This window comes from Lycium barbarum, chromosome 10 (genome assembly GCF_019175385.1).
Source record: "Lycium barbarum isolate Lr01 chromosome 10, ASM1917538v2, whole genome shotgun sequence".
Taxonomy (NCBI): domain Eukaryota; kingdom Viridiplantae; phylum Streptophyta; class Magnoliopsida; order Solanales; family Solanaceae; genus Lycium; species Lycium barbarum.
Genome location: NC_083346.1, coordinates 31,327,375 through 31,471,553, shown reverse-complemented (window position 1 = coordinate 31,471,553; position 144,179 = coordinate 31,327,375). Strand labels below are relative to the sequence as shown.

At 37.4% G+C, this 144,179-nt stretch overlaps 4 protein-coding genes across 9 annotated transcripts; 2 read left to right on the top strand and 2 right to left on the bottom strand.

Moving 5' to 3' along the window:
* Positions 1-36,869: 36,869 nt before the first annotated feature.
* Positions 36,870-44,777, top strand: LOC132613809 (ras-related protein RABH1e-like). The gene is made up of 6 exons (XM_060328052.1): positions 36,870-37,321; positions 38,102-38,172; positions 39,723-39,811; positions 40,025-40,136; positions 42,130-42,220; positions 43,809-44,777. Exons 1-6 carry the CDS (start codon positions 37,205-37,207, stop codon positions 43,950-43,952), a joined length of 624 nt encoding a protein of 207 aa, XP_060184035.1. The 5' UTR covers positions 36,870-37,204; the 3' UTR covers positions 43,953-44,777.
* Positions 44,778-45,025: 248 nt separating this feature from the next.
* On the bottom strand, positions 45,026-51,471 carry LOC132613810 (uncharacterized). Of its 5 annotated transcripts, XM_060328055.1 has the most exons (6): positions 51,327-51,445; positions 51,077-51,120; positions 48,717-49,004; positions 48,444-48,540; positions 46,855-46,963; positions 45,026-45,302 (listed from the first exon to the last, which is right to left on the bottom strand). In XM_060328055.1, exons 3-6 carry the CDS (start codon positions 48,924-48,926, stop codon positions 45,224-45,226), a joined length of 495 nt encoding a protein of 164 aa, XP_060184038.1. In that variant the 5' UTR covers positions 48,927-49,004; positions 51,077-51,120; positions 51,327-51,445; the 3' UTR covers positions 45,026-45,223. The 5 variants fall into 5 exon arrangements, with proteins under 5 accessions (XP_060184038.1, XP_060184036.1, XP_060184040.1 ...); XM_060328053.1 differs by lacking the exon at positions 51,077-51,120 and having other exon boundaries at positions 51,327-51,471; XM_060328057.1 differs by lacking the exons at positions 51,077-51,120; positions 51,327-51,445 and adding an exon at positions 49,706-49,935.
* Positions 51,472-85,908: 34,437 nt separating this feature from the next.
* On the top strand, positions 85,909-92,186 carry LOC132615159 (probable mitochondrial adenine nucleotide transporter BTL3). Its single transcript, XM_060329736.1, has 4 exons — positions 85,909-86,557; positions 88,929-89,232; positions 90,389-90,856; positions 91,756-92,186. Exons 1-4 carry the CDS (start codon positions 86,181-86,183, stop codon positions 91,822-91,824), a joined length of 1,218 nt encoding a protein of 405 aa, XP_060185719.1. The 5' UTR covers positions 85,909-86,180; the 3' UTR covers positions 91,825-92,186.
* A 1,010-nt stretch (positions 92,187-93,196) lies between these two features.
* On the bottom strand, positions 93,197-107,871 carry LOC132613729 (calmodulin-binding transcription activator 3-like). Of its 2 annotated transcripts, none has more exons than XM_060327926.1 (13): positions 107,612-107,871; positions 106,583-106,702; positions 105,014-105,129; positions 104,448-104,536; positions 99,628-99,670; positions 98,865-99,072; positions 98,600-98,707; positions 98,164-98,468; positions 96,374-96,940; positions 95,505-96,205; positions 94,634-95,213; positions 94,212-94,535; positions 93,197-93,487 (listed from the first exon to the last, which is right to left on the bottom strand). In XM_060327926.1, the coding sequence occupies exons 1-13, from the start codon at positions 107,649-107,651 to the stop codon at positions 93,371-93,373; spliced, it is 3,318 nt and encodes a 1,105-aa protein (XP_060183909.1). In that variant the 5' UTR covers positions 107,652-107,871; the 3' UTR covers positions 93,197-93,370. The 2 variants fall into 2 exon arrangements, with proteins under 2 accessions (XP_060183909.1, XP_060183910.1); XM_060327927.1 differs by having other exon boundaries at positions 98,164-98,465.
* Positions 107,872-144,179: the final 36,308 nt, after the last annotated feature.

Here is a 144,179-nt window from a genome sequence, read left to right as displayed (position 1 = left end):
AGGATAGCGGCATTGAGCCGCTTCATATCGAGGTCTTCGGACAAGAGTCATCGTTTCTTCTCCTTACTAAGGAAGAAGAACGACTTCGCTTGGACACCGGAGGGCCAAGAAGCTTTACAAGAATTGAAGAAGTACTTGTCTAGCCCCCCGTTGCTGCACACACAGAAGGCGGACGAGCCCTTTTTTCTCTACCTTGCTGTCTCCGAGGTAGCGGTAAGTGGCGTTTTGGTTCGAGAAGAATCAGGTACACAATTCCCTATCTATTACGTGAGTAGAACTTTGGGGGATGCGAAGACCCGTTATCCCCATTTGGAAAAATTGGTATTGGCATTGGTAAGCGCTTCCAGAAAGCTCAAGCCCTATTTTCAATGCCATCCAATATGTGTAGTAACTACTTACCCTCTGAAAAACGTCATGCATAAATCAGAATTATCATGTAGGTTAACCAATGGGCTGTAGAAATTAGCGGTTATGATATCGAGTACAAACCTCGAACGACCATCAAATCCCAGATCTTGGCCGACTTCGTGGCAGATTTTACCCCGGCTATGGTCCCCGAGGTCGAGAAAGAGCTTCTGCTGACCTCGGGAAAGGCCTCGGGCATTTGGTCTCTACACACGGACGGAGCCTCGAACCTCAAAGGTTCCGGGCTAGGGATCGTCCTTAGGACCCCGGCTGGGGATGTCATTCGACAGTCCATTAGAACTTCTAAATTGACTAACAATGAAGCCGAGTATGAGGCTATGATTGCAGGTTTGGAATTGGCTCGAAGTATGGGGGCCGAAATAATCGAGGCAAAGTGCGATTCGCTTTTGGTCGTGAACCAGGTGAACGGCGTCTTCGAGTTCAAGGACGAACGGATGCAGAGGTACCTTGAAAAAACCCAAGTGGTACTTCATCTATTTAAAGAATGGACCATGCAGCACATACCGAGGGAGCAGAACAGCGAGGCCGATGCATTAGCAAATTTGGGATCCTCGGTCGAGGGGGAGGAGATCAACCCCGGGGCAACGATGCACTTGTCAAACACGGCCATAGAAAACGGACACGCCGAAATAAACACAATGGGTTTAACTTGGGATTGGCGCAACAAGTACATCGACTACTTGCGTGATGGTAAGCTCCCAAATGACCCAAAGGTATCGCGATCACTAAGGACCAAGGCTTGCTTGGTAGACGGCCAATTATATCGGCGGTCTTTCTTCGGACCACTTCCCAAGTGTTTGGGCGCCGGGAGACGGAGTATGTGATGAGAGAGGTGTATGAAGGGACATGCGGCAATCACTCCGATGCTGATGCTCTGGTCCAAAAGATTATCAGGGCCGGTTACTATTGGAACCGGATGGACGAAGATTCAAATTTTTTTTTCCGTAAATGCGATGGGTGTCAAAGGCATGCTCCGATGATTCATCAGCCCGGAGAGTTGTTGCATTCGGTGGTGTCACCCTGGCCTTTCAGGAAGTGCGGAATGGACATCGTCAGCCCGTTACCATGGGCACCAGGTAAAGCCCGTTTTATTTTGTTTATGACTGATTATTTCTCCAAATGGGTTGAAGCGCAGGCCTTTGAAAAAATCAGAGAAAAGGAGGTCATCGACTTCATATGGGATCACATCATATGTCGCTTTGGCATCCCCGCCGAGATAACTTGTGATAACGGGCCCCAGTTCATAGGCGGAAAAGTCAACAAATTTCTCGAAGGGTTGAAGATCAAGAAAATTGTATCAACTCCGTATCACCCGTGTGCAAACGGACAAGCGGAATCCACGAACAAGACAATAATCCAAAACCTGAGGAAAAGACTTGAAGCATCAAAGCATCATTGGAGAGAAATATTACCGGAGGTATTGTGGGCTTACAGAACTACATCGAAATCGAGCACGGGGGAGACTCCCTTCTCGTTGTTTTACGGGGCTGAAGCTCTTATCCCCGTAGAAGTTGGTGAACCGACCCTCCGGTTTCGATATGCAACCGAGGAATCAAACGAGGAGGCCATGGCCGTAAGACTTGACTTCACGGACGAGCTTCGCGAGAACGCGTTGGTCCGTATTGCCGCCCAAAAACAAAGGGTGGAAAGGTACTACAATCGGAGAGCCAATTTTTGTCATTTCCAAGTTGGGGACTTGGTGCTCCGAAAAGTTACCTTGAACACCAAGAATCCCAACGAAGGAAAACTGGGCCCGAACTGGGAAGGACCCTACAAGATAACTGAGGTAACAGGCAAAGGATCATACCAGTTGGAGTCCATGGACGGGAAACGGCTGCGCAATAACTGGAATGTGGCCCATCTAAAGAGATACTACTGTTGAGGTAAGAATACCCCATGTTTTATCTATTTTTGACCTTTCGTTTTTGCAGAAAGCCGAGTACCAGGTAGAGAAAAGAATCCAAATCTGAAAACGTGTGTTCAACTCTTTTCCTTAGTACGGTTTTGTCCCAAAATGGGTTTTCCGACAAGGTTTTTAATGAGGCAACAAGTACAACGTGTTACTTGACAAAAATAAAGGACGAACGCCCGGACCATCGGGGTCACACCCAATAAATAGGGACTTAATAACACTCACCCGATCTTGCAGCTCGGCCAAGAGCTAGGGGACTATCACACCCACTCCGGAGGCCGCCCTCAGCAAACAAAACCGGGCCAAAAATGTTAGGTTCCGATGTAAGGACCAAACGATCAAAATGAATCGTGTCCACCAAGTGTTTGTGTAACACCCCGTAAACTTGAACTAGGTGTGAGTATGTAAATATCTAGTGTCAATATGATATTTTATCTATGTGAACCCATTCTTGATGATTTCGGGTGGAAAATGGTCGTTTTGAAGTCAAACCAACAATCGAGGTTCTTGAGGGCTCTTAAATTCGCCTAAGTTTTGGTAGGTCTGTCTTCTGGGCGCTTTTCGTGAAAATGTGTTAAGCATTTGGAACAACTTCCTCGATGAAAGTTGTAGGAATTTGAAATATCTTTCCAACGGTATATTATGGGGGTCAAACGAACATCTGTGCAAAGAGTTATGCCAGTTTTACTAACGCCTGTCCGCACTGGAAATTTGGTCTGCGTTACGCCCACGTTACGGGCCGTAACACGCGTTACGGGCCGTAACTTGGGGCCGTAACGTGCCCAAAATTTCCAGTACCTTACTGGAAATTTGGCCAGTGTTACGCTCCAAGTTACGGGCCGTAACACGTGTTACGGACCGTCCCTTGGGGCGTAACACAGTGAAAACAGTACGTTTTCAGCCGATTCTGACTTCGGGAGGCCGTAACCCCATTATTTATTGGGAATTTGGGAAAACGCAAAGAACAAAAGTTGTAGATAATTGAAATACCTTTCCAACCATAGGTCGTGGGCCTCCATGTGATATCGGGATGAGGAGATATGGGCGTTTTAAGACAGGAAGGTCAAGCTATTGGCCCAACCCAATTCAAAACCGGGTCAGGCCCATTTCCCTTGGTATTTAAGGGAAATGTTCAGCCCTAGCAGCCACATTTCCCCTACCAAACCTTCAGTTTTTTAGAGAGAGAGAGAGAGAGGAGATTTAGAGAGAGAAAGTGGTGAATCAATCAAGTTCAAGGCCCCGAATCCCGAGGCTCGTGAAGGATAAAGTGTAGAACAAGTTGTTGCCGTCGTTCTAAGCTAAAAATTGAACTTGGGGGATGTTGTTTTCGTGGTATCTGCTCACATAAGGTATGCCTAAGATTTTAATGATGTTTTTGTCCTTATCATTGATAGATTTGACGAGTTAGAATAGAGAAAATGACATTTGAAGTTCGGTTATAATTTTTGGATATCAAATGATTTGTGGGCTGTTTTGGTATGATTAAATGGGTAGGATTAGTTGGATATTGATATAAAATAATTATTGATATTGTTTATAAGTTGTTGTTCTTGAAATTTGGAAGAATAAAGTGTATGAAGATATTGTATACAAAGCGTATACCGGGCTATTTTGTGACGATATTTTGGGGGGCTGTTTTATATGATTTTCGTGGTTGTTTTGTGATGATATTTTGGGGACTGTTTGGTGGTTGTTATGAGCTGTTTCGTGGGTTGGATTATCGTGGGATTGGCTGTAGTTGTTGTTATTGTTATACTATGGATATACGGAAATAAAGAAGTGTATACAAGCATTGGCATATAAGGTATATTGGGCTATTTTGGGAGTAATTTAAGGATGGATTAAATTTCAAGATTCTTTAATGAATGAAAGAAAAAAAGCAATCTTTTCATGTTCCTTGAACTCTAATTCATGTTTAAATAGTGGTTAATGTGTGTGAGGGGACAAACCCACATTTAACCTAGATTTTAACAAACCCTATATATGTATATGATATTATGAATGTTTTCCTCTATAAGATATGTTTAATAATGATGGTTAAGGGTTGGTAATGATATTATCATTGATGATTTAAAACATGGAAATCCTTCGTAAAGAAGTTATACGTTTTCAAACATTGGTTGGAATGACTTATCCTTTCAATATGGCATAATGGTCCGTAATGATAATTTGACTATAAAGATGATTTCTTTTAAACAAGGTCATCCGTGCGTAGGGTCAAGCCCACATCGAACCTTACACGAACTATATTACTTTGTGAAACTCGCTTTTTCCCCATTATTGGATTATTGATCTTAATCTTCTAAAGGTTGGACCTTCAACTTGTTTTGTTGTAAAATGGGTTTCTTAAACGTGAAATTGAATAAGATATTTGAATAGGATTCTCAATCGGTTGTAACTTGAAATGCCTCTATTTGAGATGATGACTTGAGAAGTGAGATTCGGCTCTAAGCCATGATTGATAATTTGGTAATATGACATGATTTGTATTTTGTTTATGTTTTTGGGCCTGTATGGGAAAGCTGTGCTAGTTCAGAGGACGATTAGCCTCCATGGTTTCCTAACCCGGGTATCGATTGATTGATTAGTTTGCTTATGAGTGGCTTGCTTCATATCTTGTTTCCTGTGAGTGGCTTGTGGTGATATTGGATTCGTAAGTGAAATGTTTGGCATGGTAAATGGTAAAGAGTTAAGTTGATATGTCTTTTGTTGATCGATATGCGTAATGAACTTTAATGTTATTGACGGTATGACTGCTTTGAGACAATTGGTGAATCGGCTTCTATGCTATGGACTTTATTGTTATGTTTATGCCTAGCCATTCGGGAGGATGAGTGGTCACCGAGGTTTTTATATTCCGATGTGTTTGCCTTGCTATTCGGGAGGAAGAGTAGCCACTATGGATCCTAGTGTATTAATTGCCTTGCCATTCGGGAGGAAGAGTGGCCACTTCCGGGTTCGCTACCTGGGGTGCATTAATGGCCTTGCTATTCGGGAGGAAGAGTAGCCACCGTGAATCCATACTCCGGTATATTGCGCAGTGTGCCTTGCTATTCGGGAGGAAGAGTAGCCACCGTGAATTCATATTTCGGTGTATTACGTAGTGTTGTTGATATTGATTTGGGCTTATACGGGCGGTTATGATATCCATCCTTATTATGGAACTAAGCATAATTGCAACTGGGATTTTGAAATGACTTGATAAACTGTTAAACAAATGATATATGTTCATGTGTGGTGCGCTATGCGCGATGTGATTGATTCTTGGGCCTGTGTTGGCATGTGTAATATTCGTAATATCTCATGGAACTGTTGTTGACAATCATGATCACTTGAAAGGCATAATTAAAAGTTGTAACTTAACAAAAGATTTCATAATCGGTTTTGATAATTCTTATGGAGATGCATATGTTGAATACTTGTTTATATATTGATTAATGGATTTGTAAACTGTTTAATAAATGATATTGAGAATCACAAAGCGGAATGACTGTTTTATGCTATCTTTTTCAGAACTGATTTCTTTATATATTATTATATTTTATTTTCATAACACTTGTTGTCCCGAGGCACTCACTGAGTACGAAAGTACTCAGGCATACCATTGTTGTTTTTTATGGTATGTTAGGTAACGAAGAAGAGCAGGTTCGTGATACTTTCGACGCTTAAGAGGACTTGCTACTGCTGTGGATTCGGTGAGCCCACATCCTTGTTCGTGGGACACTTCCTGCTTCATTTATTATTCTAGATTTTCGGGTTGCGTCCCGAAGTTTAACGATTGTTATGTCTCTTAGAAGCTCCATAGATAGTTGTCAGAATTGTGGGTAGATTGTCAAAAGTCTCGTACGACTTAATGGGTGTTTGCCACGTTGATGGCTATTACTTATAAAGACTTCCGCTGATTTAATTCATGTGTTCATGATGTGTTGCATTTAATTTATAAATTGTTGGAGGCGAATGTTGAACCTGGCGGGTTCAAGTATCATTATTGTGTTGTTTAGGTTCTTCCGATGTTGTTCGTGACGTCGGATGCCGGTCACGTCTAGGGTGGGTTTTGGGGCGTGACAGTTTGCTACGGCAAAAGCAAGGCCGGACCTTCTGCTATAGGTTTCGGTGTAAGGACCAAACGATCAAAATGAATCGTGTCCACTTAGTACTTGCTACGGCAAAAGCCGAAGGAAACGAAATCCTCATGTATACAAACACTTTGCAATGCAAAATTATCGAAAGTTTGGATAAGCAATATCTCGGTTATCTTCCTGTTAAAAGACTTTAACTCGGTGATAACCGTCGTATTTCGGCACTACTTCATTCACATACATCCTATGCCGGGCAATATGGCTGAAATTTGCCAAAGGCGACAAGGTCATAGCGAACCAAGCCAAAATCTTTAAAAAATTCGAAATAAGGCAGCAAGGTCACAACGATCCGAGCCGAAATTTTCTAAACCTCCCCAAATGGGGACTGTTACGTCAAAATTCAGCCAAGGTCGAGATTCGGGTGCCCGAATGAACACCGGCCCTAAAATATTGCCGAACAATACCGGCCCTAAGGAAATGCCTATCGTGATTCGGAGGCGTCTGACTCCACAAAGCATTAGGTAAGTTCTACGGGCACAATGAGCTAAATGACTACAAGTCAACTTGTCCTTGAAACAGACCAACAATTCGGACAAAAATAATAGTAAACATTCAAACAAAGAGACAAGAAAGATACGCTTTTCATTTATACAAAGGAGTGTTTTTACATTAGAAAACCAAAAAAAAAAAAAGTCCTACAAAGGCAAATAATAAAATAAAGATAAAAGCCAAGTACAGGCCCCAATCTACCCGGAATGGCTGGAGCCAGAGCGCTCGGACTCTGTCCGCTTAGAGTCATCGGAGTCAGAACCAAGAGCATCCTTAGCCTCTCCCTCGACCCTTTTAGCCTTGGCAATAAGGGCCGGAAGATCGGTAAAGCCATGCTCGGCTTGCTCGACAGTAATTGTCCGGGAATTCCATTTCTCGTACTCGGCAACAATAGTAGCCTGAGCCTCGGCGGCCTCGATGCTCTTCAAAGCCTCGTTCAAATTAGCCTCGGCCTGAGCTAACTTCGCCGCTAGAGCATCCCGAGCCTATCCAAGAACATTCTGCGTTTGGATGACTGATTCAAGCTCGGCCTGGAAAGAGTCATTGGCATCGGCCGTCTCCTTAAGCTCATTTGTCAGGTCATCACACATTCGGGCCCTTGTCTCCGCCTTCTCTTCAAAAACCCTCGCACGCTCCTTGTATAGGGCACTCTCTGATTCGAGCAGCCGATTCCTCTCGGCCAAGCTCGCGGCATCGGACTTCACCGGGTCCAGCTCCCTCCGGAGTTGGAAGAAAGTGGTTTCGAGCTCACCAAGCCTCGAGGAAATTTGAGTGTTGTCCCGGGTGAGGCCGATCTTGTCAGCTTCGAGACTCCGATTATATTCGGTCATTGCGGCCAGCTCACTTTTCAACTGACAGTTTTCGGCCTTTGCCGCATCAAGCTCGGGCCGGAGGTTAGAAAGAGCGACCGCCCGGTTCAACTCCTCTTCCTTCTCCTGAAGGAGGTGCAGATACTTCTTCGTTTCCCGGCCCTGGGCATCCAGTTGGCCCTTAAGATCGTCCATATCTTGCTGGGCGTCGACGAAGGCTTTGTTGACGAGCACCAAACTCTGCAAATGAAGCAAATTAAAAACTTGGATAAAACAAAGTGGAAACTCTCGATGAAGTTATGCAAATACGGCAAAAGATCTTACCCGGTTGCCCGCATACATACCCTCGTTCATAAGGCACTGCCAGGAGACCTCGGTCATCTTGCGCTTGTCCGAATCCGAGACAAGGGGCCTCAGATAGCTCACCACGCCCACCGGGCGAGAAAGAAAGCTACAGTCTTCAGGGACGGTGACCGTAACCGATCTCGTTCTCCTCGGCTCCACACTTGGGGCTGGAAAAATACGCACCAAGCTGTCCCTAGCCCCAGATTCGGAAGTCTAGCTAGTCGACCTCGTGGACCGAGGAATAGGGAGATGCCCAAATCCCGAAGCTTCGCCGGTAGAGGGAGGAGTGCCCGAGAATATATCCTCGAACTCGTCAGGCCTCGGAGCCGGAGTAGAGGAACTGGGAGTGGCCTCAATATCTTCGGCAAAGGTCGGGGGCTCCGTAATTGCAGCGGGCTCATGCTCGGGCGTCAGGTGAACAACAGTGGGGACTTCGGTCTCCTAGACCAGCTCAGTCCTTTGACCAGCTTCAGCAGCGGCCGCCTCCCCGGACCTCCTTGTCCTCTGCAGGGGAGCTTCTTCGGAAGAAGTTTCACCTGAAATGTCGACGAAGTCAATCGACCTTAGAGGAGCCGGGGAAAGAATTTCTTCTGCACCTGTTTGTGAGACCGGAACCAGAAGTCCTTCAGCAGCAGAAGGAACGGGTGGAACGGCAATAGCCTCCTCCGGGATCGGAGCCACGGGAGAATCGGCATCGACTCTCCGAATAATGATATCGGGCTCTGTTTCATCCAATGAAGTCCGAGCGACGCTCCTCGCCCTTTTCTTTGACTTTTGCCCTCTCTCCGAGGGCCTCTTCCTTTTAGCAACAGCAGCAGCAAGGGCACGAGACGCACCCACCGAATCAAACTCAGGTGCCGACGCTGTGGGTTCGGCACCCGACTCCGGCCTGGGCTCCACCGAACCCTTGGGCAAACCTGAAAGCCGAAGAGATAATGAGTACGGATAAGTAAAAGACGCAGTGAACACGGGTAGAAGCAAAGTACTACCGTGGTTTTTGGCGACCCATCGGCCGCGTGACAGGTGGGCCCACGTCTAGTTGTCGTGGGCATGTTGGCTGAGGAGTGCGGTGACCCATTCATTCAGATTACGAACGACCGGAGGAATGTACCCATTGGCTGACATGAATAGGAAAAACGGTGAGAAAGTAGGATCGAAATTTGACGAAACATAAAAAAGCAATCACTTAAAAGTTCAGAACTTACGCTTGTTGTTCCACTTCTCTGGGAAGGGCATGTGATCTGCCGGAATTATGTCCTCGATCTTCACTCGGACATACCGTTCCAACCAGCCCCTGTCTCTGTCCTCGTCCATTTTCGAGAAGAATGGATTCCGGCTGCGCTTGGCAAGTTCCATTACGCCACCCCGGAACAGCCTCGGGGAGTATAGGCGTATCAAGTGGGCCAGTGTGAGCTCCTTCCCAGCGTTGTTGGCCAACAACCGGAGGCATGCCACAACCCTCCAGATGATCGGACCAATTTGTGCTAAGGTCACGTCGTAGGTCCGGCACATGTCTAAAATAACCGGATCTACTGGAGGATCGAGCTTGAGGGTGAAGGGATAAGTATAGACATACAAAAAACCCTCCCGATGGTCGGTGACTGACTCATCAGGCCCAGGGGCGAAAACTCGGACCGGGCGATTGTCCCATCCGCAGTCGGACCGGATAAGGTCGAGCCTATCCTCGGTAATGGAGGAGGGGTATAGCCTCACGTCGTACCCCCTATCGGACACCGACGAAGGTTTTTCAACCTCGAGGTCTTTGTTGAAGTTGGGTTTGGCCGGTATAATGTCCGAGGCTGTAGGCTCGAAGGAGCTCTTCGCTTTAGCCGGAGACGCAACCTCGGTTCCTGGGGATGAAATCGAGGGAATGTCATGGGAAGTGGTTTCAGACATTCGAGAATATGAAAAGAAGAAGAAGTTGAATAGATTAAAAAGGGGGGCTAAAGAAAGCAAAGGGCAGTAAAAGAACAGACTATGTAGGAGAAGTCAGAAGACGAGAATCAACGATGAACAGCAGCAGATCAGTGTGAGAAAAGGAGCAGAGTTGTTCCCTTTTGCATAGAGTAGGCAATGAATTAGCAACAAACTTGATACAAAAGAAGAGCAGATGTGGCGAAGATGAAGAAACGAAGTGCAAAAATTCAAGGCAAAGAGGAAATGAGTTGAAGATTTGAAGGGTGTTCAAATGGAAGAATGAAGGGTTAGTGGACGTTTTATAGTTATGGGATTTGGTCGGTTACGGTTTCCGGCCAATCGGGAGGCGCCACGCATCCCATAATTAATGAGGAATGACTTGAAACGACGTGCAGGCGGCGGTTGTTAGAGCGGACCATTCGGGATGTGACATGTGGCCTATGGCAGAACAACGTGGGTAGTTGTTCCCGCTAAAAGCGAAGCGATAACAACGGACAAAGGGAGTCACCGGCTTAGTGAATCATCCACTCCCCATCACTCCGACAAATCTACGATCCAGGAAGTGTGGGGACTATCTGTATACGGTAAAAAACCGAGTATGCGTTGAACCGGTGAGACCGGAGAAGAGAGAGACAGGAACATACATGAAGGCTCCCATTCTGAACCGGGGAAACGCTTGGACCGAAGTAAAGGAAGGGCGTCATTTGGTCCGGTTCTTCCATAACCGGTTTTTCGAGGCCGTATGTCCGTTTGACCGTGGCCGGTGGTTCGGAAGATCCGTTGCACAGGTGCCACGTGTCGATAACGTCCTACTGTGTTCAACTGCCAATCGTACGGGTGTCAGACCGTACGGTCTACCTAATCCAACCTAATCCAACTCAGAACTTTTTCTTTATTTTATTATTTCTTATGTTGTATGAAGCCCATGGGGCAACACTATAAATAAGGGGCATTGGCCTCCTTTTAGAGGGTTGGCTTCCACATTACCAAAAGCTCTTGTAATAGCAAAATACATAAATTTCTCTTTCAATAAGCAGATTCGATCCACTTTTCTTGTGTTAAATTCTTACGTTTCCTAAGTCAAATATCGTTTATGTATAAATATGTGCACGAGTACATAGCTAATCATTGATCATCAATCGCTCCTTTGTATAGCATACTTATATATTTCTTCCCTTTATCAAATAAGCTCAAAGATATAGCCACATATTCTATACCTCACCCACAAATTTAATTGATTATCCGAAACCGGGGTAAACGGCAATGATTGAAGAGTAAAGGAAGCACAAGAGAATGAAATTGAATTTTGAAGAACAACTGGTACGTGGCAGCCGCTGAAAAATGGAAGTGCAAATATGACGTGTCTATGTGGAAGAAGAATTCAAGAATGGGAATTGTTTCAGTTCGTGAGAGTCCTTGTACGTCACGGAGATTTTATATGTCTGAATCTTTTTTTATGATCATTCCGCGTTGCACTCGCTACGCGAGCCCACTAATTTTTCCCAGTCTGAATTGGATTTGGTTTTTAAAAGTCAAGGCCTTTTGGTACCCTATAAATACATATTCTACACGGTTTTGACATAACTTTGGATAGCTTGAAACCCTTAGTTCATAATTTTGGACCTAGAGAGAGCTTGGAGCCGCCGTGGAGGCCGTAGTTACAGGGTATATCTTCTCTTCTCTGTAAATACTCATTTTTTATATTTTTATTCGGATGATTTGTTGTTTTTCCTCCATGTCTATGTGGAGCTAAACTCTTTAGTTCTAGGGTTTTGGCTCAAACATGAATGTTGACGTTTGATTATCGTTTATATCTATTGATTTTTCATCTTTGGGTTATTTATTTATTCTTGATCTTAATTGTTTGATTATTTGACGAAATAGTTAGACACTATCTGTAGCGTGTAAATTGAACTAGGGATAGGGAATTTGCATGCGTAATAAGAATAAATAGAGCTTGTTCGATTAATTGTTTCGCTACTGAGGATAGGAATATACCCTTTAGCCTTGCTTAGTTGAATACGGAGAAGTAAATGCGTTCTTGTTACCTCTGGCGACCATAGGAATATAGGCGTTATAGTAGCATCTACAGGCTTGTGAGCAACTCAGAAGATACTCATAAAGTTAACATCAACTCGTCAACTAGTAACCCATAGGTAGAACGATTTGAAGACTCAACTGGATTGTTAGTGGTCATAGCCCTAGATTTATCTCTTCTCCGATAAAAATCCGCTCTTTCTTGGTTGAAGTTCATTATTTGTTTTATTTTATTTTTAGTTAGTTTATAAATATAAATTTGGTTTTCATTTCTTGTTTTGATAATTAGCATTAGTTTAATTTAGTAAATAGTTAATCATAAGTCCCTGTGGGTACGATATCTGGACTTAACAATCCTATATTACTTGTACAATCGCGTATACTTGCTTGTACGTTTGGGAGCAACAACGGGATCATGGTTGATCTTCAGAATATTGAGGCTGTGAGGGATTGGGCGAGACCTACTACTGTGATCGAGATCCATAGTGTTGTGGATTTGGCCAGCTACTACCGCCGATTTGTGAAGGATTTTTCTTCTATTACTTTATCTTTGACCAGATTGACTCAGAAAGATGTTCCTTTCTAGTGGTCCGATAATTTTGAGAAGAGCTTTCAAAATCTCAAGACTCTTTTAACTTCATCCCCTATTCTGACATTGCCAGTAAAAGGTAAGGAGTTCTCAGTCTATTGTGATGCATCCCGTCTGGGTTTGGGTGTTGTGTTGATGCAGGAGGGTAGAGTCATAGCCTATGCTTCCCGTCAGTTGAAGATCCATGAGAGGAATTATCCTACTCATGATTTGGAGTTGTTAGTTGTGGTCTTCACTTTGAAGATTTGGAGGCATTACTTCTATGGTATCCATTGTGAGGTTTTCACTAATCACTGTAGCCTTCAGCACATGTTTACCCAGAGAGATCTTAATTCCAGGCAACGCCCATGGATGGAGCTCCTGAAGAACTATGACATCTCTATTCTTTATCATCCAGGGAAAGCCAATGTGGTTGTTGATGCCTTGAGTCACAAGGCCACAAGTTTGGGGAGTTTAGCCCGTTTGGTTGTTTCTGAGTGTCCGTTGGCCATGGAGGTTCAGACTTTAGTAACAGTTTCGTTTGTCTTGATATTTCAGCCCCAGGAAGAGTTTTGGCTTGTGTAGAGGTGAGATCATCCATGTTAGATTAGATCAAGACTCATCAATTTGAGGATGCTCAGTTGAGCAAGATTCGAGATAGGGTTCTAAGGGGTGAGGCCAAGGAGGCCATGAATGATTCTGCGGGGTACTTTGAGGGTTAAGGGGCGCGAATGCGTTCCTCGCGTTGGTGACTTGATTCAGTCAATTGACTGAGGCCCATAGTTCTTGATACTCCATTCATCCAAGGGAGACTAAGATGTATAGTGATTTGAGGCAGCACTATTGGTGGCGTCAGATGAAGAGGGATATAGACGACTTCGTTGCTAAGTGTGGTAATTGCTAACAAGTTAAGTATGAACAACAGCGACCCGGTAGTGCACTTTAGAGGATGCCCATTCTCGAGTGGAAGTGTGAGAGGATTGCCATGGATTTCGTTGTGGGTCTTCGAAAGATCTCGGGTAAGTTTGATTCGATTTGGGTGATAGTTGATTGGTTGACTAAGTCTGCTCATTTCATTCCAGTTCATATTTCCTATACCGTGGAGAAGTTAGCCAAGTTGTACATTCGTGATATTTTAAGATTTAATGGGGTTCCTATTTCTATCATATCTAATCGGGGTACTATCTTCACTTCCCATTTTTGGAGAGCTTTTCATGACGATTTGGGTACTCGATTAGATCTTAGTACAGCGTTCCACCCCCAGATCGATGGGTAGTTTGAGCGGACCATTCAGGTGCTCGAGGATATATTGAGAGCTTGTGTTATTGACTTTGGTAGTCATTGGGATTAGTACTTTCCGTTGGCAGAGTTTGCATATAACAACAGTTATCACTCGAGAATCGATATGGCGCCTTTTGAGGCTTTGTATGGTAGGAGATGTAGATCTCTGGTTAGCTGGTTTGATGCATTTGAGGTTCGACCTTAGGGTAAGGATCTATTGAGAGAGTCTCTTGAGAAGGTGAGGGTCATTCAGGCCAAGCTTTTGGCAGCTCAGAGTCGACAAAAGATGTATGCGGACCGAAAGGTCCGAGATTTAGAGTTCGTCATTGGTGATCAGGATCTATTGAAGATTTCACCCATGAAGGGTGTTATGAGATTTGGGAAGAGAGGTAAGTTGAGTCCGAGGTGTATTGGGCCATTTGAGATTCTTGACCGTGTGGGCGATGTTGCTTATAAGTTGGCCTTGCCACCAGGTTTGGTGGGAGTTCATCCAGTTTTCCATGTGTCTAAAATGAAGAAGTACCATGTCGATGGTACTTATATTGTTCGTTGGCACTTGGTATTGCTTGATGAGAATTTGACTTATGAGGAGGAGCCTATTGCAATTTTTGATAGGCAGGTTCGAAAGTTGAGGTCTAAGGAGATTGCTTCTATGAAAGGTGCAATGGAAGCATCGTCCTGTTGAGGAGGCCACTTGAGAGACTGAGTCTGACATGCGTAGCCGATATCCTTAGTTGTTTGACGATTCAGGTACTTCTCCGTTCCTTTCCCTTCGTCGCTCTAGGATGAACGGTGGTTTAATTGGTATCTGATGTAACGACCCACTTGGTCGTTATAGTTTTTTCGACACTTTTGACATTTTCCCTAGCTGGTTTAGCTAACGTTTGACCCGAGAGGACTGTTGACACGTTTGCTGAGGTGTTTAGATTTAATTTGGGTGACTTTTTGGAAAAATTAGGCTTAAAGCGAAAAAGAGTTGACTCAAAGTTAACTTTTGGATAAACGGACCTTTTTCAGAAATCTGTCGATTCTGAGAGGTCCGGATAGTCTTTTAGACCATATGGATATATTTGGTTCGGTTCCCAATGCACTCGAGCGTATTTTGGGACTTGGGTTGGGAAATTGATGTTGAGGTATCGGGGGTTGACTCGGTATGTGGTATGAGAGCAGATGTCCTCGGAGATAGTCAAGATTTCGGGTTGAAATTGTAATTATTTTGGGGAAATCTAGTTCTGGTGCCCGCTATAGCGGCACCAGTACTGCATCAGCGGCACCGTCATAGAGGTGGGATGGCCACCATAAAGGTGGGATGGCTGCCACAGCAGCCAAGTGCATTTCTTGTATGACCGTCACAACGGTCTGAGCAACCGTCGAGGTGGGACCGCCGCAGCGATCTCGCTGCCGCAGAAGCGGTATCGGGCTAATTAATTCATTAACTGAGCATGAAAGCCCTAAGTTCCCCATTCTTTATTATTTCGACTTTAGAGTTCTTGAGAGCTTTTCAAGGTGATTCTTGGGGGAAACTCTTGGTGGTAAGTTCTTCTAATTCCTTTACTTTTCCATTGTCCTTAATCACCTTAGAATTCCTTTATTATGATAGTTCATTATGTATTTGATCATTTAAAAGAGGGTTCCTTGGGTTCTTCTTTCTAGGCTTCTACATCATGATTTATTATTTGCGTTAGCTCTAGTAAGCATAGAATTGATGATTAGCACCTATTATAACATGATTCTTCCTAATTAGTGGCTAAATTATAGGATTGGAGGTTAGGGTTTATACCCAAATTTGGGGTTTTTGCCTAGAATCCGAATTTGAGTAATTTGTTGGTTATTCTACCTTGATATTGATGGGAATTGATCACCTAGAGCTTTAATTTCATGTTGGAAACTTTAGATTCCTGACTCCACCCTTCTAGTTCATAAAACTCATTTTATAGGTTGGGGATTTGGGTCTTTAATAGAAGTAAGGTTTGATCGATGTTCTTCTTGATTCTAATTCCTTGATTTGAATGTGCTTAGACTTTCTTTATCTCGAGGCTGAACGAAAAGGAAAGGCTAAAGTGTGATTGTGGAGATCCTGTTGTTCGGCCTTTCAGGTAGGTTACGGTTTACCCTATTGTGAGACTTCGTTTAGCGAAGCATATATTTAGACTATTTTGTCGGAGAATGCATATAAACCTTCGGGTATGAATTTGGGTTGGACATTGTCTTAGGTTGGGCCCTGTTGTGTGATTGGGGTTAGCCACCCCGTTGTGTTGTGACTTAACTTGTTCTATTTTTGTTGGCTTGATGCCACATGGAGATAGTAGATTTTGGAGACTATTGATATATCTTGACTATGATATTGTAATATCTTACTTGTTGTCATTTGAGACGAGGATAGTGATTCTATTACGGCTTATTGTGTAGCCTTTTCATGATATTATTGATGTGCCCATGCTGGTACTTTTGATATTGATTAGATTATTGACATTGAACTCATACATTGCACGCATTCTCATCCTTCATGATATACTGTTGATACATTGATGGTACTTAAGGAAACACTGTTATGAGCTGGGCTCAGTTGGGTGAGAATGACGTGAGGACCGATGTCTGATGTTTATCCCAGAATCGAGGATAAGGGCTGGAAGCGATTGGCGAGGTTGTTGCCGGAATTGTGAGGTACATGGACTTCGCGGTTCCCCCATGGGTTATGCTGCCAAGATGTGATGTTCTCTCATCAGAGTACATGTGTACGGTGCATATACATTGCATTCACATTGCATACATTATTGCATTTCATTGTACTATGGCTTCTATTGTGATATTCTTGTGATGTACTTGTGATATACAGATTCAGATTGAATATATTGAGAATTGGCACATTTAGGCTTAGATGCTATAACATAGGTGATGACGTGTACTTGGTTAGGCTCGTGTTGACTTATACCTTGTTGATTTACCTGTTTATCTTACTTTATTGGCTTGATATATGTTAGCTAATCTTAGTCGGCCTATGATACCTACCAGTACTTGTTGTTTGTAATGACCTACACTTGTTACATTCTTTTATGAGTGCAAAGTTCCAGGTGGGTTCGACCTCTACTCCTCGTGGCTGATAGTAGTTTGAGGGTTACTGATTAGAGTCTTTCAGGGTAAGCTCCAGGACGTTCGCCGCCTTGAATATTCTTCCTTTATTTATGTCTTATTTGATATTCTGAGACATATTGAGACTTTTAATGTATTATTATTACTTTTAGACTTGTAGTATCTAGTTAGATGCTCTTGTACGGTTAGACCAGACTCTGGGTGGATTTGATGTATTTCCTTACTTCCGCATGTTCTTATATCATTATCTTCAAACTTACGTATTTTATCTCTTCTGCTTATCCATTTATTTATTCATGTATTTTAATATTGTTGGGATAAGGGTTCGCTTACCGAGGTGGAAAAGGTAAGTGCCCGCACGACTTAGAGAAATTAGGTCGTGACAGGTTCTTCATGAACCAATGGGATTTGAGGATTCAAATGTATGTAAGACAAAATCCGTTAAGGATTTGTACTCGTTTGAACGTTATAATGCTGAAAAAGTAAAGAGAAAGAGGAGTAATACCTCATTTAGGTGGCATATCGACGGATTTGGTTGAGAAATGGCAGAGCAATTAATGCTCTTGCCATTCTCGACTATACCAAGTCTAGTAGACGTCGTGGGCCCACATTTTTTACCGTTTCCGGCAAGTGACGTGATGGGAGAGAGTGGATGATGGGGCGGCTAGGGTTCTTTTGAAACCCTTAGCCTGAAAGATGAAAATGAGACTTAGAGGTCTGTTTGGCCTCTAAGTCTTGAAGGTTCTGAGGTCTTTTGCGCCGGGTCAGTCCTTAATGGACTGGGCTCGGCCAAGATTAAAAAGAAAGAAAAAGGTTCTCTTTGTATATACACCCATATACACGATATGCATGTATATCTATGTATGGGCGTGTATATATATAAAAAAAAAGGCTTGGATATTCTTTTAATAAATGACAACAATTAGGAAAATTAATTAAATTAACCCTTTAATTAAGTAAAACAAGATTAAGATAAGAATAGAAAGAGCCTAAGAATAGATAGGTGTCTAACATAGAGGTGGAACTAAGTTTGTGCTAAGATGTATCAAACAGGAAAAATAAGTTATGGCTTAAACCGTTGACATGGTTAAAGTGTGGTTACTAGAAAGAAGGAGAACTGAAGCTTCAGGGACATGGACCAACCATGGTCATGACTGCCCAAATGTGGCCACACTTGCACAAGAACCCGAGGAAAAATAAGCAATAATGGAGTTCAACCATTGACAAGGTTGAATTATTGAGAGTTACATAGAAGAGAGGGAAAAAAAAGAGCCTGAGAAACCAAGAGTCAACCGTGGCAATGATTGTGGCGATGATTGTCAATCGTGATGACGATTGCTCAACCCCGACAACGGTTGCCCCCCAACCCTATAAGAGCTCAGGGTCATGTTGGATTTTAAGGTGTGAATGAGAAATGAGAAAATGTAGTTTTTGAAGTGCACCCAAAGGCACCTATCTTTTGGATTGCACTTCTCCATCTCATCCTTTCATTGCCCATAAATTCAGAGGCCTAGCCTCAGATTTTAAAGACAGAAATCTGAATTCTCTCTCCTTCTAAACTGTTCTCTTCATTAGTTTTCAAAATAAAATTACAGTAGAGTCGTGTGATTTGTTGCCGAATTTGTGTTCGATGAAGTTGGTGGGATTTGAGGTATCGCTACACCATCAACATGTATATCCGTTTTATCCTGAGAGGAAGTAATCCATAACCTTGGGTACAGTGAGGGGACTAAATTCTTTAAGGTCACACAGTGAATTCTGTGGACTCATATATTTTCAGTTTTATGCATTTTACGTTTTTCAACATTAATTCAAGTTTTTGGTTTACTGGTTTTGAACACATGTTTACTAATAAGCTTAAGGAATTTAATTTATCTGTGACTCCCTCTGTCAAAAAGATTGTCACTTTTCGCTTTTCGAGAGTCAAACTTTTTAATTTTGATCGTGTGATTTAACATAGGATCTTTTATTTTTTTGAAATAAAATTTACATATTTGAAAACTACGTAAAAAGTACTATAAGTCACCAAGATTAATAATTTAAAATATTTAAAAGACGTATGAAAAAATTACGGTCAAAGAACAACTCGTTTGACTCTCGAAAAGCGAAAAGTATCAATCTTTTTGGATAATTTTCTGTCCCATCTACTTTCTGTTCTTAACATTGTTTCTGTCTTTTTGTTTTTTAAAACAGAAAGACGTTTTACTCTAATACTGCTCTGAACACAGCGAGATAACAAGCTTAAGAAATCTAAATATAATTTCTGTGTTCCATTTTTTTTTATCTACTACGGAAGATTAAAAAAAAGTACACTTTAAGATATAAAAGTACTCTTTTCTGAAGATATAAAAGTACTTCTAGAAATAAAAGTATTCTTTTCTGAGATATAAAAATAATTTTTCAAAAAAAAAAGTACTCTTTTCTGAGATAAAAAAAGTGTTCTTCTTCAGAAATAAAAAATTACCCTTACTAAAATTTTCGAATTTTCCGGTTGAGATTAAAGTTTTCGTAACTTTTTACTCATTTGATTACTCGGTTTGAAAATATAAAAACTTCATTGAGTATATGATTTTGTATTCACTTTGAAAAGGTAAATACTTTACCGGGTAAGAGTTACACTCCATAATAATCCGTGCTACTTGTATTAAAACAAGAAAGAATGAGTTAAGAAGGTTCAAGGAAAGTTAATCGAGTTAGTAAGAATGTCGTTATATATATGGTTTCCTTAAGTATCCCAAGGTGACACGGTTACCTAAAGGATTTGAAATCACGCTATGAGTATGTATATGAGGTAGTGCGAGTGACCTTTTAAAAGTATTTGAGATTATTAGTAATGATATAGAGGATGGACAAAAGATATGAACATACTTTTGCGATTGGAGTTTCGTCGAAGCTTTGTGAGTTCTCTAGTTATGTTTAAGGTTATTGTGATTCTCCGGACCTTTCGAGACGCGTATATGGATTTTTATGGATGTATATGAGTGTGTATACGTATGTATAAGAGGTTACATGAGGTTGGAAGAGGATTAGAAGTTAAACGAAATGAATCGGAACAACCTCAGAAAAATCTCGGACCCGATTTTAGCCTATATTGTAGGAGGCATATCTCCTAGTATATAATGCGTTTTAAGGTGTTTCAAAAGCCTAAATTTAAGTTCATCGAGTCTAGTTTGCAACGCAACAAACCGCTCGTCAAAATGATATAGGGGTAAGGAGATATGGATGATGCAAGTTGGACTGAGTATTAAGACTTAAATGTTCACAAATTTTTCACTAGTGGCCGTGTGGGCCCCACAAACACATGACAAAATCAGATTTTTGCCCATGCTTAGTTGGGGGAACGTGTGAGACCTTCTTGGGCAGCAAAATGGTCTCCTTGTTGACCAAAGTTGCATGCCACAACTCATTTCCCAATCCCACCAAGTGAACTTAGAGAGAGAGGCTCTCATCTTCACCAAGTGGAGGGAGAGAGAGAGAGCCACGGCCATCCATGGCATTTCCACCACCATTGCACGGCCAGCCCTTCTATTTTTCTTACCATTAAACCCCCAAAGTGTTCTACACATTCACCATTAAGTTTCAAGTGAAGGAGAAACCATAAACATGACATACAAGCTCTTATAAGCTCACGGCCAGATTTGAGCTCTCCATTTTTTATTCAAAAAAATTATTTTCCAAGGTGTTTCAACCCTTGAGAAGGTGCATAGCAACGTGGAGTATCCATTGGAGCAACAAGAACAAGTATTAGTTCATTTCACAAAATTCTAGCAAAGTTAAGAAGCCAACTTGTTAAGGTAAGAGTTGATCATTTTGTATGTGTTTGATGATGAAGTTGAACCGGGTGGACTGTTTTAGGACGAATTTTGAGGTGTTGTGAATATGTAAAAGTACATTGCATGTATGAAATTATGAATGTTGGTGTTGAAATATGGTTATAGCCTAAGGGGCTGTTTTAGAGGTGATTTGGATATGTTGTGCATGTGTAAATGTGAATTGCATGTATGAAATTGTGTGTGTGTTGATGTTGAGGCCTTGTAGAAGCCGTAGGGGACTGTTTGGTGTGGGATAATGGACTGATTTTATTTAGTAATCATGGTTATGGCTATCCTAGATTGCATGGCAAAAAAGAATGAAAAGAATTGGAAGGTTAAAGGTGAAGTTGTGTTGATACGAACATGTTGTTGTTTTGTTGAATTATGGCCGTGTAGTGGACTGTTTTTGTGGAAGATAGTGAACTGATTTTATTTGGTATTTTGATGGTTGTTGTCATGAATTTTATGATGGGAATTAAGGTATTTAATGGTTAGAGTTGGAACTAAAATTGTTTATAGGTTGTTGTAAGGTTATAGTGTCGACAATGTAGCTATTTGCATACGAATTTGGTGATATATTTATCGTGTGACTGCTGGTCGTATTTTACTGAAAATTGCTGAAAAGATTGCATGAAATAATGTATGAGAAGAGTATGTGGGCTGCTTGGTGTATTGTAGGTGTTCGTTATAATTTCGGGCATCTTTTATGTTGTATTTGGGACTGTTTTGATGATAAGAGTAAATTTGTGCGTTTTGAATGTTGAATGTTGTTACGAACGTATAGTGAAAGTGAAGTTTAATGATTCAAGTTGAAATTGAAATGGTTTGTGGGCTGTTGTAAGAATGAAAATGATGTTAAAACAGTTCCAAGAATTGTAAAGGTAATGTTGTTAAACGTGTTGTTGTCGTTGTAAGTTAAAGCTGGAAAATTGCTAAATCAGAATGGTAATATTGTGTGTGTTGTTTGGCCATGAGATGGGACTGTTTTGAATGATGTAAGGACTGTCCAAAGTTCCCTTAAGTCATGTTTAAACAAGTTCGGATTGGTACTTGAAAGTATGACTAGCAATGTTAGCTTGTAGCACTAGTTGGTTTGAATGGGAACGAAACGTCGTTTAAATGTTAGAAAGGGATTATTAACGTTAAAATACGTATTGAATTCCCTCGTAGACTAATCGTAGCTCTTGATATCTTGATATAGGATAAGTGTTTTTGGGCAGCAAGTACAAGTTATAATACGACTAAACGCTAAAGGTATGTAAAGCCTATTCTTTCTTTCTTTTGGCATGTCCTAGACGTAAGTATGAAACGATATGAACCTTGGGGTAAATTCTACTCTCTAGTTCCATGCATGACTTATGATTCTATATTTCCTTAATGCTATTGTCACGAGTCTACTACATGATTGACTAATGAATGATGTATAGAAGTTCTTACTCTTAAAAGAATGGCATGAACAGAAGCATACTTGACTTTCAAAAACTACACCATGTCAATTTGATACATGTACATGAAAGCTGAAACGTTCCTTGCTATAACTTATAATGAGAGTTGAAAAGAATTGAATATGATTATTATCCCAATACTTTAGAGCTGGTTAGTTGCTTATCTATTGAGTCTCAAAAGATGAATTGCATATATGTGGTTGCTTATTATTCTGCCCGTGCCCGCTATATCCTTCACTGAGTCCCGGGCCAGGACACGTTCTCGTGCGCATATTTACTATATTAATCACCGAGTCCCTCACTAGAGGGCCGGGACACGTTATATATATATATATATGATGATATGATGATGTGATGATATGGAGATGGTGGCCAGGAGGGCATATTCCCTATTACCGAGTCCCTTATTAAAGGGCCGGGACACGTCTATGTTTATGTTTATGATGCTATGATTTTAATTACCGAGTCTCTCATTAAAGGGCCGGGACACGTTATATATATATGTTATATACAGAATGATTATGCAGCTTCGATTACAAAACTCTATAACGATATTGATATGAGAATGATACAAATGAAATATGTCCAAAGGCAAGTTTTATGAATTTCTGATTGTTGCATTGGGTCCTACATACTTTGTCTCCTTATGAGTCTATTACTACATTTCATGCATTACATGCTCAGTACATATTCCGTACTGACCCCCTTTCTTCGGGGGGCTGCGTTCATGCCCGCAGGTACAGACGCTCGTTTTGGAGATCCGTCAGCTTAGGGTACCTATTAAGCTATTTTGGACTGCTCCTTTGTTCCGGAGCCTAGCCTGTGGTATAACTTCCTTTTATGGTATATATAAGTGTTTACTCGGGGTACGGCGGGGCCCTGTCCCGTCATATGATACTATCACTACTCTTAGAGGTCTGTGGACATCTGTGTGGGTCTGTATATAGTTGTTGTTGCGTTGTATGAACATGACTTATGTTTGGGGCGTACCCATTCGTGATGGCAGCCTTGTCGGCTTGCATATGTATGTATGTTGGGAATGTTGTGTGTAATGGCAGCCTTGTCGGCTTGCGTATATATAAATATATGTTGTTGTTGAAAATGGTAACTCCTCAGGAGATAGGTGCTTATGACATACAGAATCGTGACAGCTTTAAAATAACACCCTACCTTTTTATACAAATAAGTTCATGACATGTTAGTTATAAATGATTACAGTTGACAGGCAATATGAGTGTCCAATTCGGGCACTAGTCACGGCCTACGGGGTTGGGTCGTGACAGAAAGTCTGTTTGTTTTATATTCGTTTTGAAGATATAAAAACTTCGCCGCTTATTATTAACGCTGATAAAGTAAGAATCCAGAGTGGAATTATGATCATGTCTGCCACGAAGAACGATGGAACCAAAAGCCAAAAGGCACTACTTTGTGTGAAACAATGCATTTGGTAGATCGCCTACAATGGAGTGGCACGGCGTCACTCTTTGAGAGAGAGTTATGGACAATTTTTTCTAACTAGTCATATATGCCCATGCGATGCACGGGCCGAACATGTTTATTCATTTTAATTAGCCGGTCTTTAAGATTTGTATTTGGTAAATAACTTTTAAAAATTTGTCATAGTCATGACAATGAAAGTTGTTCATCAATGTGAAAAAGCAAATTAGTAAGAAGGTGAGGGAAAATTAATATTTTGATTCTAGATTTTTTATTTTAAATTGTTTAATATCTTATATGTATACCGACAAGTTGATATCCATCCCAATCAATTAACTGTTCAAATCCAAACATAAGAACCATTGTTGTATATATTGGATTTTTTAAAAGCAAAACTAATAAAATATTTTTATTAAATTAATTAAAAAACATGTTAATAAGGGGTAAATTAGTTATATTATAATTTTTTATATTAACAATTATAGATAAAAAGAAATGTTACAAAGAAATCAAAATTAGAAAGATATATGTTATAGCGTAAATCACAAAATTTTAATTCCCAAATGAAAATATAAAGTAATACATTTTATAAATGTAAAGTAACAATAATCAGAGAATGCAAAGGAGAGTAAGATAAGTAAAGTATTGACAAAGAAGGAAAACGGGGATAAAAGTAACTGTCTACGTTAACATATCAAGAGAAAGGAATTTTCGTCTTATTTTATTCTTTACATTAATTACTTATTTTCAAATCATTTTCTAAGGCTATTGAGACTATACACTAATAAATATGGATATTATGATAAAATATATACTTCATTTATTAATTCTTAAAGAACGTGATAAGGGGGAGTGACTTTTATCCCCGTTTTTCTTCTTTCTCAATACTTTAAACGTACAAAGAGAACGAACAATAGCAATGCAAATTTGTACCAAAAGCTATGGAGGAAATAAATATGTGTTGGAGAATTAAAATTGAAGTGCATACGTATATATATGAGAAGAGAATAAATATTCAGTACTGTAAAAAATGAACAAATTAAAGTGCATGGAGGAAATAAATTTGTATAGGAGAATTAAAATTGAACTGCATATGTATACACATGAAAAGAGAATAAATATTCAGCAAGAACACGAAATGTCAAAAGTGAACAAGTAAAAGTGCACGGAGGAAATAAATGTGTCAGAGAATTAAAAGTGAAGTGCATACGTCTATAGGTGAGAAGGGAATAAATATTAAGTAATATGACATATGTCTACGTGGGATATAAAAATAATTGGATAAAATGTACAAGGTATATAGCTTATGGTACAAGCGTTCACTGCGTGTACAATTTGTGAAGCTCAGGGTACAAGCTGGAGGAGCAGTGTTTGTCAATAGAAAAGAGAATAAATATTCAGTATTATGACATATATCCACGTGGAATTTATTAATTCTTAAAGAATGTGAAAAGTCAAAAGTGAATAAATTAAAGTGCACGGAGGAAATAAATTTGTGTAGGAGAATTAAAATTGAAATGCATATGTCTATATATGAAAAGAGAATAAATATTCAGCTAGAACACGAAAAATCAAAAGTGAACAAGTAAAAGTGCACTGAGGAAATAAATGTATCGAAGTATTAAATTTGAAGTGCATACGTCAATACATGAGAAGGGAATAAATATTAAGTACTATGACATATGTCTAAGTGGGATATAAAATAGTTGAATAAAGTGTACAAGTTATATAGCTTATGGTACAAGCATTCATTGCGTGTACAATTTGTGAAGCTCATGGTACAAGCCGGAGCAGTGGTGTTCGTCCCTCCTCAACGCTTATATATAATAGAAAAATATATATTTTTAGTGATGTGGCCAAGTAATATAGGACGAAGGGAGTACTTCATTTTTATTAATTCTTAAAGAACGTTAAAAGTCAAGTATAGTAATGTGGCCAAGTAATATGAGACGAATGGAGTATTTCATTTATTAATTCTTAAGAACGTGAGAAGCCAAGTAATATGGCCAACTACTATGGGACGGAGAGAGTACTTCATTTATTAATTTTTAAATAACATGAAAAGTCAAAAGTGAACAAGTAAAAGTACACGGGGAAATAAATATGTATCGGAAAATTAAAATTGAAGTGCATACATGTATACATCAGAAGAGAATAAATATTCGGCAAGAACGTGAAAAGTCAAAAGTGTACAAGTAAAAGTACACGGAGAAAATAAATTTGTGTAGGAGAATTAAAATTGAACTACATACGTCTAAGTAAAAGTGCACGAAGAAAATAAACGTGTCAGAGAATTAAAATTTAAGTGCATATGTCTATACATGAGAAGGGAATAAATATTAAGAACTATGACATATGTCTACGCGGGATATAAAAATAGTTAGATAAAGTGTACAAGTTATATAGCTTAGGATAAAGCATTGATTGCGTGTACAAATTGTGAAGCTCATGGTACAGCTATTAGAAGCTGTGTTTGTACCCCCCATGGCACTTATATATATTGTACTAGACGTCCTATGCCCGTGCTGCGCACGGGCCCAACACTTTAGATTATAGTGCATTTATGTGTATGTAGTTGTTTTTGAATAGTGATAATATATATATATATATATATATATATATATATCAAAACACGATTAATATAACATTATAATTTGTGCTCCGTATCTAAAATTTTATTATATTAATGTTTGCTATGAACACAAAATCAGCAAATTTATTAATATTTTTTAAAAGAGAAGACTTGTTTAAAAGGAAACTATTTTCTTCTCTTTGAGATAAAACAATAGCAATATTTAAGTATCAGTTGATACTTTCGATTTTAATTCGATTAATTTAAAGGTGTAAAATACTTATTATTTTTTATCAAATTTTTATTTGGACAATTCTAATTCAAATTATTAAATTAATTTTACATGTTTAAAACGAAACAAAGTAGAAATTGATTTTTATTTAAACGAAGAAATACTATTTTTTAATTTTTAGTAAATATTCTCGGTTTAGCTCATTTTACTTGTCATGTTGTCTTTTGCATGGTTTTTTAAGAAAACGTCGATTAGAATTATAATTTGACTAATTTACCTTATTCATTATTTGATCTGCATTTGATATATTTTTTTTACGACATTAATTTCTTTTCACATTTATTAGAGTAAGAATAAAAATAAAAAAAGTAATTAAATTTTATCTTATTTTAAAATATAAATATTTTAAGTATATTTATTTTAGTAAACATAACAAATAAATGACATGGCGGAATAGCAAATACAACAGTTTAATATCTAGATTAGATCTCAGGCTAATATATTAAAAAAAAATTGTATGGTTTGACTGACATTATTAATTTGCACTATATATATATATATATATATATATATATATATATATATATATATATATATATATATATATATATATATATATAATGTTCAAAACACGATTAATATAACATTGTAGTTTGTACTCCGTATCTAAAACTTTATTATATTAGTGCTTACTACGAATACAAAGTCTGTACTTTTTTTTTACATTTTTTTTTTTAATATGGGGTGCACTTTTTTTTTTTTATATTGCTTGATGTCGTTTAGTATGGGGTGCACTTTTTTTTTTTTGACATTATTAGTTTGTACTATTTTTATGCATATAATATATACATATACTATGTTCAAAACATGATTACTATAACATTGTAGTTTGTGCTCCGTATCTAAAACTTTATTATATTAGTGTTTGCTACGAATATAAAGTCTGCACTTTTTTTTTAAACGTTATATTTTTTTTAGTATGGGGTTCACTTTTTTTTTTTGATATTGCTTGATTTTGATAATATGGGGTCCACTTTTTTTTTTTTCCCATGAGTTTGGAGATAGTGAGTTCCATTTCCCTTTTGGACATTATTAGTTTGCACTATTTTTATACATATAATATATATATATATATATATATATATATATATACTATGTTCAAAACACAATTAATATAACATTATAGTTCGTGCTCCGTATCTAAAACTTTATTATATTAGTGTTTGCTTTGAATACAAAGTCTGCACTTTTTTTTTTTTGACATTGTTTGTTTTTTTAATATGGGATTCACTTTTTTTTTTATATTGCTTGATTTTGTCAAAATGGAATACTATGTTCAAAGCATGATTAATATAACATTTTAGTTTGTGCTCCGTATCTAAAACTTTATTATATTAGTGTTAGCTACGAATACAAAGTCTGCACTCTTTTTTTGACATTGCTTATTTTTTTAATATGGGATTCACTTTTTTTTTATATTGCTTGATTTTGTTAATATGGAGTCCACTTTTTTTTTTCCCGTGAGTTTGGAGATAGTGGGTTCCACTTTATTTACTTTTTTTTTTTAAATATGGGTTGGTGTTTTTTTTTTTTTAATATTGATTGGTGTTTAATATGGGGACCACACTTTTCTTTTAAGTATTATAATCATTTCATAAAAGATTCATGCATTGATTGCTTATATGAGTATGAGTACAGCTTCAAAGCTTGCAAATGACAAAACAACTGCACCTTTCATTAAATGCCAAGTAGGGGTGTTCATGGTTCGGTTTGGGTCGGTTATTGGTTAAAATCATAATCAAACCAATTTAGTCGGTTTTTAAATGTCTAAAATCATAACCAAACCAAGTAAAATAATAACCACCGGTTTGGTTATTGTCGGTTTGGTTCGGTTTGGTTCGGTTTTTCGGTTTATGACTAGCCGTGACAATTCAAATATTTTCTCTCTACATTCTTCAAATTTCTTATGAAGCTTTTTTTTCCTCATGGCCCACAAGGGTGAACTTTGCTGCATATTGAGGAAAAGACACGCTGTTGGCAAATCAGGTGGACCAAACTTGCAACGCAGTTTAGATTCAAAAGAACAAGTCAAACAGAGGTTTCAAAATACAAACAACCCTTATGCTTACGACTTATTAGAGTTGGGTTTGGATTGTTGGACATATTCTTTTAAGACATGGGCCTTAAAAATAAGTAGACCAAAATTAAATTAATAATTAAAAGGTATAAAATATCTTTAATTATTTATGAAAAGCTAATATTATACATATAAATAATTATAAATTTTATGTATATAATTATCAGTTTGGTTCGGTTATTTATTCGGTTATTTTTTACTATAATCATAACCAAACCAAATATTATCGGTTTTTCAAATTTAAAACCAAACCAAACTAAACTAAACCAAATGTCGGTTATTTTATTCGGTTTGGTTAAATTTTTTATTTGGTTTTGATTTTGGTTTTAACCAAAACTGTGAACAGCCCTAATGCCAAGTGTGTCCCATATGATGTGATATCTCAAGTGGACCACCCATTTTCTCCTCCCAAGTCCAAACTCTCGTTGAAAGTCAAATGCTTGTGTCAGTGAGGGTTCATTATTGGCTTGTCTATTTTTTTGGGTATTGCACTCCGGGCAATTTTTTTGTACTTTTTTATAGGGTGAAATTTTAATTTTGTTTATAGGAATGAAATTGTCTACCGGGAATATAGAATTATGTTTATTCACGTTTTTATATCTGGATAAATAAATATTGTAATAGAAATAAAAATGATATTAATAAATATTATTCGTTCGTTCCAATTTATGTGATACTTTCCTCTTTTCGAGAGTCAGTTTTATTAAACTTTGAAGTTAAATTGGATTAGATTAACTCAATATTTTATGATTATAATTTATATATTTGAAAATTATATGAAAAATATTATAAGTTGCATCTTCTCTCATATCAATTTGGTGAAAAAATACATCTTAAATTATGATAGAGAGGGTAAAAGGCATTCATCTATCCACACTATTTGAAAGCAATTACAAATTATAAACTTTCATATGTCTAAAGGTAATTTTACTTTGTTGAACCTCAAAAGTTAATTTAAGTGATGAGTTTGTTCATACTGTAATAGGATACTACAATTTTGGCGCTTAATTGATGTGCATGGGTGGCTCGACCATAAGGCTAATAAAGCAATTGCTTGGAGCCCCAACTTTTGTGGAGCCTTATTTTTTCCTTAAAGATGTATTTTATATATATAACCATTGTTTTGGCCGAACCAAGCTTTCCAAAATTAAAATTGATAAAATTTTATCTTAGATCAATAATGTCTCAAGAGAGATTGAATGGATTAGCTATATTATCAATTGAAAAGGAATGGCTAGAACAAAATCGATAACAGTAATTAATGACTTCGCATCTAAAATGCTAGAAAAGTAGACTTTAAAAAAATATATGTGACGATTTTTTTCTTTTAAAAGGGGTTTTTTAGGGCCTCTTTCTGAAGTTTGGCTTTAGGCCCCCAATATTTTTGAAACGGCCCTGTTGATGTGGTAACTTAATTTCTGTAATATATACCATAAGTAAAGAACTTTTAAGGTAAAATTAACAAAATGACTACCTTTTGGTAGTTTCCTATCATTTATAGCTACCTTTTAAAAATTACCATTTGTAGCTATGTTTTCTCAAATTAAGGTATTTTTTCAGATGTATTTGATGCTTATAAATACATAGTAACACAGTAAAAAATAAAACATATCCCTTGATTTAAGGTCATAACGGTAGGATCAATTAATTAGCTATTAATTGGTATTTTTTACCATACCCTTCCACAAAATCAGATTTTAGATTACCTTTCCATAACCATTTTCTATTCCTCCATCCAATCTTCAACATTCAAACATAAAAGTTCAAAAAATCAAAATTTGAAAACATTCAACAGCCAATATATTTGAAGTTTTCAATATTGATTTCGTTCTTGATTTACCCATGTATTTGATAGCATAACCAATGTATTTGAAGTTTCCAATCAAACCCCGTGTATTTTATATTAAATCTCATGTATTTGTGTGAGTAACAATTTGCATCACCCATGTATTTTAGTGGTAATGTATTTGAAGTTTTCAATATTGATTTCGTTTTGATTTACACGTGTATTTAATAGCATAACCAATGTCTTTGAAGTTACCAACCAAACCCCATGTATTTTTATATTAAATCTCATGTATTTGTGTGAGTAACAATTTGCATCACACATGTATTTGATGGATTAATTTAAACAAAATACACAAATATATAGAAAATTAAACTTACAATGTATTTTCGTCACTCATTTATTTGAAACTAGATGAACTGATGGACTTAATTTGAACAAAATACACAAAAATATAGAAAAACTTACATAAATACACCACCAACCACAACAATTGGTAGCTATATCATAGAACATACACAAATATATATATATTTCATCTTCTCAAAACCCTAAAAAAACCCAGACCACCAAAAAAACCCTAGCCACAGATCAAATGCAACTCGGTCCAAATTTATGGGCACTGGTCCACAGCCCAAAAGTCTTGACATTTACAGTTACAACTTGCCTACAATGGGAGATAAGCCCACAGCCATAATGAATGATCATTCTAGTTGGAACATCATTCACATAAAAAAGAAAATGGAAAGGTTAATTGCCTTCTTATGTTTAATTTGTCCACAAAGCTTGAAATCATGGAAAACAAAAAAAAATTGAGAGAGGGGTGGCCACCACCCGTGGTGGTGGTGGTTGATAGAAGGTGAGAGAGAATTTTTTTTAAGGATTTGAGAAATGAAAAATCTGAAATGAGTAGTGAGTGAGAATAGAGAAAGTAAAAAATTTATGAAAAAGGAGAGAGAATGGTAATGTATATTAAGGGGTCGTTTGGTGCATGGCCAAAATTATCCCGGGACTAATTTATCCAATATCTTGGATGGGATAAAATAGTCCCAGGATAAGCGGGATAAGAAGGGATATTCCAGCTTATACCATGGGATGCATTTTATACTTTGTTTGGTACAAGGTATAAATTTATCCCAGGATAAATTTATCACAGGATAAATTTATACCTTCTACCAAACATGGTACAAAAAATTAGTGTTGGAATATCCCAGCTTATACCATGCACCAAACAACCCCTAAGTGATTAATATTGTTACCATTAAAGGGGGATATGGGATTGGGGGTGCTAAATTTTAGGTGTATTTGTGCACCAGTAACTGAAAGTTACTGTGTAGCTATATTAGTTAAATTCAAAAAGTATTTAGTTATTATTAGTAATTAAAATAAAAGGTAGTTAATATCACTAATTATGTACTAAAAGTAGCTATAACACGTAATTTTTCCAACTTTTAACTATCTATAGGTAAGTCTTCTTAAATATAAGAGTTCTAACTTTAAAAATAGACAAAATACATGCTACAATAGATAAATAAATAAAATTGATAGTGTAAGATTTCATAAGTACGTGGTTATTTTTACTGATCAAGCACTTGCAAGACTAATTTGTATAAATTCGAGATAAATTTATAGATATTTTGATATACATTTTGCTTCATCTAACTCTATAAAACTTGTTAAAATAAATAACACTTATAGGTTTAATCTATTTTTTCTATGTAAAATTTCAAATACAGTATGAAAATAATATCGTTAATATTAGTTCTTTATTCGATATATGAGTTTGACATAATGTTAGAATAAATTAGAGCACATAATCTTTTGATGTTAATTGTGTCAACTTACACAATTTATAAGTTATTATTTAATTTTATATAAACAAAAAAAGATAATTTGTTGTATATATAGTATGATCCCCACTATCATTCTTTGTCGTACTTAACAGAAAATATTGATGATTAATAAGTTATTCTAAAAATAATTGAACCCCTATAAATACAAATTACAATTATAATGTTTGGCCTGTAAACAGCCCTTCCACATCTAGTTCATTAATATGAATGATTTGAGTAGTTCGTTTAATTTAGTTGTAAAATATTTCTGTTAAAAAGTATGTAGTTTTTCTTCTTTCTTTTATAACTAACAATACATGCCCGTGAGATGTACAGGCCGAACATGTCTATTCATTTTAATTAGCCAGTCTTTAAGGTTTGTATTTTGAAAATAATTTTTAAAAATATTTTAATTGTTATTATATATAGCAACATATACAAAATGTATTTTATGTACCATCACTTTAGTTATAATTAAAAAATGGAGTTGACGGAATTAAGTCTTTGAGATGAAAAGAGTCGGACTTTTTTCTCATTATCATGACAATGAAAGTTGTTCATCGTTGTGAAAAAAAAAATTAGTAACAATATGAGGGAAAATTAATATTTTGATTCTAATTTTTTTCTTTTAAATTCTTTAATATCTTATATGTATACCGACAGGTTGATATCCATTCCAATTAAGTAACTATTCAGATCCAAACATAAGAACCATTGTTGTATATATTGGATTTTTTAAAAGCAAAACTAATAAAATATTTTTATTTAATTAATTAAAAAATATATTATAATTTTTTATATTAATAATTATAGATAAAACAAATTGTTACAAAGAAATCAAAATTAGAAAGATATATGTTATATCGTAAATCACCAAATTTTAATTTTGAAATAAAAATATAAAGTAATACATTTTATAAATGTAAAGAAACAATAATCAGAGACTGCAAAAGAGAGTAAATAAGTAAAGTATTGACAAAGATCGAAAACGGGGATAAAAGTCACTCCCTCCCTTCACTTTTACTTGTCGACGTTAACATATCACATTAATTACTCATTTTCAAATCATTTTCTGAGGCTATTGAGACTATACACCAATAAATATGGATATTATGATAAAATATATACTTCATTTATTAATTCTCAAAAAACGTGAAAAGTCAAAAGTGAACAAGTTATGTGTAGGAGAATTAAAATAACTTTTGATACAAATTTGCATGGCTATTGTTCGCCCTCTCTTCACGTTTAAAGTATTGACACATAAGGAAAACGGGGATAAAAGTCACTCCCTCTGTTTACTTTTACTTGTCCACGTTAACATATCAAGAGAAAGAAACTAATATGGTAATTATTAATTAGTACGAAACTTCAATTATGTTGATTGTGTATAAAGATAACGACTACACATATATTATAGGCGTACATATTTGTATACATGTCATCCTTTTTTTTTTGTATTCCTTTATTTATCATGGGGACCATCAAGCTAGGCAACACAAAAAGAGTGGGGAGAATCAGGCAGAAGGGGCTGGCCATTAATTTCCATGGAATTAATGAGTGAATATTTGTGTGTTCTTATTATTAATTTTACCCTTCACATTAATTACTCATTTTCAAATTATTTTTGAAGGCTATTGAGACTTACACCAATAAATATGAATATTATGGTAAAATATATACTCTTTCTGTCTCATATTACTAGTCATTGTCTCTTTTGCAAGCCCCTTAAGAAATCAGAAATAAAAGATGTATTTTACTATCTTACCCTTATCTCTCTCCAATAAATACATTCTAATCAAAATTGACTATTTTCAAGAACATTTATTACTAAGGGTAAGATGGGAAAGATTTAATTTTTTTTATCTTGTAATTTTATCTTGGTTTTGTAAATGAACAAGTAATTTGGACATATATTTTTAGTAATGTGGCCAAGTAATATGGGACGGAGAGGATAAGATGTGAAAGATTTAATTAATTTTATCTTGGTTTTGTAAATGAACAAGTAATTTGGACATATATTTTTAGTAATGTTGAGTACTTCATTTATGAACAAGTAAAAGTGCACAGAGGAAATAAATATGTGTCGGAGAATTAAAATTGAAGTGCATACTTGTATACATGAGCAGAGAATAAATATTCAGTACTATGACACATGTCCACGTGGGATAAAAAAGTAGTTTAGTAATGTGTCCAAGTAATATGAAATGGAGGGAGTACTTTATTTATTAATTCTTAAAGAACTTGAAAAGTCAACAAGTATAAGTGCACAGAGGAAATAAATGTGTCGGAGAATTAAATTTGAAGTGCATACGTGTATACATGAGAAGAGATGAATATTCAGTACTATGACATATGACTACGTGGGATAAAAAAGTAGTTAGTTAAAATGTACAATTTATATAGCTTGTGGTACAAATTTCTATTGTTGTGTTAGTCCTCTCTTCACACTTATATATATTAGAAATAGAAAAGAAGAAAAATATAGAATAGAAAAATAGACATATAATTTTAGTAATGTGGCCAAGTAATATGGACGAAGGGAGTACTTCATTTTTATTAATTCTTAAAGAACGTCAAAAGTCAAGTATAGTAATGTGGCCAAGTAATATGGGACGAAGAGAGTACTTCATTTATTAATTCTTAAAGAACGTGAAAAGTCAAGTGATGTGGCCAAGAAATATGGGACGGAGGGAGTACTTCATTTATTAATTCTTAAATAACGTGAAAAGTCAAAAGTGAATAAGTAAAAGTAAACAGAGAAAATAAATATGTGTCGGATATTTAAAATTGAAGTGCATACATGTACACATGGGAAGAAAATAAATATTCAGCAAGAACGTGAAAAGTCAAAAGTGAACAAGTAAAAGTGCACAGAGGAAATAAATATGTGTCGAAGAATTAAAATTGAAGTGCACACGTGTATACATGAGAAGAGAATAAATATTTAGTACTATGACATATATTCACGTGAGATTTATTAATTCTTAAAGAACGTGAAAAGTCAAAAGTAAAAAAGTAAAAGTGCACGGAAGAAATAAATTTGTGTAGAAGAATTAAAATTGAACTGCATATGTCTATACATGAGAAGAGAATAAATATTCAGCAAGAACACGAAAAGTCAAAAGTGAATAAGTAAAAGTGCACGGAGGAAATAAATGTGTCGGAGAATTAAATTTGAAGTGCATATATCTATACATGAAAAGGGAATAAATATTAAGTACTATGACATATGTCCACGTGAGATATAAAAATAGTTGAATAAAGTGTACAAGTTATATAGCTTATGGTACAAATATTCATTGTGTGTACAATTTGTAAAGCTTATGGTACAAATTGGAGTGTTCGTCCTCCCACCATGCTTATATATACACATTTGGATCAATAGGAACACTAACAACCACAATAACCCTACCAATCAAGTCAACTACACGACCATCCTCAATCAAGATATGGAATTCAATCTCCTTACTAATAAAGAATTCTTTCAGAACCCTAAGAAATTTATCATGATTTCTTGGCACAAACCTCCCAAGACTTGGTATAAGCTGAATATTGATGGGGCCGTTAACCAAAAGTTCTACACTGGAGGAGTAGGTGGTGTCTTTCGAGACATCAATGGAGATTGGATAACTGGTTTCCTTCGAAATTGCTATACTAACTCTCTCTTCATGCAGAACGTACTTTTAACTTTGGACAAGGGCTCGCAAATTTCTAGTGATCACAATTCGTCCTCTCGAGATAGAAACAGACAATACATACGCCGTCATAAAAGCTTTATGCAATGGAAATGAATCTTATCATACTCTTGTTTCTTCTTGTAGATGGTAATCGATGCTTCGGGTGAAGGAGGTGTTGATCAGGCATAACTTAGGGAAGAAAACAAAGTGGCGCATTGCATGGCAAAGGAAACTTCCAAACAGCCCATATATAGACGAACTAAGAACTATGCTACTCCGCCTCTTTTTTTTTATGAAATAACTTATCTATGATAGGACAACATGTAATATATAGTATAAATATCTACTTGAAGAAAACTGTAATATGCTAGCTAGGTAGCTTTGGAAACCAAAGAGACCTTAGTGACGTGTCTCTGGGCTGTATTATTTAGGATTTTCTGGATTATTCCTTATATTAATATAACCATCCTTCTTGTTAAAAAAAAATTGATTCTCATTATCTCTATTTATAGAATTATATTGAGGAATATCAAAGAGTGTCATGAACATGGTCAGCATTGTGGGGCCTATGACAATGAAAAGTTGTGGGAGTAATGAAAATAAAGATCAAGATCTCATTTCTCTAAGAATTATGGCTGCAAATGAACATCCACACATAATTATTTCATAACATACAGTGGATTAACAATGTAAGAATTTCTTACTGTAAAGAATATTTTCGTCTTTAGCTACTATGAATACTCAATTACCCATCTATTGAATAGCTTATTTTGTATTTAATATTATATAAATTAATACATAAATTCTAGTGTAAGTTATATCAATAACAGTAATGCATCCTTCGATTTCGAGTATATATTCAAAGTTAAGCAAAACCTTAAATGCTGCATGAGTTATACCAAGATTATATTAGTAGTACAGAGTTCTATACTGCAAACGAAATGATGTACTAATAAATAATTCAAAGAGTTCTATATCAAGACTAATTCTTTACGTTTGAACAAACGATGAAAGAACAGGAACACATGCAGACATAAATAGATGATGATGAGTTCGTTGGTATATATAGTTCCTAGCTTCGTGCGTCCCTCTTTTTTCTCTTTTATTTATATATATGTTCCCTTAATTTCCTCCTCAAATTTTCTCTCTTTTCACATTTCTCCACAACCGCATTTCAGATCTCATCATCTTAATTTGTAACAAACAAAACCATAGAGAGAAGAGGAAAGAAGAAAATAATTATATAAAAATAAAGAGGGTAATGGCAGTGGTATCACCTTTAGCAAAGTACAAATTGGTATTTTTGGGAGATCAATCGGTTGGTAAAACAAGTATCATTACTCGCTTCATGTACGATAAATTCGATACTACTTATCAGGTACCTCTTTCTCTCTTTTGATTTTGTGTTTCTCATTTTTGCTCTAAATTTGGAATTGTTTAAATTTTTGCTTCTAGTTATGATTTGTCTTCTCTATGAAATACTGTTTGGTATTAGGGGAATTCAATTGTTGGACCTTCATGCATTTTGTTTTTCTTTGTATTAGGGTGTGTTTGGTAGGAAGGAAAATGGTTTCCTAAAAAATAACTGGATTTGTTACTTATTTTCTGGCGTTTGGTAAGTAAGCTGAAATATTATACCAAAAACATTTTATATAACCTAGACAAACACTATAAGGGTGGGGGTGGTGGGGAAGGAGGCTATGGGGTGGGTATGTTGGAGGGGGGGGGGGGGGGGGGGGTGGGGGGGGGGGGGGGGAGGAAATAATTAACGTGGAATGTCACTTATGAAACTTGTTTTTCCGATTTTCATTGGGAAGTGAAATTTGTTTTCCTAAAGAAAATGTTCTTCAAAATTAATGACCAACCAAACATGAGAAAATTCTAGAAAATGTTTTCCTCCATACCAAGCACACCCTTAATTTTCAATGTTTGGGTAAGTACAATAGTAGGTGATATAGGATAATCATAGAAGGTGGATATTGAGATTGATAATAGTGTTTTGATGATTTTTTGAGTATTAAAGGTTGATAATAATGTAAGTGCTTAGGGAATATATATCGTATTGGATTGATGAAAGGTAATTTTCCGAAGATAATCATTCGAATATATATATATCAAGCTTTCTTGTTACATGATATTTTTTCGCTATGTTATGCAGGCTACCATTGGTATTGATTTTTTATCAAAGACAATGTATCTTGAAGATAGAACGGTTCGCTTGCAGCTCTGGTAATGCTCTCTCTTTATATTTCTTAGGTTAAATAAAGCTACATTTTGTGGTTATTCTGCTAAGAACATTTAACGGCTAACTTTGCTCGTTGCAATGCTGATTTCTTAGAGTTATTATGTACGCATATAGTGTCGGACCTAGGGATTCTAACAAGAGGATTCAATTGAAACCCCTTCAACACATGTAGCTCCTCCCCCGTATAGATATGCTAGAAAATGTAATAGGAAATCAATTCATTCTTCTTCTTTTGTTACTTTTTTCCATTCCTTTTTTGGGAAATTCTGAACACGAGTGTAGTAGGAGTGAAACTTGAAAGTAAACAAGAAAATTATCAGATAAAAGTTATACTCCCTCCCCCCCCCCCCCCCCCCCCCCAAAAGTTATGTGATTGAAAAACAAAATAACATATGTGATGTAGTTTGACTAGGGTGGAGTTTAAGAAATAAAGGGAGATCTATCAATCTTGTGGTCTAAAACAATAACAACATACCCAGTATAATCCCACCAAGTGGGGTCTAGGGAGGCTAGAGCGTACGCAGACCTTACCCCTAACTTGTGACGGGTAGAGCGGCTAATTCCGATAGACCCCTGGCTCAAGGAGAGATGAAAAAGCATCAGTAATTATAAATAGTAATAATAAGCAGTAATAGTAGCAAGATAATAAGATAACAGAGAGAAAGAAGCAATCAGATAGTACTAGGGAACTAAGAATAAGCAAACGTAACAAAGTACTAATACTCCTAGTACGGAATAGAAATCCGTGCGCACCCTACTAACCCTCTACCATGGTACTCAATCTCCACACCCTTCTATCAAGGGTCATATCCTCGGTAAGCTGAAGTTGCGCTATATCATGCCTAATCACCTCTCCCCAAGACTTCTTAGGCCTACCACTCCCTCTTCTCAGCCCAACGACGGCCAACCTCTCGCACCTTCTCACTGGAGCATCCGGCGGATCTCCTTTGCAAGTGCCCGAACTATTTCAACTTCCCTTCCCGCATCTTGTCCAACCCGGGGGCCACTCCTACCTTGTCCCGAATCACTTCATTTCTAATCTTATCTCTCCTAATATGCCCACACATATAACATAGCCGGTCTAACCACCACTCGGACTTGATTTTAAGTCTTGATGGCACCTTCTTATCACAAAAAAGGGCATAAGCGGGCCTCCATTTCATCCATCCAGCTCCAATAAGATGTGTGACATCCTTGTCAATCTGATGACGGAATGCTACCAGAAGATCATGTCTAGTCCAACTGATACGCCTAGGACAGAAAGATAGCTTTGCTGCTTAAAAAAAGTAGTGCATGCTTTGCAGTGGATACAAGTAGAGAAATTAGTAATTGGCATATTTAGAATCAAATACATATCAGGCACAGTAGACATGAAATGTTATCACAAGATCATGCTTGGAGGATATAAGAGATATCCATGTATTCTTGTTATGTGGGATTTAGTCAGAATCTGTTAAGCGCCTGCTGATTTTCTCAAGGTAAAATATATGTGCGATTTTGTTGTTACCCTGGTGTAATATTTGCACCTCTGTAGGGATACTGCTGGTCAAGAGAGATTTAGGAGTCTCATTCCAAGCTACATTAGAGATTCTTCTGTTGCTGTGATTGCATACGATGTTGCCAGTGAGTAATTGCTCAAAATCGTCTCAATATAATATTTACACACGTAACTGTGCATTTGTGCCTACTCAAAGAAATCTAGGACTTGTGAGAATAGAAGATCCCAAGGAAGTCTATAGTGGAATGGTTTCTATATGTACTGTGGTATTTATATTTGATTACTCATTTTGTTTGTTGTGTCGTGACATAGTTTTGTGACAATTATCACATTTGCAGACCGCCAATCATTTCTAAACACGTCAAAGTGGATTGAAGAAGTACGTACTGAACGCGGCAGTGATGTCATTATCGTTCTTGTTGGGAACAAAACTGATCTTGTTGAGAAAAGGTGGGTTGTCAAGATTTTTTTTTCCTATTTGCAAAGGGTTGTCAAGATAGATGTTTCTTTCCAGAGTCGGAGCTACACCCATCTAAGGGTGGTCAGATGAACACCCTTCGTCGGAAAAATTTTCCGGGTATAGAGATTAAATATAGATAGTTTTGGATATATACATTTTGGATATATACTAACTGCTGAACACCCTTGGCAAAGAAGAGGAAGATAGTTCGGCAGCCAAGGGTGTGCAAACTGTCCTTAAAGGAGCGGGTTCGAACCCGAGCTCCTGCATTTTGCTTACTCTTTTTCTGTTTAGACTATGCCTGACCGGCCTAAAAGTATGAACATCCTTGATGAAAATTTTGGCTCCGCCACTGTTTCTTTCTTGACATATTCCTTCTTGACTATTGCAATGCCTACTTATTCAGGTGCTCTTTTCGTTTAGTTATTTGGTATCTTGCTTTCTTTTGACATTTGGCATGAACCCGTATCTGTTTCTGTCGTAGCTTTGTAGTTTCTTGAAGATTTAACTCATGCGCATTCATCATGGATCTGCCATACTGTAATATTTGGTCTTGCTCTTGAATCTTATTATCTAAGACAGAAATATTGGGCATTCACTTCTACTGAGGAATATTTTGTAGTTAGAGAATTGGCATTCAGTTGAAATTCTTTAAAGTTGCCTCGTACTATAGTGATGAAAAATACTGGTGCAACTTCACACCTGGAATATTGAGGGTCTAAGACAGTTTCTTAGTCTAGATCGTTATTTGCGCCCATTCTCATTATATTTCCCTTCTATGTTCCTATTGAGTTTAAGTTTGGTGCACTGTCCTGTACAATATTTTTTACATTATCAGGTAATTTTGAAGGTAAATATAGTAACTTTCTTAAGTAAATATGTTTACCTTTTTTAAAAATATGAAATTGTAATTTATGGTACAGTAATTAAAATTAAGGAAAGTTGAATCCTACTTGTACTCTACCCAAAATTAGTTCCTAGTTTTACTGCTAATCAATTATTTCCTTCTCAAAGTTTGTTTACAATTTGACGTTCTTTCTCTCTTAAAATATTTGCTGAAGTAATTCTTTAACCCTTCAAATATTGTGAACTTTGTAATAAGTAATTCTTTAAGCATCTCATATAGAACTTTGAGGAATTTCTTCTTGTTTAACAGCAAGTGTTTATTAACAAATTTTGAAGTTTTTGTTCCGTCTGCAAGCATTTGAAGGTTATTGTCTCTTTAGTTTGCTGGAAGGGAACCATAAGAATTGAAGCTTTATTAATGTTTACTAATTTTTTAAGTAGAGGCGGACGTAAGTCTTTCGGCTACACGGGTTCAATCCATTATATTAAAATCTCAATAAATATTAGATTTGAGCCCATATTTTTGACGTTGCAAGGATTTCAGTGTTGAAAATCCTTACATGAACCAATTAAATTTAAATTCTGAATCTGTCTCTAATTTTAACAATAGAAAGCTTTGATTAACTATACCACTCTTCAATATGTGTTTGTAAAGTTTGTTACTTTAAAACAAATCAGAGGAGGGTTTGAAGAAGAAATAAAAGCTCACGGTGGTAGAAGAAGCAAAGACAGAGACCCACTTTGGAGACTTCCCTTCGGGATAGGTAGGATTTGGTGCCACAAATTGTAGTCTACTTGGCATGTGTCGATTCTTTCCTCTCAAAAGAGGTTTTACCAAATCCAGGATTTGAAGGGAAGAGAATAAAGAATAATCCTAAATTTTAGAAAAAAAATAAAAAATAGGAGAAAGTTGGTAACCTGCTATAGAGATTAATATTACCTGATGGTGTAAAAAAATGATACACTGACATTGCACCACACTTAAACTCATTCCTATTTCTCTTTTCCATAAAAGTGGAAAAAAGCCCTTCTTTTAGCAAGTAATAAAAATGGGAATAGGATTTAATTTTTCTGCAATGAGATGTTAATATTTTCCACTTCTTTGATAGTGAGTCTTTTGCTGTTTGAATTAAATAGGCAAGTATCCACAGAAGAAGGAGATGCTAAGGCTCGTGAACTTGGAGTAATGCATATAGAAACTAGTGCTAAAGCTGGGTTCAATATCAAGGTATGTATATACACATTCTGTATTGCCTCTTGCAGTTTTGATTAAATTTCTTTTGGCCCTTGGATGAACCATATTGACTGTGCAAAACTCTTTTATTTCTTTTGGCCCTTTGGATAAACTACATGTTTTAGTCATGTTAGTATATGTTAGATCCTATGCTTTCTAGGAGTCTTTTAGTAGAGGCAGAGTCGGGGTTTTTTAGGTTATGAGTTCTGAATCACAATTATTTTTACTTACTTGCTTCTTAATAGATTATTTGTACATATTAAAAGCATAAATACAGGTTTGAGTCAAAATTGATGGGTTCTGACAAACCCTTAGCCATTGTTGTGGCTAGCAGTGTACAAAGCAAACCGACAAACCGCACCAAATCGATAATCCGAATCAAACGGAGAAAAAAACACGACTAGTTGTTTGGTTTGACTTTGTTTGATTTTAAAAAGAAAAATCCGAACACTATTGGTTTGGTTTGGTTTCAAATAAAAAAAGTCAAACCGAATCAAACCAACCTGACATTACATTTATAAAATTTCAAACATATTTTATACATAAAAATATTTATTTATAATGTAATTTATAAATGTTTCTTTAACTTTTTCATAGTTTTTTTTTTTTATCTTTTAACATATAATTTCAAGCTTGGAATTAGAATTTTGAATGGTCCAATAAATTTTATAACCTAATGATATTAGTAACTCAAATAAAACTCTAACAAAATCAAATCAATAGTAATGCTAACAAAAGTAATTCAGATCTAACATTTGACTGACAATAATATTGATATTTATTCTTTAGTGTTATATTAGTTTAGAAAGTGAAGATAGATAACTTAATTTTATTTTTTCTTTAATATCTAGTCATGTAATTAATACTTATTAGCCATACTTATTTTAGCATGACTTAGTACTTTTAGATTATGATCATTTTCTACATGCCTTATAAATTAGCCGTATTTATTGTAGCATGACTTAGTACTTTCAGATTATTATCATTTTATTTTATGCAATTTCATTAATTTTTTTCGTTGAATATTTTAGTACAATTTCATTTCTCATCTCACGTTTTGGGTTGTTTTCTTAATAAATATCTTAATTCGATAGTCGTATCTTACTAGGACTAAAGAAATAGTTGAAGTACAAGTTATATGTTTTGTATGAAGACTTTATCGGAAAAAAACCCGAAAAACCCGAGGTTAAAAAACTCGACTTTTGTTGGTTTGGTTTCGCTTATAGATTTAAAAACCCGATGCAATTGATTTGGTTTGGTCTTTAAAAAACCCGAACCAACCCGGTCCATGTACACCCCTAGTTGTGGCTCCACCCGTCTTTTAGCCATTTCAGAGATGTTTATGTTAGTAGTAAATATAGAGAACTTGTTCAGTAACTTTATTTTTATTTTGCATAATGTTGGCCTGAGATGAATATAAATGGAGAATCACAGTCAGTGAGCATTTATATACCAACCTCAACTTGTTTGAGAGTGAGCCTAGTTATTTGTTGTTGTTTGCACAAAAGATATCTTCCTTTTTTCTTATTCCTTTTAGGGGTTGAAATTGCATGACCTATAAAAAATGAACTGAATTTTGCAGCCTCTATTTCGGAAAATTGCTGCTGCTTTACCAGGGATGGAGAACCTATCATCGACAAAATCAGACGATATGGTCGACGTGAATTTGAAGCCTACAACAAATACATCTAGCACGGAGCAGCAAGGAGGAGGTTGTGCATGCTAAATTTTGTACTTAAGTTGGAAGGGGGGAGAGAGAGAAGTTGGATTCAGGAAGATGCTGTTGCATCCAGTTATTATTAGGGTGTTCAGTTAGCTAATTTCTTAGATTATATGAGGTTTTCGACAGTCAGTTTGTACAAGTCCTTCAGATTCTGAGAGAATAGGAAACCATTGAAGATGCACTTGTTAATGTGTTCATATTTTGTATGAGCTTTCCTAATTCAGGAATTCGGTTCTTTTTGGCCATGATCTGGTGCTGGAATTTACTATGAAAGTTGACCATTTCAGTTTGTTAAAGACTTGTAGGCTTTTTGAAACACTTGTGATGGGCAGCTTGTTTTTCTTCTTGTTATTGATGACAAATACATGTGATTGGCACTTAACCTTTGAGATCTCAACCTCAAACACCAGAAGATTTTGCTTTTGTTTAGGATTCTTCTCTAGCAGTGTAACGTACATCCAAAAGGGAAGGTACACGAACCGGGACACTTGATTTAAGAGAACACAATCAGGATGATAGAAAAGTGAGATACTAAAGAGCTCCAACAAAACGTCAATAATAGAGTGGGATTAGAAAAATGAGGAAAATCAGCAGTGTGAAGGGACATAAAAGAAAGAGGGATAGAGACAGACTTGGGAATACCAAAGATCAGCACGTCGAAGAAGATCTTCAATATGCTTGTACGGACATAGAAATAAGTGGCAATGACATTTCTAGTTCTGAATACAAAAAGGAGCAGTCATCCATTCTACTTGAAGAAGAAGGTACCATACGTTCAACTTTGAGGTCTATTTTAAGCTATATGAGAGCTATATTCAACCGACAAACATGATGAGAGAAGTTTCAGTGAACCAAACCAGTAGATCATTTCATGTAATACTAGTTCATTAAGAGTGACATATATGAAGGCATTCGCAACATCAAGTTGATGAGCTAACCAATCACTAGAAGCAGCTAGGGCTAGAGGAAGAACAGTACGAATGATTATTGGTTTCACAAAAAGGACTATTTTTGCCAATATATTTTACCAGTGGGTTTGTTATTAGTAACAAACAAGTAAAAAAAGCAACTTAAACTAGAGAACAATATGCATCAAATTTATCAGCTTGTATACTAAGTTCTAACTGCTAACTTTATGTACAGATGACAAAGGATACCTACTCATTGAAAGTTAAAGAAAAATACAATCAAGAAAGATATTCATTAAAAAGTGTACACCTAGCAAACTCTTTTCACAAATGATGGGCGTGACAGGAAGACAAGAGAAGCAGATGCTACACATTAGCAGCCCAATCACCACTCATTCTAACTCTTAGAGTAAGAAAAATGAGTATGATTGTCCCCACGCTCGACCTGGAAAAGGAAGAGACTTTAGTCAATTGCTAGCTATATAGAAGCTATAACTATAGCAACTGAAGCCAAAAGAAATATGTATATTATGGATCAAAGGAGGTCATGTAGCTAAAGTTGCATGAATATCTACAACATACTCACACTTAATTTGAAAAGAATGTCGCTGCAAATTAGCCAAAATGTAGTAGGGATGGATAAGTTATATTAACAAGACTGTCGATATAACGACCTTTTTTATATATAAAGAAGTCTTCCCTTATTTCTTTTTAGGCTCCATTTATTCTCAGAGGCATATTTGTTTCCTCCAAGAAGACAGACAACAACCAGAAAGAATCAACATTTTTTTAATAAGGGAACAGAATGAACTAACGTTTCTAATCACATGCCTAATTTCCAATTAACTCATCCTTGCAGATACTTACAATTATACTTCTGTGCCCCATAGCCATACCATTTATGTTTTCTTTCAAGAATGTTTATCCATTACAATGAATCTTCAGTAGAGACGGTGATGAGCACCTAATCTGTATTGATTCTTTTTGATGTCCAGATGACTTTTCTCATCCATATTTTCTTTCACAAATAGATAAATAAGTAATCAATGGATGTTCTCAGCATTTTTCCAAGTAGAGTCATCTCTAGAGATTAGCCTATCAACTTATGACTATAGGGAAAAATAGAAGAGAACACTTCGTAGAGTAGACGACCTCTTAACATCTGCATTCAACTAAATCAATGCAATTAGGAACCTATTGATTAATGACTATTCCTCCTTTGGAGTAGGCTACTTTATTTCATGGTTAGCAAACCAGTATATAATCCTCCTTCCTAAACTTTTTTTTTGATAATGGTAACAGGAGGTCTCCCTTCCTAAACTTCTCAACTGAAGAAACAAATAAATCATCCCCCTTTATCATACCCTTCCCCCCCCCCCCCCCCCCCGGGTCATTAAGCTGTCTAAACACCGTAAGTCAAGATCTAATGACCAAATAACGCCTCCACCCTGCCAAACCCCAGAATAAAAGCAACCCTGCCTCTTTGTAATAAACAACAGCCTTTTAACCTTATCATCAGAGAGCATAGAACTTGAAAGTTCCATTTGTTCATGGAGAAACCATGTTACAGTCTTAACCCTGTGCGCACCCGAAGGGTAGCGGCTGCAGGTTCCCATGTCATCAAAAAAAAAAAATGTTACAGTCTATCATTTATAGGCAGTTGTAGCCGACAATTTTTAAATCAAGGGATGACAAGCAATGCAAATCCACAGTTTTCAAAACCATTAGCTTGGTCAAGTATTTCTGCCCTCAATAATTACGGTTGGGTGCAATACTTGTTCCATATTCATTCATGCAGATGTGTGCACAGGACAACTCATTATCACCATCTATTTCCTGGAATTCGTATTAAAATTTAGATGATTTACATCCACAAACTGCATCGACTTAACAGCTCACGAGAAATGAATATAACTTTAAAAATAAATGTAATGCTTTTAGCACCAAAAAGGAAAGAAGCATAACATGAAAAGAACGGTTTCAGGGATCAAACTTACAGGAATGAGAAAAGGAGAACAACTCTTCTTGAATTAAAAGATGCAGAGCGCTTATATTTTCTCAATCTGTTGCTAGGTGTATCGTATACCTTCTCGGTCAAACATTTATCTGCCATATGAAACAAGAAACACTTGTGAACATTTTATCTCATTGTACAACTTAAGCTCAATATGTACAATGGGTAGCTCCAAGGTTTAAGGTTGAAATCAGAGATAAATCTGGTCTGATATGAGGTAAGGAACCTTTTTCAGTTAACTGGAAAGTTATTAAACCTTGACTTGCACTTTTATTACAAGGACACTATCAACAACTCAACTCAATAGAAGATAGGATGGCCACCGAGAACTACTGATGCTGAATAATCAAAGCAGTTGCAACTTGCAAAGGCTAACTTTAGTATCAAGTATATTTGATAATTTTCTTTTCATCAGTAAGTATATATGATAATATACCATGCTAAAACATATATTTTGACTAATAGCCTATAAATGACTAGTTGTTGGTCTAGGAACAGCATCAAGCATTCTCATCTGTAGAGAACTCTTCAGGAAATAAAAAGAACTGATTTATGGGGCACCTTCATGCACGTGGTAAGCCGATTATATTTCACATTTGAGCTATTGAACTTGTAATGTAATTAATTGGGTGAACAAGATTTTACAGGGTTTCTCCTATACAACTGCAAAAAGAACTTTAGCAACTGGATTTCAAAGTATGCACTAGTAACCCTCTCGCAACCCAGTTGATAAAACAGGAAAGGGCAAAAAGCAGGCGTTTGACTACAGATTTGGGAGTAGGTTAATGTGGCAAGTTTCAGCTTTCACATCACTCGAGGAATATCATTGACACTATAACATAGCGCAGTTACGTGTCATTATGTACTTCATGTTGCCATTCATGCTATTATTATGAAAAATAATAAAAGAGGCTTGAAGTTGGAAACTGAAGAAGAGTCAATCACAGGAGTTATCCACGAGTATCCAGTAAAGCTATTTATGGAGAATGCACTAATTCTTGGAGAATTCTTCTACTTTCTCAACCAGCATGTGTATATATTCATGAGAATTAGATACTGTTACATGTCTCAGTTATTTCACCAAATAGCAACCAGATCTGTCATCCTTCCCTGAAGAAATAGTTTTTGTGTTTTGAGTATTTCTGAACCATTAGTCAAATATATATATATATATATACTCCCTCCGTTTCAATTTATATGAACCCATTTGACTGGGCACGACATTTAAGAAAGAGAGAAGACTTTTGAAACTTGTGGTTCAAAATAAGCCTTGAAAATTTGTGTGGCTATAAATCATTCATAAAGTGAATTTGTTTCCAAATTAGGAAAGAGGTCATTCATTTTGGCACGGACTAAAAAGGAAATAGGTTCAAACAAATTGAAACAGAGGGAGTATGAAGATCCTCTGGCAGGATTCAAGCTCCATAAAAGCATCCGATTGAGTTTAGTAAATTTGATGAAATGTATTTCAGAACATGATAAAGAAAACTACTGAGTAAAAAGAACAGGTATCATCAAAAAGAAAATTCATTTAGGAAATGAATATCAGAGTGATTGCAGAACAGTGTCTACCTTTCCAAGCAAATTTGGGCAGCTCAAAGCTGTTATTCATCAGGAGTTGCATGAACTTTCCTCCCATCAGTGATGAAATTTCTCTCTGAAACATCCTCTGAAATACCATCAATTTGTTGATGTTCAGCATTACATTGACAAAATCTTAATTAGAGAACAAAATGATACCAAAATAGGAAAAAGCACAGCAAGAAAGAACCCTATAGAAATGCAAAATTTAACGTCCTCCCATGTGATGATGTTAAAATTGTAAAATTCATAAAAGGCACTTACAGATATGCAATCATCCGTCTTAACGTTCCCACTCATTTCCTCAGTGGATTTAGGTTCCTCAAATTTTGATTTCTCAATATCTATGGCCAAACAATATGAGCCATAACCATCTGCGCTATCATTCTTCAGGTTGGCATGGTTTCCGCCATTTGATTGGGCGTCCATTGAAATTGGAGTCTTCACAAGATTTAGGTTTGATAGGTTCACCATATCTAAATGTGATTCACACAAAGGGACTGTGGTAGCTTCGTCAGGTAATTCAACAGCATTCAGGGAACCTTGGCTTTGCTGAAATAGAAATAATTAATGTAACTTCACAAATAAAAGAATTTGAAAAGATAGTTATGTATAGAAAAGCACATATGATGATGAACTATCACACCAAATAAGTACTCATTATTCGGGAAAAAGAGATTGGGTAAAAAAATTGTAAATAGATAATTTTGGTGATTAGGAAAGCACACATAGAAAAATAGCAGAAACATAAGAAATATTACCTATTTCCAAAAGGAAGATAATAGCACGTACAATAAGGTAGCAATAACAAGACACATTCTCCTTTGAGTCTTTCTCCATTAACTAATATAACAGGGTACTTGTTGTTGTTTGGACAAGGGACTTTATAACATGATATCTTAGTACTAAAAGGTTTAAGCCGCATGTAAGACAGGACAATTTATCCTTGGCACATTAAAAAGTTTACCTTAAGGTTGATTCAGTTCAAGTCGTTACGAGAAAATGTGACAGCAAACATCATAGTTATAAATGATACGAAAACAAGGTCATCATATTAACTCCCTAAAGCAGAAATGATACACTTTCAATTGTTATGCAAAACCTAGATGTGATCTTAAGAATTGAACCATCACCAAGAGGCCTTCAATTGCGGTTATAAATCAACTCTATAATATTTTTATTAACTTGACTTCCAACACCGATAAGAAACAAAATGGGCATTCTATGTTCGACTAGAAAACATGGGGAATTACTTAGCAGACGGTTCTTGTTAAGAAACAGACAGCTATGGTAGATAAGTCTGCTGCTGCCCTTGTTCATCTCTTAGAATGAAAATCCAAAGTTAAAGACAAAACAAATAAAATCTTTCACGCCAAATCAGCGGATTTGCCAATCAAATGTTTGGTTCAGTGGTCCCTACTTTCAGCAATGACAAAAGCATCACAATGTAGGACTTGCATTTTAGCTTCATCGCCAGTTGGCATTAAATGGTGACAGAATATAAAACAAAACAAATAGACTGCACAAAAGAAGTATACCTAGAGATAGGACCAAGAATTTTAACTTTTTTCAAAACTCAATTGGTGCAAGAAAACCATCCAAGCCTAGATAAAATACTGAAAGCTGAATAATCTCAGATAGTGTCCAAAGAGTTTTAATGTTTAATGTAGTCTAGCGAACAGTAACTGGCGTCAACTTATGACCACCACTTTCCTGATGAAACAAGAGAAAAAATAAAAGAAATGAAAGCAGTATCTCTTTCTGAATGGAAAATAAAACCTCCTTTAAAGACATTTACTCTAAAAATGCAATTGCACAACATTTATGAGTTAACTACCAACACTTCCTCCATTAATAAACTTTCATATCTCCAACTGTATCTCAATAACTCTATTTAGAAATAAATAAAATATGCCACCAAAGTGAAGAAATTTTTTTGGCACTACATGCACATAGAACTTAAAATTCATAAAATGCATTGAATTGAACTCCGTCTAACTTATTGAATAACAGGTTGAATGAATTACAGCGCGAAATTCCAACAGAAAAATAAATAAGTATCTGAATCACGAAACAATGAAAACATCGAAATGCAGCTTAATCTACACAAAAGAACAAAAATAAAAAGCTCAAAAGAGAACATCAAATTGTCACATTACTATTGCAGTAGTTGCAAATATTCTTATCTTCATAAGTCAGAAATGACAGGTATAAGCATCAAACCCACTGTACATTCAAGGGCCACAATGAACTTAGCTTTCACATTGACAAGTAGATTAATTGCATCAGGGAAAGCAAAATTCCTTATAAAAATCAAAAAATGAAACGTACCACAGAACAAGGACAGAATACAAAGCAGCTTACATCACATAGGGTAAAAAGAAGAAATTGACTCAAATATCGCAACATTTATCACTGTTTGAGAAAGTCTTATCTTCATAATTTTTACAGAAATGACAGTAAATTGTGAACTCAGACTACACATTTCCAACAGATAAATTGCATCAAAATCCGAACACCAGAAAACAACAGCACAATGCAGCCTACATTACTGGGAAAAAAAAAAAACTGAATTGATTCAAATAATTGAGTACTATTTAAGAAAACACAATTGACTCAAATACCGCAACCGTCGTCACTGTTTGAGAAAGTCATATCTTCATAATTTCTACAGAAAAAAAAAAATTAAACAGAAATGAAAGTTAACTGTCCGTAAATGCACTCAGATTACAGATTTCAAACAAATAAATTGCACAATGCAGGCTACATTACTGAAAAAGAAAAAAGAAAAACTGAATTGATTCGAATAAGACATAGCGTACTGTTTAAGAAAAGTGAATTGATTCGAATAACGCATTATATATCTTTCCTCACCTCTTGGCTCGAATTGACCGCCATTGTTACAAAACCAAAACGCAGATTTGAGAGTGTTCTCTATTTCCTCAACTGCATTATAATGTGGTGTGCGTGTGTATAAATCCAGAGAGAGTGGAGGTGGGGGTGGGGGTGGAATGTGGAACGTTACATAGAAAAAGGGACGGGGGGGGGGGGGGTATGTCTAAGAAGTAGAGGGTGCGTGGGGTGGGGGTTTGATATGCCAGGAAAGCTCCTGGACACGGCATTGATGATCACGACAAACATCTTTTTCCTGATTTAGACTTGGACTAAATTGACCTTCTCACCTCCTTTAATCACATTTGTGTATATATTTTCTTTTCATGCACACCCTTAAGAAATTATTTACACCTAAAAAATTTAAAGTATTTTTACCAATTTATCCCTAATTAATGCTTAGAAAAAGAAAAGTTATTTAATGATTCTTGATAATAAATAAGGTTAAGTTTAGAAGAATAGAATTAATTTCTTCTTGAAATCCTAAAGTGACACTTATTTTGGAACAAAATAAAAAACCTAAAAGGACACTTATTTTGGAATGAAGGGAGTATCTTTTAAAAATATAGAGACAATGACAGAAATGGTCTCTTATGTTTGAGAGTAGGTTTAAAATAATCTCTTAAGTATGCACTTATCATTTTTTATTCTTTAAGTTTGATAAAATTTAACAATTTTAGTCTCCATAAAATATTAACCAAACTATGTATGTTAGCTTTGACGAAAAAAAAGATTTAACTATAAACACCAAGAAAGTTTAATCAAATCCTACGATATGCAACACAAAAAGCTACACTACATACTAAACGATATTAAAAGAAATAACATAAACTACGCTTCAAAAAGTTACATCAGACTCTTGAAATAAATTAAAAATATCAAAAACTACAAAAATTGTATCTCTAAATTGAATTCTCGTTGATTTTTTTGTCCCATAGTTTTCGTCAAAATTAACAAAGTGTTTGATTAAATATTTGACGGGGATTAAAAGTGTTAACTTTTGAAAAACTTAAGGACCAAAACTGTAAGGTGCATACATAAGGGACTATCTGAAACCTACCTTCAAACATGTGGAAACATTTTTATCATTTTCTCTAAATACTTTCCATCCTTTTAAATGACTTTTTAATCCTTTGAAAAATAGTTCAAACTAAGTGACATTTTTAATTAAGAAAATATTATTTTTTTGTTCCTAACTTAACTTTGTCATAATAAATTATAGAGTCAATCCCACTTTACCCTCCTAACATTTAAGGGTTGGGAAACGATATCCCCTCTACATATTAAATGGGAACGATAACTCCCTTATATAATAGTTTCTGACGAGAATTTTCTTTTTTTGAATAAAGATTTTTTTTTTCTTTCGAGAATTAAAATACAAAAATATATAACTCTTATTATTGTCTCATTCACCTATTCCGTTGAAAATAATATACTTATCTTTTAGGATATAACAACTATTTGGAATAATTTGTTAATAAATTTCAAGTTAGGAGTTAGTATTTTCTTAAGGGGTGTGATAAAGGCTAAGTGAACACTTGTTTTGAAACCGGAGGGAGTAATTTAATTTTATAATTTTCATTTCACTATTAATAAGATGATTTATAGTCATATCTTATAATATATATTTTAGACCACAAATTTAATCTAGTCAAAGTTTTCATATCAGTTGGGACAGAAAATAGAATTTTACCAAAATTTGTAATTTGATATAAAAATCACACGTTGAATGAGATTTATATATGTCATAAATAGAAGTATCAAATGGTCTGAAAGATGTCCGATATATGTCCTAAATAACTTAGCTCTTGAAGAGAAAACCAACAATTTTTCAAAATTTAATTCATACAATCTTTTTTCAAAAATTCTAAAACTTCAAACACCAATTATATCCAACCAATTAAAATTGGGGAAGAAAAATATTGATAGAACATTTGTTATTAACATGTGGTATGAAAAATTATTGATAAAACGAATGACGCATAGGTTGAAATTTATTAACAAATTATTTCAAGTAGTTGTTATATCCTAAAAGATAAGTATATTATTCTCAACGGAATAGGTGAATGGGAATTAAAATAATAAGAGTTATCTATTTTTGTAATTTAATTCTAGAAATAAAATAAAAAATCTCACTGAAAAATATAACATAAGGTGGTTATTGTTCCTATTCAATATGTGGAGGGGGTACTTTCCCCAACCCTTAAATGTTAGAGGGTAAAGTGGGATTGACTCTAAATTATATGACCAAATTTTTAAAATTTCTTTGAATTATTGTTTACATTTCATAGGAGAATAGGAGTAGTATATTAAAGAGGAGTACTTTCCAAGATTTTAAAAAAAGAGAGTATGTCGTAGTCAAATAACCCCTTTAATTAATGCAATTAATTAACTAAATGTATAAATATGTGTTACACCCTAAAAAGTCATTAAAAAGAGTTGGAATGAGTAAATACACATCATTATTCATAATAGATGAAATTCTATAACCTACAAAATGAGACAGATAATATGCAAAAACAAATTAAAATATAATTATAGTATTGATTTTTTTTACACACTACCAGTATATTCAAATTAAATCTGTTCATATTAAGTTATTTGTAGCATGGGGTGTTATTATTTACATGTCTATTTTTTTGCCTCCCCTCCCTCACCACCCCACCCCCCAAGTTGGAGTTTGGTGCAGTATTAATTATAATTCTACAAAAATAAAAATAAAAAGATAGAATATAAATACTTCTAGTTTTTATATGCATTATTGGAGGGAGTATTCTCCAAAAGAGAAAACAACCAAGTCTATAATGGTTCGTGTTGGTTTGCTGTTCGCCCAATGTAAGCTCAATATAAATTTGAAATTTTCAATTTGATTAGACTGTATTGTTGTGAAATACGTAGACAATAACCTAAATTTTGTTACTGAAAATTTGAAGCTAATTTGCTTTCATAGTTTAGCAATTGAAGTTGCGGGACATGCTGTTCTGTTTAATTAACTAGTTAATGACGTGTATAATATATGCCAATGTATAAGAGACAAATATTGTACTTAAAAAAAAATAGAGAAACAAAAAGATAAAATAACTATGATAGGAGGATACAGCAAACAAAGGAGAAATAACTGAAACCTTTAGTGTAATAAACATCTTCACTATTTCCTTTTTTCGTGATCACTATAATTAGGAAGAAGTTTATGATAAATTTTACAAGTCTTGCATCAATCCAAAATTACTTTCTTTTAAATAATACTCCATATTGTTCAATTATCATGACACTCTTTTCATGTTTTGGGACATTTGAAATAATTTGACATCATTGTGTGTGCGCGAAAAAATCACAAAATGTTTACAAACATTATTTTACTATGAATTCATAATTTCAACCGAAGCCACATAGATGGAAGGTGATTCATTCGTCGAAAAATTATATTGTGTAGGCAGGAAATTATTCTACATATATAGGTCAAAATTTATTTTTATAAATAGATATTAAATCTAAAATATTCTTAGCGAAATTCTTAACTTTGTTTACCCCGAAATTGGGAAACCAATTGAATTTGTATGCAGGTATATGATATGTACTTGGATCTTGATATATATATATTTGATAGCGGAAAATAAGCGTGTGAGTATTTGGTAATAAAACGACTAGTAACGGTGATTTGCTTAATTTGCTACGGACGTGAACGTTTAGAAGCCATGTTGAATACTTAATGGAAGAAACACAACGTAAATGGAAACAAACGGCCTCGGCCGGATCAGATATTGAGAGAGAGATTGAATATATGAGCTCTTCTATTATAAATGTTCTTGGAAGGTAAAAGATGCCAACCCTTACAAAGGAGGGGGATGTGCTCTATTTATAGTGTGACCTCCATGGGTCTCATATGATGTGAACTAATAAAATAATAGCAACAAGGACAGCTCTGCACGGATTTGGTGGGATTAGACTGACGGCGCCGTCTGACACACGCATGGTGGGTAGTTGACCAGGACAGGACGTTACTGGCGCGTGACCCGCGTGCAACGGCCACACGGACCAACGACTACTCGGACCAACGGCCACACGGACCAACGGCTACTCGGACCAACGGCCACACGGACCAACGGCTACTCGAACCAACAGCCGTACGGACCAACGACTATACGGACCAACGGCCACGAATGCTCGGGTCACCGGGCTTGGTCGTTCCAATGACGAAGAAGGCAGATCAGTCGGTCCCCTCGCTCCACCGGTTTGCCTCGCATCCGGTTTTTACCGTATACAGATAGCCCCACACTTCCCGGATCTCCGATCTATCGGAGTAACGGGGAGTGGATAACTTCCGAAACCGGTGGCCCTGTCAGCTCGTCGTTACCTTCTTATTTCTTCGTTTTGAATGTTTGTCATTATTTTGGTCGTGATCGTTGGTCCGTTTTTAGGACAGGTCGACTCATAGTCGTTAATTCACCGTGCCCGTGGGACTTATCTGATGCTTCATAAGTTCAGATGTCTCCTAATTACGATAGGCATTTTCTTCAGGGTCGGTATTTTTTCAACCTTGGCAAAGTTTTTGATGTAGCAGTCCCCGTTTTGGGGGAATTTGCTGAGCTTTGGCTTGGGTCATTGTGACCTTGTCGCCTTTATCGAATTTCGGGCACAATCCTCGATATAGAGTATGTGAGTGGGGCAGTGCCGAAATACGGCGGTTACCATCGGGGCGAAGTCCTTTTAACAGAAAGACACCCAAGATTTTGTTATACCAGCTTTTGGTAACTTTGCGTTTGCAAAATGCTTGTACATATGAGAATTTTGATTCTTCCTTCCTTAGCCGTAGTAAATGAAAAATGGGACACGATTCATTATGATCGTTTGGTCCTTACATCGGAGGTTGTGGCCGGTGGCCGGGCCTTAGTTTTGCCGTAGCAAATGTTGAATGGGACACGATTCATTATGATCGTTTGGTCCTTACATCGGAGGCTATGGTCAGTGGCCGGGCCTTAGTTTTGCCGTAGCAAATGTTGAATGGGACACGATTCATTATGATCGTTTGGTCCTTACATCGGAGGCTATGGCCGGTGGCCGGGCCTTAGTTTTGCCGTAGCAAATGTTGAATGGGACACGATTCATTATGATCGTCTGGTCCTTACATCGGAGGCTATGGCCGGTGGCCGGGCCTTAGTTTTGCCGTAGCAAATGTTGAATGGGACACGATTCATTATGATCGTTTGGTCCTTACATCGGAGGCTAATGTAGAAGGTCCGGTCTTGATTTGTTGAGCTCCTCCGTTTTCCATTAATCGGGGTACACCTCGACGTGGGTATAAGTCCCCTAGTGCTTATCCGAGCTGCAAGATCAGGCGAGCGCTATCAAGCCCCCACTCGTAGGTCGTGACCCCGAGTTCCCGGCCGTTTGTCCTTATTTTTGTTAAGTAACACGTTGTACTTGTTGCCTCATTAAAAACCTTGTCGAAAAACCCATTTTGGGACAAAACCGTACTAAGGAAAAGAGTGCAACACGCGTTTTCAGACCTAGATCCTAACTTTATCCGGTACTTGACTTCCTGCAAAAAGAAAAAGGTTAAACATGAGGTGTCCATACCTTAGCAGTAATATCCCTTCAAATGAGTCACGTTCCGGTTGTTGCACAATCGCTGCCCGTCCACGGATTCCAGCTGACACGATCCTTTGCCCGTTACCTCGGTTATCTTGTACGGTCTTTCCAGGTCGGACCCAGTTTTCCTCCGTTGGGATTCTTGGTGCTCAAGGTATCTTTTCGAAGCACCAAGTCCCCAACTTAGCAATGTCAAAAATTGGCTCTCCGATTGTAGTACCTTTCCATTCTCTGCTTCTGGGTTGCAATGCGGACCAACGCGTTTTCGCGAAGTTCATCCGTGAGATCGAGTTTCACAGCCGTGGCCTCCTCGTTTGACGCCTCGGTGGTATACCTGAACCGGGGACTCGGTCCGTTTATCACCCCCGCCCGGAGAAATGACTCGGGCCATCCCTTGATTTTTTCGACCTGAAGCTTGGTTTTCGAGAGTATGGCCGATACCTTTCCCTCGATGGTCCGGCCTCCGGTTCGTAATTCTTTCGTGATCTCTCCGAGCTTTTGTTCATTTTTACGGGCCCCGGGGGAAGCTCGAGTTGGTCATCCTCTATCCGAATTTTTGACTCGTATCGGTTATGGACATCCGCCCAGGTCACAGCCTCGTATTCCAGCAAGCTTTCCTTTAATTTGAATGAAGTCGTCGAGCTCTGAACATTGAGCCCCTTTGTGAAAGCTTGTGCGGCCCATTCCTCCGGAACCGGGGGGAGCTCCATTCGTTCCCTTTGGAACCGGTTGACAAATTCACGCAATAGCTCCTTGTCTCTTTGGGCTATATGGAAAATATCCGCCTTTTGAGCCTGCACCTTTTTGGCTCCGGCGTGTGCTTTCATGAAGGCATCGGCGAGCATTTCGAAAGAAGTGATTGAATGCTCGGGCAGATGATCGTACCAAGTCAATGCTCCTTTTGACAGAGTTTCCCCGAACTTTTTCAGCAACACGGATTCGATTTCATCATCTTCCATATCATTGCCTTTTATAGCACAGGCGTATGAGGTCACGTATTCGTGAGGGTCCGTTGTGCCGTCATATTTTTGGATATCCGGCATTTTGAACCTCTTCAGGATCAATTTCGGAGCTGCACTCGGAGGAAAAGGCCTTTGGATGTACCTCTTTGAATCCGGCCCTTTCAAGATAGGCGGAGCCCCCGGGATTTGATCCACCCGAGAGTTGTATGTCTCCACCCTTTTTTCGGTCGAGTCCACCCGCTTCGCCAACGTTTCGAGCATTCTCAGAACCTCGGTGGATGGACCAGCTCCGGAGTCATTGCTTTCAACCATTCGTGCCTCATCTCTTCTGGGTTCAGCAACACTCTTCGCCTTTTCCGGGGTCGTTTTACCTCCTCCGTTCTGCAGCTGGGCTATTGCGATTCCCTGTTCGGCAATCGCCGCTCTCTGTTCCTGCAACATTTCAAAAATTAAACCCAAGTCAATATTATCATTCGGGGTATCCGGTTCTTTCCGGACTTGTGTCCCGGACAAAGTAATTGAATTGTTAGTATTTAAAGGGTCAGTGGGGTTTGGCAATCCTCGTGGCCCGCTGCCTTCATTTTCGGCCACGATCTCGTTGTTGTTGACGTGACCAGATTGCCCACTGTTAGCCATTTGGTCCGTTTTTTCTGGGACGGACAGCAGATGTTTCTGATTTTGATGGGTAAGATAGAGATCAAGATCAAAGACCACTATTATCCTAGCCCCACGGTGGGCGCCAAACTGTTTACCCCGAAATTGGGAAACCAATTGAATTTGTACGCAGGTATATGATATGTACTTGGATCTTGATATATATATATTTGATAGCGGAAAATAAGTGTGTGAGTATTTGGTAATAAAACGACTAGTAACAGTGATTTGCTTAATTTGCTACGGACGTGAACGTTTAGAAGTCATGTTGAATACTTAATGGAAGAAACACAACGTAAATGGAAACAAACGACCTCGGCCGGATCAGATATTGAGAGAGAGATTGAATATATGAGCTCTTCTATTATAAATGTTCTTGGAAGGTAAAAGATGTCAACCCTTACAAAGGAGGAGGATGTGCTCTATTTATAGTGTGACCTCCATGGGTCTCATATGATGTGAACTAATAAAATAATAGCAACAAGGACAGCTCTGCACGGATTTGGTGGGATTAGACTGACGGCGCCGTCTGACACACGCATGGTGGGTAGTTGACCAGGACAGGACGTTACTGGCGCGTGACCCGCGTGCAACGGCCACACGGACCAACGACTACTCGGACCAACGGCTACTCGGACCAACGGCCACACGGACCAACGGCTACTCGAACCAACAGCCGTACGGACCAACGACTATACGGACCAACGGCCACGAATGCTCGGGTCACCGGGCTTGGTCGTTCCAATGACGAAGAAGGCAGATCAGTCGGTCCCCTCGCTCCACCGGTTTGCCTCGCATCCGGTTTTTACCGTATACAAACTTAGCACTAATTTCAAAAGTAAAGTTACTTTAATGCTAATTAAGAATTTTAAAAGTCAAATTTAACTAACCGATTCAAACTCTGGATTCGTTTATGATACAAAGGCCATCAAAGGAAAAATCTAGAATAGAAAAGGAAGAGGAAGAGGCCAATTTGGAGGACAAGGATGGGGAGGATGAATCCTGGGTGGGGGCAAGGTAAGTAGGTAGTACAAGATTTGTCTGGTAGTCAATTTGATATATACAAGTTGCTTATGAGTTGTAAATAAGTATGAACAACTCCTTGAGTTTATTAGTTGCATATATTCTGCTGGAATGGGAAAGAGACAGTAGAGACAATACTATCAAATCAAATTTTCTGGTGCCTTATGGGCAACTCACGGGTTTGTCTACTGTTCCAAGTCTTTTAAGTCTCTGCTAAATCCTGCATGTGACTTAAGTGACTGAGGGTGTGTTTGGTACGAAGGAAAACGTCTTCATGGAATTTCATGGAAAATAACTACTCCCTCGGTCTCAATTTATGTGGCACTTTTTGCTTTTCGAGAGTCATTTTAATTAAGCTTTGAAGCTAAATTGGATTAGATTAACTTGATATGTTTGAAAACTACATGAAAAGTACAATATGTTTGCAATTTTTCTCATATTAATTTGGTGAAAAAATACACCTTAAAATGATAGTCAAAGTTCATGCAATTTGAATCTAGGAAAGCGAAAAGTGCGATATAAATTGGGACAGAGTGAGTACTACAATTTCTTACTTCCTCCGCTTTAAATTATTTGTCATGATTTCTAAAAATAGTTGTCTCAAAATATTTATCATTTTAAAAGTTCAAGATAAAAATAATTTTTTTTTTCCATTTCACCCTTAGTAGTTATTGTTCTTGAAAACTACAAACACCTCAATTACGGGTGATGTTATGATTGTTCAAATATCAATGAAGGGTAAAATAGTTAAAAATCCCTCCTAATTAATGTTTCTTAAGGGGCGAGTAAAAGAGAATCATGACAAATAACATAAAACGGAGGGAATACTTATTTCTAGTGTTTAATAAGTAAGCAAAAAAAATATAACTCAAGAGCATTTGTATTTAATCTAGCAAAACATTAGGGGTCGTTTGGTACAAGGTATTCGCTGGGATATCCCAGCACTAACTGTGGGATTAATTTTATATTATGTTTGGTAGAAGGTATAAATTTATCCTGGAATAAATTTATACCTTATACCAAATAAAGTACAAAGTGCATCTCAAACTTAAAAATGAGATATCCCATCTTATTCTATTAGTTTTGGGATTATTTTATCGCATCTCCTAGATGGGATAAATTAGTTCCAAGAGATGGGATAAATTAATCCCAGGATTATAATCCTGAGATAATTCTGTCTACGTACCAAATGATCACTATGTGTGTGGATATTATATGGGTAGGATGGTGTGGGAAGTGGGGGCTTGGGGGTGGGATAAACAAAGGGTTTGGGGGCGTTGCGTGGGTAGAGAGGACATAATAAATTTGAAAAAAAAAATTATTCTTCTATAAAAAAATAGTCAACATGAAAAAATTGAAAAATATTTTGGTCCACCTTAGGTTTCTCTCTTCGGTTCCGATGAAAGGACTCCCAAATGGTCCACATGGTAAAAATATTTCACGCGAGTCGTTGAAAATGGTACGTCCCTCTGGACATGACAATCAATTATGGTTTTTGGACTTTTTCTATGCATAGTATGCCAATTTTATTTTAATGTTTTTAGACCTGGCAGGAAATATTTGTTAAAACCAGCCTAAAGTTGAGAATCTTGGGAATGTATCTATATAGTTTTCAGCTCTCTATTGTACTCATATCAAAATTGTTTTATCACAACCCCTTACATTATAAAGTGGTCAAAAGACAATCAAATTTAGGAATTCTAGAAAAATGAAATAAGACTCCAAGAGCAGAAAATGAGAGAATTTTAGAAAGATATGGTGCTAGTGAAAATGAGGTGAAAATGGAGATTTAATGGGAATATTTTCCTCGTCTCATTCAACTTCTATTTTGTTGTTCCAAAGTCATTAAATTTATTTTATGTAACATAAAATCAATTAAATTTGCCTCTCAAAATGTCATAAAACTATTTTGTAAAACAAAAAATAATTTAACATCGAAAGTCATTCAACTTTACTTAAGTATCATATAAAATGTTTGTTTTGTTTCCTTCTAATGATTTTTTGTGATACTTAGACTAAGTTGGGTGATTTTTATTATAACAATAGTTTAATGACTTTCGTGATATTGAGGTAATGTTTGAGTGTTTTTTTCATTGCAAAATATAGTTTAAAAACTTTAGCCAGTAAAATCAAAGTTGAGTGATCAATGATCATCCATTAAATTAACCTCATTGAAGGCAATGAGATAAAGTGGTTGAGGAGGGAGAGTTTTTCTTCCGGTTTTTTTTTTTTTTAGCTGCATTGTTAGTTAGCAAGATGTGGGGCTAATAGGAAGTAAAAAATTTAGTGTGATATAAGTATATAACTATAGTGTGATATAAGTATATAACTACTCACCCCATGGAAATTTGTTTCAACTAATTGATACAGCTATTTATTGAACTTTTTGATACCAAATCAAACGCACGAAAGGTACTAGCTTTTGTACGAGTGATTTTCAATCCACTTGAAGAATACAGCTGCAACAGAGTTGGGCACAAAACTAAAATGTGGCCCAAAGGAGAAACACAGACCTAATAGGATCAACATCTTGTTACCTCAACCTGTCAAGTGATTATATTCATTTTTCTTTTTGATTTCTTATCGGGGATTTGGTATCATTTTGAGTTCAGATAACTGTGCCTAATAAGTTCATTTTAGGGTGTAAAACGCTCTCAGCCAAATGTGACTTCATTTACCAGGCTCGAATTCGAATTTTTGGATTAAAGATGGAAGAATACTTATCACTCTATCACAACTTCTGATTATACTTTTTTGGTTTAATTATTAAGATGTAGGAATCGTTGTTTTTTGTTTGGATTGTTTAATAAGAGTAGTACAGTTCAATCAATTTCTTTTCGAACAAATTCACATCCCACTATTTATTTATTTTTTTGAAAGATTTATTAAGTATATCATATTTAAGCCTTTTTTTAGAAACGATACAAGTCATTTTTGTAACAATTTGTATTAATAGCAAATATATAGAAGATCCTCTAAATTTGGTTATAAATTTTTTATTTAGATATTTAATCTTGGAGTTCGAATTAATTATACGTATTAATTTGAAATATAAAGTAAATGTACAAACATAACACATAGGTAAGCAAATAGCTTAACAATGTATATTCATTAACTTTTTCGAAATTCATAAGCAAAAGGATCAATAATGATCAATAATGTACATTTCAAATGGTTATAGGTCAATGTGTTCAATCAACTATTAAGACCAAAATCAAAAGGTCATATCTTAAGGACTAAAATTGCAGATTTCCTCTTTCCAGACGCACCCTGAACTTTTTGACCGATACACAATTCGTCAATAATGTTTCTCCAATTGCTAAATTTCCCTTTTATGTTATTGCCAATTTGAATAATTTTTGGGTTTCTCATGTTGAAAATGCCCTAACTTCTCTACTAGAAAACAATGGCCAGAACAAAGATAGCCAGTATTCTTATCTTATTATTTGCCTCTCCATTCTCCTTCCCACCAAACACATCTTTAAATTTGGTCATTTACTTTCCCACTTAGGGTTAAAATCGAAACGTTATTCTAATTGCATAACTATTGCAAACAAAAAGTACTTAAAAACCAAACAGCTAATTAGGCGGACGGTTATAACTGAAAAATACCAATATTAAAAACCGAAAAGGGCCAAATATACCTTTGTACTATTGGAAATGGATCAAATATACCTCTCGTTATACTTTGGGTTCAAATATACCCCTGTTGTTAAACTATGAGATCAAATATACCCCTCCTCCGTTAAAATAATCCAAGTTGTACACCTATCCTACGTGGGACTGCTATTAGAGGAGGTGGATGCCACGTGGCATTACCACCTCATCACCCCTAACCTATTTTACTTTTCTCACTTTCACCACTAAAATTTACTTCTCTTCCACCACTACCATCCTCCTCCACCACCACCACCATTGATACCATTACCTTCATATAATCCTTCAATGGTGACTAAAGCTGAGAGAGAGAGAGCAATAATGGACCTACAATGAAACTCAAATTTTGGGATCATTATCGCAAAATTATTCTTCATCCATTGTTAGTTGAACTCCCTAACCCGAAGAAAAAGCATTAGCTAAATTCAAACAGTTAATTCAAGAAGCTCTTAACAAACACGAATTAACTTCCCCTCCACCTCCGCCGTCGCCGCCGTCAAAGGGGACAGAATCGGAGCCGGTAACAGAGGCAGAACCGGAACCGATAACAGTGGCAGTTGAACTAAGGATTTGGAGAAAACAAAGGAAAAAGTAACTCCACTGGTGCAAAAGGGTTCCTCTCAAAATTCGGTTGAAAGAAAATGAAAAGCACAACGAAAGACTTCTAGCTAGAAAAACTTGAATTCCATTGAACTTGTCTACCACATCTTGGTTTAAATACAAATAGGTAAAAGAATCTAATAATGAATAGTACAAGGTGGTACAACACCGGGTTTGTTTGGTTAGCGGGATGGAATAGACCAAGATATCCCATGAGATTTAGCTGGCTATACCACCTTTTATATGAGATAGCTAATCTTATCATTTTAGTACAAATGGTGGGATAAAATAATCACTGACCTAATTAATATCCATCACTAAATGTGGATTAAAATAATCCCTCATTTTATCCCGGAATTGTTATCCTTATATATCCCACCAACCAAATGACCCCTAAAGCTAAACAAAATAGTAGTAGTAATAAGGATAATGGATACTACATAATAATTTCTTCGGCAATCTATAAAATCCACATGCACATAATTTATGTACATCTATAAACTGTCGTAAGTCACAATTAGTTACTTATACAATCATATATATGCAAATTGGGGGTTGTTCGGCCCAGAGACCCATGGGGGACAATCGTGTTGCCGATATACCGCACAGACGATTTTCACGTGCAGTACCGACGATCTCAACATACTATTAATATCAACATGAACGATCTTAACGTGCACAACTCATATTAAGCACAGACGATCTCCGTGTGCTTATCTCATAACAGTTTCTGAATCACAATTACAATAATCACAATTATAGTCACAATTACAATTACAATCGTGAATAGCATGATATGACAATATCAATAAAGTATGAGTTTTCAGCTAATCATGTCACCCTATATGCATTTAGCTCGAAATTAAGCCCACTTGGTAAATAACTATATGAATTTCTCATTTAGCATAGATTTCCTCTTAGTATGTCAAATAACTAGGTAATTCAAACAATTAAGCACAACTCTTCATGTCACCTAGTGTCTGTATAGGCGCTCGTTGATGTGCCGTAGAATTACGACACATTTGATGCCTTTTGTCGACAAGTTTTACTTGTTTTAAGTGAGTTTGTGTCGTTTTGATGTGTTTTTGTTGTGTTTCAGGTAATTGGTGACCAAAAGGTAAAAACAAGGAAATTGCATCAAAAGTCCAGAAAAGAAAAGAAGTACGGACCGTACATCCCAACCGTACATGGATGCAAGAAATGGAATGCCAAATAATTGAGAATGCTTGATACGGTGGTTTGTACGAACCGTATAATGTTTTATGGGACGTACTTCACACCAGACATTGAAGGCGAAATCACTGAAGTTGACTGAGAAAAGAAATTATGAAGCAAGGTACGGAGTACTTCCTAAGTACGGGCCGTACATTCGGGTGTAAAAGAAGAGATAATTCTGAGTTGATCAACCTTATAAAAAGTTATGGCCCATACTTGGTTCCGCTGGGAGCAATTTTGTCATATGTATTTCCGCATTTTTAGACCTTTATAAATAGTTTGTTTAGGGTTTTGTGGGTCATCTATCATCAGTTTTTATTCCTATACTCCGTAACATTGAATACTCGTTATTGTTGAAGCTTTTGAGGACAAGATTCCATAGTTTTCATCTTCTTTATTCATATTGTAAGCTTTAATGACTTATTTAAGGCTTTGTTTTACATTAAATACCATGAGTAGCTAATTTTCCTACTAAGGTGGACCCAATTGTCACGACCCAACCAGAGGGTCATGACGGGCACCCGGAGCTAACCCACCGGGCACCTCTCATCATACTTCCACAATCATATCTAGGTGAGCCGCATGACCTACTAACATTCTTTATACATCAATAATACCATTTTCAACGGGCTAAGGCACTTTTATATCAACATCAACAACTATACCCATATATATACGAGCCGACAAGGCTATCAAAATGATATACAAAATATGAGCCGACAAGGCAAAGAGACATCTAACTATACATAACTGTCTACGAGCCTCTAGAAAGAGTATGTAACATCATAGAGACGGGACAGGGCCCCGTCATGCCCATATATGTACACAAAAGAATAGTACCAACAACTGCAGCTTCGAATCAAATGGAGCTCCTCTAAGCAGTCTTTGGATAAGTAGCCTAAGGATCAAGTCTGTCTCCCTGTCCACCTACAGGCATGACGCAACATCCACAAACAAAAGGACTTTAGTACGAACAATGTACTGAGTATGTAAGGCATAAGAAATAACGCAATACAAACATAAAGGGTAACATAAGATAGAAGAGCCATGAGATAGGAAAGTCATTTATACCTCTTGAGATGTTCATCATATTTACTTATCCTTTTTCTAATAGAAACCTTCCATACATACGCATACATATATAGTAGTACCATACCCGACCATATAGGTTCGGTGTCACACATATCCGGCCATAGCAAGGCTCAGTGTTGTACATACCCAACTGCAGTGGTGTGCGCGCAATGAATATCATACCCGGCCATACAAGCTCGGTGTTACATAATGGCCATACATATATACATATATTTACACATAGGAGTACATAAGTAGCGTCAACATCATCATCATCAATATATCTTCCTTTAGAGAGCCAACTATCGTAGGATGAGATCAACGATATCATGAGAGTAACAAGACTTATGAGCTTTAGCACTTCTAGAAATGGAGGCGTCATGGAAGACATCATGGAATTTACATATGCGTATATAATAATGAAATCATGCCTTAGGAAAGAAGGGTTAGCCTCACATACCTTCACGTCTTCTTAACTACTTAACGTTCACCTCCAACGCTTGAGAAATCTACATTTAAAAGGATTCATACCAAGGTTAAGCCTTAAAGACACTCTTAAGTTCAAACTAGAATAATTCATGAGCTAGCAAAAATTGGGCAGCATTTCCCCTGTTTTATCTACTTCTACCAAATTCCAAAACAACTCCCAACAACAATGACATTATTAGCAATACCATAATCAAGAGACTTTACTCAAATTAGGCATCATTCAATCCCCAAAACTCCTTCTCGAGATCATTCATAACAACATCGACAACACATCACCATACATACTTACATACAATACTTCCTCAATATCACTAATATCATCCACAACAAGATTATACTCATAGCATGCCAAGAATCACAATTCAAGTTAACCTATAGCTCACAATATCCTTAAATTCATACTTGAACCCTATTATCACCTTTTCTTCCTTCAACCAAATGGTATAACAATCAAATAATCTTAGCCATATGTGAAAGATGTAAAATCTTACCTTAATCCCTGAAGAGCAAGCCTTGGATCAACTTACTCCACTAAGGTGAAGTCTTCAACACCAACACCATAGGAAATCTTGAGTTCTACAAACCCTAGCAAGCTTCTTAGCACTTGAATCTCTTGATTCTCTTAGATTTGGCTTAGATTAGTTTATGGACTTGGAGAGAGGGTTTTGGAGAGCCCTAAGATCTGTTTTGGGGAAATAATGAGCTCAAATGAAGTGAAATGAAATATATAAAGTGTGAGTTAAAATCCCGTCGGGCAATTCTACGCTCACTTTGACGGACCGTCAAAATTCCTACGGTCCGTCAAAATGCTCCGTCAAACTGCCCAGCCAAACATGGCTCACTGTGACTGTTTTACGCTGGGAAAATACCATTTTACGGGCCGCAAAAATTTCTGCGGTCCGTCAAACTAAGGTGAAGTCTTCAACACCAACACCATAGGAAACCCTGATTAAGTGGTGGAAATATAATGGAATAATAATAATAATAATAATAATAATAATAATAATAATAATAATAATAATAATAATAATAATAATAATAATAATAATAACGGTATAATAATAATAGGCAATGACTATAGTTGGATAATGAAAAATGACGATATTGATAGAAAACTAATAATTGTAATAAAATATAAATAAATGTTCTTAAGTTGTCAAAAAATATTAGAAGCGCAAATAAATATTTTGGAAGAAAGGCGGGACAAAATTGGGTGTCAACAACTTGTCCCTCTTTGGCCGGTAATGATGAACGAATTTTCGGGCAAAGACGTGACTTAGTAGCCTATTTTGTCCCGACTAAAAGAATTTGGGAGACTATAAGGATAAAGAAAATTTAAGAGCATTGTGGCCGAACTCCGGTCTCCGAGTTGCCTACATATCTCGAGTTGCACGAGAATCAGGTCGTGTGTAGTTCTGGGAAGCTACGACACCTGCGAATAAGGAGTCACGATTGGTGAAAATCTTTTAAAATATTGTCCCAGTGTCGAATTATAATGACACTGGGTATTATGATTGAGGAAATATATCGAGCTTGAGAATTTTGAACTCGATCATCGAGTTGTCGATGTAGGCAGAATGGCGGAGCGCAGTTTGAGGTAGACCCTTTACCTTTGTTGGGAAGTCTGATTATCCTTCCCAACAAATTGCCCCAGTTCACTGCCGAAGAAATAGTTCCACGTTGCGCTAAAGCTCCTGCGAATCTTAAGCTACATAAAAAGTTAGTAAATAAATATTGAAGGTAAAGCGACGTAAAATAAACACATGAAAATGACACATCTCAAGCGTTAACTTATAAGAATGCGGCCATGTAAGCTGAAATGGTTTAATAAAATGAAGTCTTAGGCAAAAGCTTATGAAAAAGGGTTTTAGGCCGATGATTCATGAGAATGACGCCTTTTTGGCGATGATTAATGAAAATGAGGCCTTAAACCAGAGATAAAGATAAGGCTATTTAAGCCAAATGATTTATGAAAATGAGGCTTTCTAAGCCGACATAATGATGTTTTTCTTTAAAACCCAATGATTGATGAAAATGAGGTTTTTCAAACCAACATGATTCATGGTAATGACGCTTTTGACAATTTGTAAAGCATTTATGCAGTGCATTTTAAAGCATTTGTGCGGTGCATGTGCGTTTGAAAGCATTTACGCGAAGTGGTTGAAAGCATTTGTGCAGTGCGTATGCAGTGTTTCTTAAACCAAGCATGCAAAGCATTTGAAAGCAGTTATGCAATGCATGTGCAGTGCATTTGAAAGCAGTAGTGCAATACATGTGCAGTGCATTTGAAAACATTTATGCAAAACATTTGAAAGCAGTGGTGCAATGCATGTGCAGTGCAGTTGAAAGCATTTACGTAGAGCATTTAAAAGCAGTAGTACAATGTGTGTGCAGTGCATTTGAAAGCATTTATGCATAGCATTTGAAAGCAGTAGTGAAATGCGTGTGCAGTGCATTTGAAAGAATTTATGCAGAGTGTTTGAAAGTAGTAGTGCAATGCATTTGAAAGCATTTATGCAGAGTATTTGAAAATATTTTAAAATATTTGTGCATTGATACATTTGGAAATATTTGTAAAACTTCAGCATTAATTTATCGTAAATTTTTAGGATTATTGGCACTTGAGAGGCATAATTCCTCCTAAGTGTTATAAGAAAACTCAAACCATTCGGTGCGTAGTCCTTGCAAGGCGGTAAACGTTACATATTTTCAGCTTCTGCAATTTTGAAAACCTGCACTCAAAGAAAATTTGTAAGTTTCCGGGAAGGTTGATTCGCGTTGACTTTGAAGATCCAATTCTTAATGCTTCGTGCTTCCACCTTTGTCTGGACTTGTAACCTTTGCCTATTTCTAAGTCTTGTCCAATTAATAAAACTATTTGATTAAAAATCATATTATTTCAAAAATGCATAAATTTATGCTAAATATGTATATAGTTATAAATAATTTCTGCCGAACTTTGAACCATGACACGTTGTGAAACAAAGCGAACGCACTTTCTCCAAAGTCTCTCCTTTGTCTGATGACTCTGTTGACCATAAACTCTTTCATGTCTCTCGATGTCGTTTTGCAATGATGCCCTTAAAAATTGTCCCAGTTTCTGGCATAGGAGGATATTGAACTTTTAACATGACGAGACCGAGCCTTATATAGGCTGCCTACGTATCCTATCAAGGGAATCAGGTCAAGCGTAGTTCAAGACATACAAGGAAAAATAAAATTGAAATTTTCTAATAATGTGACCGAAGCCGATGTAGGCCGCCTACGTATGCCACCATGGGAATCAGGTCAGGCGTAGTTCATGTTACAAGCAAATGGAAATTTTAGAAATTTCTATCTTAAAGAGACCAAACCCGATATAGGTTTCTTATGTAGTTTTCATTACATAGAAATACATTACAAAATATTACATATAAAATAAATGAAAAGCTCTTAGACGTAGTGTCTCTTGAAGGCATCTGCATTGATAGCTTTCAGCCACACTTCGCCATCCATTTATGCTAGAATTAGTGCTCCTCCAGTCAGTACTCAGTGAACCATGTAAGGCCCTTGCCAGTTAGGTGCAAATTTTCCCTTAGCTTCGTTTTGGTGTGGGAATATGCACTTTAACACCAATTGCCCTGGTTTGAATTGTCTCGGTCTTACCTTCTTGTTGAAAGCTTTGGCCATTCTGTTCTAATAAAGCTGTCCATGACAAACTGCATTCATCCTCTTTTCATCAATAAACATCAATTGTTCATATCGATTTTGTATCCACTTGGCATCACTCAACTCAGCTTCTTGGATAATCCTCAAGGACGGTATCTCTACCTCTGCTGGTAACACAGCCTTTGTTCCATAGACCAAAATATAAGGTTGTTATATCCCGTATTTTGTACATTGGAACATTCCGAGCTAACCGCTATAAGTCAAGGGCAAGGTTATTTTCTGGCTTGGACTTAATGCACAAGTTGCTTGTAAGTATTATTAGTATGGACTATTAAGGAAAATTTGGGGTTGAAAGTGAATTATGGAAAGTTATAAGTCATGAAGCAAAAGGGCCAAGTGGGCCGTCCAAGGTGGTGTGGGCCTTGGCCCACATGGATGCATAATATATGTAAATAAAATATGATAATTGATCACATTTTTCATCACCCTTATCACTTAGAAAGTTGAAGAAACTTGGAGAAGAACATTGCATTATTATTATTATTATTATTATTATTATTATTATTCCAGGTATTCCATCCACCAGGTTCCACGAAGATGTATCATAACCTTAAGGAAATTTATTGGTGGAATGATATGAAAAAGAACGTAGCAGATTTTATAGCTAAGTGTCTGAATTGTCAGCAAGTAAAAGCCGAGCACCAGAGGCCTGTTGGACTAGCTCAGAATATTGATATTCCTGTTTGGAAATGGGAGATGATAAACATAGACTTTATAACAGGTCTCCCTCGCTCATCTCGAAGACATGACTCGATTTGGGTAATTGTGTACCGACTTACTAAGTCAGCGCACTTTTTGCCAATTAAGACCACATATTCAGAAAAAACTATGCTAAGTTGTATATTTATGAAATTGTCAGATTGCATGGAACCCCAGTGTCCATTATTTCATATCGTGGTGCTCAGCTCACAGCGAACTTCTGGAAATCCTTTCAGAAGGGATTGGGTACCAAGGTGAACCTTAGCACAATTTTCACCCTCAGACAAATGGTCAGGCAGAGCATACTATTCAGACTCTTGAGGACATATTGAGAGCATGTGTCCTAGATTTCAAAGGTAGTTGGGATAATCACTTGCCTCTTATTGAATTTTCTTATAATAACAACTACCATGCTAGTATCAAGATGTCACCGTTTGAAGTATGGGTGAAGGTGTAGATCACCCATTGGTTGGTTTGAAGCTATTGGGACCGAATTTGGTCTATCAGGCCATGGACAAATTCAAGTTGATTCAAGAAGTCTTATACAGATGTGCGGCGTAGAGACTTAGAGTTTCAAGTTGATGATTGGGTTTCACCTATGAAAGGTGTGATGAGATTTGGCAAGAAAGGGAAACTCAGTCCCAAATATATTGGACTGAAATCCTGCGAAGGGTTGGTCAAGTAGCTTATGAGCTTGAGTTGCCACAGGAGTTGGCTGCTGTGCACCGAGTGTTCTATGTATCTATATTGAGAAAGTGTGTGAGGGACCTGTCATTGGTTGTTCCTGTTGACACTATATCGGTTAAGGATGGCCTAACTTATGAGGAGATCCCTATGGCCATTCTAGATCATCAGGTTCACAAGTTAAGAACTAAGGAAGTAGCCTCAGTAAAGATTTTATGGAGGAGTCAGAAAGTTGAAGAGGCTACATGGGAAGCCGAAGAAGCCATGAAATCCAGATACCCTCATTTGTTTGAAGAGCAAGCAGAAAGCGTTCAAGGTAAGTACTTTCTGAGTCCATGTCATGCCCTTTATGTATTCATTTCGGACGTTTCACATTTATGTTCATGTATTCATGATCCATGTCTCATGTCCTAGTATCCATGTTTTCATGAAACCATGTCATGTCAGTTCACGACGCATGTTCCATGTCTTGTTTTCTTCACGTTATCGTATTCAAGCCATGTCCAGTTGCATTCCTAACCCCGAGGGGGAGATATTGTAACAGCTCGCACCTTTACACTAAGCTATGTTCATGATTAGGACTTAGAAAACCAGACGGGGAGTGTTAAGATTAACATTTTGTTTCAGTTTAGCAATCTATGTTTTTATGTCAGGTTTTACGGACCATAAATTATTGTACGGGCCCGTAAAATGGACCGTAGAAGAACCCCAGGAGACCCAACTCACTATAACTGATTTACGAGCACCTTTCATAGACCATAAACTGTTTTACGGACCGTAAAAGGTACCATAAATCAGCCCGATGACTGAACTGTATATAAACGCATTTTTCAGTTTGGTTTCCATATTTTCATTTTCTCCAAGCCCTAGAACAAAGTTCTTCTCCTATCCTCATCCTACTACATCAAGGTAAGTCTACTCTAAGCATCCCAAGTGAACTCCAACATGTATTCTTGAGTATTAAATAGAAACTTATTGTTCTAAACCTAGGGTTTTCAAGAAAACCCATCATAAGGATTCAAGATTAAAGCTTTTGGATTTCTCCTTCAAGTTCAGACCTTGTTACAAGTTTTGGAGCGATTAAGGTATGTAGTGTTTCTATTTTTGTGTGGGAACATCATTGTTCTTTCCCGCACCACGTACTTCCATGATTATACAAAAGTTTACCAAAACTAAGGTTCTAAACATGTTCATGATAACCCTAAGTACATGTACCATGATACACCATGTTTGATTAATTCGTTATTGCGTTCTTAATATTCCATTCTGGTTATTGAGAATTTGTTCATAATCCATGAAAACTCATACTTTGCATTCCATGGGTTCTTAAATGCAAGATATGAAATATTATGCTTATTATCATGAAACTCTACTTGTTCTCCATGTTTTCATGCAAGCTATACTATATACTTATGTTTATACTATTATACTCACAAATCATGTATACAAGCCATGTTTATGAATCAAGTTTATAAGTCATGCTTACAAGCCATGTTATAACAGACCACTGGCCCAGTTGCCAAACTATATCCATGTTCATATTTTTGGGAGTGGCATAGGTTTACCGAGAAGGCTCAACTAGCCTGAAACAATATATGCCAACGTAGGGAAGGTCGATCCACCAAGATTAGAACAACACCTTCAAACAGTTGAATTAGATCCATTTTCATGTCATGCTTATGTCTCATAACCTGGCAAGGTGTGGGGATGCTCTGCTGGTCGGGCTAGGTACCAAACTCCACGTACCCACGTGGTGATTTCATGTTATCGGTTATACCACGGCTCTCCACCATATATATGTACTTAAAATATTTTACTCATGATAGATGATGCTCATGTTCATGTTCAGCTTACAGCTTACAGTTTTAGTTCTATTATTTCATGTGACATGCTTATTTCATTCAGTTACTTTACATACCAGTACAATTCGAATGTACTGGCGTCCCCTTTTATTTGCTTGGGGGCTTGCATTTCACAATGCAGATTTAAAGGATGACAGATCAACTTGTTAGGACTTCGCACGTATCAGCTATTGGTGAGGCCCATCTTATTCGAGGTTGTATCTCTATTTATATTTATTTCAGTTATGCAGTTAAGGTATGTCGGCGACCTTGTCCCGGTAAACAGTTTAGCAGTTAGACTCATGTCAGAGGTTTCATAGACTAGATTAGTTCAGTTATGCCATGTCAGATGTTTAGAGTCATGTAGCCAGTCTTGGCTCAGTGTTTATTATATATTTTCAGACTTATAATTATTTAAATCTTATGGTTTACTCTCACCATGCATGTTTATATCATATTCCGCATTAGCTCATGCCACATGTTGATTCAGCAAGCCATATGGTCCGCTCGGTCACATGCAGCAAGGCACCGAGTGTCGTGTTATGCCCAGGTCATGGTTCGGGGCGTGACATTATTTGGATTGTAATTTCTTCAATCCAAAATCGTAAATAAAAACCCAAATTTTCATATCCAGTCCGATGGCTCGAACACCCACCCCTATATAATATAGATGATATGCACAACTTCCATCAAACAATACAATAGATTCACCAACTCAACACATACAAATGATATGCATGAACCAGAGTCATATACAATGCACGTGAAGCAGACTCTCACCATAACAATATCATAACTTGATGCCTCCAACACCCAGCATACACACTAACTCCAAGGGGGTGTTCGGGAGCATGGCCCATGAGGGGACAACCGCATTGTTCATATGCCCAGCACGAAACTAGATTCCATCGTGTCATCAATCATGTCAACCGACCCGCCAGGCCATAATACCATCACTGCGCCTGGGACCAAATCTCATCAGGCCATAACCATAGATCTATCACATAATATAATGGATGTGATATATAATTATGAATTTCATATGCACACATGAGGCATATACATAACACAAGAAAAGAATCTATGCAACTTAATTATCACAAAGTATATGAGATATTCAGAGTGATGATTCAGCTGGCAAGCAAATCAATAATGTATGAATCATACGAAATCAATCAAGACATTGCGCAATAGTTATAAATACAATAAGCTAATTAAAGAGAATTTCACATAATAGCCTAAGTACTCCAACGTGACACCTAGTATCCGCATAGCATAGGTTCTCGCCACCTCAACATATACGGTACCCATTACTCTTAATCCATTCTAAGTTACTTCATTGGAAAAAGCATTCTCTCATTAGAAGTCGAGGTCTTAACTTACCTCAATTGGAGGTCGTCTAATCACATATTTGATCATGGCCAACTCTTATTCCTTAAAATTACTAATTTTAGCTTAAGTGTTCTGAATTACTCCCTAGTCCCTCGAAACCCGACCAAACATCCAACAAAATCTAAATCATCATATGAGCATGTTAACACGAAAGATTGACTTTGGTCAACTCTTAAGTTTTCTCAATTCTAGTTTTAGTCATTCCACTCCGAGATGCGCCCAAGTCCCTCGGGACCCCTGCCACCCATTTTCGCAAGTCGTCAAGCACATAATGAACCTATGGGAAGTCTTATGTCACGACCCAAGCCGATGAGTTATGACGAGTGCTTACCACTACTTACCAAGCACCCCTAAACTCGTACTTGCATCTCACTGAGCAACCTAGTGGCCCATAAATAACTTAACTACACCATCTCCTGTAAGATTAATACAATTGACTTTGCATTGAAAACTCACAACCCGTGCATTATATATATATATATATATATATATATAAACATATAAACATACGTGCTAAGGATAACAGTGCAAGCCGACTAGGCCGCTACATATGTTGTACACAAAAATGAAAGCTGACAAGGCTACACAACATCCCAACTATATACAACTGTCTACAGACCTCTATGGATCACGAACTATAGAAAAGACAGGACAAGGCCCCGTCACACCCATATATGCACATATCAAAATAGCATACCAAGAAGGACTGCAGCTCCGGGTCAAGTGGAGCGCACTGACTGCGGTTGAGTGGAAGACCTACCGAGTTAGATCACCAGTCTGGCTACCTGAACCTGCAGGCATGAACGCAGCATCCACAAGAAAGGACGTCAGTACGAACAGTGTACTGAGTATGTAAAGCATGAGTAACAACGTGATAAGAGATACAGAACATGACATGAGATAAAGAGATAACATGTACATCTGATTGCCTCGAAGGCAGACACTATGCATGCTTAGCTTTTAAAGAAAACATTTTTCATACATGTATATATAACATAATAATGTTGCGGAACGTATAGCCCGATCCATAAATATATTATACTGTTGCGAAACATGCAGCCCGATCCATATATCATATCATCATTATATATATTGTCGTGGAATGAACGGCCCGATCCATTTAACCATATATTCCGCGTCCGGGACGATATCATAATACACCAGCTGATCAGGTGGTTATGCGTATATAATGCCTCACCTTTCCCCATACCCTATATATACATATATAATATGGGAAAATACATTAAACCCCCCCCCCCCCCCAACGTATAGCCAGATTAATTATGACGCACCCAACCTTTGCGGGCGACCTATTACCCCCCCCCCCCAGTCTTAATTTTTCTGTATTTTTGTACCATTTTCTGACTGACGTGGCAAAAAAAATTGAATTCCAGTTGCACAGTGGAGAGTGTTGCACACTCTCCGCCACGTCACTACCACTTTTTTTCATTTAATAATTCAAATTAAATTAACACATTAATAATTAAATTAACACATTAATAATTAAAATAACACATTAATAGTTAAAATAACACATTAATAATTAAATTAACACATTAATAATTAAATTAACACATTAATAATATCTCACCCACCCCCACCCCCACCCCCCACGTCTCCGCCCGTTGCTGCTGCTATTGGCGGCGGCGGCGGTGTGGCGGTGGCAGCGGTGGTTGAGGAGAAAGAAGAAAAAAGAGAAAAAGGAGAAAGAAGAAGAAAGAGAGGGAGGGTGGGGTGGGTGGGTGAGATATTTTAATATAAATTAATTTTTATTAAAATATCTCGTTTCACTCGCCATATTTTTTTTTTTGCCACGTCAGCCGAAAATGGTACTAAAATACTGAAAAATTAAGACTGGGGGGGGGGGGGGGGTAATAGGTCGCCCGCAAAGGTTGGGTGCGTCATAATTAATCTGGCTATACGTCGAGGGGGGGGGGGTTCAATGTATTTTCCCTATATAATATACATATATAATATAAGTAGCATACATGAGAGCCCAAATAAAAGTTGCCACTTTATCGGAGTGACATAAGGTCAGTAACCTCTAATTTAAATTATGGAACAATCATCCTCGCTATATCTCACCTTGAAGGAACAATTATCATAAGGTGAGATCAACAATAATGAATGAAATCAAGAAAATCATGAAATAAACACAATAATCTCATAATAGCATCAAAACCATAAGCTTTGGAATCTCTAGAAATGAGATCATAATCATGATCATTATCATCATCGAAAATATCTATCTTTAGAACCATAAGAACTGTGAGAACCATGAACTTCTAGCTTTATGGAAATAAGGATGTTATGGAAAACATATATGGGTTCATAAGAAGAGAATCATGCCTTTAGAAAGAAAGGGACTAGCCTTACATACCTTTTTTCGTCTCGTACTACTTAACGCTTATCCTCCCAAGTTCGTAAATCTACATTCAAGAGAATTCATACTACTGTTAGGCTTATCGTCATATGTTTATCTTAAGTCTTCAAATTAAATTCCTTTAGAATCTTCCAAAATTCGGGAATCATCTCCCCTGTTTATATCTCTAGCCCGGAATCACAATACCAACAACAACAACACTAACACCAACCACATCATCATCAATACCAAAATATTTCATAAAACATCCCACACTATGTTTATCCAATTTCTCAACCAACAAATTCGTTATATGATCATTTAATAGCTCTACCTCCGTAAATAAACCTAAATCAATATTAATAAGGAAAGATTCAGACATTGCTTCTGCTATAACCGCAATATCTTTAATATTCACCTTGAATCCAAGTCAAGATTCACCGCAATATGATACTATAATCGTAACTATACGTTGTCTGGACCTAAATCCTGAGATTACACTTGATTCGTGCTAAAGCTTTATGGGCGGAAGTTTGGAGAAGGTTCTAGAGGGTTGGGGATGGTTTCAAGGGGTTATTGGATGAAAATAAGGGGTAAACCCCCTTTATATAATGTTTTAGAGTCGGTTTGCACTGACCTACGTTTTGCTCTGAACGTTTGCGCAGAGTTAATCCTCTGCTCTGACATTCTATCTTAAAATGCTCATAACATTTGATCCCGATGTCGGATCGATGCGCGGTTTGTTGCGTTGGAAACTAGACTTCCTGAACTTCAATTTAGGCTTTTGTTTCACTTCAAAACTCCTGATATACTAGGAGATATACCTCTCTAAAGTTGACCCAAAATTTCTGTCCAAAATTCTGCCAACTTTTTTCAAATTTTAGACAAACTTATTTTCTTCGATTTACTTGATCCCGGAACCTTTATACACTTACTTAACACTTGTTAAGAGTATTTCTTAACCTTATAAGGTTCCATGACCCCTTCGAGCCTACGTTAGTTTACTCACAACGCAAACGACGCGGAAATTTTTGAGGTGTAACTTCCTCCCCCCTTAGAAACATTCGTCCTCGAATGTTAAGCTCTTAGGAATTCTACAAAAATTTCACCAGAGTTTCTCCTGGAATTGTACCACTATTGTCCTGTCACAACAACCCAATCAATCAACTTTATGAAGCTTTATCACTAAATCTCCACAATACGATTCATATATCAATAGTAAAGGGTATTCTTACCTCAATCAAGATTGGAAGAGCATGAAACCTTATTTATCCTCGATAGATTCCTTCATCCCGCTAAGATTTGATGTTTAGAACAAGAACTACAACACCCTATACGCTTCCTGAGCCTCGTTGATGGCTAACTTCAACACTTTATTACCAAAATTAGCATATGAACTTGTAGGAAGATGCATGTATGTTGTGGAATGGTCTAGAGTTGAGAAATGACCAGAAAAATGACCCAAAGGGTCCTTTTATACTTTGCCAAGGTCGGTCCCATCGACCTAGAAATTAACCCTGCGCGTTTGCGCTGGGAGGTGTCGCGTTCGCGCTGGGAGGTGACGCGTTCGCGCTAGGTTGGCTGTCACCCTTCTGTGCGTTCGCGCCCAGTGGTGCCGTGTTCGCGCAAACCAAATCCCTGGCTTGCCAGCTAGACTTGTAATGTCCATAACACTTTACTCCGACCCGTATCGACGAGCGGTTTAAACCTTTATACCTATGGTCCATTCAATCTTTCCTGGTACTCCGCCCGCGACTTCGAGAACTCATCCATTAACCCCATCATTTATATGAATAGTGATCCACTTGATATTTAGCTCTTCCTTCTTTTTTACCCCTATGAGCTCTACCTTCTATATCTCAATTGGTTAACAGTTGTATCTGGAGCTCTTCTACTGAAACGTTACCCCATCTCTTGTTTCCATACCGTTCGGTTGTGCCGATACTAATTGATTCTGCTCAACTAGTTAATATTTTCCTTAACTCCTTTTGGATTTTTTTATACTGAACCTCTGGAATTCCTAGTCTTACTACAGTAGTATTCGATGATCCTTTACACTAGAGCGCGCCTTAATTTCTGACGATTAATATTTCTTGGATTCCTTGGTTTCTTTATATAAGCAATAACATGATTCTTTCTTGACATATACAGTTCTTTCTCGTGCAACTACTAGCTCATCGTCCCTACATACATGTAGACTCTATATTCATAGCTTCACAATTCCTTTGGTATCTCTTGATTACTGTTATTTTACCACCAATGGGTGTATTCTAGAGTTCACTGAATTTCCTGCCCAATCAATCCTGAATATTATCCCCCTTCTCTTGTGGCTAAAATTTATGCTCGTACTCACGGTCATCCCTTTTCTTTATCACCTATCTATCTACCAGTTCTTCATATTTTATCATCCTCATTATCTCTTCGACTTCTGTCGTTTACATCTTTATATGCTCCTTTACACAGTGCTTACCACATTCCTTTATCCACTCTCCGTCCCACCTTCCTCCTTATTCCTTTTTTGTATGTCAGAGATTCTTACTCCTTAGTTCTTTATGTATCCCTCTTATGCTTCACAGATATTCCATGCTTTCACCTTCCTGGAGTTTAACTTATTCTTCCCCCCTTAAGGATAACCTCAGAGACTGGCAATATAATATCATTTGCTTTCCTGTAGCAATTGAATCAATCCTTACGGTATTTTATCCTCCAGTTAATTTAACATTGAGACTCTCTTCCACCATACACTTTAGTTAATTCTTTTTCTTTTAATAAGGCTTCTTATGCTTGGTCTGGGCTATAGGTAATTCTTGTGCTTACATCAAGAATATCTCGAACCTCTTATTTAGTGATGCTCTTTTCTTATTTTATCCTTGAAATTGCTAATCCTTAGTTAGCCTGATAAATTAGGGATAGGTTTGGAAATATGTCAAAATGTGAACCAGGTTCCTTACTATGCGGTGAACTCAAATCCTTTCACTCTTTCCTTTATCTGTTGTTTGCAATCAACTTGATATTCGGTAGAACTATTATTTTGCTTATCCCATGAAGTTTTACTGCCACTAACTTTGTCCCAACCAGACGCATCATCCTTTTTATTATGTCCTTTAAAATTCTCCTTGGACCCTTAGTCTTCACCTGATTCTTGCCTGATAAATATTTCTTATAATCTGGCATACCCTATTTGTTCTTTGATTTTATCAGTCACACAGATTTTTGAAGTCCTTAAATACTCATTTCCTCCATTTTCTTTTCACGATGGAGGATCTGTTCCCTTTCCTATACGGACCTTATCTTTTAACCCACCAAATCTGATTTCTTCTTTTAATACTATCGTAACCGATGTACTATCGCATCTATTTTCCACGACCTGCTCTTTCATTTGCCCAGCTCACACTGTTTTGTAGTCTCCCTTTACTAGGTGGTTGTACCCTAGTCAGGCGTCATAGTTATTCCAATATGTTGTCGATCCTTGCCCCCTTCTTACCTTTCCTTCAATACCATAACTTGTTCATATTTATACATATCCTCGTAAATTCATCCTATTTCCTTTGTGATCGAAGTTCTATACTCCGTATCAAAACTCTTATCCCCTGTTATCGATGTTTTGTCTCTTGACCAGACTTGTTAACCTATTAATCTTCCTCTTGTCCTTAGTGGTTACACAGCTTCCTTTAACCAATTCATCAGTCCACCTTTCTTACTTTCGCCCTTAGGGTCTTTCTTGCCTTCCCTTGCTCATAAAGTGCTCTTCCCCACTTGCCATTCTATAACATTGACCCTGGAATTTCGTAGAATATTCTATTAGAAATACGAATCCTTTATATTCCTAAGATCGTCCTTTAAGGGGGGGGGGGGGGGGGGAGGGAAGGGGGGGCTTCCACTTTCTAAATAAACGTGTCGATATGGCTTCACATTCATCCTCTCGGATGTACCTTAAGAGTCATAAATCCCTTGACACCTTTCATAAAATCCGATTATTCCCTCTCAGGTTATATCCATACCCATCGTTATTATACTGCAATCTTGTTTGTCAAGATCTGTTTCCGGAACCTTCGCATTCGTCTTTTGTTCCATGTTGCCATACTCTATCCTTTTCGCATACTTACTTTAGAGATTCATCCGAATGGCTCTCCACCTCTACCGTCATCCTAAACCTTTTCTCGAAAACTTTACTGACCCTTACTAGCAACATACTTCCCTTGCTTACACTTCTCTTCTTCTCATGACATCATAATCTCTTACTCTTATATACACACTTTCTTCTTTTCCCTGTTATTATTGCATCATGATTATCTAACCTCAATATTCAGAGAAACAATATCAATCTGCCTTGTAGCATTTGCTAGCTTAACTTCAATACCCAGTTCAGTCAATACCTTTAGCCTATCGTAATATCGATCATAACGGCACGCATACTGGCTAATGTGACCACACATGAGTTATCGTTTATATCGTTTACTAATACCTCACTTACGAAGTACCCCCAATGCTATTTAAAATCGTCCTGAATCTGTAGCTTTAATACATCTTCTCTCTTTTTGCCTAGCTAGCCCGTCTCATATCTCACGATCATTTAAAGTTTCAATCTTAAGGCTCATATGCTCCTACTTTCCCTCGGCTATTCTGGTTTCTCATATTTCCGTACGTCTGAATCTATAGGACTTCTTAACATACTTTCTAAGTCCTAATTATGAGCCTCTGACAATATAAACTTAATAAATGGTCCCCACTCGAATACCTACTCTTCTTTCCTTTTTTTTTTATTCATAAGCCGATATCGCTCTTATTTTTCTATCGTCAAGTGACCTTCACCACATCTGTCTAAAAAATCAAGGCAAACCTTTTTATAAGGATCACACCCGTCCCTTTTTACTGCTGCATGGTCTTTCGTCACATGTCTTTTAAAAAAAATACGATTTGAAGTTCTAATTGGAAACCCAAATAAAACTCTGTAATGCATTTCCTCAAGGTTATAAAAGTCCTTTACTCTCCTGGTTGGATAAATGCTATCGTAACCTTTGGAACTCCCAATATCTAGAAAAAATTTCATAACCACAAGTCAACACACGCGACTGCTTTTCATTTCCAGTCCCGAGGTTCCTAATGGTAGCAAAAACATGTTAGTCGCAATTACCTATAAATACTTTAGTTATTGGTTCCTTTAGAATTCCCATTCGTCAACTATTAAATGATATCCTGTAGTAATCGCACATAACATAAGTAATTTCAATAAAAGACCCATATACTTGTAGCCGGCCTGTCTTGGTCTTGGTCTTAGGGACTGTAAAGTGAAATATCCCTTTCATCATCCTCCCACCATCTACTCGTCTGACCATCCTCGTCTCCCCCATCAGAGTCCGAAGGATACGAATACTCTGGCAGCTCCTGATTGACTGAAGGCCAAGATAGAGGGCTGGAATACTCCGTAACACTTACACTCGTGGCTGCTCTAACGTAATTCTCAATCATAGAAGAAACTGGAGGGACCAAATCTGGTGCAGCCGCAGGAGCCTCTTGCTCCACTGGTGTCTCATACGAACCCTCAGATGGGTCTGTCTCATAGCTATCCTCTGATGGATCCTCCTCCATATATGTCATAGGCTCTGGGGGCGTCTCAATGATATCCTCAGAAGGATCTGTCTCAATGGAGTAACTAAGACTCCTCTTAATCTGCCCTGGTTCCTGTGGTCTGGCGTCCACCCTGGGGGCCTTCCTTGCACCCCCACTATCAGAAGCCGACCTCTTCATCTATATAAATCTGCACTTACCTACAGGAAAAGAGGGTCAGAAACGATCTTTCCTAGACTCTGGCTCTATCGCACGATCTAAGATAGAAAGAAAGTTCAATGATTCCTAAATGCCCCGCAGCCTCCTGTTTATAAGTGTGGCGCGCTTCACACCTATAAACAAGACTCTACAGGACACAGTCTGTAGACAACCCTAGGACGAACTTCTCTGATACCACTTTTGTCACGACCCAAGCCTAAAAGTCATTTCGAGTGTCGACCACTACTGACCAAGCACCCCTAAACTCGTACTTGCATCTCACTGAGCAACCTGGTGGCCCATAAATAACTGAACTATACCATCTCCTATAAACATACGACCTAAGGATAACAGTGCAAGCTGAATCGGCCGCTACATATGCTGTACACAAAAATGAAAGCTGACAAGGCTACACAACATCCCAACTATATACAACTGTCTACGGATCTCTATGGATCACGAACTATAGAAAAGACAAGACAAGGCCCCGTCATACCCATTTATGCACATATCAAAATAGCATACGAAGAAGGACTGCAACTCTGGATCAAGTGGAGTGCATTGACTGCGGCTAAGTGGAAGACCTACTGAGCTGGATCACTGGTCTAGCTACCTGAACCTGCAGGCATGAACGCAGCATCCACAAGAAAGGACGTCAGTACGAAAAGTGTACCGAGTATGTAAGGCATGAGTAACAACATGATAAGAGATATGGAACATGACATGAGATAAAGAGATAACCTGTACATTTGATTGTCTCGTAAGGCAGACACCATGCATACTTAGCTTTTAAAGAAAACATTTTTCATACATGTATATATAACATAATAGTGTTGCGGAACGTGCAGCCCGATCCATAAATATATTATACTGTTGCGAAACGTGCAGCCCGATCCATATATCATATCATCATTATATATATTGTCGTGGAATGAACGACCCGATCCATTTAACCATCTATCCCGCACCCGGGATGATATCATAATACACCAGCTGATCAGGTGGTTATGCGTATATAATGCCTCACCTTTCCCCATACCCCATATATACATATATAATATACATATATAATATAAGTAGCATGCATGAGAGCCCAAATAAAAGTTTCCACTTTATCGGATTGACGTAAGGTCGATAACCTCCAATTTAAATTATGGAACAATCATCCTCGCTATATCTCACCTTGAAGGAACAATTATCATAAGGTGAGATCAACAATAATGAATGAAATCAAGAAAATCATGAAATAAACACAATAATCTCATAATAGCATCAAAACCATAAGCTTTGGAATCTCTAGAAATGAGATCATAATCATGATCATTATCATCATCGAAAATATCTATCTTTAGAACCATAAGAACTGTGAGAACCATGAACTTCTAGCTTTATGGAAATAAGGATGTTATGGAAAACATATATGGGTTCATAAGAAGAGAATCATGCCTTTAGAAAGAAAGGGACTAGCCTTACATACCTTTTTTCGTCTCGTACTACTTAACGCTTATCCTCCCAAGTTCGTAAATCTACATTCAAGAGAATTCATACTACTGTTAGGCTTATCGTCATATGTTTATCTTAAGTCTTCAAATTAAATTCCTTTAGAATCTTCCAAAATTCGGGAATCATCTCCCCTGTTTATATCTCTAGCCCGGAATCACAATACCAACAACAACAACACTAACACCAACCACATCATCATCAATACCAAAATATTCCATAAAACATCCCACATGATGTTTATCCAATTTCTCAACCAACAAATTCGTTATACGATCATTTAATGGCCTACCTCCGTAAATAAACCTAAACCAATATCAACAAGGAAAGATTGAGAAAATATCCAAATGCACCCCCAACGTTTGGCCGAAATCCCAACTGAACACTCAACCTTTGCGGGGGTCCTATTTAGGGGAAAATTTTCGAGGCATAACATCTTATTTAGGGGAAAAGGGTTCAAATACTCAAAACGACAGGACGGGTCGTTACAAGACATAAAACCTCCTGAAATAACACATGGAAAATCGAATTAGACTCTCAGATGACCGGTAGAGCCCTGGGGATGCCGGAGATATTTCTATCCAGAGTGATTTCCACATATATAATCAAGGCGATCGGGCAGGCAGTAATTCCAATAACGTAATTTCCGAGATACACGGGATATCATCCAATCCCATTAAGTGACCATGATCGCTCAAGTGAGGTTTATATCATGATTTTAAGCTTAAATATTCAAGCCGGGAAGTTCTTTGAGCATCATATAAAAGTGGTACAAGTTGAGAAGTTTCACCTTTTTCACCACACTAATCTCTCTCCATATTTATTAAGTAAGGCTAAAGGCGAAAATTTAATTATATTTTGGTTTTTTAAAGTAACAACTGTTTTGGACATCTATTTTTAGTAATGACAACAAGTATATTACTTCCTTCGTCTCAAATTATTGGTCGTCATTACTACACATGGTTGCCTCAAATTATTTATTGTTTTAGAAGTTCAAGACACAATTAATTATATTCTTAGTAGAATTTTATCATTAATGGGTATGACACATGAATAGAGTAAATATTTAATTTGAGAAATTTTACAATTCCGACATAAATAAGGGTAATATAGTCAAATATCCTTCCTAATTAATATTTTTAAGGGAAGTACATTTATTCAGTCAATTCGTCAGAACAATTGGAACACATGTTTGCCTTATACAAGGTGAATTGATTAAATGACCCTCAACAAAATATAATAAATCACCTATATATTATGTCAGAATCGTCTATGTATACAGAGGGTTATGTGAGGGGTCTACACCGCTATTCATTTTTGTAAAGACTTTTTAACTAAATTCCTCGCAAATTTTGTCCTGGTGTTAACCAATTAATTATACAAGGAAACAAAGCGCATAACCAAAAAAGCGCGGGGCGATGGAAGCAATGCAGGAGAATAAGCATCATTTCTTTGTATTTATTCCATTTTCAAATCCCCTTTTCTTCTAGTACATAATAATAATAATAATAATAATAATAAGCTTTATGTTCAATTGCTCCGTAGAACCCCTAAAATATGAAGCATTAATCAAGAACTCTTTTTATTTTCCTTTATCTGAGCATTTTTTTTAAAATAAAAAAAAATGGGTAATTTGGAGATTCAATCGGATTCAAAATTAAAAGGGGTTCGATGTTTGAGTTTGGAAAGTAGTGATTTGTGTTTGAATTCGATTGGTTTCGATGATTTGGCTACAAGAACATCGTTAGTTTCTATGGAAAATAGTTCTTCTTCTTGGGAGTGTATGTTACGTGCACGGAGTAGAGGGATCGGAATCAATGTTAGGAGAGATAAGGGACGGTTTATGTCGGTTGCGCTTTCAGATAATAATGAGATGAATGGAGAAGCTGCTGTGGTGGAGAGTGAAGTTGGAGTGTGTGAGGAAGCTGTAGAGAAGGGTGGAGGTGCATTGAATACTACTAAGCATCTTTGGGCTGGTGCTGTTGCTGCTATGCTCTCCAGGTAAAAGAGGAATGTCCTGTCTTTACTTTGAATTGCTTTTTCATTCTTATGCATTCTATAAAGGGAAATTTTCAAAAATATATAGCCCAACAAAAAATATTACGCCATGTAGCCCAATATACAGTATCAACCTTGTATAAAAGTGTATAAAAGGTGTGTATACACATGGGCTAAACCAGGTAACAAACTCAAAACATGGGCTACCTGGCGTAAATATTTTCTCCCTGTGGACATAGAGCTTGATTTTACCTTCTATAAAATGTTAGGGGTCATTTGGTAGGGTGTATAAGAATAGTGTTGAATAGGGTATATTAGTAATGCTGGGATTAGTTATGCTGGCATTTTTTATTTTTTTTTATAACCGCGGTGTCCGGGCTAGCTTACGCGCACCTTGACTAATTCCACGAGATACAGCAACAGCTATTTGGTAACTCTGTCCACCAAGGCTTGGACAGGTGGGAAGAAATCACCTAGTATTTTTAGTCTCTGCTGGGATTTGAACCTGAGACCTCATGGTTCTCAACCACTTCATCGACCACTAAGCCATACCCTTGGATGCTATGTTGGCATTATGTTTTATCAATTTTTTGGTTTGTCGTATTAAATAACATGCATTGCATAATTTCTAAATATTGTTGAATAGGGTGTATTAAAATAAGAATAGTAATGAATAGGGTGTATGATACAAGTATTTATTATACATAGGTTGAAAACTCTACCAAACAAGGGATTAAATAATAACGAAGTTAATACCAGTATTATTTTCTCTAATACCTCCTACCAAACGACCCCTTAGTGTTGTTGTTTCCCCTAGGACTATGTAAAAGGTAGTATAGTGCGGGATGTGTGGTATGCCCACATCACGGGGTTAGAGTCCTGGCTGGTGAACTAAGTCTGGTATTTAAGTGCAGAAGGGTAAAGGTGCATGTATTAGTCGAGTGCACGCAAGCTGGCTTGGAGACCATGGTTATAGGGAAAAAAAAGGGTAGAGGTGCATGTAGTGCAGGCCCTTTATCAACTCAATTTCGAAACTTGAAACAGTGACAACAACAACATATCCAGTATAATCCCACCGGGGGGGGGGGGGGGGGGGTCTAGGGAGGGTAGAGTGTATGCAGACCTTACTCCTACCTCGGGAGGTAGGGAGGCTGTTTCCGATAATTTTCCCAAAAAAGCTATTAGTTTTTTTGTCAATGAATCAATTTTAAATGTCTTTTTGTGGTTACACTTTCAGGGCACAAAAAAAGTTAGTATCAACTAATCAATCAACTAGACCTCAATCCCAGATTCGTTGGTGGTCAGCTTTTTGAATCCTCTACGTCCGTCACCTCTATACAGAGGAAATGTATTTTCAAATATTCACACTGCTTATGACCAATAGATTTCCGCTTGCTTTGGCTCAATGATGGAGATTTTTGTCATTTGAGTTGGAATGACGAATAGCTAGTCTTTATACCGTGAAATATACACTCAGTAGTTTGCTCTATATTTTTTATTTTTTTTTGAGAATGAGTTTGCTCTATTTTTTTAGTATTAGTGGGATATCAAGGCACTTGATTTAAGATGAAAAAGTAGAGATGTTAGATTCTAAACCTTTGAAGTTGTTCGACATGGTTGATGAATGTTTAATTGTATAGGTATGAAAAACTTGTTGAATCTCTTCTTTATTGGGTAACACATTTGGTATGAGAGGCGATGTTACCTGGTATAAGAGCATTAACTAGTAGTAAACAATAGGAGCGTGAGAAGTGGCAAACAAAAAGTGATTTTGAAGATGGGCTAACCCTTCGCTATACATGAAAATGTGGGACCCTTTTCCATGGTTAATATTGGTGGATTCTCCAGTGCCGTGTCTATCAAGAAAAGGATACTTATTCTTTCTTATAGTTTGACTCTTTTTTTCAATTCTTCTTTGTTCCTTTGAGGAAATCATTTTGTGTATGTTAGTGGTTCATACAGAAAGTAAGAAATCTAACTTGCTAAAAAGCACCAAGTGTCCCAGATAGGAAGGTTTAAATTTAAAGTATAATCTATTAGCCTATTAAAGGGAAAAATATCACCTACTTCTAAGTAGAATTTAACCATAGAGGTTTGAAATTGGGGTCTGCGTCTTCCAATTCTAGTTAGGCCTGGTTGATTTGCTCAGTTGTTGAAAATGGATCTTTGCATGTCCGTGCCTGATTCAGAAGAAGTCTTCTACTAACTAATACAATATAAACCCTAGTATTACTTATGTTGGAGCTTCGTACACTTTTAGCATTGAAATGGAACCTGTTCTCTACTACTGTATATGTAATATGCAATTTCTTTATTCTTCGTTGATTTTATGACATTTGTCTATGTATTAATATCATAACTGCTATTGTTTCAGAACTTTTGTTGCTCCACTGGAGAGACTAAAGCTGGAATATATAGTTCGTGGTGAGCAGAAGCATCTTTTTGAGCTCATCAAGACAATTGCTGTTACTCAAGGGATCAAGGGATTTTGGAAGGGGAATTTTGTGAATATTCTACGAACAGCCCCATTTAAGGCTATCAACTTCTACTCTTATGAAAAATACAGGGATCATCTACTCAAAATAACTGGTAATGAGGAGGCAACTAATATTGAGAGGTTTATTGCTGGTGCAGCTGCAGGAATTACAGCTACTGTGCTCTGCATACCTATGGACACTGTGAGTGATAGATTCTTCATGGTTTTCTGTTTTGCTTTCTTGATCCCTTGTAGTAATTTTTGTCAATTTCTAGGCTATGTTGGTTACATATATTTGTATGATAATGCTTGGTAAAGGGAGTGGAGGGGTGTAAGTGGAAGCTATCAAGTTGGTACTACAGAGAAAACTGTCCCTGATATATGTATGTCCCAGGGGTGCAACTAGCTCTTGGATAGCTTTGATTCAAGACTTTTGGGTGATTGTTCTACTACTTTCTATTGTAGAAACTCTCTTCAATTTAGCATTAGTACTTCAAGATAAACCACATTATCAGAATGCTTAAGTTGACACTTAGTTTCTTCAAGCGGCACCATCTGTCTATGTTATGCGAAGTTTGTCCCCTCTCTTCCTTTCTCTGCATGATCATGCTACTTGTATCTTAACTCTGGAAAAGTTTGCTAGTCATAGCTTTTTATATGTGTGACCATTGGTTTCCTGCTTACAAGCTGAGCTGTCCAATCATTCTGCATTCTCAATTCAACGCACTCATTTTGTTAGTTGAGTCATGTTTTATGATATTAAAAGTAAAAAACTAGATTAAATGCTATTTCCCAAGCCCAGGACATTATTCTACATAGTTGACTTGGGCTGACATCTGGGAACTATTGAAGTTAGAAATATGATTGCGATGCTCAATGAAGCTTCAGATACATCATTCATTTGGATCAGATATGGGAAGTAATGAAGTTAGACAATGTGATTCGAAGCTCTACCAAATTTCAGTGCTATGCATGATTGGCTGAATCATTTTCTGATAATTATCTATTTGAAGTGCAAAATACAGTTCAGTTTATCTTAATAGAAATATAAATTCAATTGATTTAAGACAACTTTCTTAAGGAATAGAATAATCCAGTCATTTCATTGTTCTGCATGTGCCACTGTGCTGTAATTTTTATTATTTTTGATAAGGAAAGAAAAACTACCACTGTGCTGTGAATGTTCTTCTACCTTTCTCTTTTTTCCAAGTCCATAGAGTTACTTTTTATTTTGCTTACTGATTCGTGCAGTTTTTCGCTTTTCCTTTTTATACATTCACAAAATATTTCAAGTTTTACCATTTTCTTAATGATCATAAAATGTTTCTTATCTTTCTTCATGGAAATATCTTTTTCAGATTAGGACAGTAATGGTTGCACCTGGGGGAGAAGCCTTGGGTGGCTTAATTGGTACAACCCAGCATATGATTCAGACGGAGGGGTTTTTCTCTCTTTACAAGGGCCTAGTACCCTCGATCATGAGCATGGCACCTTCAGGTGCAGTTTTCTATGGAGTTTATGATATATTAAAATCAGCTTATTTGCACTCACCGGAAGGGAGGAAAAGACTAGAAAAGATGAAACAACAAGGTGAAGAGCTAAATGCTCTGGATCAACTGGAGTTGGGCACAGTTAGAACTTTGGTATATGGGGCAATTGCTGGTGCTTGTGCAGAAGCTGCTACATATCCTTTTGAAGTTGTGAGGAGACAGCTTCAGTTGCAGGTCCGGGCCACTAAGATGAGTACACTGGCGACTAGCCTGAAGATAGTTGAGCAAGGTGGTATCCCTGCGCTATATGCTGGACTGACTCCCAGCTTATTACAGGTATTTTAAAGAAGCATTTTCTTGGCTGTAGTTTCCATCATACAAGAAAGATATTTAGGACTGTTCTGTAACAGTCCTTGAAGATTAGTTAATAAAGTATACCAATTTTTCTCTTGTCGAAAGTGAGGATACACACATCTTGTAATGTGATGTATCCAAATTCAATTGTACCGTTAACTAGGTAGGTAGATGTGTCAAAAAAATACGTGAATTTGTCTAGCAACTACCATGCCTGGTAAGTCCAGTTGTTCAGGCTGTCGAGGCTCTCTTACAGGAGGGAAGTTAGATATAAAGAATTGGAACTTGGATCACTTTAAATGCTGAGTTTTTTATGCCCTCGGGCTTTGGTTTTGTGGTAAGAGCACAACGCGTGATGTATGAGTTGGGCCACGTCACAAGTTCGAACAAAAGGCTAGTATTTTAGTGGAGAATGGTTGTGTGTGTGTGTTGGGGTGGGGGGGGGGTGTCTATTGTCTGTTATCCACAAGACTTCCGAACCATGTGTCATTGGCTCTCGAGGATTTCTTGATTATCAACAAAAATGTTTATAAAATTGACTTTAGATTCTAATGTTCATTCTTTGTTGTCTTTTGTATCAAATAATGGTTATGTTGCTCGGACTCCCCAAAAAAACGGCTGTACCCATGTCGAATCCTCCAAAAATGCACCAGAGGATCCGACAAGCACCCGGCGACATTCTTTGAAGAGTCCGTGCAAAACAGAATACTAGTTGGCGTAATATCTGTTTGATTCTTTACATCTGCTAACATTGTGCATACACGCAGTCTGGCTTCTTTACCGTTTTTATTGCACAAGTTCTCTTTGTTCTGTTTATTTTACTCACTAATAAGATATGGAACTCTATATTGACATGTCCTCTTTATATTTGTATCCTTCAGGTTTTACCATCAGCTGCAATAAGTTATTTCGTCTACGAATTTATGAAGATAGTTCTGAAAGTGGAATAAAATGAGACTGGGGTTCCTCAAGGCCATTCCTGGTGAGAACTTCTACAAGTCGATGCTAACAAGTGGTATGCAATTTAACCATAAGGCGAATTTCGGCTCCCATTTTACAGTCTGAACAAGGGTAGGTAATAAGACATCTTTTATAGGAAGAGTTGTAGGGAATGTTTCCCAGTTCTTGAGCTTTCCCTTTTCAGCTTTTCATGGGGAATTAGTGGAGAGCTATATCTTTTTTCCTTTTGCGTCTCCATCAAAGAAAAAGTTGATACAAAATGAAACGTTTTGTCTTGAATTAGCTTGGTGATTATAACTTATACGCATCTGTAGTCTGTACATGTTATGGGAAAGGTCTTCTTTTCCTTTTCTTTCTCTCTTGATTATTTTACTAGCGTACTTTTGTTGCAAATACCACTTTCCCCCTTCTTCATGTGCATGGTCTAAGTCGATCTCTTCCAGCTGAAAATTTATCAGTAATAGTTTTACAGAACAGCTGATACAGGATACTAATGGGTGTACCTTTTGAGTTCTTGGGAAAAAAAGTAAAGGGATTATTTACCTTTTTAAAACGCCCTAAAAATAATAGCCAGGAAATATATATGAAGGGATAATTACCTTTTTAAAATGCCCTAAAAATAATAGCCAAGAAATATATATGTTTTGTATATTTTGGCTAGTACCCGTAATTAATTTGGCCAACGGACAAATGAAAAAAGCCCAAAAAGAAATTGCTACCTGCAGTCCCAGGTGGCAAGGCTCCAAGTTACTTGCCAGTGATGAGTGCCAAATGAAGTCATAATTATTGAGTTTTGTTCTCGGTAAAAGTTGGATTTTCTAAAAAGCGAGCGACCACAGTGAATAACAGAAGACTGGGTTTTATCATTTGTGTTTATAATGTTTGATATACATTTTTTTTTTTTTTTTTGGTTAGTAACTTTGTATAACGCTTGTTATACAAGTGAGATGAGGGGTTTAATCCCTTACTAAACGTTGTGGAAAAGAATTAAAGCTACATCACATTTAAACGAACACCCGGGAAAGGCTTTCGACCTTAGAGTACGTAATTAAAACCTTGGCATTTGGTTAAATATTTTGAAGAGAATCTTTTGTACAGAAAATTATGATTGAATAATCGGTCATTTTGTGAAATTCCAGGTGTTCCTAAAAGTTCTTGTAGAAAGAAAAAAGAGCCTCTTGAAGCACTTTTTAACCAAAATAATCTTCGGAAAACTTAGAACACAAAAATTGACAAGTCTTTTGAACATTGAATTTCTTTGTCAATCGGCAGAGAAGACCTGATTTCAGACTCAAAAGAAAATAACGTAAATAGTATAAAAATATCAATTTTAAAGGAAAAGAAAACATCAAACATATCAGATTTTGCTAGAGAGAAGTTGGCAATCTTCACTACCTTTAAATCTCAAATTCTCGTCACTTTGCACAATAGATCTGGTTTTCACATTTACAAACTAGTTAGTGCAGCCTATGTATACACTTCTAATACCCATGTAACAAATGCTAATCCACAAATGGTATATTATTAACACAGAACTCAAGATGCTGTAGGCATAAAAGTATCGTCATTCAGTAGATCATCAAGATCGATCAGATCATCATTGAAATCAGCTGCTTCCATTGAGTTGCTGCTGGGTGCACCATCATTTGTACTCTGCAACACAAAAATGAGAGATGACCCTGTGAATTTGGCGTCTCGCTATGCTATTCCTTACAAAATCCATTCACATTCAAGAAATCAAGCCAGAGATACAGCTACTAATAGCAAAACTACACTGAAAGAAACTTGAATATTGAATAGTAGTATCAAACTCACCAAGTGAAATGCTAATTCTACCAGGTAAAGCCATGCGAAGAAAGGTTGACAATGCTGGATGTGTAAATTGGAATTGGTTGATGGGAAAATCATGAAACATCTATAAAACCTTGACCCCATCGACGCTGTGGCCGTGTTCAACGTTTAAGAAGCAACAGTTCGCGAAACTTTAAAGCTTCTTTCTCATTCAAGGTGGGAAGATCATGAAAAGCAGAACTAGTTGATTTAATATTGTTAGTAGGAGTTTGGCTTATGCTTGGATTCTTAATGAGGTATGAACGAAATCTATTTCACTTCTTCATTATGGATCAAATAGCTCAAAAGAAGAAAAGTGGAAATTTTCATTAGCGCTAAAACGGACTCTAAAAACTGACTTTTAAGAATAAAAGACAAGCTCCAAGGAAAAAGAAAAGATTGTACATAAATAGCTAGTCTCTTTATCAAAAGCACCAAATTATATTATTATTTTTTTGGAATAAGGAACTATTGCACCAAATGATAAAATGCATTTACAGGATCAATGCATGTAGTCTTGTAGCATCAGATATCAAACAATGCTTACATTGGGTTCCTGCATGTCGGACACAACATTCAGCAGCCTTCTATACTGGTCCCTAGCCTCAGGATATTGAACCATCGACTTTACCCTTGCCAGAGCCTTGTGCAATCTCTGCTCAGTTTGCTTTCTGCCTTCTTTTAAGAAATCATAGTCATCCTCGTGCACCGGTGGGGCTTGCCTGCTGCTTCCTTCAGTAGGTGCTTCTGGTTTGAACCCACGCAATCCACTTCCTTTCCGCCTCCATCGCAAAATTACCTTCTCTAAGATCCCCACAGACCATATTATGTTTTTGTATTTGTTCCTTACCTGGTGTCCTCTTACATGAGCCTTTTAAAAAAAAAAGGAAAAGACAAGGTTGAGTTGAGAAAATTATTTAGCAAAAGGATGGATTATGCATGTATAAAGGTCAAAAGCACGTACGATACCTGAATTTTAATAATTCGTTGGCGGATAAGAAGAAAGTCTCTTCTTCCCTTCCAACTGCGAAATTTATTTTGTATACGCACAGCAGCAGCCTGTACTGGCTCATCATGTTGTCCAGCCCTATTTGTCTTCATAGCAAGAAGTGAGAGAGCACGCTCATCTGATAGTCCAAACTCACTGCCACCGTATTCCTTTTCCTGCTTCCTCTGGAATGACTGCACCCTGAACACCTGATGAATACGCGCAGCTGCTTGAGTTGCATTACGAACGGCAGCTAGAGAATCCTTTAATGAGACTCCATGTGGCCAGTCACCATCCCAAGCCGGTGTAGCAGTCCGTTCAGAAACTGTTTGAACAGCTTCCCCAAAAGCTTGTGCATTCTCACCCTGCTTATTTTCCTTCAACTCGAGAGAAGAAAGGTGGGAGCTCAAGGAAGACTCTGCTAAATAACCAGCAATTCCTTTATGTCCATTGCTGGAAGCTAGGTCAGCAGGTGTTCTGCCAGAAGGATGTTTAGGAGTAGGATCTGTCAATGCTCCAGGAGCGGCGCCTAAGGCGATGAGGAAACCCACTGTCCGCTCTCTGATGTTGCAAATTTCCAAGATACATCAAATGGGGAAAAAGAGAGAAATAAAAAGGAGCTAATCGGTAAACAAGTCATAGCTGATGAAAGCCATCTCATTAACATCCCTGTTTATCAAAAATACTTCACAACTCCACTAAAATTGAATAGCACAGTAGTCAACTCCTTTCAAGTTTCTAATATGTTTTGTGTGAATTAAAAGCCACCACAAAAACACATGAAAAAGAAAAATTAGAAAATGAATCAGAAGAAAGTTACATGATAAAGACAGACAAAATCTGACATAATACCTTCCATATGATGCTGCCCAATGGAGTGCAGTCCATCCATTCACATCTCGGAAATTGACGCTTACACCTGCAGCTATGGTAGGTGGTATAGCCCAGTCATAACCAAGAGCAGCTGCAAAATGTAGGACTCCTTGACCACCCTCATCCAGTATGTTAGGGCCTTTCCCACCTTCAGCAACCTTTTGAAGGAGCCAAACACGCAATTTCTCTTTTAGAAGCTTTTGTAGGAGCTGGTCTTTTACTTTCTCTGCCATAAAGTTGCTCTCATAAGTAAGGTGCAACATTTCCTCCCACTCATTGTCATCCTCTTTAAGCAATGAATTAATTTTACTGGACATATCGGAAATATCATCCTCACTGATAGGTGGAGAAGTTTGGGAAACAGTGGATTCCAGAGATAATAATTTTCCAAATCTCATATGAAGAAGACTTTCACTGGAGCTGCTGCTATTTGGATTTGGAACATCAACATCTTGGCCCTCAGTGACCCGAAATTCAAATTCTCTTACCTCACTACACGCCAACCTATTGGAGCATGTTATATAGAACGGAAATCTTCCAGCCTTTTGAACCGGAGTATGGCAGCGAAGAACACCATCAGCTATTACTTCTGCTGGAACTTCCAATTCACCAAACATGCATGCCCAACTACAGTTCTCCACTTCTTGCTGGGATTTCAAAAACCTTCCAGTGATGAGAACCTGTTAATGAAACAACCAAGAGTTATTACTCGTACATCAACGGAAGACTTCAAATTACTTTAGAGAAAGTTAGTATATCATCAATAACAAAAGAGTTGAGACATTAAAAATCTTAATCAGAACTCTGGTTCGCAATGTGGAATGTCCAGGAAAGACATAAAGGTTCACCTTAATTTCTGACCCAGCAAATGCCCAGTTCGGTGAGAAATCAATAATGCTAAAGACTTGATCCTGCGCGAGTGAAGGACTTAGCATATAGGTGTCTAACTGCACTTGGGAAGCAATTGTGGAATTATCGACTCCATCTTCATCTCCAACATTATCCCAGTAGGAACTAGAATTGGATTGCATATGCGGCTCACTTACATCTTCAAGTTCCTTACTCATCCACCGGTCAAAGCTATCAAGCTTCTTCAAACCTTCTCTTTTCAAGACACCGTCTAACAAAGGTTGTTTTAAAGGTGAATAATCGGTTTTGACCCCTATGCTTAGATTTTGGTCTATATCAGCATTTAGAGAGCCTCCGACATTTGCATCTGATAGCTGTGACTGAAGTTCATTCTGCATTGGGTGTTTATCTTGCTGTGCAGGAAGTACATGAGAAGCCTCCAACGAATTGTGAAGCTCTACACCATATACACCGCTAGACCTAACGGCATGACCAGATGCCAAATCTGGATTCAACTTCTGATCCATGGACCACTTGGATATAAATGAGGAATCACCTTCGGAAGTCTGCATCTCAAAGTTGACAACTTCAGTTAATAAGAAAATATAGCCAGCATTGCACTTAGTTTTACATGCAAACAGGTAATTAATGTCCTGTTGATTTTGAATATCAGTCATCACTAATTTATTGTAGAGCTGGTTAAATATCAATGAATTTATGCTAAAAACAATAATATCGAACAACTAAGGTATTCTCAAAGCACTTAAGAGGAAAAAACAATTGGCAAAAAATGCTTTCCAACAGCATGTGCTTAGTTTGCACTTTTGCATGAAAAAATCAGCATTTGCAAGAACAAGCAGAGCTTAATACATACTTTCCCCCTCTAACTTGCACAAAAAATCCTTCTACACTCCTTTTCTTTGTGGACAACTTATCACACATTTTAATTTGTAAGATTCGTGTCTAAAAAGCCCCTTGAGCGGCCTCAGACCACTTCATCCTGACAAGTGCATGACACATGCCAATATGGTGTGATGTGTCAAAAAAAAATTGAAAAAACTTGGAAAACACAACTTCAGCACTTTTCCTCTGCTCATTTCTGACCAAACAACTGGATTGACATATTAACTTGTTCACGTGAAACCCCATAACTTTTCCTATGACTGTTTGATCTTTGTTGACCGATTCTTGCTTCAAAAAACACAAAGATGCTTTACTTTTATGCTGTGACTACAAGATCCCGTTTGGATTCTTTTCCTTTCCCTTTTCTATTCCTTTGCTTTCTCTCTGTATTTTTCAACTCTAAATCTCTCTTGAACTTTTAAGATTTTACTGATTTTGATAATCTTCTGACATCTTTTTAATGATATCTCCTTCCAGATGGTCTGTTGTAGTTGGATGATTACCAGAAATAGTTGCACGGTTTCCAGTGATGTTTTCCGGCGATGGCGACTTTCCTCCCTTTCACCAACACCCAAGAAAAAATAACAGCAACCCACTAACAATTCACTAGAAAAACACAAAGAGCAACCCAAGAGAAAATAGACAAAAATAAACAAAAAGTTTGTGGAATCTCCACTGGGACTGGTGGTATAACCGATTCAGTATTCATGGACGACGGACTACATGAAAATTTCACAGAAAGCTTTGGAATATGTGCGCAGGGGCTAATAAACTAGAGCCTCTTCCTCTCCCTCGAACATGTAACTCTGTGATGTGCATGAAATGGAAAGGCAAAATTCATTGCAAAATAATGATGCACAAGATGAACTCCTTTAGTATTACTTACCTGCCAGTTCCCCAGGCCATCAATGCTGTTCTCATGTTCCTGTCTCTTAAAGTCATTTAAGAATACTTGTCCCATTGTAGTGTTTCCTTGTTCATGCATCAAATTATTTGCACCTGATTGGCTAGAAGGTTGAAAATCGAGAGACTGATATGCAGCAGGATTATTAACTGAAGTGGTCTCCCATGATGGGAAGTCAAGGTTCCTGCCGGGTATATATGTATTTGCTGTGTTTCCATTCCTATTTCCTGGTGGGATCGAGGAGAAATTCATACCAGAACTTCCTGCAAACTGTACTTGATCATCTGCTGAATAAACAAACAAGGTTTTCGCATGTGTCACACCATGTTGATAGAAGCACTGAACTATTTGGAGAGCATTTTAAGAGAAGCGAAAAATGCTAAGTACAAATGAATATACAAAGACAAGTATGAATTACTTGAGAAGGGAATCGGATGATAAGGTAGTCCATCTCCAGCCTTCTGCATCATACTTGGCTGAACATCAAGGAATGAGTGAAATCCAGAAGCAGGATGTTGATTGTACACTGGTGAGTTTGTGTTCCAAACAAAAAATTAAAAAAATATTTTACCAAAAAAAAAAAGGAAATCTAATCTTATAGATTACAAGTCTAAAATGTCTTCCAACGTACCAGAGCAATTTATTTTGAAATCCAATGCAGACACGTTTGATTAGAAAAGTACCTGATTCAGCATCCTCATATTCTGAGGCCTGCCCACTACTGAGGCTAGTCGTATCAGTGACTTGTGAGTTCACTTGGTAATCATTTGGATAAAATTTTGTAGACGCCGAACTGTCCACCTCAGAGCTGTGTACATCTTCATCAGTTTCTTGGAAACCAGGAATAACTTGTTGAGGTTCTCTGATACGGCTAAAATTTGTCCTGTTACCCTACAGAACGAAAACAACATGACAATCAAATCTATATACAAAAAATGACGAAATTTATTTTAATAATGAAATCAGCTTCACTTTCGTAAGATAACATGTTGAACCAACAAAGACACGCGGCAATGCACCAAGGTCATTATGAATTTTCTTGAATAAAGGTTAGGAACTTCTGAACACATTTAAATTACAAGCAGTACACAACTTTCATGTTAAGATACCATACTAGCCTGTTAAGAACATCATGAATTGATATGCACCAGCTGGTTCCAAACTATAGCCTGTTGTCCTCCAACCTACTATACAAATTGCCTGAACATGACTAGGCCTCCTTACAATGCATATCTGCAATTTTATACCTACTATTTATTTCATTTAAATTGTGCCCTTAAATCATATCATGTGAATTATGCTGCCTTGAGCAACTGGGAAAAGGAGATATAACCACTTCTCAGCTGTAAGTTGACTGTTAAAGTTACAACTAACTCTAAAGGAAAAACAAAAAGGTCAAAGAAAAGAAGCAAAATGGAAGAGAATTAGAGGATGGCAAGCATATACCTTTACTTCCCGGTAGTGGACAAGGACAATATGTGACATTTCCCTGAATAAGTGTTTGGAAAAGTAAACAGAATTAGCATGCTAAGCAATGGTTAGAAGTTGGTCTTAAAGAAGGTAATGATGGTTAGAAATTGAAGCAAGTGACGTGCCAACCAAAACAAACTTTTAGGCATTTTGGGTTGACCGAACCAGCAGTGAAACAATTCTATCGTATTATGAACTCCAAAGCATTCTCAAGGGGGAAAACATCTCATAGGGAAAGGAACATAAATGTACAATTAGCAAAGGACTGACGGAGAGGAAAAGAAAAAGTGTGTGTAAGAGTGAGTGTGCGCGTGCCCTCCAGGCCTTTACCGCACAACAGTAAACTTAATTGCAGATTCTTTTGACAGTCTTAACTTTACCTATTCAAATCTTAACTTAGTCCATGCTATTCAAGATTCAAAACAATATATAACGGGAATTATTATCCAAAGCTGCCAAATGTGCACAAAACATCCTTGTATAAATTGATCTAGTTTTACTGTGCCATTTATCTGACAAAAAAATCTCAATATTTCGAATGGAATCAAAACCCCTTTCTTTCTAATCCGTGCTATTCAAGATTGAAGACAATAAACAAGATTTAAAATACTCGAAATAAACTAATGGAAGTGTCACCTCTCTAACCTTTTAAGCTTTTAGAAGAGGAAAGTCATACTATTCAACATGGCATTAGAGCAAGCAAAAAAGTTCTCGGATCAAGTCTCACCACCACCCATTAACAAAAATATTTTTCATGCGTTTGATGTAAGAGAAAAACTCAGATTTGTACATTAAGGAGCTTGTGACAGATCTAACATAAATAAATAAACAACGATACACCTATAATAGAAAGAAAACTAGATTTGTCCCTCTCTAATGATTTAAAATTTTAGATAAGGAGTACATGTTATTCAACAACAATAAGATTTTTTTTTTTTGAGACTTGTAACAGTTAATCTATATATCCACAGGTGTACTACATCAAAATATGTAGTCCCCCTCCAAAAGGTTACATTTTCAGCATTGATCTCTACAGTTGTCTATTCTTACAAGAGATCTAACACATCAAAAATATCTTCTGTCTGATCTAGAATTTCCAATTTACACCAAAAATAAAAAAGAGCTAGACAGTTCATCTTTAACTTCTGTAAATTATTCTGCTTGTTCTCAAAACATCTCTGGTTCCTCTCTTTCCAAACAGTCCACCATATACATGATGGGACAATCTTCCATCTCTCCTCTTTTCTTGTTACATTCCCATCTCTGTTCCAGCATTTTAACACTCCTTCTATGCTCCCAGGCTTCACCCATTTGATCTTTCTCAGGTTGATAAACATCCTCCATAGCTGGTCTGTCCATTTGCAGTGCAAGAAAAAATGACTGATTGTCTCATTATGATCCCCACACAAAAAACATCTCGAACATAAATGAAAACCTCTTTTGTTCAAGTTTTCATGAGTCAACATTGCCTCTTTTGCCAACAGCCAGTTAAAACAGTTCACTTTGTAAGGTACTTTTGTCTTCCATATCATCTTCCATGGCCATCCTTCTTCTTGAAAACTTGATACATTCAGGTCTTTGTATGCTGAGTTAACAGTAAAAATTCGTTTGCTATCCTTCTTCCATTCCAGAGTATCCCTTTCCCTTGTTAAGTTGATGAATGTTGCCATTGTATTGTGAAATTCTGCTACCATCATCCATTTCCCAATCATTCAAGTGTCTTCTCAGATCCAGATCCCACCCTTGTCCAGTCCACATCTCAGCAACCGTAACATGTTGCTTTTGGCTAAGGATGAACAAGACAGGGAATTTTACCTTTAGAGCTGTGTCACCCAACCATATATCATTCCAAAAGGATACCTTTAAACCATTACCAACTTTACATCTAATTCTTGCAAGCATTATTTGCCAGTGATTCCTGATTGCCCTCCACACAGTGCATCCATATGGAGTATTAACCATGTTTGTCATCCACTTGTCCTCCAAACCATATTTAGCAGTAATGACTTCCTTCCATAGCATGTTTTCCTCTGTAGCAAATTTCCATAGCCATTTCATCATCAAACTTTGGTTTTGCAATTTCAAATCTTTGATACCCAATCCCCCTATCTTCTTGCTCACAGTCAGTTCCTCCCACTTGACTAAGTGAAATTTCTTCTTATCTTCATTGCCCTGCCATAGAGAGTTCCTTCTAAGGATATCAATTCTCTTGATTACATTGACAGGTATTGGGAATATGGACATCATATAAGATGGTAAGGCATCTAGCACACTATTGACCATGGTCACTCTTCCCCCAAGAGAAAGATATTGGCTTTTCCAGTTTGTCAGCTTCTTCTCACATTTTTCTAGAACTCCATTCCATATTCCTTTTGACTTGCTCTTGGCTCCCAAAGGCATGCCCAAATATGTAGTTGGAAGCTCCCCTAATTTACCTCCTAATTTCTCTGCCAAGCTCTCCACCTCTGCAACCTCATTAATTGGATAAATGAAGCTTTTATCTCAATTAATGTGTAATCCTGAAACTGCTTCAAAGATGATGAAGATAGTTCTTAGGATTAAAATGTTCTCTTCCACTGCTTCACAAAAGAAAAGATTATCATCTGCATAATGCAGATGAGTAATCTCCAAGTTTCCTGCACCCACCTGAAATCCCCTTATCCAGCCATTCACCTTAGCTGTTTGAAACATATTGCTCATGCCCTCCATTGCCAGGATAAATAAGAAAGGGGACAGAGGATCACCCTGTCTCAATCCCCTTTGACAAGGAAAAAAACCACAAGGAGTTCTGTTGACCAAAACTGAGAACTTAACAGAACTAATGCAATGTTTTATCCATTTGATCCATCTAGTTCCAAACCCCATTCTCTCCAACATATTGATTAGAAAGCTCCAGTTCAGATGATCATATGCTTTTTGAATGTCTAGCTTGCATAGAATACCAGGTTTCTTACTTCTCTGTCTAGACTCCACACACTCATTAGCTATAAGAACTGCATCCATGATCTGTCTTCCTTTAATAAATGCCATTTGTTGCTTGTCAACCAGTTTCTGTATTACCTTTTTCAACCTCTCTGCCAGTAGTTTAGCAATGATCTTATAGACTCCCCCTATCAAGCTAATAGGCCTGAAATCATTGAGCTCTATAGCTCCAGCTTTCTTTGGAATCAAAGCCACAAAAGTGGCATTCAAGCTTTTTTCAAAATAACCTTCAAAGTAAAAGTTCTGTATAGCGGCTACAAGCTCTATCCCTATGATATCCCAACACTGATTGAAAAAAGCCATAGAGTATCCATCAGGACCTGGAGCTTTGTCCCCTGCACATGCCCTGATGGAGTCCAGTATCTCTTGAGGTTCAAAAGGGGCCATAAGAGTTGCGTTATCTTCAGCATCCAATCTAGGAGAATTCCTCATATCAAATTGTGGTCTTCAATTTTCTGTCTCTGAATACAGCTTCTCATAATATGACACAATTTCTTCCTTCACTTCTCCAGGATCCTCCAGAATTTCTCCATTTACTCTTAACTTGTCTATAGTGTTTGCCCTTCTGTGTGCATTTGCTGTTCTGTGAAAGAAACTTGTGTTTCTGTCTCCCTCTTTCAACTAAGTTTCCCTTGATCTCTGTCTCCAAGCAGTCTCTTCATGCCTAGCAATGTCTTCAAATTCCATGGTTAGGGCCAGTCTAGAAGTTATCTCCTCCTCTTTTAGGATTCTATGATCTTGTATCTCTTCCAGTTCAACAAGCTGAGCCAATACCACTTGTTTCTGCATTCCCAAATTCCCTTGTGCTGTTTTACTCCACTCGATTATTGGTATCAACATGGCATTAGAGCAAGCAAAACAATAAGCACCTTTTCTTACACTGCAAGACAACTACAAATCTGTGGGACATGTTCTTTTGTATCCTTGGTATCAATTGGACTATGCCTAATACTACTGTGGAGCTTCTCAGATGCTGGAAGAGTGTAGGGAAGAGAGGTGGAGAAGAAGACTGGTGGCAGATCATCCTAGCTTGTGTTTGGTGGACAATATGGAAGGAAAGGAACGCTAGAATTTTTTAGGGCACTAGGAGCTCTATCCAGAAAGTTAGGATGAATTGTCTAAATCTCTTCTATTTTTGGTGTAAACAAAAATTTTTTTTGTGGGTGGGTGGGTATGTGTTGTGGTGGGGGGGTAGGTAGGAGACCTGGTAGATTTAATAGGAAAAGTGTAAGCTTATGTTTTTGGTGGGGGTAAGGTCTGCGTACACTCTACCCTCCCCAGACCCCACGTTGTGGGATTCACTGGGTATGTTGTTGTTGTTGTTGTATTACAATTCAGCTTCAATTGAAGCTGAATTTTACTGTGAATACAAGTCGTTACCAATTTCAAAAAAAAAAATACAAGATTATTTGTTCTTAGACGCAAAGATTAATAGATTAGTGGATCCTGTGTCAACCTTTTAAAGGAATAATGACCCCTTTGCATTCTAAAGCATCTAATCATCTTGATCATGCAAAATATCAAAAGCAAAAAAGGTAAGCCAAATATCACATAGAAGTGACACTTATCAAGCATGACAATAAATAATTTGCAGTGCCAGAATAACATTCTATCATTGTAGAGTTGAACAAGGTAAATTAGAACCTACCTAACAGCAATTAGCATGTAAATGTCAATTAAAGATGTCTACTTGATCTTAATTGTTAAGACACGAATATCAACAGTATGGATTGACTTTTAGCTCCATGGTTGGAGCAATACACCTATAATAGAATATCCGAGTGCCAAAACAATAATATACTCTTTTAACTTACTCTTCGAGCATCCAATAGCTGCGTCTTTGGAAATTCTCATTCTCTTCTCCATGGGCATAGTAGCAGTGCAACACATCAATGCTCCCAGCCTGCAAGAATATTAATTTCTGATCAGCTTCCTGACACAAGAAAAAAGGTTTCCTAAGGATAAGTGGTATTGTACCACTATTCTGCCCATGGTAACTGACCAACTTCTATTTCCTGTATTTTGGAATGCACTAATAAAGTATATTTATACATTCACTACCTTAAGTATTCCTTTATTACAGCGGTTGTGGGTACCTGCCGTCAGAGATGCTATCAGAGTAGGAAAGTTAGCCAAGTTCTCCTGCCTAGTTTAGATAAAGCAGCCCTTATCACCCCCACGGCATCTGGTTAACACACAGCTTATTCTATTCCTAAAATAGCAGATTCTATAACAGCATTCTGCCTTTTCGAAGACAGCGCACTTGTGGAACATTGAAACTGAGAACAACAACAATTACGCCTCAATCCCAAACTATGGAATCAAGGATATATAAATTTAATAGGCTTCTGCACAATCATAAGACTCCCATTAGCTTTACCTTGAGCCTCTCGTGAGCCTCCTTCACAGTCTTTCCATCTTTTTTCTTTCTCCAACTATGGCCATCTTTGCGGAAATACCGTAAAACCTTCCGATCAAAAAGAAATAGTGAACCACCTGGAAGGGCCATACAAGCCCATTTGAGAAAAATAAAATACAATTAAAGGAAAGCTGTGAATTTCAAGAATAGCTAGATGTTCTCGGAAGCTCCCCTCTCTACAAACATAAAGGCCATACACGAGCTAGTAGAGAAACTGTGGAAACAAGTACAATGAAGAAAACTACACTTAGTTATCACTATCATGCCATCATTTATTTAATAGGAGGTGGTTGAGCAAGTCAATACTGATAACTACAGATCATCACAACAGATTATTCAGGCTTCTAGAAGAAGTTTCTGAATGTTACCCATCATCCATTGAATAGACTCAGGAAGTCCAAAATTGGGTGTGTGTTTTGTGGACAAAACTAATTATCTTTTTTTGATAAGGGAGGCAACACTAATAATCTTTAGGCCAAGGGGCAGGCCCACGAGTGTTATTTTTGACAATGAAAGAACACTCTTGGGCCTGCCCCTTGGCTTAAAGATTATTAGTATAGTCTCCCTTATCAAAAAGAGATAATTAGTTGGGAAACTAAAGTAAGAAGATATTTGTAAAAGTATTAAGAAGTTACTATACATGGAGGTGGAAGGGCGTTGAGTTTAGGCCTGATGGCAGAGGAACATGTCCTTTTTCCCCAAGGGTGGTCTCAAGAAATTAATTAGATAAAAGAAGCAGTAAAGCATCTAAGCAGAGGACTAAAGAAGGGGGCAACACATAAGTGAAATACCATTTACAGAGAAAACTCTGTACATACAAAGACTATACATTGAAAGATAGTCAATTGAGCTAAAAAAGATGTCAACAATAATTGTAAACATACTTTTAACAAATAGCCTCCATTTGAGAGGAGGAAGGACGGTGAGAGAACTAGAGGAGCTTTACTGGTCAACAACAGGTAGTGAATTGCGTGATTGGAAAGGCAAAAGTAATAGTATCATCAGACGAAATTGAAATTAAGATAAGACTGGCAATAAGAACTTCCTCTCTTTTTTTTTTTGGGATAGCCGATAGGGTATAGTGCACTCCTCCGGAAAACCCTACCCAGAAGCCGAAGAAGCATCCTTTCCCACTTTGCTTTGTTGTAGACTGGAATACCAAAACTTTGTTTGAAGGTGGAGGGTTCTTACCACCAGGCTATCACTCCCTTATCTGGTAATAGGAATCTTAAAATGCTTATCTAGCAGAATTACCATTTCACTTGACCCACTTTCATGAGCACAAGGGTAAGTAACGGTACAGAAAAGCCGAGCATGTCGCCTCAGGTAAGCGCACAGACGTGCATATGTTACATAAGTGCATTTATTCCAAACACAGACATACACATTGATGAAAATAGCATATGTACGACTATTTGCACATAATTCACCATCAAGGAAGCGCGTATAGAAAGAAACAAGAAAAACTCTGTTGAACAACAACATTCACATTTTACAAAGAAAAAAAAAGAATCAGGTAGATGATCATACTTGGAGGCCTGTTTGGAGGCTCTGGAGCAATCCGGAACTTCTGGTAATTTTTAAGAATTTCACAAATTTCAGCAGGGCGTAGCCATCTATGCTGTGCTTCTAAGAGTATCTGCTCAATATCTGCATTCAACAACAAACTGAAATCCTAACGAGATGCAAGACAAAGTAATGCAGAACATTATTGTAAACATGCTCAAAGAAAAGCCATTATGCATCTGATTAGAGTAACTTCCTAATCAATATTTGATCTCTTCACTGCTCTGAAGTGGCATTTTTAATCTTAGCTTACTAGGTTAAACTATCATGACGTCTTCCGTCTCTTCTTTAAAAAGGAGAAATTGACATAAATAGCCGCCCAGCAAAATAATAGCCAACAAATGCATATTGTTTTGTATATTAATGTTTAATATACATATAATATACATTTTTGATACATAATAGTGTATTTTGTGTATATTTGGCCAGCAAATGTAATTATTGTTGGCCGACCGGCCAAATGTGTAAAAAAATCCCACTGATGCCATGGTGTGAGAGTAACAAAATTAGTAGTTTTGCAGTTCAAAGATTAATCACCCAAAAGGTTTTTCACTTAATTGTTTCAAAAGGTATGCTTCTTTGATTCCTGTGAATCGAAGCCCTATCAGAATTCATGTGCAAAGAAATGAATACCAGTATCAATAACTATTTAATAAAAAGAAAAATAAAAGAACTTTCCTAATTACAGTAATATTTGATCTCTTCACTACTATTCTTTGCTCTTAAGTGACTTTTTAACCTAGAGCTTACTCTTTTAAGTTATAGCATGTTGTGAGAGTAACAAAATTAGTAGTTTTGGGGGATAAAATTCCAACATGAATGAATCACCCTAAAGTTTTATCTTCTTTAATTCCAGTGAACCAAAGCCCTATCAAAATTGAACTACTACTTGATATGCAAAGAAATGAATACCAGTAAAATCAATAAAGATCTAACAAATCCAAATAACATATTTACAGCAAAAAGATAATACCAATAATAAAAGTAAGAGACCTAATTGAGCATTAAGACCATAACGCCTAGTATCAGCCATGAACAACACAGCTCCAAAACCATACACAAAAAGGAACTATAGAGGTCCCGATCTAAACACTAGTTAAAAATCTTGAATTAAGCAAAGAAAAGACTTTGATGAAGTGGATTTGGTCAAAGATTGAAAATTTGTGTATTATTAGTAATGAAAGAAAAGATTCTGCTAGAGCTGGATTTGGTCAAGAAAAGAAAGTAACTGAGGAGAGAGTTGTAATAATAAATAAAGTGAGAAAAGGAAAAATAGGAAGCAACCAAGAAAGGTGGTTATTGCAAGTGCGAGGGGGTGAGTGGGTCTGCGGGGAGTTTAGGGGGTGGGGTGAGCGTAGGGGGTAAGTGAGACGGGGGTATTGGAGCAAAAAGGGGCCGCCAAAATGGAATATAGTAGCTGAGTTCAGACAGGGAAATATTTGACGGGATTTTTGGTACGTAATTTTATTTTTATTTCACCGATTTTTGGAAAGTAGTACAGTACACTACCACACTATGTTATTGTGTATTATGTATTTCTGATTGGCTACTTTATTTCCTGCGGGAATTTAGGGGAAGGTGTAACTAACCTTCCTGTCTCGTCCTACAAAAGTAATACTCTTTATGGTTGTGTTTGCCGGAAAATAAGTAATTTTATTACTTATTTCTTGTGTTCGGTAAATAAGTAAACAAAAAATATTGTTCCAAATATATTTATATATAATCTAGACATACATTATAGGGGATGAGGTGGGGCGTAGGTAGGGCTGGGCGTTCGGTCGGTTCGGTTCGGTTCCACAAATTCGGTTCGGTTTTCGGTTTGTAAAAAATGAGAACCGAAACCGAACTGAAATAACTTTGGTTCAATTCAGTTTTTGCAATTTCGGTTCGATTTCTTCGGTTTAGATATGGATGACATAGTTAAGCATCAAGCCGATACTTTATCATTCCAGAAAATCCTAATAGAGCTCGGTGTGAGACAGTAGAAGTGTTGACTCCATAATAATCACTTTATTAGCCAAAATATAAATTAATGTCGTGGCAGAACTTTTCCCCACATTTCACTTAAGTCCTCTATTACTAGTATTTCTTGTTTATCAGCCAACATCTTCTCTACAATCCAAGAGATATGACAGAGGGAATGGAGATTATAAGTAGTTCCCACTTGTCAAACTTTGTTGTATCACATCTTCCTACCACTAGCTAAGAGGAGTTTTTTATTCACAATTTGCAATGTTAATATTACTAGGATAACACCCGTTGTCACAAAGAAAAGATGCTAATGGGTGTTCTAAGATACATTGTTGAGGAAATTTATTAAAAATCTACAAGGAATTGTACGAGGAATATATAATATATGTTTCAAGAAAAAAGTGGCTTGTTAAAATTCGGTTTTTCGGTTTAACCGAATTAAATTTTGCATAAACTGAAAACCGAACCAAATTGTTGAAATCTTATAAATTTAAACCGAATCGGATCAAATAAACCGAAACCGAAATTAACTTCGGTTTGATTCGATCGGTTTTTTCGGTTTGAACCATATTATGCCCAGCCCTAGGCGAAGGTACTGTGAGTGTGGTGGGGATTGGGCTACAGAGGGTGGAGATTTCCTTTATCTTTAAGGATTTTTTTTTTTTAAAGAAAATATTTTCTAAAAATTTTTACCAACTAAACATGAAAAAAATTAAAAAATATTTTCTGAAAAATGTTATTCCATACCAAGCACACCCTACGTTCCAGTCATTTGACAGAGAGTGTTTGACTGGAGGTGAAATTAAAATTGTAATTTGATTTATAATTATATTAAAATAATTAACATAGAAGATGAAAAAAAAAATAGTTTATTAGGGAATATCCTGGCGTCTGCCAGCATCTGACGTGATTTTTGGAACCTAAGTATATTTTTTTCACCGATTTTTGGAACGTAATACACTAGTAATAGTACACTACTAGTAGTAGTGTATGAGCCTGTTTGAATTGGCTTATAAGTTGCTTATAAGCTGTTTTCAGCTTTTTTGAGTGTGAAATGCCCTTCTTTTGGGGTGGTCTTTAAATTTTGCCCCTCATATTTGAAATCTTTAAGTTTTGCCCTTCGGCTAAACCCCATGGGTTTCAGGTTCGAACCCCCACACAGTCAAAATTTTAAAAAAATTCGCAAGGCAGAGTTTAAATTCGCTATGCCCCCACCGGCATACACTTGTGAAGGAATTACCAAAGTTATGCTGGACCCGGCATACTTATGCCTTATGGGCAGACTTGGCATAAGTATGCAGGGTCCTGCATAACTTTGATAATTCCTTCACAAGTTTATGCCGGATCCGGCATAAAAGTTTGTCCATTAAAAGTATGCCCCCAACGGCATAAACTTGTTAGGGAATTACCAAATTTATGCCGGTCTCGGCATACTTATGCCTTATGGGCAGACTTGGCATAAGTATGCCGGGTCCGGCATAACTTTGGTAATTCCTTCACAAGTTTATGCCTGATCCGGCATAAAAGTTTACCCATTAAAAGTATGCCTCCACCGGATGAGGGAACCTAGAAAGAATTTCATTGTCCTCCTTCCAATATTATTACAGAACTAAAAGGCTTCATGGTAAAAACTTTGTGCGTGGCCTCTTCCACTCATAGTCATGCAAATGTTGTCAACAATTATATAGTGTTAATACTCATGAAAAACTAGGCTTAGATATAATGGAACAAAATCACGACATCTACTCTTTTCTAACACAACCCCATAATATATTAACAAGAGCAGTTATAATATATCCAATACAGGAAACGTAGCAAAGAAAGTCTTTAGGCCACATTGACACAAAAACCACTTGAATTTTAATAGAGCATTTTGATGTCACTAAAAATCTGTAAAAAGTTGACATGAGATCTCAAAGTTATGCCGGATCCGGCATAAACTTATGAAGGAATTACCAAAGTTATGCCGGACCCGGCATACTTATGCCAAGTCTGCCCATAAGGCATGAGTATGCCGGGTCCGGCATAACTTTGGTAATTCCTTCATAAGTTTATGCCGGGTCCGGCATACACGCGACCCAAACTTTGCCTTGCGGTTTTCTTTTTTAATTTATGCTTGAGCGGGGGTTCGAACTCAGAACCTCATGATTTCTGCATGAACGCTCAGTGTTGCAATGCGAAGGGCAAAAATTAAAGACCAACAATACGAGGGGCATAATTTAAAGACCACAAATATGAGGGGCAAAATTTAAAGACCACCCCAAAAGAAGGGCAATCCGCGCAAAAAAAATGTAAAATAAGCTCAAAAAAATAATTAGGCCCATTTGACTTAGCTTATCTAAAGTAGCTTATAAGTAAAAAAAAATAAGTTAGACTACCCCAACTTATTTTTTTGACTTATAAGCTGTTTGCAGACAGGCATAAGCCCATCCAAACAGGCTCTATATATTCTATCTATTTCTGATTGGCTACATTCTTTCTTGTGGGAATTTAGTTGGGGGTGTAACTAAACTTGCTGGATATTGTATCTTGTGCTACAAAAGTAGTACTCCCTTTGTCCCAAAAAAGACTGTCCTCCTTTCATTTTTAGTCTGTCCCAAAAAGATTGTCCCTTTTCTATATTTAGAAACAATTTAACTTTATGAGATGATTTACAGCTACACAAATATCTAAAGCTTGTTTTGAACCACACATTTCAAAAGTTTTTCTTTATTTCTTAAATTTTGTATCAAGTCAAAAGTGGACAATCTTTTTGAGACGGATGGAGTACCACTTACTACTCTTTACGATATAGTAATTTTTGATAGGACGCGAATTTAAACTATCAATTTAAGTTATATTCTATATTTATAACAATGAAAAGATATTTAAATAGTAGTTGAAAAAAATAGTTTATTTAGGGAATATCATTTCTGTTTAACCCAAAATAGAGGGAACTACAATACTAAACTCGTTGTAATGATTATTAAATCTCAAATTTGAAAAATAATTATTGTGTAACTAGGAGTGGAAAAAAAATGATAGAACAATGAAATGGCTCATATTCATGCTAAATGTTGAATATCTAATTACTTACCTGCAGTTATCTATTAATTTGAATCTACTATCTACTGGATTTTTTATTTCATGTAAAGCTTGTTAGCCAATTGAGTAAAAAAAGTCGAGGAAATTAAAAATATATTGAATCTTCACAAATATTTTGTACACGTTATTTTGTTTATGCTAACAAAAACCTCCAAAATAAGTCAAAGTCAAATATAGAAAATAAGTCCACCTCTATATCTCATCATTCCAAACCGTGTTATAAATTGAAGGCATACGTTTGTGAAGATGGAAAAAGTTCAAAACTTATTAGAGGCGGTTGACTTGACCTCAAGGCTCAAGTCATGCTTTAGTGCACTATAATTTGAAGTTTTCTTTACTTATTTGTTTTTAATAAACTGGTAACATTTGTAGCTTCTCGAATTTTCCAAATAAACACAAATTAGAGTATTTTCAGAGGGCGTTTGGCTAAAGCTTATAAGTCAATTAAACTGGCTTATAAGTATTTTTTGGCTTATTTATACGTTTAGTAAGTATCAAAGTGTTTATAAGCGAAAATCACTCAAAAGTCATAAATTGATTGTCCCGATTTTGGCTTTTCACTACAAACACTTTTAGTTTGAAAGGTCTTTTATTATTTTATTCTTAATATTTTTTCTAATTCTCAAAATACTTTTTCCAGATCAAAATCCTGGGCCTCTTCTCCAGTATTCATCGTTACTCCTTTTCTTTACAAAGGTACTTTTAAATTCATATTTTTTATAAAATCTTTTAAAGTTATTCTAGCCATTTTAACAAAAGAGCAGTTAATGAACATTTTTTTACCAAACACATCAACTGTTTATTTTCAATTTCAGTATTTTTATCCAAAAACATAACTGTCTATTCATAAAATCAACTTCAACATTTAAAATTTATCAACTATGTACAATCAGCTAACCCAAAACGAGCTCTCAGTTGCTAGAAAAGACAATTTAAATAATACCTTGAACTTCTATCTCTCCAGGGGAAGGAAGTATTTGGAAAAAAGATCAACACTATATTTCTTGTATTAATGTTTCAGCTATTGTAGGAATGAGAGATTTAATATAGTCGGACTTTCAATGAAGTGAGTAATTTTTTCTACTATAACATCGCCTAAAATCATACGAAAATACTACTTCACATCATACCTATATACCTCTTTCATAATGTAATCTTAAAAATATAACTGGTTGGAATGATAAATAAAAACGTAAACCGCATCCTAAAATCTAAGTAATTATAAAAAAAATATAATAAGATTGACCATTTGCATAACATGTTTATAATGAAGTAGGTGGACCAAGTCAAATAATGTAATGGGACACTTTTGGATAGTGAAAGTCATTATCCTGAATTAAAATAACAATTTCATCCGTGTTGATCAATTTTGTTGAACATAGATCATTATCAATATCAATCTGTGCTCCTGTTGTTATAATAAATAAAACAAAATGGTCATTATTATAGGAAAAATATAAGCTTTTTTCTTTCTTTTTTCTTTTAAAGGACGTTGTATATACAATTATCACGTAATAGTCAATTGAGGATCGTCATTTCAATTAAAAATTTAGTCTACTAAATCTTTGCTGGAAGAGAGATATATTCTTTTATGTGATTATTATATTTACAAGTCATGTGCTTGAAACGTACTTAATTATGACCCATCTATATGATTCAGAAATAAATAAGTTTATAATTAAATGGGAATTGACCTTAGTTTGTTGTAGTGATTAACATTTTCATTTATCATATGGTAACTGGTAAGCAAGTAAATTGGTGTTGTCAACCCAATTTGAATAATTTAATTTAATTTAAATGATAAATCAGACTAGATTACTTAAGAATTAAACTTTAAATATCCGACAATTATATAACAAAAAAAATAGTAAGCTGATATTTTATTGTCAAGTAGTGAAATAACTATTAAATTCATTTTATTTCTTTTGCATCTTTTATGTGCAAAGTAAATATAGTTATTAGACCATATTTACCGCGGTGTGCTTGAAGTTGTGCTTGAAGTCAATCATGAATTTCAACTTAGTTTTTCTGAGTACAATAAAATCTAAACATGCTAAAATCTTTCTTAAGCTACAAATCTACAATACTTAAATTGTTAGGAGCAAAATTTTCATTTCCTTAGGTTCATTTTTCATACAAGCAAATCCTCTTCATGTTTGAGGTCTGCGCATGCCCTTGTTTGCTTTCTCTTCAAATGTAGATTGTAACGACCCGTTCGGGCGTTTTTAACTTTTGAATTCTTTTTCTGAAAATGACCCTTGTTGTAGTTTTAAAATGGCGTTTTGACTTAGAAGGATGAGTGGTGTGTTTCCCTAGGCTATCGGGTGAGTATCAGAGAAGAAAACCTAAATTTGGATGCTCTTAAGTTAAGGGAATGGAAACGTTTGACAAAAGTCAACATCGGAGGTTAACGAAGTCGAATCGAAGTTTCTCAATTACATGAGGTCCGGAATTAATTTATATGACTTAATCGAGTAGTTAGTTTGGATACCGAGGGGCTCGGGAGTGATTTGAACTCTTGGTGGGGAAACTAGTTAAGTTAATGAATTTGAGTTGATCACGGTCAATATCGGATCAAGAGTTTTTGAAAGTTCCAGTAGACTCGAATGATGAGTTTAGACTTTTCTGCAAATTTTGGTTAGATTTCGATGAGTTTGGTTTGTATGGCATTTGTACTTGGTTTTGGCATCGTTTTGAGCATAAACCATACCATATAAAGCAAACAAGTTGTAAATTGTCTTTCGATTGAACCGTTAGATCTGTATCGTGATTTCAGAACAATAGTAACAAGAATCATCGAATTTCGAGGTCATATGAGGGAGTTATGGCGAATTTACTTCAAATCAATGTTGTTGGTTTTCTGGTGTAAAAAAAAGCTGATCTTCGCGATCCCGACAGAGCATCCTGAATAATTAATCTTCGCGCTGATCGAGATTGGGATCGTTTGAGGCATTGAGGAAGGGCAAGTCCGTTCATGACCTTGTGGACTTTAAATCTAAGGCAAGTTGAGACCTTGTTTCTATTTAAAGCGTATGGTGGGTAAAATTAACTAAAGAAGAGGCAGTAATGCGGAACAAAGTGGTCCCATACTTGTGAGTAGCGAGCACTTATATTGGGCACCGCTGCCATGTATTGAAAAGTTGTGTAGTAATTGAACTATTTACTTTTATTTAAATGCCAAAGGATGTGGCCATTAGCTAATAGCTTAGATCGATTGATGTGAATCTTGACGAGAGATATGAACCTCCTAATTGATGCTTTTATGATAATGTCTATCGTACTTGTTGATTATGCGTTCTCATCACTCCAAAATACTCGTCTAAGGTGAGCCTTTTATTTCGTAGCATTGTTGTTTATTGTTGTGCATGTCATATTCATGATTCATATGGTATCTCATGCATATTACACTTGAGGATACATATGTGAGGTCTGATGGAAAATGGTTCCGAACGTAGTGATGCGGATGATAGCCGAATGGTCTAAGGACAAATATTAATTACTAAATTGGTTAAGTGTTAGATTGAGAGCCTAAATGGCTAAGAACCTAGTGGGAAATGATTCCAGGTGGTGTATGGACCTCGCGAGCCCCCCATGGGTCACCACTACAAGAAAAAAAATATTTGGCAACAATTTTTTTTTTTGTTGTCATAGATTGATTCTTGTTGCAAAAAGTACTTTTGGCAAAAAAAAAAAAAATTGTTGCATAGACTTTTTCCAACGGCTTTATTGCAACAACATGCAATACTTTTTTTATTGTTGCCAAAAGTACTTTTTGCAACAATAATCAATATTATGGCAACAAAATTAGATTCTTTGGCAACAAAAAAGTTCTTTTGCCAATAATAAAACTAAAGTGTTGCCAACTATTAATTTTTTTGTTGTCATTTCTATACTTTCTTGTAGTGCACCTATTCCATATTATGAAGCGTGTGTATACCGTGATAGAATGCCTTTGCATTGCATTTGCGTATCATATCATTTCATCGATTCTTTACTGTTTGACTTACTTGAAGGATTGGTTGAAATGTACTTATCTCACTTAAATTAATACTTGTTGAATTAGGTGAAATTCTCATCTTTTACTTGTCGCGCCCCATTTTCCTCGCAAAAGACAGGTTTCGACCCGTGACAACTCTTTTAGTGGATTTAAAAGAGAAGAGTTGCCACCTAACAAATTAAAGTGCTTTAGGGCACCATTTACTACTCCTAATTGCAAATAACTCTGTTTGAAACTAGACTGCTTAACCAAAGATTGATTAAGGGTTCAAATTACCTAAAAAGGAAGGTGTTAAGCACCTTTCGAGGTCCACAAATGTGGATCCCTGCCGGATTTAAAATTATGTGGGATTAAGGGGTAAAAGAATGAATTCTGGATTATGTTAGCCTAAAATAACCAAATGATCATCACTAACTAATTAAAATAATACAAAATAACTTGACAAAGAAATTCATTTATTATCTAAAATAGTTAAGCAAGCGAAACTTATTTATTATTTCTAATTAAAACAGTCCGAATGATTCAGCATGCAAATTAATTATTACTAATTAAACCAATTAAAAAACCAGATGCAAAAATAATTATTTTGGTTTAGATTAGGCTAAATCGAAAAAGTGACTAAGTGTGCCAAATTTGTTGTACTAATTTTAAGTGATCATGAAGAAAGGACAAAACAAGAACATAAGCTAGGTGCCTTTAAATGGTGAAAGCAAATAAAATGACGGAAACGCAAGATTCTCAATATAACGAAATTTGTTACATTCAATGAGTGATCACAAACTCTATTTACATCAACACATTACAAAAAAAAAACAGCTGCTACCTTTTACAAATACTATAATTCTACCTACCTGTAACGACTAATTTGGTCGTTACGGACTTTTTTCCAAAATACCCCTTGTTCGGGTTCACACCGATAGCCATTACACGTGGGACTTACGAGTAAGGGTGAAGAATTTCTCTAACTTAGAGATCTTTTCGAAAGTAGTTTATTTGCTTCTGTGTTTAGCGGGGCCGCATCGGTGAAGTTTTGCCCGTGTAGGCGAGATTTCTGAAAAATTAATGAGCTCGTAGGCGAGTGGTTTTCTTCGTGAGTGGAAATCGTTGAATCAGACCTAGCTTTTATTTCCCCATTTCGGGATTGGACCTCATTTTCACGCAATATCATTTCAGGAGTTGATTTCAAAGAGCTCATGAGTTCTTGGAGAAGGTAAGATCTAAACCCTATTCCATTACTTCCTCCTTAACAATTATCATTCCATTAGTAAGTTCATGTTAGGGTTCTTAGGATTTGGGGAGAATTTTTTATTTGTAAAACCCTAGGTGGGTAAATGGTGTCTTTTAAGTGAAATCTTGGGGATTGAGGATTAATAGCTTATTGTTAGTTTGGGGAAACTTTTTTCTAACTCCAATCTCTAATTTTAACTTGGGTTTCTCAAATGAGTTAAGTGTAGGGTTTTCTTAGAAATTGCGGGTTTCTTGTACTTAGGGGTATTGGAAGCTCATTTGGGATTAGATGATTATGAATTTTAGGTTGTTGATTGTTGGGGTTACTAGTAGATGAGTTTTAAAGAAAAGTTCCCTTTTGCCCTTGTGGGTCCAGGGTCTTTCTCTTTAGGGTCTCTTAGAACTCTTATAGGGTCTTGATAGTTTGAATTTTCTAAACGCGTTACTTATTTGAGTTGCTAACCTTGTTAGACCTTACCGTATCCAGACGCTTTTTGAAGAAGGAAGATGAACCTCGAGATGGATGTTCGTGGCACCGACTCGGCTTCGAGATAAGTTACGGCTTACTTGAATAGACTTCAATTAGGAATTAGTATGTAATTAGTAGATGTCGATGGAGAAAGCATGCTTAGGTCTTCGGACATGATGTTGCGGTGACTTCGAATTAGGTTGGTACTTGTCATTTATCCGTGGGCTTGTCGCCATATTTGTGTTGATTGGGCTCGTCGCCATACTTGTGTTGTTGGGCTTGTCGCCATACTTGTGATGTTGGGCTTGTCGCCATACTTGTGATGTTGGGCTTGTCACCTTATTTACTTATGACTAGATATTTGTGTCACACTTGATGTTGTCGTGTTGGTATGGTGTTGTCTGCATGGTATGCCACTTCAATTCATCCTGTATCATTTCATGGTATGACGACCTTGACTTGTGATCTTCGATAAAGCGAATTCCATATTTCGCATGGTTACTTGTTGTGGTTCCAATGGAAACAATGACGAAAGTGATTTGGTACTGATGACGAAAGACTTATGGTAACAATGATAAAAGAAATGCGACACTATTGATGAAAGCATTTTGTGAAATCCGTGATCCGAGGTTGTTACCAGAGCGTAAGGTATGGGTCATACTATTGAGACATCAATATTTCCGTCCGTAATATGTGTGTACAGGTTGAGATATTGGCCATTGCATTGCATTCCATTCATTCACATTGTATTTCACATTATTGTGGTCCTTCATTTATCTTGTTCACCTTTAGTTGAGAAATACTTATGTGTGTGTTGGTTGTGTGATACTGACTTGGTGAGGTGAATACATTGAGAATTAGAAGTTGACTTTAGGTTGTTATTTGAGCATAGGGAGACTTTTCTACACCTTGAGTTGTGAACTGTTGTGTTGATGTGTTTAAACTCCACGTTTGATTTCCTATCATCCTTATATGTTAATTTCCACTTGTTATATATGTTTTTCTAATCGTTGTCGACCTATGATGCTTACCAGTACGTGTGTTGTACTGACACTACTCGTACTCACGGAGTTCATTCTAGCATTTCTGTTTACTTCTCATTCCAAGACAGAGGTTCTATTCAGTTGTGGTTGTAATCTATTTCAAGTTATTTATTTGTATTAGAAGCTCTTGTAAGATTCTAGATCTGATTTTAGGAAAACGGTTTAATTAATAAAAGTATTTTCTTTCGTTGATCTTTTCTCTTAAAATTGTGTTTGAAATGGCTAGTTTATTGTTTCTCTTTAAAATTGCAGAAATTGAATATTGGGTTTTGGAAAGTGTTCGCCCACCCGAAGGGTTAGTGAGTGACTGACCTAGGCACATCCAAAGTAGCGCAAGCACATAGCTATTATAATATAGAAGCTAGTCTACTACTAAATTTACATCCAGAAAAGTAGAAAAGATTCAAGAGAACGCTAACCTTGTTCGCGGAGTGCTGAATGGTCAAAGAAAATTATAATTCCAATGATAAAATTATTCTCTATTCCACACAGTGTGTTCTAGTCTGTCGCATGAATTATATTATCTCGCAAAAGGAAATAAATTGTTAGTAAAATGTATACCACCTTAGTTTTGGTGGCAGTTTTAATGTTAAGGACTGAAATAATAATAAATTGACAATATAGAAATTTAAAATTAAGAGTAGGAGAATAATGGGGGATCGTACATGACAAAGCTGATAATGGGCCCAATGCGATGTTACTTCCCTCTATTCTATTTTGGTATGATCGACTCTCTTAAGCGTCTTAAAACAAGACGAAAATAGTTCTTTTAAAATAGTACTAGGTAAAATATTTAAGCATTTCAAAAAGCCGTGTGAATTTTAAAAAAAATGTTTTGACGTTTAGATTGTGTATGAAAGCATGTCACGATTAGCATAGTAGTAAAAGTTGTCAAGTTGTGAGACCTTTAAAGAGTGACATCTGAAATTAGAAAGGAGGGAGTAACGAGTTTTTTTTTTTTTTTTTAATTTCATAAAGCTATAATGTGCCGGCCTTTTTCATCATCAGCTTTTTTTTATTTTATTTTTTTTATACAAGAAGTCAATTATAGCCGGCCTTTTTCATCATTTCCCTATGTACCTGGGATCCCGCTTGGGGTGACAACTCCATTTGAACTCTGCTTTGCGCATTGACTCCTTAACCCGTCGTGATTGAACTCCAAGCGATGCAATTCGATTGTGATGTACATGTAAAAATATTCAAAAGGGTGAGAGTATGTCTGTTCTTAATATGTAACTAAATCAAAAGAAAATTAAAATAATAAAGTAACAAATCACTCCTTCTCACATTTATTAATTAACTAACGAAAATGTCTGCGCTTTGCGCAGTTATAGAACGTATTCTCTTATAATTATGGAAATTGAATATAGAGAAAATTAGTGTATATAAAGGTCTACACTAATACATCTACATGTAGTATAAAATATTTATTTCTTCCAAGGAAAGAAAAATGCTACAATATATATAAATGTACAAAAGTTTAAACTAGCATGCTAATAAGCATAAAAATGATAAATTTACTGAAAAGAAAAAAAATTATGTGGTCATTACCCTCAGACCCACTCTCACTGTGCATAGATTGATATGCCAAACAAAAAAAATAATCAAACTCTTAAAATACACAAATAACCCAATAACCTGCTATTAACAAATGAAAAAGAGAGGAAAATAACACAATAAAATAAGATAATTTTACCATCAGTAATGACTAAGATCACTACTTAGAAACCTGTCAAAATTTGCTGAAAACCTCATGATCCATTCGACTTGTAATTTTTTATGCCTTAGAAACTTCTGCAAATTTGCCTCAAACTGTTGCAAGGTACCTGCACAAAATCATCACCATTCACTATACCATTTACATCTATATAAAAATATTTATTTTCAGTAAAACTTCAAGCATGGTATACAAATTCCAGGCATATTAATCTCTTTCTAATCAACAATAATTTATAAAAGGATTTAAATGAGAATATACAGTATTGAAACTGCGGCCAAAAATGAACTTGTAGTTTGTGGCTTATGACCTTCTGCAAATGTTCCTCTTTCTGTTGCAAAGTACCTGAATCCGCGACTTTTGTAGCACAAAAAAAAAGTTGAACCAATCTAGCGCAAAAAAAAAAAAAAACATTACTAGGTTTTACGCACTAAATTAGTGTGTGAAAGGACCAAACTGCAAAAAATGCAAATTAGGCCTTTCACGCACGAATTTCGTGCGTGAAGAAAGTCTTCTGGTTTTTTTTTTTGTGTTACCTTTCAAATCACGTTTTTTTCCATACTTTGGGCAAAAATTAGTCATGTTTCAAAACCCCAAAATATCAATATTTTATATAAAACTTAATATCTTTTTTTGCGTACAATAATGTCGGCTCATTACATCAAGTCCACCTAAACGTTTGGATCGTCGTTTTAGGGGTTCTAAAGTGCCCCGGAGTAAGTTTTGAAACTTATCATATTTATAGGGTTTTGATTTAAGTGTTTTATTATATTTGAATGTACAAATATAAATATTTGATTTAATAATAATTCATCCAATATGAGAGGTTTATACTAATTAAAAAATAATTCATTCCATTTAATTACAATTCTAATTCAAAGCAATACAATAATAAATTATATTAACAATACAATCTTCAAGTTCGAGAGGCTCTATTACTTCGAGACATGCTTGTACTACCACGGCCTTGTTACCCACACGAACGCGTGTCATGGCCATATTGCTTACATGTAGAGCACTTGCGAGAGTAAGTTCTTTCACTAACATCCATTTGATTGGGTTTACGACTCCGTGAGTTAATGCCCAATTTCCTGATGTAATCCTTGTTAGCAACCATCGAAAACGGCTTGTTTGGCCAATAAGCTTCATTACCAAGTGGGTGGAATTGGCCGGAATATGCTCTAAGGTAACTGTGGACCTTGTATTCCCCCGCCACATAACTTGTTACCGTTTTTCTCATTCTCTCGAAGCACTTGACAGCATGAGAATACGGCATGTGGTACGTTTTCCACTTACCACAAGTGCATGTTCTTGTTGCCTCATAAACGGTATGCACGTTTCCACCCTTACCGTTGTAATAAACCGTCCTAACTTCATACACATGTTGAATTGGGTCATACTCGGTCATTTGGTGATGCTCACATTTTTTTCTATAATGCTCCATATTTTTGAAGGGCTTTGGCATCCATGTCCCGCCGTCGGCTAATATCGCTCTGGCCTGCCTTGTCCTAACAACAAATCGCTCCACAACCTGTTTGAAAGTCATTCTCACCATTGCGGTGACATATAGTCCTCGAGCAGATTTCAGCAAGCCATTGAAAGACTCTGAGCTGTTTGTTGTGAGCATGCCCCATCTTTTGCCTCCATCAGCATGAAGCATCCATTTTTTAACTTGGAGCTTCATCAACCAAACGTATGCGGGTTCACTCACTGCCCTGATCAGATCCATTTTTGAAGCCCATTTTCGTTGTTGATGCTCCATCGCAGCCCCCCACATCAATTTGTTTAGAGTGCCATTGTGAAACGTTGATTGCAAATTTGCCTTCAAGTGCCTTAAAAAATAGCGATGGTAAACAAAGGGAGGCTGCCACCCCGGTAAATTATCCATATTGTGCAATATACCTTTATAAAGATCAGACAGCACGCATATGCAGGTACGATCCTTAATAACATGAGTTTTCAAATGGGTCAAAAAGATCCCCCATGTGCCTGGTGAGAGGGCTCCTGAGCGGCCCCCGGTGCAGGAGATGCAGATGGTGTCGTATCAAACACGAAGTCCTCAAACATAGAGTAGTTGAAGTGCAGATGTAGGCCACCCTGTAGATCACGAACTGGCCGCTCACCCTGTGGATCACGAACTAGTGGATGTGGAAATGAAGGCCAGGGCACATAATCTGAAAAAGGGTCCGGTGTATACAGAGGTGTCTATGAAGTCGACGGCCGGGCGGGATCTATGAAGTCGACGGAGCCTCATCACCTCCGCCAGCCCTACCACCTCTACGACGGCCACCAACTCCTCGGCGACTACGACCACCTGCTGCCCTAGGTAGGGCAGCGGGAACACGCTCATGAAGACGCTCAAAGTCATGTGCCTGTCTCATACCAGTCTCGGCAAGCTCAATCATCCGTGCTGCATACTCTGCCGTCTCGGGGGCCTCCGTACGGGCAGTGCTCTCATAGCGCATCGTCTGAACGGTCTGTACCAGCGCCTCATACGCTCCTGCGAGAGCTACATATCCCAGGCCATCTGGACGACGCCTAGAGGGGTTGCCAATAATAATGCGAGTGATCCGCATGTACCACTCCATGTACACATGGATCAGAGTGTCATATCCGACCACCGCTAGGCTCGTCATCCTCACATCCCAACTCTGGACCTGCTGCTGCATATAGAGTCGCCATGCATCATCGACGCCCGCACGCTCGTCCCTCGCATAGTGGTCATACTCCCAAAACGTAGCCGCGGGTATGTTCTGTACATACCCAAACTGCTGTAACATGCGGTCGGGCGCGTGATACTCAACGTTATCCATATGTATCAATGGACACCGCAACATCCACATGTGCTGACTAGCCCTACAAAACGCCGGCAGCTCATCCAAAATATGATCATACGACGTCCATATAAAAGCCTGTAAAAAGAATTGAACTAGTTAACAATAAAAGACTAAAATTGTAGCTATGTGGTCTAGCGTGTAGATCCAAAATATGAACATACCGTCTGCGCCGTCTTGCGGTCTAGCTGATCCCTAAACGGGAGAAGGCTGTGATGCGTCTCCGCACGTTGGCGTACGCCTCGCGACCATCTCCGCGAGTGTGGCATCGGCACAGTAAGATAGTCAGCGGGAGGGTGAGCTGGTATGGGCTGAAAAGGTCTCAACCTAGTCCACACCCATATCTGATATAGTCATTTAAAAAACATTTTATCAGTCGTCGTTTTAAAAAAAATATTTTGTGTTTAATTACACGCACTTAAATATATTACCTGAAGGAGCGAGCAAAATGCAGGGACCTCTACCCTCGTGCCCATAGAACATCGGCATAATCCTTGATACATGTAGCCCAGCACAGCAGCGCCCCAACTATAACATCCTATCTCGGCGAGATCGTCGATATACCGAAGATACCTCAAGCTCAAATGCGAACCCGAAGTGTTCGGGAACAGGATGGCCCCGAATATGATGAGTAGGTATAGACGCGCGCGTCAGTCAACATCAGCCTGAGGCATGTCCTCTCCAATCGGATGCTGCATGTCTGTGAGGCGCAAGTGAGCGTAAAGGGCCGACAACAAAAGCCGACTCTGGCTGAAAATGTGACCATCCAGAGCCGCGAATCCGGTGAGCCTAGTCAACTCATCCCGGTAAGGCGGCAGCACAGGAGGCTCCTCAATATACAATGGGCGTCCATCAACCTGTAGCCCATAAATGACCTCCACATCCTGAAGGGTAATGGTAGCCTCACCGGTGCGGAGATGAAATGTGTGCGTCTCTGGTCGCCACCTCTCAATCAATGCCGTCACTAGCGACCTATCGTGCTGTACCCGACCAACTTCGACGCACCGATAGATACCGCCCCGACGTAGTATATCCAGGACACGAGGATGTGGGGTGCGAGCAGCTAAGATCTCCCATGTTGAGTCCCCTAACCGGGTATGGACTTGAGACTCAGGCTGCAGGTCGGATATCCATATATGTTGCGACCTATGCTCGGGCTGAAGATACAGTAACTCTGGGTCGAAAGGCCCCGAATCAAGAGGGTGGTGATCCATCTGTTTTACGCATTTTAAATCAATCATTAACTAGTAGTATTAGTTATGTAATCTTTTATCAAAATTTTTATTAAGGATTGTGGTGACCCATCTGTTTTATGTATTTTAAATCAATCATTAACAAGTGATATTAGTTATGTAATCTTTTATCGAAAATTTTATTAAGGATTGTGGTGATCCATCTGTTTTACGTATTTTAAATAAATCATTAACAAGTAATATTAGTTATGTAATCTTTTATCGAAAATTATATTAAGGGTTTTCAATCCTAAGCTACAGGTTATGAATCCTAAACTAAGGGTTTTCAATCCTAAAATATAAAGATTAAAAATTAATAAGTCAAATAATTAACAATTAGTTAGCATACAATTAGTATAAGTAATTAATAAATAAACAATTAACTAACTAATCAAATAATTAACAAGTTATTATCATATATTTAATAAATAAACAATTAAGTAACTAATCAAAAAATTAATAAATTATTATCATATATTTAACAAATAAACAATTAATTAACTAATGAAACAATTAAGAAATTATTAACAAATAAACAATTGGCTTAGCAAAAACTAAATAAATAATTAGCTAGTCTAACAATGGAAATAGCTAGTCTAACAATTAATAAATACTTAAGTCGCTAATCAAACAATTAATAAATACTAAATAAACAATTAATAAATAATTAACTAATTAACAATAGATAAACAAATTAAAAAAAAAAACAAAAAAATGGGCAGTCCCAACAGTGCATACGGACTGCCCAAAAATGCACAAAAAAAATGCTCAAAACAGGAAATCCACCACAATTACACAATGACCATGCTTAGGGTAATAATATATTTAGCAATGTAATAAAAAATTCGTAGTGAAATACCTAGATTGAAGTTTTTTTTGAGTTTTCAAAATGACCTCTACGTCGCTCTATTTCAAAATCTAACCTTAGAAATTTGTTCCTACACTTCAATATACCAAGAATATAATGAAGGAAAGACAAAAAGAGACATTGGGGAAAACCTTGGATATCGAAAAGGAAAAGATTTTTAAAAGAAAAATACCAAATAAGTAAAAAGTAAAGCTATTTCTTGAATGTGGAAATTTGGGGAGAGTTTGTTGGGAGAACAAGATCTATTTGGAGTGATTTTTGTATGAAATCTTCCAAGGATTTATGGAAAGGAAAATATTTTCTTTTTATATAAAAAGAGTGATTTTTGGGCAGATTTGATGGGATCTAGAATATGGTAAAATTTTGAAAATTTTAAATGGTAGCATCGATAATTCTGGTAAAAAATCTCAAAAGAATAGGTTGCCTTTTATCTACAAAAGAGCAAAAGGGCAATCCGGAGCACGAAGCATTTTACGTTCAAGCAAGGTCCAGGAAGGGTCACACCCCAAGGGCATGTATTATAGGCAGCCTATCCTAATGCAAGCATCAGTGACTGATTTCAGGACTCAAATTTGTCACCTATAGATCACACAAAGACAAATTTATTGTTGTTCCAAGGCTCCCTTTCAACCTCGAATAAGACCACTTTGAAAAATTAACATAGGACTAGTTAATAAGAGATGAGTAAAAAATAACATTAGGCGCTAAAAACGCCAAACTCAATGTTGGAGAACAAACTGTACTGATCATCACCTTCCTAAATGTAAATTCTAGTAAAAATCTTACTATACAGTTCTTACAAGCGGGCTAAACCAATGTCATTCCATTTTAAACATTTCCACCAGGATTAAACAGGAACGCATATTCCACAGTAGCAGTCAAAGAATTACAGAGGAAAAAACAATCTTAGATACAGAGGAAAAAACAATCTCAGACAAAGAAATTCAACAATAACTGCAGCACATATTTTTTCTGTTTTGTGTCTCCACTCTCCCAGATGTTGGTTTGGATATTTACTTGATCAGTTGTTTTGTTGAAAAGGCACACTAGATGTATGTGGTAAGTGCAACACATTTTCCATCAACTTGTTCCTGCACCCACGAAAAATATACATTAAATAACATTTCAAAAACCCTCTTCAAACATCTATTAGAGGGATTTTCAGATTACCTGAGTACTTCTAGATAGTGGGGAGTGTTCATATTCTTCATATGTAAGGGTTCAATGTTGAGAGTATACTCCGGGTCCTCAGGCTCTACGCCAACTGCAACTGTAGTCTCATAACACCAACATCGAGCAACATTGTTTACTGTATAACCTCCACCACCCAGTATCATCAATGGGACATTAAAAACCTCAAGAATCTGAGGAAATTTGCATGGCCATGGACGGACAAGTTAAAAGAGCTCAACCTGTCTCCATCTAGTGAATCAACATCGGATTGAAGAACAATAGCTTCAGGTTGATAGACGTCCATCACTTTTGGATTACTAGAAGGAGTAGACGACGGAAACTCTCATCATCAATCCCATCTTTCAATGGTGTGTTTAAGGCATAGTACTTCCCGGTACCTGCACCAATGTCTTTGATATGCCCTATACCAGGAAAAAAATTCCCCCCAAACTTATGAAAAGACACTGTCATAACGCGATCTGTGGTGTTAAAATCCTCCTCAACTCCGTCTCCGTGATGAATATCAATATCTACATACACTACACGCTGCATAGATAGATGAAAACAATTATTGGAACTGTATCAGTTAACATCCTCAATATTTACAGAAATAATGAGTGATCAAGTTGTTTACCCTTAAAATGGATAACAATTAAATTTGTATGCGGTTCAAAGGATATGCGATTTGATTTAACACGAATGACTATTAAGCGATAATCAATGAAGTAAATGCAAATATGAGTGATCGAACCACAGTAAAGTACTGGTTGGTCTCGGGTTCTAGGAATCGAGGTCGTGCTACAGTGGTTGTATAATGAACAATGAAAAATGATGGAACACTTAGAAAGAAGAATGAACACTTGCTAACAATTGTATTGCCTTTTGGATTTGTGCATGTGTGTGTCCAAAAAATGCCAAAAGTAAAAAGGGGGACTCCTCTTTATATAGTAGAGAAGTCCTAACCCTAGTACAGGTCTAAATAAGGTACATAATCTTCTAGTAACTGATGGGTGAGATCAGTGCCGAAATATTCGGCTGTTGGTGGATATTTCGATCCCTCACCCCTTGTGATTAACCGCTTTCTCTTCATATCTCGGTTTCTCACTCCAACCGAACTCAACTACCCGAAGCCAGGTGTGATCGGTCTGGCTTCAACCCGATGCCCAACTTTGGACCTGACTGGGGCTAGTTCGACCCAGCAATGATCGTCATGAACTTAACTCACATGTCGGGAAACCGAGGATACCATTGTCCTCGATTTTACCCGTATACAGATAGTCCCCCCATTTTTCGAAAGGAAGTATTGTTCCGGAAATGGACCCGGATAAAATCGAGTAGGCCGTATCTAGCCGCCTAGGAAAAGATATTCCCATCAAATCCTTGCACTCTGCCCAATGTCAGTTCATAATTATTTCAGCTGCCAAATCACTCTTGGGAAACCGCCCCTTGTCTGAATTCTTGAACCCCTAAAAAACCTTTTGCATTGCCCACTATATAAGGCCCATATATCTCCTTTTTGCCATGCACTTTTGATCCTAAACCCTAAACCTCATCTTCTAAAAAACAACCATTTGTTTGCCCTTATCAAGTTCTACATTCTCCTCCGAGTTCTGATTTTTTTTTCTCGGAACACTATCTTCCTTCGCTTGACACTACGTGTTAGTCTTGGTCATGGATTCTCTACCGCTGTTAACCCAAGGTGAGGACCATTCTACGTCACCACCCCTGTCAGCGATAGGGGCGACTGGTCTTGAGGAGGAATTAGAATTCCTTATTGTGGACATTCTTCCTGCCGGTTTCATATACGCAAATGACTGCAAAATATCTTCTCACCTCGATTCTATGGAGAAATTCAAGTCCTTCATTAATGATGCTACAATCCCCGTTATTATGGAGGATTGCAACGTTGGTGTGGATGTCGATGTCCGCTCTGTTGAAAGGGGAGTGAGGATCAATCATCACGCTGCTGGTTATTCGATGATCTATACCTACCCCTATTCCATCGGGTTTTCTCTTCCCATTTCTCGAGTAATCGAGGACTTCTGTCGTTGACATCGTGTTTGTATTGGTCAAATCGCTCCACAAATTTGGAGGATTGTGTACTGCTTCAAAATATTAGCTAACATAGTCGGGGTTCCCTTCACCCTTGATCATTTACTACACATCTACGTACCTCGGGTAATTCGAGGGGGGATAGTTCATCTGCTTCCTCGAGGAACTCGAGGTCCCATAGATCCGAAAGATGACTACGACCGGGGATGGCTGCACCGATTCGTGATGATTCGTACGGTCTAACTTCACTGCTCTTTATCCGCAGATTTCCCGGAGATGTGGAACCCTATCCCAAATCTGATCGAACCTGAGCTTATAATCACTATCTTTGAATGAGTAGTTGCGCTTTTGGGCACTTCTCGTAATGTGGGCCGTTCGTGGATGAGAATGGCACCCGAAGGGTGGAAAGGCAAAAATCATGGTAATTTTCAATCTGTTTGTGGGATTCTTTAGCTTTCCATTATATATTTTAACCTTGATTCTTCGATTTTCAGGGCTCCCGACAAAAAAGTCTTCAAAAGGGAAAAACATTGTCCAAGAGGGCGCCGAGCATGCCGTTCGGGGAAGAAAGACTTCACCTGCGTCAGTGAGGACGCCCAGCCGACGAGTCATTACAAGCACTTCGGCCATTCCTTCAGGGATAGGTTCTCGGGTCAGAACGCGCCATGTCATGGAGACTCGATGGGAGATACCCCGTGGTGGACCACCCTCGACGATAGTCCTTGATGAGGATGATCTGCCGGACCCAAATATTCCTGTTTCGGCTGCTCCTGAGGTTAGTCCCGGGATCATCTAGCCGATGTTTTATATTGCATTAGCACCCTACGGTATAGGCCGAAGCTCTCAACCTTTGGTTTACTATACCGGTTTGGGATTCCCTTTTGTTCTATTTTAGGGCCATAAGTTAGGACCTTTTCTTTTGTTGGACTGATGTACCCGAGGAAATCGGGAATTTTTTATATGAAGTAAATTAGTAGAACTTCGTTGCCCAGCCTTGTACCGGGTTTTATTGAATGCATTCGTCTTCTATCCTCCGTGTGAACTTTTTCCCTCGTTTATGTTTTTGTAATGTTGAATTCTCAGTTATTTTGACCTGTAAGTTTCGAAATAACGTGAGGAATATCAAAATGTCTTGTTAACGACACCTATGCTCATCTATTTCTCGTTCCATCTTGTTGTTTTTAGTCCGTTCGGACCACAATTGGCTATGATCGATACATGGTCTATACAACCGCTTCCGGTCTCGGTTGATTCAATATCGATGATTATCCTTGGCCATATTAAAATCTCGACTACGAGACTTTCTACCCAAAGAAATTTTTTAATAACATGACGGGGAGTCGAGGGCAGCTTTGGCTTCGACCTCGTCCGTATACGTGTGTGTGGGTAGCTCGAAGCGGTGGGAAGTGGAGGTAGGTCTGGTTCCTAAATGGATAAGATCAGAGTCCCATGCGTCATCTGACACTAGCCACGCGTCATGATCCGGTTGGGTGAGAGCTCGGTTACGAAATATCAACCATCTCGGCCTCTCTATATAAAAGCCAAAATTTTCCTTTCATTTTTGACTTTCAGAATTTTCACTCTCAAAATTTACCATCGTGCCTTTGAATACGCATACCTTCATACATTCATATGTTCATAAATTCATACTTCTAGCATCATATCTTCAATAAATCTTCCCAGACCTTCAAACCTTCATACCAACCTTCAAATCTTGCTATCTCTAGAATAATGACTAAGTCTTCGAAAGCCAAAACCGGTGAGACTTCTTCGGTTTCAAAATCAGAACCGAAGTAGTCAGATTTTGTCTATCTGACTACGTAACGACCAGGGATTTTAAGGTCGAGAAGCCTTCTCAGCAAGGGGATCGGGGTCTTGACATATCAGACTACATATGCACGATTCCCTCTAATAAACTCGAGCAGTTCAAGGAGGACTGCGGTTGTAAAGACAATGAGGTTGTTATTCCTGAGCGCACTGAAGCCATAACGACCCATGTGGAGTGGTATTTGAGTGTTTATACATATCCCTTCACATTTGGTCCACTCGACCCGGTGGTCGTGGACTTTTTCAAGAGGTACGAGATATGCCTCGGTCAGATCCCCCTCTCATTTTGGAAGATCGTTGTACACCTCCGTTATTTTGCAACTAACTTGAATGAGCCTTTCACGGTCAAACACCTCCTCCGGTTGTATAGTCCCCAGGTATTTCGGGGGGGAGGGGGTATGATCTAGCTCACAAAACGAGCAAGGAAAGCTCCCTTCTCTAGCCTTGATGAGGATATGGACAGAGGTCGGTAGGGAAGATTTTACCGGGTCAGGACAGAGGATCTGGTCCGTGCCGACAAGATGCCATTCCCAGAGAAGTGGAACTCGACTCGTAAGTGACTTATATTTTCAAACAGCTCGGTGGCACTTTTGATGCTTTATTTGCGATGTTTTTTTTAACTTTGTTCATATGTTTGTAGCAATTTCCCGAACCCTCAAAGTGGTTGCAAACATGGAGGAATGGATTGAGAAAATCTGTTCCCAATTTAACTACGCCGAATGCAATTGGGGCTTGTTATCCAGTGGCCAATGGGAGGCCGAGAATCATGGTGAGTCCCTGACCGAGGTGTTGTTCTACTTTCCTTTGTATTATGCCACGATTTGTTCACTTATTTTGTTCTTCCTTCTTTGCAGGCCTTTCAAAAGCCACCAAGATCCGGGGGCAGGTCAAAGAAGAGGCTTCAGACAATGAGGTTGACATCGAGGCTTCTATCAAGGGGTAAACTTCTAAGCCCCCCCACCTATCTGCAAACCAGGGTCGAGGCCACCGAGGAAGATAAGAGTGAGAAGAGGAAAAGGCGGTCCTCCGAATCTTCCGGTGCTCCTTCCGAGGGCAGAAAGAGATCGAGGCTTACCGTCAAGGAGGCCTCGAAAGAAGATACCGGAGCCTGGGTTTTGGATTCTGAGGCCATTAGCCTGCTCAAGAATCACTCCGATGACGAGGGCCTTATGTTAGTCAGGCACCGGCCTTCTGAGGAAAACACCAACCAAGAGCTGATAAGCTCGACATAAACCATTCTACCATTAGTGGAAAGTACAAATCAAGAGTCGGCAGGCTCAAAAGATGATACCCCGAAATCGGCGGGTTTGGAAACCGTCAGGTCGAGAGTGAGGGTTTTTAAGGATGCTGCCACCGAGCCTTCACCCGTTCGAGGATTGGAGAAAGAGACAGTCGTAGCAGCCAGATCGAGGGCGGAACCTGCTGTATCAGGCTCGAAGGTTCCTTACATTCCACCCTTATATAATATAGGTTATTTTCCTTTCGATACAAGCCGTGGCTTCGGCTGAGATCATTATTTACATACAGGACTCACTGCCTCGAATGATGGCCGTTCAATGTGAGAGCTCTAGGGCCAAAGGTAAAATGATCGAGGGATATGTAGCGCCAGAGGATGTAACTGGTCATTTGCCCGAAAAAAATGATGCCCTGGTCGAGAGCTATTCAAGGTTCGACCATCTACCTATCCCCATAGCCAATCATTTTGGGATTAATTCTGGCGCCCGATTGGAGAAAACTTTCCTGCCCCGAGCATAGACCCGAAATGAAAAATGCGGGTCTCGTTTATGGTGCCCCCTGATATGAATATGTTATCTGGTATGATCGGGGTTGCCAGTTATCTGTACCCTCTGGTGACCGCAGAGGATCGGAAGAAGATGAGGGAGGTCAGTGAATCCTGCCTTTTCAATGAGGCTGTGTAAGCTTTAAACCGAGTATGCTTTCTTCCTTTTTTCATTTTTATACTTAGCTTTTTTTTCTTCCTTATTCTTACAATTGTTCCTTTCTTGTTCCAGGCCTCCGTGCTCCATCACGAGAGTTTCCATCGACGGAAGCTGGGGATGTATTGTCTAAAAGATGAGCTCGAGAAGCAAATTCAAGAGACGGAAGCACTCATGAAGCTCTACGAGCAGAAACCGGAGTACTTCTTGAGCTTACCGACCCCTCCACTCTTCAGTCCGATCTGAAGCGGGCCTGAAATAAGGCCATCGAGGTCAAGCGGGAACATGACCTCTTAACAAAGAAGGTAAAGGCTTTTGAAGTTCATAATAAGCGGTTAATAGCCGATGCTAACGCTACTCCTTCTCAGGATCGGGATTATATGACCCAGATTGGCCAGCTTCGGGCTGAGCTCAATGAGATCAAACCCAAGTTCGAGGTCGTTATCTGAGCCTTTGTAAATCTTTGACATGTATATACAAGAAAGTTTTTGCCCGGTCTATTCGCCGTTTTTTATTGCCTTTATCTTCTTTATATTCAGAGCAATCGTTGACTTGATTATTCGATATATATTGTTGCCTCGGCATGCTTTATCGCCTTAAAATAAAATTTAGAGTGGCAATGGCTGAGTCTCGAGCATTACCGACTTGATATTGCCTAGGTACCGAATTTCAGAGACGATACCAAGGTTATTTGTAACTGTTAATAAGTTAATGAATATGTGGCATGCAAAAGTCCTTATTTCCCTATTTGCGAGCTTAGATGTCTCTGAGCCACATAATATGACCGGCCAAAATCTTAATGACTTCAGTCCTCATTTTGTCTGTAGTCGACTAGACAAGCTGGGTTGTTGTTTTTGGGTTTTTAGGCAATAATCTTTAATAATTTAGACCGTAGCCCTTTTAGACCGTAGTCTTTAACAATTTAGGTAGTAGCCCTTTTAGACCGTAGTCTTTAACAATTTAGGCCGTAGCCTTTTAGACCGTGGTCTTTAACAATTTAGACCGCAACCTTTTAGACCAATAGGATGCAATATTGATGCGAAGGAATAGTTTCAGCCAAGACGATACTGAGAAATTTCCAGGTTTATTGATAGATTCCGAGACAAGATTACAATAGTTGTTGTGGCAAGAACAAACTAATCGGGCACGATTCAATCGACCATTTGGCCCTTACAAAAAAATCTTATCATTCAAGCATCGGCTTTGAATGGGTATCGATTAGCCCAAGGTATGATAGTCCCTTAGTACTTGAGTCCAAAGTATGAGGGCTCGAGTACTATTTATCCGATGTGGGCAGTCCCCAGTCCCCGGTTCTTGATCGATCTTCTTTAATTTAATAGCACGTTGTACGGCATTGCCTCATTAAAAACCTTGCCGGAAAATCCACTTCGGGACAAAACCAATCGAAGGGAAAAAAAGTGCAGCACGTGCTTTCAGCCCTAAGTCTATGACTTCTCGACTTCCATTGTGCTGCTTCCGAAGTCCATTTCGATGTATGCCTGCATGGTTAGACCAAAAAGAATAGAAAAAGTAAAAGTTATTCGTACCTTTAGCAATAGTACTGCTTTAGGTGCGCCACATTCCAGTTGTTTGGAAGCTGTTTTCCATTTTCAGTCTCGAGCTGATAGGAGCCCTTCCCGGTAATGTCGGTGACCCTGTATGGTCCTTCCCAATTCGGGCCCAATTTCCCTTCATTGGGGTTCTTAGTGTGGAGTGTGACTTTCCTCAGGACCAAATCCCCAATCTGAAAATGCCAAGATTGGCCCTTTGTTTATAGTATCTTTGCATCCTTTGATTTTGGGCTGCTAATCGGACGTAGGCATCTTCTCTCTTTTCATCTACTAGATTCAGACTAGTAGTTATTGCTTCGCGGTTCGATGCCTTTGTAGTGTGTTGAAATCTTAAGCTTGGTTTTCCGACTTCAACGGGTATCAGTGCCTCGGTTCCATATATTAGGAAGAACAGGGTTTCCCCGGTACTCTATCTTACCATCGTACGGTACGCCCATAAGACCTCGGGTAAAATCTCCTCCCACCTGTGCTTAGACCCGGTAAACCTTTTCTTTAAGTTCTGGAGTATAATTTTATTTTCCGATTCAGCTTGACCATTTGTGCTTGGATGATACGGGGTGGATAAGATCTTTTTGATCTTGTATTCTTCGAAGAACTTGCTGACTTTGCTCCCTATGAACTGCTTCTCGTTATCATATGCAATTTCCGTTGGTATCCCGAACCGACAGATTATATGGTCATATATGAAGTCGATGACTTTCTTTTCTCTGACCTTCTCGAGTGCCTATGCTTCAACCCATTTAGAGAAATAGTCAGTCATAAGTAAAATAAAATGTGCCTTAACCGGGGCCCAGGGCAGGGGCCCTGCTATGTCCATTCCCCATTTCATGAATGGTCATGGGGAAAGGACCAGATGAAGTTCCTCTCCCGGTTGATGTATCGATGGATCGTGTCTTTGGTACTAGTTGCATTTTTGGACGAAGGATTTCGCGTCCCTCTCCATCTCGTTCCAGTAGTAACCGACCCTGATCAGCTTGCGCACCAATGAATCGCCTCCCGAGTGATTTCCGAAAGTCCCCTCGTGAATGTTCCTCATAGCATAGTCGGTTTCTCCAGGCCCCAAACACCTTGTCAGGGGACCATAATCTATGAAAACGACCTTCGATACAACTGGCCATCGACTAGACAAAATCTGGCTGCTTTGGTTCGAAGGGCCCTCGATTCTTTGGTATCGGATGGCAATTTCCCTGTTTCAAGATAGTCTATGTATTCGTTTCTCTAATCCTAAGTAAGGCTGGTTGAATTTATTTCAGCGTGGCCGGTCTCGATAATCGAACTCATCAACTGCACCACCGCTCCGGAATTGAACCCTTCTGATTCTACCAATGATCCCAAGTTTGTCAGGGCATTAGCCTCATTATTTTGGTCCCGAGGCACGTGCTCCAATGTTCATTCCTTGAATCGATGAAGGATCACCTGTAGTTTTTCTGAATACCTCCACATTCGGTCGTCCTTGACATCGAATGTGTCGTTCACTTGATTGACCACCAGGAGGGAATCACACTTGGCCTCAATGATTTCGGCTCCCAAGCATTTAGCTAGTTCTAAACCTGGAATCATAGCCTCATACTCGGCTTCATTGTTAGTCAAGTTAACAAATCTAATAGATTGTCTTATTACATCACCAGAGGGTGGTTTGAGAACAATCCCCAACCCGAACCGCTTCACATTGGAAGCACCGTTTGTAAATAAGTTCTAGACCCCCGAACTAGTCCCCGAGGTAAGAAGTAATTCTTTATCGACCTCGGGGATCATCGCCGGTGTAAAGTCGGCCACGAAGTCCGCTAGTATGTGGGATTTGATAGCAGTTAGGGGTCTATATTCAATGCCTTACCCGCTAATCTCGACAACCTATTTTGCTAACCGGCCTGCGAGTTTATGCAGGATATTCCTTAAGGGGTCTGATGTTACGACACATATGGGATGGCATTGAAAGAAAGGCTTTAATTTTCTAGATGCAATCAATAAAGCTAGTGCTAGTTTTTCTAATTGTGGTTATCTAGTTTCAGCGTCACCTAAGGTCCTGCTCACATAATAAACTGGGTATTACGTACCTTCTTCTTCTCGAACCAAGACCCACTTACCGCCATCTCGAACACCGCCGAATATAGATACAACAGCTCGTTTGCCTTTGGTGTGTGTAACAAAGGTGGGCTCGATAAGTACTTCTTGTGTTCTGCTAAAGCCTTCTGACACACGGGGGTCCAGGCGAAGTCGGTCTTTTTCTTCAGCAATGAGAAAAATCGATGACTTTTATCCGAGGATCTGGAGATGAAGCGGCTCAATACAGCTATCCGCCCGGTCAATCTTTACACCCCTTTAATATCGTCTATCACGGTGATATCGTCTATTGCCTTGAACTTATCCAGATTGATCTCGATCCCTCGATTCGATACCACGAACCAGAGGAATTTACCCGAGCCGACACCGAAGGCACATTTTCCGGGTTCAGCTTCATGTTTTATTTTCTTAGTATGTCGAAAGTTTCCTGCAAATACTTTAAATGGTCCTCTGCTCGCAGGGACTTAACAACCATGTCATCTATATAAACTTTCATGGATTTTCCTATTTGGTGTTCAAACATGCGGTTGATTAGCCGCTGATAGGTGGCACCAGCATTGTTCAAGCCAAAAGACATTACATTATAACAATATGTGCCAAACCTAGTCACAAAAGAGGTTTTTTTTTTGTCCCTCGGTTCCATCTGTATTTGATTGTACCCGGAGTAGGCATCGAGGAAACTCAGCATCTCATGACCTGTCGTGGCGTCGATCATTCGATCGATGCTGGGCAAAGGAAACGAATCTTTCGGGCATGCCTTATTTAACTCTTTATAATCTATGCACATTCTAAACTTGTTTCCTTTTTTAGGTACGACTACTACATTAGCTAACCAATTCGGGTGCTTAACTTCCCGAATGGATCCTATTTTAAGGAGTTTAGATACCCTGTCTTTGATGAATGTATGCTTGACTTCGGGCTGTGGCCTTCTTTTTTGTTTAACTGGGGTAAACTTGGGTCCAGACTCTGCTTGTGAGTCGTCACCTCCGGTGGGATACCTGTCATATCTAAATGGGACCAGGCAAAGCAATCAACGTTATTTTTAAGAAATTCAATGAATTATTTCCTGAGCTCGAAGGTTAACCCCGTGCCCAGGTATACCTTCCTGTCCAGTAGATGAACGAAGAGTATGATTTGCTCGAGTTCCTCGACCATCGACTTAGTAGCATCTAAATCATCGGGTACCACGAAGGATCTTGGGATTCCAAAATCGATTTCTTCATCTATTGCGTTCCTATCCCAATCTTCTGAGGACATCAGGATCAGAACCTGTGATTTCTATTTGGCGTCTTCTCCTTTGGTCAACTTCTCGTCCTTCAATACGGGAACCTTAGCTGCTGAAGCCGTCTCCTCAATCGCGAACATTTCCTTTGCAACTTGCTTCTCACTATGAATGGTTTGATTCCTTCTGGGGTCGGGAATTTTAATACTTGGTGCAGAGTTGAGGGCCCTGCTCTCATGTTATGAATCCATGGTCTTCCCAATAATGCATTGTATCCCATGTCTCCCTCAATCACATAAAAATTATTCTACTGCGTGGTTCCAGTTGTGTTGATTGGTAAGGTGACTTCACCTTTTGTTGTTTCGCAGGCCATGTTGAACCCGTTGAGGACTCGGATTGCTGGCGTGATCTGGTCTAGTAGCCCCAGCTTCTCGATGACTCTCCATCGGATGATATTAACTGAGCTACCTGGATCAATCAACACACATTTAAATCTAAATTTATTAACGAGGACAGATATTACCAGGACATCATTGTGGGGATGAATTACGCTTTTATCTTGTTATGGAAACTTTGGTGCGCTTTATTACCGGTCCTTGGGGGATGTCCGCTCCCCCCATAATCATGTGGATCACTTGGTGAGGCTCTTCCTATCTATCTTGCTTGTTGGTGTCCACGTTCTTGAAATGAGCTTTGGCCCGTTCACTTAGAAATTCTCGAAGGTGACCTAAATTAAACAGACGAGCGACCTTCTCTCTTAATTGTCGATAGTCTTCAGTTCGATGACCGTGGGTGTGATAGTACCTGCAAATCAGGTTCTTATCTCATTTTTTCGGGTCGGACTGAATTGGCCTCGGGTGCCTTGTTTCTCTGTTGCGGATGACCGCTGCTGCTATGGTCACCACATCGACGCAGAAATTATACTCGGACAATCTCAGGGCCTCTTTATTTCCCGACGATTTATCGATCGAATTCTTGTTCATTATTGTCACGCCCCAACCTTGGTAAGGCGTGATTGGCACCCGACACCTTACTGGGGCCGAGCAAACCAAGCTGTAACTTGCATCTTCTATGTCTCGAATGGCAAAATAAGGCCAAGGAGGCTAACTTTACTACTATATAGAAGCATGGGTTAAACCCATTGTCACGACCCAAATCTGACACTCAGGCCGTGACCGGGCACCTTTCGAGCTTCTACCCCTAAGGCGAACCCTCTAAGCTACTCATGCGAAAATTAACGAATAAAATGAATAATACACAAAGTCTCATAATATAAAGAAAAGTGCGGAAGCGAAATACAAATACTGAGTCTTGCCCATAAACCCCATAAAATGTCTAAGTCATGGAACTACTAGTCTGAATATAAAAGTATGAGACGTAGCTCGGAATACTACTAAGTCAACTAAAGAAGAAGAGGCCGCCATGATCTAATGGTGGCTCTCCTCCACTGAACTGGACTGAACAAAGCTGGAATGAATCAAGTATCGGCTACCTGGTCACCGTTAACCACACCTGCACACATACAACATCAACAAGTGTGAGTCTAAAAGACCCAGCAAGATCATCGACACTCTCAGCTTACCTCTGGGGCAAGTCTTTGAAATTCCTGATAATGCATAAAAGCAATTACACAGTACAAGTATATTAAATATATACAAACACTGAAGCTAAGCTAAAATCATGAAGCACAACCAAGCAGAACATGAAATACTCTAAATCTGAATCTATGCCCACGGGACATAGTACGTATTTATCTATGTCTTACCCCGTTGTCCGGAGAGGGCATTATTTACCCCCATCTTACCCGGACGAGCAATACATGAAATACACTGAATCTGAATGTATGCTCACGGGACATAGTACGTATTTGTATATGTCTTACCCCGTCTTCCAGAGAGGGCATTATTTACCCCCATCTTACCCGGGTTACTTAAAATTCTAGCATCTATCTCTCACCGAACATCAATGGGACCTGTGGAAATATGCCTCTCTGAAGATATGATAAGTGGAACATACATCCATTCAATACCACTTCTAAACTTTACATTTATATAAATAGTATCTATTTAAGCGAAATTACGCTAAAGAACTCATACGGTCATTACTTTAGAAACTTGAAAATTATCCAATTTAGATCATGCTTGCCCACTCACACGAACTAAAAGGTTTAAATGCATACATACAACACAACCCATATGCTTTTTATGAAAAGCAAGTAAACTAAGAGTTTAAGCCTCACTTGCCTTTTAACCGGAATGCAAACCTTTGTTCAAACGCCAAAATCTCTTCAAACGATCTCCAATAGCCTCAATCTATTTAATAACGTAAATAATGGGTCCAAATTAGTCCAAAGTCCGTTAACTGTCCTGCTAGTAGTCAACTAACCCCTTATTTACTGACACAAAAAGAAAACCTCAAAAACGATACTCAGCAACATATGATAGAGATTCTGCTAAATTACCCATCATGTATTAACACACGAAATTATAAAGTCCAAGTCTATAATACCACTCAATGATAGTTCCTACTGCCAAATGAATTCACTGTGCAAAGTAGAAATATAATCTAGGAAGGTACTGCCCACTATAAAAAAAATATTCCTATTCCTAAAGCCTAATAAGTACAGTCATGTCTCCCATAATCATATTGTCCCCCAAAGAAGAATTCTTGGCATTATTTTATAAAGAATTAATTGTACTACTCATCCAAGTTCATTTATGAAACATAGCCTTCCTATATATAAATAAATATATTTGACAACAACTATTCAATCCTCTTAATTTGGCAGATTTTGACAATTGGAAAAATTAACGTAGAATAAAAAAAAAGTTTCCACATTTTGGTTTTTCTCTGGCAACAACTTAAATATACCCTAAGTTCATTACTTAATTATCAACTATCACCATAAGTACTATAAACTAGTTATCACAAAGGTGAAGCTATGGAAGGAATTAAATGCAGTACCTGAAATTGTTGGGAATTCTACTCTTTTGATGTTCCTGGCTTTCCCCTCACGTAAAATAAAATAGCAGTTGCTTTTTTTTTTCCAGCCAATCTGTAGACTAGGTAGAATAAATAGGTTTCTCCATTCACCACATACTTCTTGGGAAATTACGTGAATAGAGGGGTGATGGGCTTGGCCCACTACTCAAGTCATTTATTATTAATTAAACAATTGCACTTAACTAACAACTTCTTCAACCCACTGATCGCAAAAAAAAAAATATATATAATAATACATCTCATACCTTATTGCACCTATAAATATCTAAACTGTATACATATAAATATTTATGTCTTACTTACCTACTTCAGAAGGTGAATGGTTAAAACTAAGCAAACCACAATAAAAGGGTAAATTCTAAAATTCACTCTGAAAAAATATCGGGTCGTTACATTCTCCCTCCCTTAAAATAACATTTGTCCTCGAACGTAAGTAAAGATTTTCGCGTAGTCAAGGATGGACGCATTGACAACCTCACTCGTCCATCTAACAAGGCTCTTAGGCCTACCGAAATTTCGACAGAGTTTCCCCTATAATTATGACTAATGTCACTTATATATCTAGTATAAAACCACTAATAGCAACACCAACAACATCATAAATAATTTGACATGTATTAGGGAGTTCCGGGCGACTCCATACCATCAATCACATGCAAAATGGGGCACCAGGCGACCCCGTACCATCATGCAAAATTACAAATAAAAATATGTAACTCAAATAAGTCAACACATAAATGCGAATATATAAACGCATTATCTATTAGTTTAATCCTCGTGAAAACACATAAAGAGTATACCTGTAACCAATGCACATATGCATTGGAGCTTCTTCTCTTGACATGACTCAAGAGAAAAGCTCGGGATATCTTTCTCGAATGTCCTGCTCTGCCTCCCAAGTAGCTTCCTCACTCGGATGGTTCTTCCATAAGACTTTTACAGAAGGAATACTCTTGGATCTCAGTTGGCGAACTTGCCTATCCAAAATAGCTATCGGGTCCTCATCATAGGCTAACTTCTGACCAAGCTGAACTGCCTCATGGTCAATAACCTGAACAATATGGCTCGGGTCTCTAGAGTATTTTCGGAGCATAGAAACATGAAAAACAGGATGAACTCCTGCTAAGGACGGCGGTAAAGCCAATCTATACGCAACTGCTCCTATCCGCTTTAGAATCTCGAAAGGACCAATATATCTCGGGCTTAACTTGCCCTTCTTGCCAAATCTCATGACACCCTTCATGGGCGATACTTTCAACAATACCATATCACCCTCCATGAACTCAAGATCACGGACTCTCTTGTCCGAATAGGATTTTTGTCTGCTTTGAGCTGTCTTGAGCCGGTCTTGGATTACCTTTACCTTTTCCAAAGCTTGTTGAACCATCTCTGGACCCAAAAGTTTCCTCTCACCTGGTTCGAACCAACCAACTGGAGAACGACACCGCCTACCGTACAAAGCCTCATATGGAGTCATCTCAATACTGGAGTGGTAGCTGTTATTATAGGCGAACTCTATCAAAGGCAACTGCTCGTCCCAATGACCTCCAAAATCGATGGCACACGCCCTCAACATGTCCTCCAGGATCTGAATAACCCGCTCTGACTGACCATCAGTCTGCGGATGGAATGCTGTACTGAGCTCAACCTTAGTACCCAAAGCCTTCTGAAAAGACTGCCAAAACTAAGCTGTGAACTGTGACCCTCTGTCAGAAATGATAGAAATGGGTACGCCATGCAATCGAACAATCTCACGAGTATAGATCTGTGCTAACCGCTCTGCTGTGAATGTAGTCTGAACCGGTATAAAATGTGCGGATTTGGTAAGTCTGTCCACAATCACCCAAACTGAATCATGTCTCCTCAGAGTACGTGGCAAGCCTACCACGAAGTCCATAGTGATTCTCTCCCACTTCCACTCGGGAATAACCAGATTCTGAGCTAACCCTCCAGGTCTCGGATGCTCATACTTAACCTGTTGGCAATTCAAACAACGAGCCACATAATCAGATATGTTTCTATTCATCTTCATCCACCAGAAATGTTTCTTCAAGTCTTGATACATCTTTGTAGCTCCCGGATGTATGGAATAGCGAGAACTATGAGCTTCTTCCATAATAGTCTGCCTTAGGTTTCCTACATCTGGTACACATAACCTGCCATCATGCCATAACACTCCATCGGAGTCCATAGTCGCTCTCTTAGTCTGTCCCTGCTCCACATCTGGTACAATGTTATATTAATCGTGTTTTGAGCATATTATCCCATATTGACAAAATCAAGCAATATAAAAAAAATGAATCCCATATTAAAAAAACAAACAATGTCAAAAAAAAAAGTGCAGACTTTGTATTCGTAGCAAACACTAATATAATAAAGTTTTAGATACGAAGAAAAAAAATTGTGGGCCCCATATTATACACCAACCAATATTAAAAAACATTATGGGTCCCATATTAAACACCAACCAATATTAAAAAAAAAAAAAAAAAGTGGAACCCACCACCTCCAAACTCACGGAAAAAAAAAAGTGGAACCCATATTAACAAAATCAAGCAATATTAAAAAAAAAAAAAAAAAAAAAAAAGTAGAACCCACCACCTCCAAACTCAAGGGAAAAAAAAAAGTGGACCTCATATTAACAAAATCAAGCAATATTAAAAAAAAAAAAGTGAATCCCATATTAAAAAACAAACAATGTCAAAAAAAAAAAGTGCATCCTATATTAAAAAATCAAACAATATTCATGTAATTTTCAAAGTATCTCATTAAATCAATAATGATAGATTCATTGCCACATGCGTATCAACCCATTAGTGGGAGCAAATGAAATTATTGTACAGCAACATACTTAAATTACTTATATATTAAAATAAGATAGAATTTAATTACTTTTTCATTTTTTCCTTACTCTAATAAATGTGAAAAGACATTAATGTCATAAAAAATATTAAATGGAGATCAAATAATTAATAAGGTAAATTAGTGAAATTATAATTCTCATTGACGTTTCCTTAAAAAATCGTGTAAAAGACAACATGACAAGTAAAATGAGTTAAACAAAAAATATTTACTAAAAATTAAAAAATAGAAGTTCTTCATTTAAATAGAAAATCAAATTTTACTTTGTTTCATTTTAAACATGTAAAATTAATATAATAATTTGAATTATAATTATTCAAATCAAAATTTGATAAAAAAAAATCATAGGTATTGTTTAGGCCCAATCTACATACATTAACAATAGAATATTTTACACCTTCAAAGTATCAACTGATGCTTAAATATTGCTATTGTTTTATCTCAAAGAGAGAAAAATAGTTTCCTTTTAAATAAGTCTTCTCTTTTAAAAAGTATTAATAAATTTTTGCCAACTTTGTATTCGTAGCAAACACAAATATAATAAAGTTTTGGATACAGAGCACAAAATACAATATTATATTAACCGTGTTTTGAACATAATATATGTATTACTTTACTATTACTACTATATAGAAGAGCCGGTTTATAGAGGCAAGATCGTCGTCCGTGTTCGGTCCCACTTTTTTATTTAAGGGCAAAAAATCCTTTGTGGTCCCACCCAATTTTTTTTTAAGGGCAAAAAAATGACATTTTATGCTTTATATTACCAACTCTTCTAAAAAGTAGATAGAAATACTTTATTATATTTCTATTTTTCTACTATCTAGAAGTATCGGTTTACCCATGCTTCGTCGTCAGTCACTCTTAAAAAAAAAAGAAAAAAAAGTGGACCCTACCCTCTCCAAACTCATGGAAAAAAAATGGACCCCACCCTCTCCAAACTCATGAAAAAAAAGTGGACCCCACCCTCTCCAAACTCATGGAAAAAACAAAGTGGACCCCATATTAAAAAAAAGGCAACGTAAAAAAAAAAACGTGCACCCCATATATTAAAAAATCAAACAATATTCATGTAATGTCAAAGTATCCCATCAAGTCAATAATAGTGGATTCATTACCACATGCATATTAACCCATTAGTGGGAGCAAATGAAATTATTGTACAGCAAAAAACATGGACCCCATATTATTACTTTTTTTCAAAATATTTAATTGTTGTATTTGCTATTCCATCATGTCATTTATTTGTTATGTTTACTAAAATAAATATACTTAAAATATATATATATATATATATATATATTTAAAAAATAAGATACAATTTAATTACTTTTTTATTTTTATTCTTACTCTAATAAATGTGAAAAGAGATTAATATCAATGAAGATCAAATAATGAATGAGGTAAATTA

Excerpts from the sequence above, each read along its gene's own strand:
- LOC132613809 (XM_060328052.1), top strand. The coding sequence starts at position 37,205 with ATGGCAGTGGTATCACCTTTAGCAAAGTACAAATTGGTATTTTTGGGA. Across the intron at positions 39,812-40,024 it reads GATTGCATACGATGTTGCCA|ACCGCCAATCATTTCTAAAC; the intron begins GTGAGTAATTGC and ends TCACATTTGCAG. Across the intron at positions 42,221-43,808 it reads AAGCTGGGTTCAATATCAAG|CCTCTATTTCGGAAAATTGC; the intron begins GTATGTATATAC and ends TGAATTTTGCAG.
- LOC132613810 (XM_060328053.1), bottom strand. The coding sequence starts at position 51,350 with ATGGCGGTCAATTCGAGCCAAGAG. Across the intron at positions 46,964-48,443 it reads GCCCAAATTTGCTTGGAAAG|ATAAATGTTTGACCGAGAAG; the intron begins GTAGACACTGTT and ends TTCATATGGCAG. Across the intron at positions 45,303-46,854 it reads GTTCTCCTTTTCTCATTCCT|GTCGAGCGTGGGGACAATCA; the intron begins GTAAGTTTGATC and ends TTCCTTTTCCAG.
- LOC132613729 (XM_060327926.1), bottom strand. The coding sequence starts at position 107,651 with ATGGCTGATACTAGGCGTTATGGTCTTAATGCTCAATTAG. Across the intron at positions 105,130-106,582 it reads GCCTCCAAACAGGCCTCCAA|GTGGTTCACTATTTCTTTTT; the intron begins GTATGATCATCT and ends TGGCCCTTCCAG. Across the intron at positions 99,671-104,447 it reads AGCTATTGGATGCTCGAAGA|GGAAATGTCACATATTGTCC; the intron begins GTAAGTTAAAAG and ends ACACTTATTCAG.
- LOC132615159 (XM_060329736.1), top strand. The coding sequence starts at position 86,181 with ATGGGTAATTTGGAGATTCAATCGGATTCAAAATTAAAAGGGGTTCGA. Across the intron at positions 86,558-88,928 it reads GTTGCTGCTATGCTCTCCAG|AACTTTTGTTGCTCCACTGG; the intron begins GTAAAAGAGGAA and ends CTATTGTTTCAG. Across the intron at positions 89,233-90,388 it reads TCTGCATACCTATGGACACT|ATTAGGACAGTAATGGTTGC; the intron begins GTGAGTGATAGA and ends TATCTTTTTCAG.